The sequence below is a fragment of the Pseudophryne corroboree genome, chromosome 3 (assembly GCF_028390025.1).
Source record: "Pseudophryne corroboree isolate aPseCor3 chromosome 3, aPseCor3.hap2, whole genome shotgun sequence".
In the NCBI taxonomy this organism is placed as follows: domain Eukaryota; kingdom Metazoa; phylum Chordata; class Amphibia; order Anura; family Myobatrachidae; genus Pseudophryne; species Pseudophryne corroboree.
The window spans coordinates 100,769,699-100,913,877 of NC_086446.1; the positions used below are offsets into that span (position 1 = coordinate 100,769,699).

General features: G+C 48.0%; 1 protein-coding gene across 1 annotated transcript; it reads left to right on the forward strand.

The window, feature by feature from the left end:
• Positions 1–4,506: 4,506 nt before the first annotated feature.
• On the forward strand, positions 4,507–118,436 carry LOC135054880 (gastrula zinc finger protein XlCGF57.1-like). Its single transcript, XM_063958311.1, has 7 exons — positions 4,507–5,160; positions 14,282–14,416; positions 14,547–14,738; positions 15,807–15,930; positions 50,416–50,504; positions 59,821–59,920; positions 116,109–118,436. The coding sequence occupies exons 2-7, from the start codon at positions 14,339–14,341 to the stop codon at positions 117,407–117,409; spliced, it is 1,884 nt and encodes a 627-aa protein (XP_063814381.1). The 5' UTR covers positions 4,507–5,160; positions 14,282–14,338; the 3' UTR covers positions 117,410–118,436.
• The last annotated feature ends 25,743 nt before the right edge of the window (positions 118,437–144,179 follow it).

Below are 144,179 nucleotides of genomic sequence, written 5' to 3' on the forward strand. Positions count from 1 at the left end.
TTTGTTTGTATGTGTGTTTTTAAGTGAAAGAGGCGTGTGTGCGTGTAAGGGAGACATGTGTGTGTGTATGTGTGAGAGAGGCATATGTGTGTGTATGTGTGTGTGTATAAGTGAAAGAGGCATGTTTGTGTGTTTAAGTGAAGGAAGCGTGTGTGTGTGTGTGTGTGTGTGTGTGTGAGTTTAAATGAAGGAGGCATGTGTGTGTGAGTTTAAGTGAAGGAAGCATGTGTAAGTGAGAGGCATTTGTGTAAGTGCGAGGCGTGTGTGTGAGAGGTGTGTGTGTGAGAGGTGTGTGTGTAAATGAGGATTGTGTGTGTTTAAGCGAAGGAGGTGTGTGTGTTTAAGCGAAGGAGGCATGTGTGTGTTTAAGCTAAGGGGGCGCGCATTTACCCGTGTTTTTCTCTAGTGGAAACGGGTCACCCGGCAAATTCCCGGATCAAGTGATCCGGGAATCCTACCCGGGTAGCTAGCCGGGTTGAACACGTGTTCAACTCGGCTAGCTGTCTAGTGTGAACGGGAGCCGTATCCTGCTGCATGATAAAGGAACAAAGACGTACCTTAAATACCCAAGAACAGTGCAACTTACAGTGCCCCATTACCAAATTGAAAACAGTACATAGTGAACCTAAAAGTAGACATTACTGGGACCTCACACAGATATATAGAAATAAAGATAAAGTCACTGAAAAAAGTGGCGTCTGCTAATTATTAATTAAAGATGTTTCAGCACTGCTTGGGCCCGGAACTATAAAAATTCAGGGGTCTCTGAGTGCTGTGGACAAGCATACAGAGCAGTAAGGAGATAAATATTGATATACACTGTTCTCTTTCATACAGCGCTGTATCCGGGCCGCCTGGCGTCTCAAGTTACTACGGCAACCAGACGCGAATTGACTGACGTCATCTTCACAGGACCGGAAACGAAGCGCACAGCCAGCGCGGCCCGAACAGCGTCGGTTCACCTGAGTGGGATTCTTGGGTATTTAAGGTACGTCTTTGTTCCTTTACACATTTGTTCACTTTGACAAAGGGGTAGTGTGACCCCGAAACGTTAGTTCTCGTTTGTGAAAATACAGCACTTTTAAGTCTCCGAGTGCCGCCTCTTTTTTCTGGCTATATATATATATATATATATATATATAAAACAATGCGCGGTCTGAGACCGGATGTATATATCAGAATACTCGTACTATATATTTTGGTAGAGGTACACTTGTTCTTAACTAATGCTGTCTTAAAATGACATGTAGAATACTTTAGTGTCTGTAGAATCACAGCGCTGATAAATCAGGCGGATTTACAGAGGAGACCTTGCCCTACAGTCCCGGAGACCAGTCGCAGCTACTGTTAGAAGATGGTACCCGGCGTCTCAGTCAGGGAGTGAGGGAGAGTGTGAGGCAGCTCCAGGGCGGGAACACCAGCAGTAGACGGTGCCCGGAGCTGGGGGAGGGGCTACAGGTCAAGCGCCTTATTCCCTATGCCGGTCCTCACCACCTGGTACTATGGAGCCTTATTAAAAATGGATAATGTATTATCCGACCTGTGCTCCCCTGGTGGATATAGTGGGGTCCCTGTACAGCCACAGTGTCCACGCCAGCGTTGTGGTCCGTCTCCTAAGACCACGACCGGAACGCGATTTAATGGCGGGTCCCGCCTGGGGGACCCTCTTACCTCCTCCCTGAGGAGCAGCCACGCGATTCAGGAGAGCGTCTGCGGTGGTGTGCCTAGGAACCGGATGGTCTCCGCTGCAAGTACCCGGGAACAGAGCCAGCGGGAGTATGCAACGCTGCTGGGGAGGTGATGGAGCCGCAGCACAGTATGTCACACTGACATATGAAGTGCTGCAGCCCTTGAAGTCTTCTAAATAGCTTTTTCAGGCAGCTGCGCAGCCCCCCCTGTTAAGTGACCTGCTTATGCAGGCACCAATTCTTAAATTGAGCTCTCACACTCACAGTGCCTGGAGGCGAGATTATTTATTAACAGTTTCTTATATATAGCGCAGCATATTCCGTTGCGCTTTACAATTAGAACAACAGTAATAGAACAAAACTGGGTAAAAACAGACAGACATAGAGGTAGGAAGGCCCTGCTCGCAAGCTTACAATCTATAGGGAAATAGCCATAGATACACAAGGATAGATGCTATCTATTGCATAATGGCCCACCAGATTGCTAGGTTCTTAATGGGTTGTATGATGATACCCCGCAATGTTGGCCAACTGTCAGGAGGGTGTGAGAGTAAAGAAAGACAAAATGTGTGATGTTATGTATACTGTGCAGAGAGGATGTAAGTAGATAGGGAAGCACTGACGGTTATGTGGAGGATTATATAGAGGAGGCCCCGCAAATTGCAATGCATCCTAGGACAGTCTAAAGCTTTAGCCTGTTGGTGCCTCTGGATCAAGATCCATCTCTACACCCCGATGTATTCCCTGTGGCACAGTGTACCCAGAAAATAATATTAATGTTACAGCTTTTCTGACTTGCTCTGATAGTAAAATTTGGGGCTGAAACATTATAATGATTTGATGCTCTGAACTGCTAAACCACTTGCACCCATATAAATGAAAATTCTGAGCTAGTGACTGCAACGACTGGCATTTAATTCTTTATACTTGTATATAGGGCCATGTTACCGACTCCGCCCACCCATGTTTGCAGGTGCACGTTGTCCCTTAACAAAGATGTCGCCCCAAGCTATTTCCAGTAGCAGAGATGTACGGAAGATGCTTGGCGCATGCGTAGTAGCAGCCGTGGATCGATTTTTTTTTCGCCTGCGTGATTGGCTGGCAGAGACGCTGATGGTATATTCATGGGCAGCTTACTCACTCGTAGCTCCTCCCCTCAAAACGTCACAAGGTCCCTTCAGCCCCTCCGATATAGAACCAACCGTATAGTAATGGTCCTCTGTGTCTCCCATGATGCTTCGGGGAGGATGTCCAGGCCAGCATTGTAATCACAGCGGCCGCGACATAATGACGGCTGAGTTGGCGAAGGAGTAGGGAGCATTCCTGAGCAGCCTGTGGGTGAGGAGCTCAGTCTGTATGTTGGGCATCTGTGTGACTCCCCCCAGGGCTGCTGCATGGTGCTGCTGGGGATCTATTTTTGTATGGGCACCTCACTAGTATATGCTCAGCACCACTCTATGGCTCAGGTTATGTGCGAGCACTATGCAGTGTTGTAAAGGCTTAGCACTAGTGCTAATATGTATAATATAATACATCTGCATAATTTTGCTTTTATTTTTATTCTGGCTGTCCTGGCTCCATAGTACGGATGTATGTAGACTGGCTACCAGTGCAAGGGATGCCTCTGTGTTCATCATAGGCTGGGCTATTTTTTTGCTATTATTGCTCCCAGTGTGGTTGGGGAGGGGGATCCTGGCAATGGGTCTCTAGTGGCGCCATGATGCTGGCAGGGTTTGGGGGGCTGGCGGGTGCCCTATACAATTGCATGGCTCGCAAGCCCCTACAAATGGCCCTGATCATAGGGTCTGAGTCAGAGATGTACATAAACCTGATGGGTAACATACTTCTCTGATAGAGGGGTGGCTGCGCATGTGCATAACGTGTCCTGCGTTCCTGTACGCTGGGCTGCAGCAGTTTGTACAGTCCGGCCAACCTGTGTAACCTGATGCAATGCCCTCATCTTTGGAGGCAACAGTGGATCACACAAGAGATGCGGGAGGCGGCTATTTACATAAGATGCATCCTGCTACATTTACATATTTTAGTACAGCAGCAGCTGCCTCTAAAGACGCGGCTGCTGTACGTACTGCGTTATTTTCTGAATCAGGCCCGGGCTTAGTGTTCTCTCTGTTCTATGATCATTGAAATGTGTGAGCTGCTGAGGGTGCGTCCAATCCCTCCAATGAGTGACCAATTTGGTAAGACACAAGCCCGGCCAAACCGTACAACTCTAGTAAACAGCCGGTACCCTTTAGTGTGGATGTTGGATAACTCTGCATACTGTATATAGACTCAGGTTACTGCTGTGTCCAAATATAATCAAGTACATTTCAACCAGGGATCAGGATTGCTTGCAGGATGGTCATACAGTTATTTTTGGCAGATTAGTAATAATTTGAAATGTTAAAATGCATGCCTTGAAATATAAAAAACGAAGCATTCGTATCTATATACTGCCACAAGGTTAATGCAGCACCTGATAACATATGAAATAAAAAAAATGGAAAAGTTTGAAATCTAAACCATACTGATTAGTCTGCTGTATAATTAGTGCAGACATGTAGGGGGGAATTCAATTGTTTTTCCCCGCAGCCACCAATAGATGGTGCCTGATGGAGCAATTCAATTGTTTCTCCGTTCAGGCGCTATTAGCTGAGGGAAGACACATTTCAGTTTTGCAGACCTCCCACGTTGGCGAGCTTAAACGTGCAAAAATGTGACCCGTTTGGGCGCCTTACCCAGCTAAACACGACACTTATGGGCGCAATCTGTGGGGAAAAAAAGCCTTTGCCTATCGCCACCTGATCTCCCATCACTTTAGATGGGAGATTGGGTGCGATAAAACAATTAAATCGCCCCTATTACTAAAAGTTAAATTTTTTTGTCCAGAATTGGGTTGGGGGTGCAGAAAGGAAGCATGAAGTGTGTAAAATTGGGTTAGTAATAAGAATAATGTTGGTGGATAAGGAGTGTGTGACTGGAAGGAGGATCATGAGGTGGCTTTAGAATGTAACCCTAGCAGAACAGGGTGTGTACAGATAAAGAGATATACTTTGAGATGTAAGGACACAGGCTTTCTCTTTGCAAGGATCCACATTGTAATCAGCTGCTGTTCAACTTTTAAACCGTGCATAGGAGCCCGTTTAATCATTATCACCATCGGGAGCACCTGCATGACAGCTCCAGTTCCCGTGGCCACAGCCGACTACGTAACCTGGGGAAGCGCAAGCAGCGGGTGCCGCTCCTTCTCAGCCCGGCGCAGACCGGTAAACTCCGGATCACCAGCTACACAGCCTCCTGTCTGCAAAGTGCGGAGGTACCGGAGGTAGCGTGGACCACTTGGAACGGCTTGTTGGGGCTCCCTGCACGGCGCAGCATCAATCATACCCGCTGAGGCTCTGGTGTATGTCCCTGACGGATCGGTGAGACGACACCAGGGAGTAAGGATAGAACAGGCTCCTGCCCAGCGGAGGTAACTCTTTCATTCACTGTTTAACCAGTTATCCACTGCAATGGATCTGTGATGCACGCAATTTCTTCTGGCATATAAAGCCGTGAGTGACTCATGTTCAGATTTAATATTCATTAGTCACATACATTTTTTCATTAAAATTTTGTGTGTACTTAGTGAACCTAACACAGCTGAAAACTTCCCAGGCGCAGTTACCAAATAAGCATGTGCAAATAAGTTCACCTATTACTAATGGTTTTCTGAGTAATTGATAATGAAGCTATAAAATAGTGCACATTTTTATTGCTGTGAAATTTATATTATTATTTTATTCTCCCGGGAGTTTGTTGTAATTTTTACACATTGTATACAAATAAATGTTTTTTAATTTTATCTGATTGTCAAGCGCCACTTGTTATCTGTTGGTTGGTTTTGGTTTCAAGGGACTGGCAATTCCCTTTATCAGGAGGCTGCTGACAATCAAAGTGCAGTGCTTCTCACCCAAGCGCTTAGTTTTTTTCCTTTTCTATACTTTGAGATGTGCAGCGTGAGCCAGTCACCGGTTGCACTGCACAATTCCTCACATGGGGAAGTGACAGATTGCCATATTGCTATTGTACTGTACATTAAAACTATTTACATTTTCTCTTACGTACTAGAGGATGCTGGGGACTCTGTAAGGACCATGGGGTATAGACGGGCTCCGCAGGAGACATGGGCACTCTAAGACTTTAGAATGGGTTTGCACTGGCTCCTCCCTCTATGCCCCTCCTCCAGACCTCAGTTAGATCCTGTGCCCAGAGGAGACTGGATGCACTGCAGGGGAGCTCTCCTGAGTTTCTCTGAAAAGACTTTTGTTAGGTTTTTTATTTTCAGGGAGCGCTGCTGGCAACAGGCTCCCTGCTTCGTGGGACTGAGGGGAGAGAAGCAGACCCACTTTCCTGGACTGATGGGCTCTGCTTCTTAGGCTACTGGACACCTTTAGCTCCAGAGGGTCGGAACACAGGTGTCGTCCTTGCTGTTCGTCCCAGAGCCGCGCCGCCGTCATCCTCACAGAGCCGGAAGATAGAAGCCGGGTAAGTATAAGAAGCAAGAAGACTTCAAAGACGGCAGAAGACTTCAGATCTTCATGAGGTACCGCGCAGCGGTCGCGCTGCACGCCATTGCTCCCAAAACACACACAGGCACAGCAAGAGTGCAGGGCGCAGGGGGGGCGCCCTGGGCAGCAATTTTTACCTCACATAAGCCTGGCACAAGTATATAGATACTGCGGAGGCAGTATATAATAAATCCCCTGCCAGTATAAAGAAAAATAGCGGGACCGAAGCCCGCCGTTGAGGGGGCGGAGCTTGATCCTCCAGCACTAACCAGCGCCAATTTCTCAACAGCACGCTGCAGAGAAGCTGCTCCCGGACTCTCCCCTGCTGAACAAGTAACGGGGCAAAAGCGAGGGGGGGGGGCACATTTATTTGGTGCTAAATTGTGTATATAAAGCGCTGTACAGGCTGGGACTTTGTTTCAGTATCTAGTGGCGCTGGGTGTGTGCTGGCATACTCTCTCTCTGTCTCTCCAAAGGGCCTTATTGTGGGTCTGTCCCCATATTCATATATCCCAGTGTGTGTGGGGGTGTCAGGACGTGTGTGTCGACATGTCTGAAGCCGAAGGCTCGTCTAGGGAGGATGCAGAGCAGATGGTGGTGGTGTCTCCAGCGGCACAGCCGACACCTGATTGGTTGGACATGTGGAATGTTTTAAATGCTAATGTGGCTTTATTACATAAGAGATTGGACAAAGCAGAGTCCAAGGACAAAGCAGGGAGTCAATCCATGGCTTTGACTGTGTCACAAGACCCTTCAGGGTCCCATAAACGTCCCTTTTCCCAGATAGCAGACACTGATACCAACACGGATTCCGGCTCCAGTGTCGACTATGATGATGCAAGGTTGCACCCAAGAGTGGCCAAGAGTATTCAATATATGATTATTGCAATAAAGGATGTTTTGCATATCACAGAGGGCCCCTCGGTCCCTGACGCGAGGGTCTGCATGTTTAAGGAAAAGAAACCTGAGGTAACGTTTCCCCCATCTCATGAGCTGAACGCCTTATTTGAAAAGGCTTGGGAAACTCCAGACAAGAGGCTGCAGGTTCCCAAGAGAATTATTATGGCGTATCCTTTCCCCTCAAAGGACAGGTTACGGTGGGAATCCTCGCCCACGGTGGACAAGGCCTTGACGCGCTTGTCCAAAAAGGTGGCACTACCGTCCCCGGCGGCCCTAAAGGATCCTGCGGATCGCAGGCAGGAACTACCTTAAAATCAATTTATGCGACTACGGGAGCCCTGCTCAGACCTGCAGTAGCGTCGGCATGGGTGGGTAGCGCAATTGCAGCGTGGGCAGATAACATGTCATCTGACATTGACACCCTAGATAAAGATAGTATTGTGTTGACCTTAGGTCACATCAAGGATACAGCGTTATATATGAGAGAGGATGCGAGAGATATTGGGCTGTTGGGTTCAAGAGCCAATGCCATGGCAGTTTCTGCTAGAAGGTCCCTATGGACCCGTCAATGGACAGGTGATGCTGATTCAAAGAGACATATGGAGGCTTTGCCTTACAAAGGTGAAGTTTTATTTGGGGAGGGCCTCGCGGACCTGGTTTCCACAGCTACCGCGGGTAAGTCTTCTTTTTTGCCTTACGTTCCCCCACAGCAAAAGAAAACACCTCAATACCAGATGCAGTCCTTTCAGTCGCATAAGTTCAGAAAGGGTCGTGGATCTTCCTTCCTCGCCAGAGGTAGAGGTAGAGGGAAAAGAACACCAGCTACGGCTAGTTCCCAGGAACAAAAATCCTCCCCGGCCTCTACAAAATCCACCGCATGACCCTGGGGCTCCGCTACGGGAGTCCGCACCGGTGGGGGCACGTCTTCGACTCTTCAGCCAGGTCTGGGTTCAGTCGGATTTGGATCCTTGGGTGGTAGAAATTGTATCCCAAGGCTACAAACTGGAGTTCGAAGATGTGCCTCCACACCGATTTTTCAAATCGGCCTTGCCAGCTTCTCACCCAGAGAGGGAAATAGTTTCAGCTGCCATACAAAAGCTGTTACAACAGCAGGTGATTATCAAGGTTCCCCTAGTACAACAGGGGAAAGGGTTTTATTCAACCCTATTTGTGGTCCCGAAGCCGGATGGCTCGGTCAGACCAATTCTGAATCTAAAATCCCTAAACCTATATTTGAAAAGGTTCAAATTCAAGATGGAATCTCTCTGGGCAGTGATCTCCAGCCTGGAAGGGGGGGGGATTTTATGGTGTCACTAGAAATAAAGGATGCATACCTTCATGTCCCCATATATCCGCCGCATCAGGCGTACCTGAGATTAGCTGTACAGGATTGTCATTACCAGTTTCAGACGTTGCCGTTTGGGCTTTCCACGGCCCCGAGAATTTTCACCAAGGTAATGGCGGAAATGATGGTGCTCCTGCGCAAGCAGGGGATCACAATTATCCCATACTTGGACGATCTCCTGATAAAGGCAAGATCGAGAGATCAGTTACTAAAAAGCGTGTCTCTCTCCATGAGACTACTACAACAACACGGCTGGATTCTAAATCTACCTAAGTCACAGTTGGTTCCGACAACTCGGCTGTCATTTTTGGGCATGTTCTGGACACGGAAAAAAAGAGGGTTTTTCTCCCAATGGAAAAAGCCCAGGAACTCCAGAACATGGTCAAGGACCTGCTGAAACCAAAAAGAGTAAGATAAATCTTACAGGGATAGTTCTGCAACAGGTTATTGATACAGACATTGACCAATATAGGTTCTTGGTCTGTGACCGACTTTAAACTGATAATGTACACTGAGTGTACCAATTACTAATCGGTGGTGCTCCCAGAGTCAGTAAGTTTAAGGCACTAAAACAGGAGAGGAGAAAGACTCTATGTTGGGGCACTCTTTATCAAATATTAGACATTTAAAACATAACTTTTAATAATTATACTAAAAATGAAGTGACACAGTTTATGGATTTATACAGATGATGATGCATATAAATTATGCTAATCTTGACAATTTATTTAAATATATGTAGTAATAAGCGCCTTGGTGAAAATTATTTGTAATTAATAAATTAGCTGGGAAAGATCTGTCTATAGTATATGACAGGTTGTATTTTTGATCCCAGAGGAAAAATACCTTGGTTTAGTTACCTCCGTGTTTTGAATGCTTCCAGTAAAGAAGAGGGTATATGTGATATAACAAATTTGAATGTTGCCTATAAGGGTTCTTATACACCTACTGCTCTATGTTTAGGCAGCCGTGTAACCAGGAAGGCTTTTACTTAATGAATATTGTATCATTCAACTTTTTGCTACAGACAAAAGTCTGAAAATACGGATAAGTGCTGGTTTGGTATGAGAATGTGCTAACAAAACAATGTATATAATAAAGAAAATTGTTAATAAAGACAATATTTTTAATAAAGACAATATTTTGTATATAGCGTGTTTGATAGTAACTCCCAAGAGTTTTGAGATACAGGAGAGATAAGAAAAAGATAGAGTAATTGAGGGGGGTGTCTTACTTCTGCTGTTCAGCTGGGTTGTTTACTGCACCTGGTGTTCACTGCTGGTCCCCCACACAGTTACTGACTAGGCCTGCCACAGATTTGCTTCCAAGATCGAACGGGATCAGGCGTATCCTGTGGAGTATGGCCGTAATCTGCTGAATGAGAGAGTATGACTACCAAAGTGCTTCTGCTGTCCAGATTAGTGGATGAGAGAGCATGAAATTTGTAGGCTGTATATCAGAAAGAACATATAAAGATAATCTCTATACAGATTTGATGACAGATTATATTGCAGTTTGTACAGTAGAGAATAATAAAAATTCAGAACACACTGATTTTCTACTTGTAGGATAAAGACTGATGTGGTACACAAATAACTACTAATGAGATAAAGGCTAGTGTTATATTTAGATCACACAAATAAGTTCATGACAATTTAATATCAACAAACTGAGATTATTAGTGTGCAAAAAAAGACACCTTTAGCTTATTGAAAAAAGAAAGAAGAATACCTTCATCTTCCTTGCAAAAAATATATTTTACTGAAAAAATTCAAACCCCTAGTGCAGAACAAACATAAATGCACTATTGTTGCTTAATTACTGCACTCCTATTGCATATTAATGCACATAAACAAAATGTAATGTAATGAAGGAGGTAGCTTGATGAATATAGAGAATTGTATAGGAGGTTCCTAAATAAAAAGATATTTTACTAAAAAAATTCAAACCCCTAGTGCAGAACAAACATAAATGCACTATTGTTGCTTAATTACTGCACTCCTATTGCATATTAATGCACATAAACAAAATGTAATGTAATGAAGGAGGTAGCTTGATGAATATAGAGAATTGTATAGGAGGTCCCTAGATAAATAACAATTAAGAAAAAGATGAAAAAAATTAAGGAAATAAATGATATAATAAATCTTGTTGCCCTGAATGGGCGCTTACTAAACCGGTGTATTCCTTGTCTGGGAGTGGGCTGCGCAGTCCCACTGAATCCCACTTAACCAAACGGCCCGTTTCACCAATATGTAGGCTTGCTCACTGGTGATTAATGTGGCTCATATGAGAGTATATATAATGTAGATTTAATTACCTAAGTGGCCGCCGGTGATTTCAGTAAACGCGCCGTGTGTAACTGTGTCACTTCATTTTTAGTATAATTATTAAAAGTTATGTTTTAAATGTCTAATATTTGATAAAGAGTGCCCCAACATAGAGTCTTTCTCCTCTCCTGTTTTAGTGCCTGAAACCAAAAAGAGTGTCAGTTCATCAATGCACTCAAGTATTGGGAAAGATGGTTTCGGCCTACAAGGCCATTCCGTTCGGCAGGTTCCATGTGAGAACTTTTCAGTGATACCTTCTGGACAAGTGGTCAGGGTCCCATCTACAAATGCATCGGAGGGTAAGCCAGTCCCCCAGGGCCAGGGTCTCTCTCCTATGGTGGCTCCAGAGTGCTCACCTTCTAGAGGGTCGCAGGTTCGGCATTCAAGATTGGGTTCTTGTGACCACGGACGCGAGCCTCCGAGGATGGGGAGCAGTCACACAAGGAAAACATTTTCAGGGAATATGGTCAAGCCAGGAGGCTTGTCTATACATCAATGTGCTGGAATTAAGGGCCATATACAACGACCTGTAACAGGTGGAGAAGCTTCTTCGCAACCTACCCGTTCTGATCCAGTCAGACAACGTCACAGCCGTGGCGCATGTAAACCGCCAGGGCGGGACAAGGAGCAGAGCAGCAATGGCAGAAGCCACCAGGATTCTTCGCTGGGCGGAAAATCATGTAAGCGCTCTATCAGCGGTCTTCAATCCGGGAGTAGACAACTGGGAGGCAGACTTCCTCAGCAGGCACGATCTCCATCCAGGAGAGTGGGAACTTCATCAAGAGGTCTTTGCAGAGGTAACAAGTCGTTGGGGACTTCCTCAAATAGACATGATGGCGTCACGCCTCAACAGAAAGCTTCGGAAGTATTGTTCCAGGTCGAGGGACCCTCAGGCAGTGGCGGTGGATGCCCTGGTGACACCGTGGGTGTTTCAGTCGGTTCCCTCCACTTCCACTTATCTCAAAAATATTGAGAATCATAAGACGAACAAGAGTGCAGACAATACTCATTGTTCCAGATTGGCCTCGAAGGGCCTGGTATTCAGATCTTCAGGAAATGATCACAGAAGATCCGTGGCCTCTTCCTCTCAGGGAGGACCTGTTGCAACAGGGGCCCTGTGTGTTCCAAGGCTTACCGCGGTTACGTTTGACGGCATGGCGGTTGAACACCGAATCCTAGCTAGGAAAGGTATTCCGGGGGAAGTCATCCCTACTCTAATCAAAGCTAGGAAGGAGGTAACGGCGAAGCATTATCACCGTATCTAGAGGAAATGTGTGTCTTGGTGTGAAGCCAAGAATGCTCCTACGGAAGATTTTCAGCTGGGTCGTTTTCTCCATTTTCTACAGACAGGAGTGGATATGGGCCTAAAGTTAGGCTCCATTAGGGTGCAGATTTCAGCCTTATCTATATTCTTTCAGAAGGAATTGGCTTTTCTCCCAGAAGTACAGCCTTTTGTAAAGGGAGTGCTGCACATCCAACCTCCTTTTGTTCCCCCAGTGGCACCGTGGGACCTTAACGTGGTGTTACAGTTCCTTAAATCACACTGGTTTGAACAGTTGAATTAAAGTTTCTCACTTGGAAAGTGGTCATGTTATTGGCCTTGGCATCTGCGAGGCGGGTGTCCGAATTGGCGGCTTTGTCTCACAAGAGCCCCTATCTGATTTTCCATGTGGATCGGGCAGATTTGAGGACTCGTCCTCAATTTCTGCCTAAAGTGGTTTTGTCGTTTCATATGAACCAACCTATTATGGTGCCTGTGGCTACGGGTGACTTGGAGGATTCCAAGTCCCTTGATGTAGTCAGGGCCTTAAAAATTTTATGTAGCCAGGACGGCTCGGGTTAGGAAAACAGAGGCACTGTTTGTCCTGTATGCAGCCAACAAGGTTGGCGCTCCTGCTTCTAAGCAGACTATTGCTCGCTGGATCTGTAACACGATTCAGCAGGCTCATTCTACGGCTGGATTGCCGTAACCAAATTCGGTAAAGGCCCATTCCACTAGGAAGGTGGGCTCTTCTTGGGCGGCTGCCCGAGGCGTCTCGGCATTGCAGCTTTGCCGAGCGGCTACTTGGTCGGGTTCAAACACTTTTGCAAAATTTTACAAGTTTGATACCCTGGCTGATGAGGACCTCATGTTTGCTCAATCGGTGCTGCAGAGTCATCCGCACTCTCCTGCCCGGTCTGGAGCTTTGGTATAAACCCCATGTTCCTTACGGAGTCCCCAGCATCCTCTAGGACGTAAGAGAAAATAAGATTTTAAACCTACCGGTAAATCTTTTTCTCCTAGTCCGTAGAGGATGCTGGGCGCCCGTCCCAGTGCGGACAAATTCTGCAAGGCTTGTACAGTATATAGTTGTTGCTTGCATAAGGGTTATGTTACAGTTGAGATCAGTCGCTGGCTTATGCTGTATTGTTCATGCTGTTAACTGGTTTAGTATATACCATGTTGTACGGTGTGTATGGTGTGGGCTGGTATGTATCTTGCCCTTAGATTAACAAAATTCCTTTCCTCGTACTGTCAGTCTCCTCTGGGCACAGTTCTATAACTGAGGTCTGGAGGAGGGGCATAGAGGGAGGAGCCAGTTCACACCTATCTAAAGTCTTAGAGTGCCCATGTCTCCTGCGGAGCCCGTCTATACCCCATGGTCCTTACGGAGTCCCCAGCATCCTCTACGGACTAGGAGAAAAAGATTTACCGGTAGGTTTAAAATCTTATTTTAAATATGTTAAATTTAAATTGTGCTGAACAACCTTATCCTCATTTGTCACTGACCGTGTAGTGGATCTGTTAGCTGCCTGCTGTGGGCTTTCGTTCAAATCACTTTGCCATATTTGTAAATGTAATGTGATATAAACGTATTATAGGCCCTACACACTTGGCGATATTACTCAAAGATATGAACGAGCTCGTTCATTAATGAACGAGATACCCTTCATATCTTTGAGTGTGGAGGCACCAGCAATGAACGATGCGCGGCCCTGGGCTGGTGCCCTGTCGCCTGTGCATGCAGGCCAATATGGATGATCTCGTCTATATTTGCCTGCACTTCTATGGAGCCGGGTGACGGGGGGAGTGAAGAAACTTCACTCCCCCCGTCACTGCCCCCCCCCCCCCCCTCCCCCCCCGCCGCCGGGTCGCTCGTCGGAAGTATCCGCCGTCAGGGCAGCTCGGCGGCGGATCGATCAATGTGTAGGGCCCGTAAGTCTCTTTATTAAACTTGCACTTAGCTACTATAGGGCATGCATTGACACAATTAGTTTCAGGCTTCCCTGACACCTCGAATGTTGGTAAGATTTGGTTCATCCAGGTTATTGCTCAGAAAATGTCATAGCTTAAGTTAACTGGAAATAGATCAACATGTTCATTTGTTATTTTACATTTTCAAATTCCACAGATAAAATGAAAACTTGCAAAATGGATGCAAATTTTTACTGGAAATGAGTTAATGTACTTCATGTCTATACATATAGGGAGCATCTTATATCAGTCATCCCACCAGGATCAGAGTCCATTACCCGGTCTACAGGATGGACAGTGACAGGAGTCACATGACTGAGAGGATACTAAACCTCACCCTGGAGGTCATCTACCTGTTGACCGGAGAGGTGAGGGCTTCTTGGAGCGTGACAATAACATTAATGCTCTCAGTCATAACAACATGGGGCCTTCAGAACATTATAGAGTAGTGAGCCATCTTTTTCTACGATATTTACTAGTGCCTGTCTCCTCATTTAGGATTATGTACCATTGAAGAAGTACAGTGAATGTGAAAGACCCAGCAGCAGCCGTCCCTATGTGTCAGGAGGACTGAGCAGGACCCAGATCCCAATCGCTGAGCCTCCACCTCACTCACTGATCCTTGAGAGAGACAATGAGCAGAAGATCCTGGAACTCGCCAACAAGATCATTCAGCTGCTGACTGGAGAGGTGACTGCTGGGAATGGGGCATTATACAGTAACACCAGGGGAGGTGTCTGGGTGATGACTGGAGAGGTGACTGCTGGGAATGGGGCATTATACAGTAACACCAGGGGAGGTGTCTGGGTGATGACTGGAGAGGTGACTGCTGGGAATGGGACATTATACAGTAACACCAGGGGAGGTGTCTGGGTGATGACTGGAGAGGTGACTGCTGGGAATGGGGCATTATACAGTAACACCAGGGGAGGTGTCTGGGTGATGACTGGAGAGGTGACTGCTGGGAATGGGGCATTATACAGTAATACCAGGGGAGGTGTCTGGGTGATGACTGGAGCGGTGACTGCTGGGAATGGGGCATTATACAGTAACACCGGGGGAGGTGTCTGGGTGATGACTGGAGAGGTGACTGCTGGGAATGGGGCATTATACAGTAACACCAGGGGAGTGTCTGGGTGATGACTGGAGAGGTGACTGGTGGGAATGGGGCATTATACAGTAACACCAGGGGAGGTGTCTGGGTGATGACTGGAGAGGTGACTGCTGGGAATGGGACATTATACAGTAACACCAGGGGAGGTGTCTGGACGATGACTGGAGAGGTGACTGCTGGGAATGGGGCATTATACAGTAACACCAGGGGAGGTGTCTGGGTGATGACTGGAGAGGTGACTGCTGGGAATGGGGCATTATACAGGAACACCATGGGAGGTGTCTGGGTGATGACTGGAGAGGTGACTGCTGGGAATGGGGCATTATACAGTAACACCAGGGGAGGTGTCTGGGTGATGACTGGAGAGGTGACTGCTGGGAATGGGACATTATACAGTAACACCAGGGGAGGTGTCTGGGTGATGACTGGAGAGGTGACTGCTGGGAATGGGACGTTATACAGTAACACCAGGGGAGGTGTCTGGGTGATGACTGGAGAGGTGACTGCTGGGAATGGGGCATTATACAGTAACACCAGGGGAGGTGTCTGGGTGATGACTGGAGAGGTGACTGCTGGGAATGGGACATTATATAGTAACACCAGGGGAGGTGTCTGGGTGATGACTGTGTCATTGTGTGTGTCAGGTTCCTCTAAGGTGTCAGGATGTCACTGTCTATCTCTCCATGGAGGAGTGGGAGTATTTAGAGGGACACAAGGATCTGTACAAGGACGTCATGATGGAGAATCACCGCCCACTCACATCACTGGGTAAGATGAGACTGTCAAAGCTAGACTTGTAGGTGGTCAAGGCCAGTGTATATGAAAAAAGTGTTGTTTGATAGAACCTGTTAGCATGTAAGGAGGAGCGAGATGGAATGGGGAGTGCAAGAGGGAGGTACAGAATATATATTTTGGTAAAAGATTGGACCCCCATCCCATAAGCTGGGTATACACTGTGAGATCTGGCTCCTACACATTTGGCGATCCGCCGCCGAGCTGCCTGACGGGGGGAGTGTACGGGGGGAGCGAAGTTTGTTCACTCCACCCATCACCCAGCTCCATAGCACTGCATGCTAATATGGACGAGATTGTCCATATTGGCCTGCATGCATAAGCGACCCGGCACCAACGATGAACGATGCGCGGAGCCGGGCATCGTTCATTGTTGGTACCTACACACTGAACGATATGAACGAGTTCTCGTTCGTTAATGAACGGGAACATTCACATCGTTCAGTATTATCTGCCAGTGTGTAGGGCCCATTAGAGTATGTCAGACCATCAGGGATTTTATCTGACAAGCAGAAACTGTCAGATATCTTAGCTATACACTGCGATTCTCCCCTGAGGAGGAGACATTTCCCCATTCCACTCCTGTGAGGGAACAGATGTTGGTCGCCCAGCCACAGCACATACACTGCTAGATGTGGCTGACCAATTATTAGATCTATCAGACATACTGCACAATGGCAGCACAACAGACAGATAATTAGTGGCTGGTCGCAGCAGTACATTGTACAATTGTTTAGGCTATAGTCCAGTTTAGTACTGTTACCGTGGGTCTCCTAGACGGGCCCTTTCAGTCGCTAAGAATAAGTTTGGCAGCAGTGACTTAAGTATATCCACCAACAATTGAGCAAATAGATTCATGGCGATGTTTAGTTGGGTACTTGGCTGGTAGTTTGGACACAGAGGGGTCCTTACAGCTGATAGGAATGATAGAGATGTGGGTTATCAGTGACTACCGCAAGAATGGGGCTTGGTCAGAGATGGTATTGCAGGCCTTTAATAAAAGAGAAGCAACCTCCTCCTCCTCCTCCTCCTGGGAAAGCCATCTGGCCAAGGGTGTTTATCTGATGGAGTGGACTTAATAGCCTCTTCTAATTCTCCCAGTGTAATCCGCTTCCCTAGGTTATCTATCATCTGCCGGAAGACCAGGGAGCCGAATCCCAGTTAGATATAAGTTAATAGCTTCCTGTCAGTTTTGGGAAGGTGGGGCTAGCCCCAGCTAAATAATAAACTTTGGTGTAATAGGATCAATAAATGTAGAGGCGGTGTCTCCGGTGTCATGGTGATGCGTCTGGTGTTGTCTGTAATGGAGTGAATAAAGGTTACAGCTCTATATACTGTGAGGGCTCTGGCTAGCGTTTTACCTGATTATGTTTTCTTTGGCACCAGTGAAAATATCTGCTGCTTAGTGTCCTCTGTCTGTTTAATTTTGTCTGCCACCAATTTGTTGGGAACGTGAAATGATGCCACCAAATCCGCTAATTCATCACAAGAAAACAATTCCGTATAGGGAGGTCTGCAATGCCCCAATGTTTTGCTACAGTGCTTTAATTTGTCTTAATATTTGTTTGTGTTTGTTTTTTTTTTCTTTGGAAGGCGCTTGTTGAATGCACTTGTTCATTCAAAAACAGTGATTTTGGTGGGCTTGAGTGTCCTATTATGTTCTATGGGGGCTATTCAATAGTGGGCGTCTGTTGGAGCTATTCAATCGTTGCTGCAATCAGATTGCCATTAGCCGCAGCAGTCGCATCTCACCTCGTAGCCCCGGAGGCAGCGAGCTGAAATGTGCGAGAATTTGGTTGTTGGAGTTACCAAACAGGACTTTTTCTCATCGCGCCCATTAGTTTAGACGGATTTTGCCGCTTTAGACAACTAAACCCTGTCTACCTGGGCGAGACACCCGCGATAATTAATAGGCGCCTAAAACAATTGAATAGTAACAATGGCCGTCCTTGATCGCATTAGGACGAACAATTGAATAGCCCCCTAGATATATTCATCCCAAGCCTCCTCTAGCTGGGGTTTTCAGTATGTTATGTTAAAGGGATTCATTGAATTTCCAATGCACAGGGGGTCGGTGTTTGAGCAAGGAAGAGTTCAATGGAGATCACGTCATTAGACGAATCAAAGCTGCCTGACTAGATACAAGTTCCTGTGTTCCAGAAACAAATATTCCTCAATATTTATTTGTAAAATAATTGTATGACTATATGCCACACTTACATACCAGACACAAAGTTCACAGCCCCATATAAAAAGCAGCAAGGATGGAGTGAGATCAGGCAGGGGGTGAGTTTGGCTGCCGGTGTTTCTACACCGTTGCAACAGCTAGTTGCCCCCACGCATGTACGGGAGAGTCAAGCGTGAGTCTAGAATCTGTACGAGTATCCCACTTTCTCTGACGTCCTAAGTGGATGCTGGGACTCCGTAAGGACCATGGGGAATAGCGGCTCCGCAGGAGACTGGGCACAACTAAAGAAAGCTTTAGGACTACCTGGTGTGCACTGGCTCCTCCCTCTATGACCCTCCTCCAGACCTCAGTTAGAATTTTGTGCCCGGCTGAGCTGGATGCACACTAGGGGCTCTCCTGAGCTAGAAAAAGAAAGTTTATTTTAGGTTTTTTATTTTCAGTGAGATCTGCTGGCAACAGACTCACTGCTACGAGGGACTAAGGGGAGAGAAGCGAACCTACCTGCTTGCAGCTAGCTTGGGCTTCTAAGGCTACTGGACACCATTAGCTCCAGAGGGATCGAACACAGGGCCCGACCTCGATCGTCCGTTCCCGGAGCCGCGCCGCCATCCCCCTTACAGAGCCAGAAGCAAGAAGAGTCCTGGAAATCGGCGGCAGAAGACTTTGGTCTTCAAACAAGGTAGCGCACAGCACTGCAGCTGTGCGCCATTGCTTCCCATGCACACCTCACACTCCGGTCACTGATGGGTGCAGGGCGCTGGGGGGGGGCGCCCTGGGCTGCAATATTAAGTACCTTGGCTGGCAAAAAAACACATAATATAGTCATAGAGACTATATATGTGTAAAATACCCCTGCCAGATATACATAGAAAAAAGCAGGAGAAGTCCGCCGAAAAAGGGGCGGGGCTATCTCCCTCAGCACACTGGCACCATTTTCCCTCACAGCTCCGCTGGAAGGATCGCTCCCATGCTCTCCCCTGCAGTTTCCAGACTACATAGGGTAAAAAAGAGAGGGGGGGCACTAAATTTAGGCGCAATATTGTGTATACAAGCAGCTATTGGGAAAAATCACTCAGTTATAGTGTTAATCCCTGTGTTATATAGCGCTGTTGGTGTGTGCTGGCATACTCTCTCTCTGTCTCCCCAAAGGGCTTTGTGGGGTCCTGTCCTCAGTCAGAGCATTCCCTGTGTGTGTGTGGTGTGTCGGTACGGCTGTGTCGACATGTTTGATGAGGAGGCTTATGTGGAGGCGGAGCAAGTGCCGATAAATGTGATGTCACCCCCTGCGGGGCCGACACCTGAGTGGATGGACTTGTCGAAGGAATTACGTGAAAGTGTCAACTCCTTACATAAAAGGTTTGACGACATATCAGATGTGGGACAGCCGGCTTCTCAGCTTGTGCCTGCCCAGCTGTCTCAAAAGCCATCAGGGGCTCTAAAACGCCCGCTACCTCAGATGGCAGACACAGATGTCGACACGGATACTGAATCCAGTGTCGACGACGATGAGACAAATGTACATTCCAATAGGGCCACACGTTACATGATTGAGGCAATGAAAAATGTGTTGCACATTTCTGATATTACCCCAGGAACCACAAAAAAGGGTATTATGTTTGGGGAGAAAAAACTACCAGTGGTTTTTCCCCCATCTGAGGAATTAAATGAGGTGTGTGAAGAAGCGTGGGCTTCCCCCGATAAGAAACTGGTAATTTCTAAAAGGTTACTAATGGCGTACCCTTTCCCGCCAGAGGATAGGTCACGTTGGGAAACATCCCCTAGGGTGGATAAAGCACTCACACGTCTGTCAAAAAAGGTGGCACTACCGTCTCCGGACACGGCCGCCCTAAAGGAGCCTGCTGATAGGAAGCAGGAGGCTATCCTGAAGTCTGTATATACACACTCAGGTATTATACTGAGACCAGCTATTGCTTCAGCATGGATGTGCAGTGCTGCAGCTGCGTGGTCAGATTCCCTGTCGGAAAATATTGATACCCTAGACAGGGACACTATATTGCTATCCATAGAGCATATAAAAGACGCAGTCTTCTACATGAGAGATGCACAGAGGGATATTTGCCGGCTGGCATCTAAAATAAGTGCAATGTCCATTTCTGCCAGGAGAGGATTATGGACTCGGCAGTGGACGGGTGATGCAGATTCTAAAAGGCACATGGAAGTTTTGCCTTATAAGGGTGAGGAGTTGTTCGGGGATGGTCTCTCGGACCTCGTTTCCACAGCAACAGCTGGGAAGTCAGCATTTTTACCCCATGTTCCCTCACAGCCAAAGAAAGCACTGTATTATCAGGTACAGTCCTTTCGGCCCCATAAAGGCAAGCGGGTTAAAGGCGCGTCCTTTCTGCCCAGAGGCAGAGGTAGAGGGAAAAAGCTGCAGCATACAGCCAGTTCCCAGGAGCAAAAGTCCTCCCCCGCTTCCTCCAAGTCCACCGCATGACGCTGGGGCTCCACAGGCGGAGCCAGGTACGGTGGGGGCCCGTCTCAAAAACTTCAGCAATCAGTGGGCTCGCTCACAGGTGGATCCCTGGATCCTTCAAGTAGTATCTCAGGGGTACAAGCTGGAATTCGAGACGTCTCCCCCCCCCCCCCCCCGCCGTTTCCTCAAATCTGCCTTGCCAACAACTCCCTCAGGCAGGGAGGCAGTGCTAGAGGCAATTCACAAGCTGTATTCCCAGCAGGTGATAGTCAAGGTGCCCCTCCTTCAACAAGGACGGGGTTACTATTCCACAATGTTTGTGGTACCGAAACCGGACGGTTCGGTGAGACCCATTTTAAATTTGAAATCCTTGAACACATATATAAAAAAATTCAAGTTCAAGATGGAATCGCTCAGGGCGGTTATTTCAAGCCTGGACGAGGGGGATTACATGGTATCACTGGACATCAAGGATGCTTACCTGCATGTCCCCATTTACCATCATCACCAGGAGTACCTCAGATTTGTGGTACAGGATTGTCATTACCAATTCCAGACGTTGCCGTTTGGTCTGTCCACGGCACCAAGGGTATTTACCAAGGTAATGGCCGAAATGATGATACTCCTTCGAAAAAAGGGAGTTTTAATTATCCCGTACTTGGACGATCTCCTGATAAAGGCGAGGTCCAGGGAGCAGTTGTTGGTCGGGGTAGCACTATCTCGGGAGGTGCTACGACAGCACGGTTGGATTCTAAATATTCCAAAGTCACAGCTGGTCCCTACGACACGTCTACTGTTCCTGGGGATGGTTCTGGACACAGAACAGAAAAAAAGTGTTTCTCCCGGAGGAGAAAGCCAAGGAGCTGTCATCTCTAGTCAGAGGCCTCCTGAGACCAAAACAGGTGTCGGTGCATCACTGCACGCGAGTCCTGGAAAAAATGGTAGCTTCCTACGAAGCAATTCCATTCGGCAGGTTCCATGCAAGGGCTTTTCAGTGGGACCTGTTGGACAAGTGGTCCGGTTCGCATCTTCAGATGCATCGGCTGATAACCCTGTCTCCAAGGACCAGGGTGTCTCTGCTGTGGTGGCTGCAAAGTGCTCATCTTCAAGAGGGCCGCAGATTCGGCATACAGGAATGGGTCCTGGTGACCACGGATGCCAGCCTTCGAGGCTGGGGGGCAGTCACACAGGGAAGAAACTTCCAAGGACTATGGTCAAGTCAGGAGACTTCCCTACACATAAATATTCTGGAACTGAGGGCCATTTACAATGCCCTAAGTCAGGAAAAACCCCTGCTTCAAAACCAGCAGGTACTGATCCAGTCAGACAACATCACGGCAGTCGCCCATGTAAACCGACAGGGCGGCACAAGAAGCAGGACGGCGATGGCAGAAGCCACAAGGATTCTCCGATGGGCGGAAAATCACGTCTTAGCACTGTCAGCAGTGTTCATTCCGGGAGTGGACAACTGGGAAGCAGACTTCCTCAGCAGGCACGACCTCCACCCGGGAGAGTGGGGACTTCATCCAGAAGTCTTCCAACTGATTGTAAACCGTTGGGAAAGGCCACAGGTGGACATGATGACGTCCCGCCTAAACAAAAAGCTAGAAAGATATTGCGTCAGGTCAAGAGACCCTCAGGCGATAGCTGTGGACGCTCTAGTGACACCGTGGGTGTACCGGTCGGTTTATGTGTTCCCTCCTCTTCCTCTCATACCCAAGGTACTGAGGATAATAAGGAGAAGAGGAGTAAGAACTATACTCTTTGTTCCGGATTGGCCAAGAAGAGCTTGGTACCCGGAACTTCAAGAAATGATCTCAGAGGACCCATGGCCTCTGCCGCTCAGACAGGACCTGCTGCAGCAGGGGCCCTGTCTGTTCCAAGACTTACCGCGGCTGCGTTTGACGGCATGGCGGTTGAACACCGGATCCTGAAGGTAAAGGGCATTCCGGAGGAAGTCATTCCTACGCTGATTAAAGCTAGGAAAGAAGTGACCGCAAACCATTATCACCGCATTTGGCGAAAATATATTGCGTGGTGTGAGGCCAGGAAGGCCCCAACAGAGGAATTTCAGCTGGGCCGTTTTCTGCACTTCCTACAGTCAGGGGTGACTATGGGCCTAAAATTGGGTTCCATTAAGGTCCAGATTTCGGCTCTATCGATTTGCTTCCAGAGAGAACTGGCTTCACTACCTGAAGTTCAGACTTTTGTTAAGGGAGTGCTGCATATTCAGCCCTCTTTTGTGTCTCCAGTGGCACCTTGGGATCTCAACGTGGTGTTGGATTTCCTAAAGTCACATTGGTTTGAGCCACTTAAAACCGTGGAATTAAAATATCTCACGTGGAAAGTGGTCATGCTGTTGGCCTTGGCTTCGGCCAGGCGTGTGTCAGAATTGGCGGCTTTGTCATGTAAAAGCCCTTATCTGATTTTCCATATGGATAGGGCAGAATTGAGGACTCGTCCCCAGTTTCTCCCTAAGGTGGTATCAGCCTTTCATTTGAACCAACCTATCGTGGTGCCTGCGGCTACTGAAGACGTGGAGGCTTCCAAGTTGTTGGACGTAGTCAGGGCCCTGAGAATTTATGTTTCCAGGACAGCTAGTGTCAGGAAAACTGACTCGTTGTTTATCCTGTATGCACCCAACAAGCTGGGTGCTCCTGCTTCAAAGCAGACTATTGCTCGCTGGATCTGTAGTACGATTCAGCTTGCACATTCTGCGGCTGGACTGCCGCATCCTAAATCAGTGAAAGCCCATTCTACGAGGAAGGTGGGCTCTTCTTGGGCGGCTGCCCGAGGGGTCTCGGCTCTACAACTTTGCCGAGCAGCTACTTGGTCGGGGTCAAACACATTTGCTAATTTCTACAAGTTTGACACCCTGGCTGAGGAGTACCTAGTTTGCCCATTCGGTGCTGCTGAGTCATCCGCACTCTCCCGCCCGTTTGGGAGCTTTGGTATAATCCCCATGGTCCTTACGGAGTCCCAGCATCCACTTAGGACGTCAGAGAAAATAAGATTTTACTCACCGGTAAATCTATTTCTCGTAGTCCGTAGTGGATGCTGGGCGCCCATCCCAAGTGCGGATTGTCTGCAATACTTGTATATAGTTATTGTTTAACTAAAGGGTTATTGTTGAGCCATCTGTTGAGAGGCTCAGTTATTGTTCATACTGTTTACTGGGTATAGTATCACGAGTAATACGGTGTGATTGGTGTGGCTGGTATGAGTCTTACCCGGGATTCAAAATCCTTCCTTATTGTGTCAGCTCTTCCGGGCACAGTATCCTAACTGAGGTCTGGAGGAGGGTCATAGAGGGAGGAGCCAGTGCACACCAGGTAGTCCTAAAGCTTTCTTTAGTTTTGCCCAGTCTCCTGCGGAGCCGCTATTCCCCATGGTCCTTACGGAGTCCCAGCATCCACTACGGACTACGAGAAATAGATTTACCGGTGAGTAAAATCTTATTTTTAAATCTAGACACATTTTAGAATACAGATCACTTATGCACACTCCACATAGGGGGGGGGGGGGGGGGGGGGGGGGCTGGGGTATGATATTGTATTATCCACTGAGAGATTATGAAATATCCCTAACCTGGAGCTTCTTTTATACCTTCTCCAGTCTCATACAGTTGTTGGTGGTTGGACACTGTGGCAGTACAGGGACCCCACTAGACCACCAGGGCAAGGGCACAGGTCGGATTCTCTCAAAAATCCGTTTGCTAAGGCCCCCAGTACCCTGTGGTGAAGTCCAGCAAGGGGATAAGGCTTTGACCTGTAGTCCCTCCCCCAGCCTCAGGGCACCATTTAGAGTAAATGTTCCCGCCCTGGAGCTGCATATCTCTCTCTCCCTCACTCCCTGTCAGCGTTTGGGCGCCATTTGGACAAGCTGAGCTGATCCTGGGACTGTTTGGGCAAATCCTCCTCTGTAAAGCCGCCTGCATGTCAGCGCTATGCATTTTACAGGACACTTACCGTATATACTCGAGTATAAGTCGACCCGAATATAAGCCGAGGCACCTATTTTTACCACAAAAACCAGGGAAAACTTATTGACTCGAGTAGGGTGGGAAATGCAGCTCTATCCGTACACAGCCCTCATAGTGCCCAGATATGCCCCCACAGTGCCAGATTGTTAGGCGCGGCGGTCCGTGACGCCGCTCCGACTGTTGCTGAGCGACGGTCACGGCCGCCGCACCTCCCTCTTCGCCCGCCCGGCGCCTAGCAACGTCGGGACGCCGTGAGTGCTGTAGCCGCCGGGTCCCTGGCAACGCTAGGACGCCGGGCGTCCACAGCTGCCGGGTCCATGGCAACGGGGACGCCACTGGCGGCCCTCGTTCCCCGTTGCCAGATACTGATCTAGCCTGATGAGTTGCTCGTGCAGCAGGGCAGCTGCACGGCAATTATCAATTAGGGTCTGGGGGCTGGTCTTGCTGGCTCTCCTGTCATTGGGCAGCAGGTCCTTTTTATTGGAATCAAGCACATTGCAGCTTCGCCGGTGATAGCTTCCTGTATGCTGTCCCTGCCCTGCAGAGTTTATTGTCCGGCGTGCTGTTATCTGGTTGATCCTGCTCCCTGTGATCCTGAGTTCAGAAGCCGGTCCTGCGAATCTTTCCAGTTCTCTGCTCGAGTGTACATATAACAGTCTTCTCGGGGTTCTCGCTCGTTGGGGTTCTCTCCTGGTTTCGTGAGTAGTGGCTTCTGCCACGTCTTGCGGCCTAGGTCGCTGAGTCCTTGTGTTTATTTGGTACTGGTGTTTTTGCGGAGGTTTCCGCTCTCGCTGTCCTCCCCGGTACACGACGGTGCCGTGTAGGGAGTGGACAGTGGTACCTTTGTTGTTCTTTTTCTTTGGCGGCGTGCTGCACATATATTTAGTTTTAGGTTTTTCAGTAGCCCCTAGCTCTCTGTTTTGTTTAGTTAGTGGTCCCCTTGTTCTCGTCCCGTCTCGGTTTACGCCTTGTCTCACATTAAGACCTGGGGGCATTGGAGTTGGGCAGACATAATCCGCCCTTCAAACGCGGCTGCCGTGGGCCCAAGAAACCATAGTCTCGCAGGCGTAAGCGGACAACGAGGGTGAGACAACGGAGGTAGGTTGCTAGGGGTTACCATCACACCTGGCCATTACTTCAGCGTCACGTTCTGGTGCCTTGGAGTTGCTATACTACACCTCTTTGTCCAGAGCACCAAGAACGTAACATTATCACCGGCCTAACACACACAAAAAAAGAGTTATTTGTATCTGGTGGCGTTGAAATTCGGCCTCATGAATCTGGCAGTATTAGGACCGAATCCCAGCCAGCTTTTGGCCAATCAGATTCAGGAACTCACTCAGATGATTCAGGATCCTACCCTTCGGGTGAGATCGCAGGAAGATCTTTTACGAGCCTCCCCGGGTATGATTCCTGAACCAAAGATGCATCTTCCTGACCGCTTTTCAGGTAACTGAAAGGATTTTTTTTAATTTTAAGGAAGCTTGTAAACTTTATTTTCGTTTAAGGCCCCGATCCTCTGGTACTGAGTCTCAACGGGTGGGATTGTGATGTCTTTGCTTCAAGGCGACCCGCAAACCTGGGCTTTTGGGTTAAAAGCCGATGACGCAGCCTTGCTATCGGTAGATGCCTTTTTTAAGTCCTTAGGCCTTTTGTATGACGACCCTGATAGAGAAGCGTCGGCAGAGAGCCACCTGCGTGCACTTAAGCAGGGAAAAAATCCCGCAGAGGCGTATTGTACCGAATTTCGCTTTTGGTCGAACGACTGTGGCTGGAATGACCCGGCCCTGCGCAGTCAGTTTCGCCTCGGTTTGTCTGAAGTTATCAAAGACAGTCTCCTTCAGTACCCCGCTCCAGAGACTTTAGATAAACTCATGGAGCTTGCTATTAAAATTGACCGTCGTCTCCGAGAGCGGAGGGCTGAAAGAGGAGCTAATTTCAGGCCTAGTCCATGTGTGTATGCTTTCCCTGAGGACGTCGAGGAGCCCATGCAAATGGGTCTCTCCCGGCTTTCCCCAGAGGAAAGAGCCAGAAGGCTGAATTCTGGGCTCTGCTTGTATTGTAGTGGCAAGGGACATGTTGCGCGTAAATGCCCAAATAAGCAGGGAAAGGTTCTGACCTAGTGAATTGTGAGGGGGTTCACTTGGGTCTGCAATTGATCTCCTCTAACGATTCCTTGTTAATTCCTGTAAAAATTTCCTTTGGTAGTCTCAGTTCATTGGTGTCGGCCTTCGTTGACAGCGGAGCTGCAGGAAATTTTATGGATCTTGTTTGGGCTCAGGCTTTGGGCATTCCGCAGATACCTTTGGATAAACGTATCACCATGCACGGCTTGGACGGTGGTCCACTTTCTAATGGGGCAATTACTCACCGCACACCTCCAGTACAACTGACAGTGGGGGCCCTACATTCAGAGAAAATCGAGTTCTATCTTACCCATTGTCCGGCTGTTCCCGTCGTTTTAGGTCACCCCTGGCTTGCCTTTCATAATCCCACCATAGATTGGCGGTCTGGGGAGATTTCCCGATGGGATTCCTTTTGTGTTAAGGAATGTATTTCCCATCCAGTCTGGGTCGCGGCTGTCACCCCAGAACTTATTCCTTTGGAATATCAGGACTTTGCCGATGTTTTTTCCAAAGGTAATGCGGATATTCTGCCTCCTCATCGGTCCTATGACTGCGCCATTGACCTAGTTCCCGGTGCCTCTCTGCCCAAAGGGAGACTATATGCCCTGTCTGGCCCGGAGACTACGGCAATGGATGATTATGTACAGGAGAGCCTGAAGAAGGGCTTTATTAGGCCCTCGAAATCTCCATTGAGTGCAGGATTCTTTTTTGTTGAGAAAAAAGATGGGTCGCTCAGACCATGTATTGATTATCAGGCGTTGAATAAGATTTCTGTAAAAAACACCTACCCCTTGCCACTGATTTCGGTACTGTTTGATCAGCTCCGTAATGCCATTATTTTCTCCAAAATCGATCTTAGAGGGACTTACAACCTCATCCGAATAAGATCTGGGGATGAGTGGAAGACGGCTTTCAGCACACAGTCGGGACATTATGAATACCTGGTAATGCCATTTGGTCTGTCTAATGCTCCTGCTGTATTTCAGGATCTCATTAACGATGTCCTTTGTGACTTTCTAGGAAAATTCGTAGTCGTTTATTTAGACGAGATTTTGATTTACTCAGAGTCCTCTGAACAACATATTATCCATGTGCGACTGGTCCTTCAGAGGTTACGGGAGAATCATTTGTACGCTAAACTGGAGAAATGTGATTTCCACATCACAGAAGTGTCCTTCTTGGGGTATATTATTTCTCCAAAGGGGTTTTACATGGAACCAAAGAAACTCCAGGCAATCCTAAATTGGACACAACCCACAAACTTAAAAGCAATCCAGCGCTTTTTAGGGTTTGCAAATTATTATAGGCGTTTTATTCATGCCTTCTCGGATTTAGTTGCTCCTATTGTGGCATTGACTAAAAAAGGAGCGGACCCTTCCAATTGGTCGCCTCAAGCCAAGTCTGCCTTCCTGGCCCTAAAACAGGCCTTTGTCTCAGCTCCAGTACTCAGACACCCTAACCCAGATCTCCCCTTTATTGGATGCCTCAGAGGTTGGAGTGGGAGCCATCCTTTCTCAGGAAGACCCGGAGTCTCTGGAATTACACCCATGTGCCTTCATGTCCAGAAAATTATCCTCCGCAGAATCCAACTATGATGTTGGTAATCGAGAATTGCTGGCAGTTAAATGGGCCTTCGAGGAGTGGAGGCACTGGCTGGAAGGAGCAAGGCATACCATTACTGTGTTCACTGACCACAAGAACCTGCAGTATATTGAGTCAGCTAAACGGCTTAATGCTCGACAGGCACGTTGGGCGCTGTTTTTTACTCGATTCAAGTTTATCATCACCTTCGGGCCCAGTTCCAAGAATACGAAGGCCGATGCCCTGTCACGTTGTTTTCTCACGGTTCACAATAGTCACCCGGCTACTACCCCCATTGTCTCATCGTCTGTCATCCGGGCTGGCCTCACGCAGGATTTATTTACACAGCTAGTCCAGCTTCAGCAGCAGGCTCCCAGTGTCACTCCTGCGGATCGTCTCTTCGTCCCTGAATTTCTGAGAGTCACTGTCCTAGCTGAATTTCATGATAATAAAGTTTCTGGTCATCCGGGTATTACTAAAACCTTGGAGTTAATCTCTCGCTCAGTGTGGTGGCCTAATCTTTCTAAGGACGTAAGGGAATTTGTCCTTTCCTGTCAGGTTTGTGCTCAGCACAAGATTTCCCGATCGTTGCCGGTCGGGCAACTCATGCCTCTAGCCATTCCTCTCAGGCCATGGTCACACATTTCCATGGATTTTGTGGTGGACCTTCCTCTTTCAGCTGGATTCCAGGTCATTTGGGTGGTAGTAGACCGTTTTAGTAAGATGGCCCACTTCATTGCTCTTCCCCGATTACCCTCCGCTCAAGTTTTGGCAGTTTTGTTTTTCCGCCATGTTTTCAGGCTCCATGGTTTACCCGTGGATATTGTCTCTGACCGGGGACCACAATTCATTGCCCGTTTCTGGAAATGTTTTTGTGCCTCATTAAATATGAAACTCTCTTTAACATCTGGATACCATCCACAGTCTAACGGACTAACTGAACGTGTTAATCAGTCATTAAAACAGTATTTACGGCTGTATTCGGCCAAACTTCAGAATGGTCTGAATTTCTTCCTTTGGCCGAGTTTGCCTATAATAATTCTTGCCATTCTTCCACCAAGGAGTCTCCATTCTTTTCGGTCCTGGGCTTTTATCCTAGAGCCAATTCCTTTTATCCTCATTTTCCAGGCTCTTCGTTGACCTTAACTTCCCGTCTCGGAATGATTTGGAAAAAGGTGCACCTTGCCCTTAAGAAGGCTGCCTTCCGAGGGAAAATGTTTTCGGATAGGTTCCGACACCCGTGCACTTTTAAGGTGGGAGATAAGGTGTGGTTGTCAACCCGTAACATCAAGCTCCGACAACCCTCGGCTAGACTGGGACCCAAATTTATTGGACCGTTTCTTATTGTAAAAAAAGTAAGTCCTGTGGCTTTTCGGCTACGGTTGCCTAAGTCACTCAAAATTGGCAACACTTTTCACTGTTCTCTTCTGAAGCAATATATTTTTTCCAGGAAATTCCCGTGGAAGACTTCCCAGGGTAGACCTCCGGTGGATGTTCAGGGGCAACAAGAATTCCTGGTGGAGAAGGTTTTAGATTCCAAAGTTTCTCGGGGCCGGCTTTATTTTTTGGTTCACTGGAAAGACTATGGCCCGGAGGAAAGGTCTTGGGTCCTGAATAAGGATTTACATGCCCCTAAACTTAAGAGATTATTCTTTCAGGAATTTCCTCAGAAACCCGGCTTTAGGGGTTCTTTAACCCCTCCTCAAGGGGGGGGGTACTGTTAGGCGCGGCGGTCCATGACGCCGCTCCGACTGTTGCTGAGCGACGGTCACGGCCGCCGCACCTCCCTCTTCGCCGGCCCGGCGCCTAGCAACGCCGGGACGCCGTGCGTGCTGTAGCCGCCGGGTCCCTGGCAACGGGGACGCCACTGGCTGCCCGCGTTCCCCGTTGCCAGATACTGATCTAGCCTGATGAGTTGCTTGTGCAGCAGGGTAGCTGCACGGCAATTATCAATTAGGGTCTGGGGGCTGGTCTTGCTGGCTCTCCTGTCATTGGGCAGCAGGTCCTTTTTATTAGAATCAAGCACATTGCAGCCTCGCAGGTGATAGCTTCCTGTATGCTGTTCCTGCCCTGCAGAGTTTATTGTCCGGCGTGCTGTTATCTGGTTGATCCTGCTCCCTGTGATCCTGAGTCCTGGAGTTCAGAAGCTGGTCCTGCGAATCTTTCCAGTTCTCTGCTCGAGTGTACCTATAACAGTCTTCTCGGGGTTCTCGCTCGTTGGGGTTCTCTCCCGGTTTCGTGAGTAGTGGCTTCTGCCACGTCTTGCGGCCTAGGACGCTGAGTCCTTGTGTTTATTTGGTACTGGTGTTTTTGCGGAGGTTTCCGCTCTCGCTGTCCTCCCCGGTACACGACGGTGCCGTGTAGGGAGTGGACAGTGGTACCTTTGTTGTTCTTTTCTTTGGCGGCGTGCCGCACATATATTTAGTTTTAGGTTTCTCAGTAGCCCCTAGCTCTCTATTTTGTTTAGTTAGAGGTCCCCTTGTTCTCATCCCGTCTCGGTTTACGCCTTGTCTCACATTAAGACCTGGGGGCATCGGAGTTGGGCAGACATAATCCGCCCTTCAAACGCGGCTGCCGTGGGCCCAAGAAACCATAGTCTCGCAGGCGTAAGCGGACAAAGAGGGTGAGACAACGGAGGTAGGTTGCTAGGGGTTACCATCACACCTGGCCATTACTTCAGCGTCACGTTCTGGTGCCTTGGAGTTGCTATACTACACCTCTTTGTCCAGAGCACCAAGAACGTAACACAGATATGCCCTTATACTGCCAGATATGCCCTTTATACTGCCAGATATTCCCCCACGGTGCCAGATATTCCCCCACAGTGCCAGATATGCCCCCACGGTGCCAGATATGCCCCCACGGTGCCAGATATGCCCTCATACTGCCAGATATGCCCCCTCAGTGCCACATATGCCCCCCCCCCCCAAGTGCCAAATATGCTCCCCCAGTGCCAGGTACAACTTACGCTCCCCCGCTGTTTTGTGAAGGACGGACACGGAGGGCACAGCGCGCGCCTCTCCTGTGTCTCTCCGGCGGCTGCGGCGGGTCTGTTAAATGAAGTGCCGGTTCGTGAGCCAATCAGAGCTCACGAACGGGTACTTCATTTAGACCCGCCGGAGACGCAGGAGGGACACAGGAGAGGCGCGCGCTGTGCCCTCCGTGTCCCTCCTTCACAAAACAGCGGGGGAGCACGGGAGAGTAAGTTTTCCCAGGCAACAGTTACGGAGCATCACTCGAGTATAAGCCGAGGGGGGGCTTTTTCAGCACAAAAAATGTGCTGAAAAACTCGGCTTATACTCGAGTATATACGGTATGTATTCTACATGTCTGTTGACAGTGTTAGTTAAGAAAAAGTGCATTTAGTCAGGGTTATTTAGTACAAGTACCCTGTGATACACATCCAGTCTTTACTGTGCATTGTTATATCTATTGAGTGTATAGCTATACTTAGTATTGCTCTGTATTGCTAGTCCAGTGCAGTTTTATTGCATGTCATAATTTCTGCATTGTACAATGGGGGTCATTCCGAGTTGTTCGCTCGTTATTTTTTTGTCGCAACGGAGCGAATAGTCGCTAATGCGCATGCGCATTGTCCGCAGTGCGACTGCGCTAAGTAAATTTGCTATGCAGTTAGGAATTTTACTCACGGCATTACGAGGTTTTTTCTTCGTTCTGGTGATCGTAATGTGATTGACAGGAAGTGGGTGTTTCTGGGCGGAAACAGGCCGTTTTATGGGAGTGTGCGAAAAAACGCTACCGTTTCCGGGAAAAACGTGGGAGTGGCTGGAGAAACGGGGGAGTGTCTGGGCGAACGCTGGGTGTGTTTGTGACGTCAAACCAGGAACGACAAGCACTGAACTGATCGCAGATGCCGAGTAAGTCTGGAGCTAATCAGAAACTGCTAAGAAGTGTCTATTCGCAATTCTGCTAATATTTCGCTCGCAATTTTAATATGCTAAGATTCACTCCCAGTAGGCGGCGGCTTAGCGTGTGCAAAGCTGCTAAAAGCAGCTTGCGAGCGAACAACTCGGAATGACCCCCCATGTGACTGCGTGTGTGCATATAGCTGCTGTGTGACCTCCATTTTGTGTATCTCACTCAGATTGCTATCCCTATATTCTGTTACCTGAGGGGGCTAGGTGTTGTGTATTTTTCTCTGTGATTTTTAGTCACCATATACTTCTGGAACTCCCTGTTTGTGCTAATACACTACACAGGGGGTTCTTGTCAGGTGTTGTGCTGCTGATATTGTACTGGGTTGCCTTGAATTGAGCTTTTCGACATGTCAGCTACAAGAGTCGACGGAGCTGGGGCTGATCCCACATTGCATGGTGGTGACGCTGCAGACACGTTAGAGGAAAACATAGCAGCAGAGGGTTCAGGTTCTGGGGGTTCCCTACCCCCCAGTGGGACCGTAGCAACGGGGGTGCATAATGACCCACCTTGGGCTACTTTCTCCACGTTATTGAACACGCTGGTAACTAGACTTGCGCCCGCTATGGGACCTCCTGTGCCGGTGCAACCGCTTATGGTCCCTGCGGTTAATCCGCCATGGGCAGATCAACTGTCCACTCAGTTACAGCAATTGAACCAATCACTGACTAAACAGAAATCTCACCCTCGCCCGCCTAAGACCAAGGCCTAATAGCTCTAAGCGGGCTATTACTTCCTCACAATCCACCAATGTCCCAGACACCTCGTCTGATGAGGATGGCATGTATACTGACCCCACAGACACTGATACTGATAACTCTGATGGGGAATCTGTTTCACAGGTGGATGTTCCTGACTTGTTGGAGGCTATCAGGATAATTCTTCAAATTACTGATGACCTAGAGTAGGGGTGGGCAAAATACGGCCCGCGGGCCGGATGCGGCCCGCAAACCGATCCTGCCCGGCCCACTGCCTCCCACCAGCAAGCAATGACAAGCGGCCCGACCAGCTGAGCTGCTTGTCATTGCTCTGCACTGCAGTACCTCCAAGCTGCCAGCGGCGCCTCTCCCCTGCTGCTGCTGCTGCTGCGTTGTAGCAGCCTTTTCTCCTTCATCCACTAGGGGCCACTGGAGTGTAGTTACAATGGGGAGATAGTAGGTGGTATTGGGAGCTGGCACTTTAAAAATTCTCACACTGTGGCTAGCTCCTCCCCTACTATCTCCCCTCCAAGCCAGTCTTAGTTTAGTGCCCGAGGTGAGCTGGTTCACTTGGGTTTAGCTGAAGAAATTTTTATTTTTTCTTTATTATTATTTTATTTTTCTATCACAGACTGGCAGCTCTGCCACTGCCAGTCTGCACCGTGGGAGCTGCCGGCGGGGTCCCATCGCAGCTGCGTGCGGCTAGGGATGGGCCCCGGCTGAGGGAGACACTGAGCTCTCCTGAGTTGGCGGACACCGCTGCGTGCGGCGCGTGTCGCGGCCACTCCATCCAGCAGAAGATTCCGGCAGCATGGCAGCGGTGAGTATCAAAAATGGTCGGACACCGCGGCGTGTGTCGGGACCACTACATCAGAAGATTCCGGCCGGACACCGCTGCGTGCGGCGCGTGTCAGGGCCACGCCATCAAAAGGACGGTGAGTACAATCTCCCCCCCTCCAGACTGATGTGTGATTTTACACTTAAATGTGATGGTTTTTTACTGTGTGTCCTGTATAACAACCAGTGTTTGAACAGAGTACAGAAAGGAGCTGTGGCTCATCTAGTAAATTCAGGGACCCACAGCATAGAAAGTACCAGTACCACTGAAGTCTGGGTTCAAATCTTAAACACATAGTGTAATCTTGGCGCCATTATGAGGGGGGCGGAGCTTCAGCCCGCTCTGTAAGCGGGCTCAGCGCTCTTCTATCCCCGGCTGCAGCAGAAGGCAGCCGGGTGATACATTTACACTACCCAAACGCAGCTCAGCCGGGTAATACAGGCGCCGGAGTAGCTGAATTTTAGATTTAAAAGTGGCGCCGGAGCAGAGGGGCGGAGCTAAGTCCCGCTCTGTCCGGCGGGCTCAGAATCAGCTGCATACAGGTGGCCGGGGGGGGGTTACACACCGCTCCCCGGCCACAGCATATATGACAATATACATTCTCCCCGGCAGGGCCGGGGGTTATATTTGCCCGCAAGGCGGCCGGGGGATACCTTTGCACGAGGCAGGGGGGGCGGAGCTAACTCCCGCTCTGTACGGCGGGCTCTCTCCGCTCCCCGCGCCGCTGCAGCACGCCGCTCCAGTGTGTGTCTCACACTGAAGACTCATTCCTCTCCTGGCTGTGCAGGGAGGATTTCTTTACAGATAACCCGCTTTACTCAGCGGGCTCCCAGGTCTCCCTGTCGCTAGGCAACAGACCCTGTCTCTGGGGTTTGTAACTTTTCGATACTTCAGGCTGCTGAAATATTGCTACATTCCTCCTGCAGTAGAGTCCTCTACCCAGCATTTCCCTACTTGCAAATCAGGGAACCTTCTCTATTACAGTAGCTGGGACTCAGCTCAATAATAATTAAAAGAATCTACTGTGCAGTATTTATTTACCTACGGTGTGTGTGTGTGTATATATACATATATAGTTATGTTTGTGCATGTATATATATAGATATATATATTTAAGTGCGTGTAGGTATGTATATAGATATATCCATAAAATACCAGATATAGGGGATAAAACAAAACTTCCGCAATGTTTTCTAATAACATCTTGCACATAACATTTTCCCCCATCTTTCTCACAGGCTGGTCACCATTTTGAAAAGCCAGCGGAACCTCCGAGAAACATCTGGTGCACCTTAATTAGCGGTACACTAAATACAGGGCGGGGTGTTGCCTTCCCTTTATTATTCCTTGGTGTCACTAGTTACTAATGCTATTTGTAATTGTGGAATGCGTGTAAGGCATCAGACAAATAGCGCTGCGGCTCAGTACGCTAGTAGCGGGTATCTGAACAGGGGTTTGAATCCAAACAAAACTTTAAGGAGAGCTCCTATAGCCTAGGACTAAGACTCCTGTCCCACAGCGCAGCGTTACTGGTTCAGGTCTCCGCTGCTCCAGAAAGTTTATTTTAATCGTATCGGTCACTACACATTATAGTGCAGACCTTACGTAGGGCTCTGTTTATTTAACCCACCTTTTCTCCTTTCGTTTGTCTCTCCTGGGATAGTCGAAGAATTCCCTCTTAGGTGTGAAGTATGCGGCGGAGCCATCTGCTTCGCCCTCCACGCACCTGCACACCCCTGTTTGATCAATGATGCAGGTAATGTCACTATTAACCAGACAATAGCTCATCAGGTAAGCCCTTGGACTTTGGTTTCCAAGGTCACAGGATCAAATCACAGCGGGACCAAACACACCTTTCCAAATAGAAACTTTGCTAACATTCCATGCATTACTGATGTCTGTTTTCTGTGGATCTGAACCAGTGTCTCAGAATATACAGGTACATAATACAGCAGTTCATCTGATACTGCAGGTAAAGGAGGAGGACACGTCAAGTCCATCAGGGTTCCACCCCATTGACGAAAATGACAGCGACTGGTCCAGTTTCGGATGAGCTGGGCAGGCTCCGGTAGGCGGCCGACAGACACGAATACACAATATCAGGTATCAAACAAGGTTTGTTTTCCTATCTTTTCCCCGCAGATGGCAGGAGATGGTATCAGAACCTCTCTAGGGTATACACCTCGGTGTATCGCCGGTCCATTAAGCCGCCGTTTTCCTGAGGCAACCTTGCTCAGGGATCCATCGACATATGCGGCAGCATGGTTCTACCGTGTCCGGAGCAGGTAGGTTGGGGAACAATTGTCCTCTAGGTTACAGGATGCTTCGCATCAGGATCAATTGATACTTTGGTACAGGTCAGAATCACGATTCTGCTTTATGTTCCTTGGAGGTCTCCACGTCTACAGACTCGGACCCTGCATCTTCGCTTGGGCTGTCTTAACCCGACGACCTCTGGGGCTGCGACAGTGACAGGTAAACATGAAATCCTACGGGGCAGATGGTTCTGGGGAAGGAACTTTCTGCAGGATTTCTTGAACCAATGGAGGTAGGTCCACTTTGATTTCTCCTACTACTGCCCCAGCTCCAAGACAGACCTTTACTGGTCTTCCCTTTAGATTTTTCCGTGCCCTTTCAGGCTTTTGACTCCACACGGGTGATATCTTCGTCGCCAGGGGTTCTCAGGGTAAAAAGGCTGAAGCAGAGGTTCAACATCCTCGGTCCAGTCTGATTTTATGTCATCCTATACACCCATTACACAGACTTTTCTACCACCTGCAGGGTCCCAGGGTAGGCGCAGGTCGATGGGAGAAGGCTTGGGCGGTTACAACCGTCTCAGGAGTCCCTCGGCATGGGTCGGCTGATTTACGATGACAAGAGAGTCATACTGCAGGCTGCGCTCCATAGGTTTCTAACCGCAAAGGGTGTTGATCCCTGTTTTTCACATATCATTTGAATTAGGACAGTTCTCAGGCCTTTGTTTTCTTTTCACGTTCCGAAGCCAAGTGGCTCGGACAGGCCTATTCTGGCCTTACAATCCTTTTAGTCTGTGATTGCTAGTTTAAACAAGAAAGGGAGTGTTACGTGTCCCTTGTCTTCAGAGATGCCTGTTTACTGATTTCCGTTGGACAGGCTTTTCTCAGATTCCCCCTTAACAGGATTCTCATTTTCACTGTAAGTCCTTTACTCTTCTCTCTTCCGCTCCCACAGAGTTTAGGAAGATAACAGAATAACTCTTTTTCAAGGGCAGTGGGTGACGTTGGTTCCCTAATGGGACAATTTACTGCTACTATCCCACTCTGTACATTAGGTGGCTTCTGAATATCCGGAGGATCCACGAGCTTCTGATTCGACACAGATCCAATTTATGCTCCGCATAGACGTTTCTCAACACGGTCCGTCAGAGGATTTTTCATTCCTCGGCACCAGAGACTCTATTTCTTCAGTCAAGTTGCGACGCAATGAGTGGTCGCCTCCATTCCTCTCGGAGCGGGGGACAACAATCTTGTTTCCAGATCAAGCCACCAGGTCAGACTCCTGGGTGAGGGAACATGCCCCGGAGTTTTGTCAGCTGGTCCGCTGTGGGCGGAGATTTCAGATCGACCTCAGGGCGTTCTGACTGACTCTTTAACCCTTTATTACTCTCGGACGGCAGTAGCCGTGGAGGCCCTCAGGGCTCCGGGGAGTTTTCTGGTTATTCTATCCTGCCTCCTTTTCTATTTCTACTTCATGTTCAGTAACACAGGAGGGGATTATGCGTGCTAGTCCTCTCGGTGGCGCTGGTTGGGCCACGCATGACTTGAAGATACAGATACGCCTGTTGTCAGTAGAGGAGCCCTGGCTCCTACCTCGACTGGACTGTCTACTTCAACAGGCTCCCTTTTTCTCCTTGTTCAATTTTACACTGGTTTCGGTTACCCGTGTGACTGTTCACGAGACCTCAGAAGGGAGGAGTTCCCTAGTTCGGTTAGGCCTACTGGGCTCCGATTTCAGAAGTCTATTACCTCTTCTCGCTTTTGCCACTTTGGGAAAACTTTATGGGACATAATGAAGATAAAAGGGGTTTTTCCCCCTTCTTCCAGTTACCATTCATCTTTGGTTTCTCTGGGAGGTTTTTTGCTCCGCTGCGCTTCAAACCACACTGACCGGAATTTTAGGTCTCTGCCTTTTTCGCTTTTCTTCCAAATGATATTAGCCTAGCGGCCGTAAGTTCGGCCTCTTGTTCAGGGAGTACTCTATTGGCAACTCCCCGGGCTGTGCTTCGGCCTCAGCGGTCGTTTCTTCCAGAGGGGATGTCCATTTTTCATATAAATCTGACACTAGTGGTTTTCAATCCTCTCTGAATGTTGTCAGGGCTCGCCAACTCTCTCCACAGAGGTCTCAGGCTGTTCGATGAAGTGTTTTTCTTCTTTGCTCTGGACGATGCTCCCGTACTAAATAGCCGGGGTCCCAGCATATGCTGGACAGTTGGATACATCTGATCATCAGACAGTCTTCTTGGCGGTTACTAGGGAGCCTCCGTTTTCCATTTCAGCGCGCTTTACGCGCATTGTAAGACCTTCGTGGGCAGCCGCCCGCGGGGTCTCCATGAATATTTTGTCGGGCGGCTACTTGGTCAAACCGACATTCGTTTTGTCAAATTCTACAAGTTTGACACTTTTACGGCCTCTGCATCACTGTTTGGCCGAGCAGTTTTTACAGGACTCTCAGCGCTTTCCCACCCGTTTTTTGGGAGCTCTGGGACGTCCCCATTGTAACTACACTCCAGTGGCCCCTAGTGGATGAAGGAGAAATCAGGATTTTGGTACTTACCGATAAATCCCTTTCTCCGATTCCACAGGGGCCACTGGACGCCCGCCCAGCGCTGTTTCTCCTGATTTTTGTTTGATTAACGATTGCAGATCACCATATGACTGCTTGTTGGGTTCAGGCTAGCCTGGTTTTTGTCAGGTTCTGTTCCAGGTTTAGTTTGTGTTCGCCTGGTTTACAGGGCGTCGCTAACCTCCTCTACCTTACGGTTTGTTTATTACAGCTCTCCTCGGGCACAGTTTAACGTAGACTGGCTTGGAGGGGAGATAGTAGGGGAGGAGCTAGCCACAGTGTGAGAATTTTTAAAGTGCCAGCTACCAATACCACCTACTATCTCCCCATTGTAACTACACTCCAGTGGCCCCTGTGGAATCGGAGAAAGGGATTTATCGGTAAGTACCAAAATCCTGATATCCCACCTCCTCCAGACTCCCCAGTGACAATGGCTGTGTTCAGCCGAAAAGGGGGCGGGGCTACGTGCCGATGAAGGGGGCGGGGCTACGTGCCGATGAAGGGGCGGGGCTACACGGGACCTCAGGGGGCGGAGCCACACGGACAAGAGCCAGACTGCTGCAGATCCATCCTTCCTGCCACTGCCAGCCAGATCAGTAAGTCAATGGGAAAAGTGAGTGAGAGAAAGTGTGTGTGTATATATATATATATGTGAGAGTGTATGTGTATTTGTGTGTGCGGACAGTGGCGTCAGACTGTTTTTAGGTTGGGGGGAGAGATCTTTAGCTCTCGCTGTACCAAACCCTCCTGTGTTCTGTCACCATGTCACCCCCCCCCCCGTGTTCTGTCACTGTGTCACACCCCCCGTGTTCTGTCACCGTGTCACCCCCCGTGTTCTGTCACTGTGTCACACCCCCCGTGTTCTGTCACCGTGTCACCCCCCGTGTTCTGTCACTGTGTCACCCCCCCGTGTTCTGTCACTGTGTCACCCCCCCGTGTTCTGTCACCGTGTCACCCCCACCGTGTTCTGTCACCGTGTCACCCCCCCGTGTTCTGTCACCGTGTCAACCCCTCGTGTTCTGTCACCGTGTCACCCCTCACCGTGTCACCCCCACCGTGTTCTGTCACCGTGTCACCCCCACCGTGTTCTGTCACCGTGTCACCCCCACCGTGTTCTGTCACTGTCACCCCCCGTGTTCTGTCACTGTGTCACCCCCCCGTGTTCTGTCACTGTCACCCCCCCGTGTGCTGTCACCGTGTCACCCCACCGTGTGCTGTCACCGTGTCACCCCCACCGTGTGCTGTCACCGTGTCACCCCCACCGTGTGCTGTCACTGTGTCACCCCCCCCATGTTCTGTCACTGTGTCACACCCCCCGTGTACTGTCACCGTGTCACCCCCATGGTGTTCTGTCACTGTCAACCCCACCATGTTCTGTCACCCCACCGTGTTCTGTCACCGTGTCACCCCCCCCGTGTTCTGTCACTGTGTCACCCCCACCGTGTTCTGTCACTGTGTCACCCCCACCGTGTTCTGTCACTGTGTCACCCCCCCGTGTTCTGTCACTGTCACCCCCCCGTGTTCTGTCACTGTCACCCCCCCGTGTTCTGTCACCGTGTCACCCCCCCGTGTGCTGTCACCGTGTCACCCCCCCCGTGTGCTGTCACCGTGTCACCCCCCCGTGTGCTGTCACCGTGTCACCCCCCCGTGTGCTGTCACCGTGTCACCCCCCTGTGTGCTGTCACCGTGTCACCCTCCCGTGTGCTGTCACCGTGTCACCCCCACCGTGTGCTGTCACTGTGTCACCCCCCCCCATGTTCTGTCACTGTGTCACACCCCCCGTGTACTGTCACCGTGTCACCCCCATGGTGTTCTGTCACTGTCAACCCCACCGTGTTCTGTCACCGTGTCGCCCAGAGGCGTCACCGGGTGTGGTGACACCCGGAGCGCACTCGGTACTATTACACCCCCCCCCCCTGCTCAAGCAGTGTGGTGCCCAAAAGGGGGTGCTGATTAATTTGAAAGGGGCGTGGCCTGGTGGGTCTTTTCTCTTTCGCTTCGGGGGCATGTCCAGCTTCCCCGAAGATGCTGGCTGCCCTCGGAGACTGGACTGTGTGTGTGCCGACTCTTATCTGTGACCCCTCGTGTTCTGTCACTGTGTCACACTCCCCGTGTCCTATCACTGTGTCACACCTTTCCCCAGGGGCCATAAGACACTGGATAATTTGCTTGCTGCGCAATAATTATCCTAAATAAAATGTTAATGTGTAAAAGGGTACCTTCCGTACTGTGTAAAAGGGAGCTCTACCTGCTGTAATGTGTGTAAGTGGCGCAATTTGAATAATGGAGACTATTGTGCAGCCTAATACGAATCTGTATTATTTTTTCTCCACACTCCTTCCACATGAAGCCACATCCCTATATTTTTGGCAAGTGGGGGGAGCTGCTATTTTGTGTGTGGCCCACGGATACTGACAGGAAATGTCAAGTGGCCCCTCAGCTGAAATAATTGCCCACCCCTGACCTAGAGCCTGATACCGCCCCTAAGAAACAGGACAGATTTAAACGTCAGAAAGTGGTTAAACAAGTTTTACCTCACTCTGACCATTTAGTTGACATACGTCAGGAATCCTTGGAAAATCCAGGAAAGAAATTCACGCCTTACAAGAAGATGCTGGCTCGCTATCCCCTGACAGCGGAGTTAAGTAAAAATTGGGAGACACCCCCGCCAGTGGATTCGCAAATGGCACGGCTGGTGGTTTCCTCAGCTCTGCCCGTTACTACTGTCATGTCTCTGAAAGAACCGACGGATAAGCATGTGGAGGGTTGTTTCAATGCGCTTTACACCCTAGCAGGTGCTGCGCATCGGCCCACCATTGCAGCGACTTGGGCTGCAGAGGCTATTGAAGTGTGGGCTCAGGAGTTGGAAGCTTAGCTGCCTTCCAGCGTTTCTGATCATGATAGACAATGTCTATTGTATATTGTCACAGCTTCTCATTACATTAAGGAGGTGGCTTCTGATGCCGGTATTCTGGCGGCCAAGGCTTCTACTACGTCCATTTTGGCTCGCCGGATTCTCTGGTTGTGGTCCTGGTCTGTAGATCTGGACTCTAAGAAAACCCTGGAGGTACTCCCTTTTAAGGGAGAGATTCTTTTCGGAGAAGACCTCAATAAGATAGTGGCTGACTTAGCCTCTGCTAAAACAGCTTGTCTACCTAGTACTGCTCCTTCGGTACCGAAGGCTAAGAGTACTTCCTTTTGCTCCTTTCGTCCTTCAGGGAAAGCAAAGGGTCAGGCGTACCCAAAACAGGCTCGCACTTCCAAACCCAATAAGCCCAAACCTAAACGGGCCTTGGCTGCCCGTCAGCCTGCTTCCAAAATTGACAAGTCTGCTGCATGACAGGTCGGGCCTCCCTTTGGGGGATCCCAGGGTGGGGGGGGGGCAACTTTTAGGGTTTACCCAGGAATGGTTGAAGACCACTTCCGATGCCTGGGTGTGGGAAGTCGTCACTCGAGGTTACGCCGTATCCTTCAAGAATCGTCCCCCTCATCGATTTTGCCTGACAGACGTCCCTTCGGATCAGGTGAAGGCAAAAACTCTTCATTCGGTGGTACAGTCCCTCCTGGACACAGGAGTGGTAGTACAGGTGCCTCTGGCTCAGAGATGCAAGGAGTACTATTCACCGTGTTCCTAGTCCCGAAACCGAATGGGTCCTCTCGGCCCATTCTCAACCTCAAGTCCTTGAACAAATTTGTGAGGGTCTCCAAGTTTCGTATGGAAACTCTTCGCTCTATTGCTCTGGCCTTGGAATTTGGGGATTATATGGTCTCCCTGGACATACAGGATGCTTACCTGCATATTCCCATTGCAATGCCGCATCAGCAGTACCTGAGGTTTGCGGTTGGCAACCTCCATTAAAAATTTCGGGCGTTACCTTTTGGTTTGACCTCGGCTCCGCAAGTCTTCACCAAGGTCATGGCGGTAATGACAGCTGTACTCTGCCGTCAAGGGGTCAGGTTCCTGCCATATCTGGATGACTTGTTGATCCTGGCAAATTCCCCAGAAATTCTCCTACAACATCTGGATCTGACGCTCTAGTTTTTGCAAGCCCACGGGTGGCTCATCAACTGGAAGAAATCTTCCCTGGTCCCTGCTCAGGGCATGGTGCACCTGGGGGCGTTGTTAGACACTCACAACCAGCAGTTGTTCTTGTCTCAGGAGAAAGTCCTGAAACTTCAGGACAGGATTCGATGCTTCCTATCTCGTCCGCAAGTGTCGATACATTCGGCGATGCAAGTGCTAGGTCTCATGGTGTCTGCTTTCGACATGGTGGAGTACGCTCAATTCCATTCCCGCCCTCTACAGAAATTGATTCTTGCCAAGTGGGACAGCCTGCCTCACCGGATCAGGTTTCACATGATCTCCTTGTCTCCGGAGTTCCGTCTGTCACTGAGCTGGTGGTTTCAGGACCAACGATTGAGCAGGGGTCGTCCCTTCTGGACCTCCAACTGGGTCCTTCTGACGACGGATGCCATTCTGAGAGGTTGGGGCATGGTGTTGGAGCAACACTGCCTTCAGGGTCGGTGGACCAAGGAGGAGTCTCTCCTCCCGATAAACATTCTTGAACTGCGGGCGGTGTTCAGTGCTCTGAACCTGGCCCAGCATTTAATACAGAACAGACCTGTTCAAGTACAATCGGACAACGCCACCACGGTGGCGTACATAAATCATCAAGGCGGCACTCGCAGCCGCATGGCAATGAGGGAAGTTTCAAGAATTCTTCAGTGGGCAGAACACCATCTGCCAGCCATATCGGCAGTGTTCATTCCGGGGGTCCTAAACTGGGAACCGGACTTCCTCAGTCATCAGGACGTACACACCGGAGAGTGGAGCCTCCATCCAGAAGTATTTCAACTCCTAGTGGACAAGTGGTTCTATGAGGAAGCTTCAATTAGGAGCGAAACGCATCAGTAAAGGGCCCTACTTGTGACCCAGTTGACACCAATTTTTGTCCCCTATTGGTGCGAGTACGTGTGCTACGCTGCTGTTTGTGGCTGACAAGCGGGAGAAGGGAGGACGCTATACGCGGCGGCTGGAAGACGTGAGCTCCATCATCTGTTAGGCGCTTGCGGTGCGCCGAGCCCCAGGAGCCGGACTATATCCTCCGTAGCCACAAGGTGTGTGTACCGCTTTGTTGAGGTCGCCAAGCGGGAGACAGAGGACGCCTTAAGTGGCGGCTAATAAACGGGGGTCAATTCAGCAACCAGGCGCCTGTGGTGCACCGAGCCCCGGGTCCTTGATTTCATCTTCCGGGACTTGAAAGCAATTTCTCCCCAGCGATTACTGACCTGTGAGCACACAGATATTGGTAAAAAAACTCCATCGACGCTTATTGTATGATATCCAGTCTAGGGGACATTATATAGTACACCGTACGGGACTGTCCTACATAAGAACTAAATAAGGACATTAACGTCTTTGCGATTATTAGTTCAGTCTACTGTGGTCAATTATAGATATATGATCCACCTCTTATGCTTAAGTATTTTTAATATATATCTTGCACGTTTATTTGGGGGGTTTTATGCGCATATTAACTTCTTGTGATAGTATTCTTTATATGATTGATTTTATTAAAAATGTTATAAAGTAATTAATGTATTGAGTGCATTCATGCCCTGTTGCCTCAATTTTATTTTATCAGCGCGAGGGGATTTAATATTGTGTAGTAGTTTTGCATCTGATTTTTATCAGGTGAAATTTGTTGGCTATATCCACAAGCCAATTTACCTTCGCTGCTTTGTATGATTTTTTAGAACATATAGGTTTTTATTAAGGTATATTAATCAATACTTATAATAAAGTGGTTGGTATATATGTGTGCGCGTTGGGTGTATGTGTGGTATCATACGCACACCTACACGTGTATGTATGTGTGTGTGTATATATATATGTTTGTGTGTATATAAATAGAGAGAGATGTATATATTTATATATTGAATAGCGCCAGACACAGTCAGTGTTTTCTCCCAGATGTGGACCTGATGGCGTCTTGACACAATCACAAGGTTCCGGTTTTCGGAGCAAAGACAAGGGATCCTCAAGCAGCGTTCGTGGACGCACTGGGAATTCCATGGAACTTTCGGCTCTCCTACGTGTTCCCTCCGGTGTCACTCCTGCCCAGAGTATTAAGGAAATTCAAGCAAGAAGGAGGAATCCTACTTCTGATCGCTCTAACGTGGCCCAGATGGCACTGGTTCTCAGACCTGCAGGGTCTATCGATAGAGCGTCCTCTTCTACTTCCTCAATGCCCAGACCTCCTCGTTCAGGGCCCTTGTGTCTACCCGGACCTGGCCAGGCTGGCTTTGACAGCGTGGCTCTTGAAGCTTCCGTCTTGAGGCCCAAAGGATTTTCTGAGGCGGTCATTCAAACTATGTTGAAGGCCCGGAAACCGGCTTCTGCTCGGATTTATCATAGGATTTGGAATTCTTACTTTGCTTGGTGTGCCACTAACAATTATGACTCTTACAAGTTTAGTACGGCCAAACTTTTGGCCTTTCTGCAACAGGGCCTGGACTTGGGCCTTCGTCTGGCCTCCATCAAGGTTCATATATCTGCCTTGTCGGTTTGGTTCCAGAGAAAAATTGCGACTTTAGGGACTCAGGGTGTGTTGCGGATTCAACCTCCTTATGTCCCGCCTGTGGCTCCTTGGGACTTGTTGGTGGTTCTGGAGGCGTTGCAAGAGTCTCCGTTTGAGCCTCTTGAATCTGCAGACCTTAAGTGGCTTTCTCTTAAGGTATTGTTTCTGCTGGCTATTGCCTCTGCTAGAAGGGTGTCGGATCTGGGTGCTTTGTCTTGTAGGTCCCAATATCTGATTTTTCACAGTGACCGGGCGGTTCTTAGAACATGTCCCGGATACTTACCTAGGGTGGTGTCTTCTTTCCACCTTAATCAGGAGATTGTGGTTCCGGCCTTTGCCTCTCCTGACTTGTCTTCCAAAGAGCGGTCTTTGGATGTGGTACGGGCTCTCCGTATCTATGTGAAGAGAACTGCATCCCTTCGGAAGTCTGATTCTCTCTTTGTACTGTTTGGTTTTCACAAACGTGGCTGGCCTGCTCACAAGCAGACCTTGGCCAGATGGATTAGAATGGTGTTTGCACATGCTTATGTACAGGCTGGCCTTCCAGCTCCTGCTACCATCAAGGCCCATTCTACTCGGTCTGTTAGACCTTCTAGGGCGGCCCGCCGTGGTGCGACCCTTGAACAATTTTGCAAGGCGTCTACGTGGGCCTCAGTGAACATGTTCATAAGGTTCTATGCCTTCGATACTTCCGCCTCCCCGGATGCTTCCTTTGGACGCCGGGTTCTTGTGCCCGCTACAGTGCGTCCCCTCCCATAAGGAACTGCTTTAGGACATTCCCGATGTTAATCCCTGTGGAGCCCAGTGTACCCCGCAGCAGAAAACGAGATTTATGGTAAGAACTTACCGTTATTAAATATCTTTCTGCGAGGTACACTGTGCTCCACAGGGCGCCCACCCTGACGCACTTAGCTTCTTTGGGTTGGTATGGCATTAGCCGCTGACGCTTTCTCCTGTCCTGAGAATGTGGTGTATGTGGCTACTAACGGTTGTTGTCTCTTTTACCTGCTACTGCGTGTCAGTTATAAAAATTGGTTATATAAAATATATAGATAATATGCTAATGAAGTTAAATTATGTTTTATGTTTCAAATAATATCAATGTTTTAAATAATATCAATGCTATATAATCTTATTGAGTAATTATAAAGGTAATAAGTAATCCTAAAGTGAAAGGGTTAATGAATGCAATGAACCCAATTAATCAATGATTGATGCAACCTTGGGGGATAAATAGCAGGGGGAGAAAGGGGAGTGAATACTTCTGAGGAAACAGCCATTTACTCTGAGGCTGAGAAACGCGTCAAGAGTGCCCCTCATATGTGTGGACATCAGCGTTACAAGTAGCCTTTGAGCCTCCTATGTCAGCAGCACACCTGTCTAATCCTGAGATTACAGCGCATAGACGCCAGCCCACTTGCCGGTGGTAACCAGCCTTGAGAAGCCGCACCAAATACTAGCGGTATATGCGGCCCCGACAGAGGGAAGTGAGCCGCAAAGATCCCCAGCACAAGTGTAGCAGCTAAACGCTACACGGACGGAGACGAGACGGGTGTCTGGTGTGAAGTGCAGCTGTGGACTGGACGGGTGAGATTAGCCGTGGATACGGCTTCAATACGGCTTATATTAACCTCAATGGTACATCACGCTGTATATTAGGAATTCAACTGCTCATGTTATTTAGTCAGTAAACGGGGACGCCCGTTAGAACTTCTTCTAAAACCGATTTTGAGATCCTTCGGATAGGAGATCTTAACAGCGGCAGTGTGTATTTGATCAAATCATTATAGCGTGTTTTCCAAGGGACTTTGATATTAATACTATCATACTGAAACTGTTCCAGCGGGAAAATCAAAACAGCGATGGTCCACTAACGAGGTTTATTGTGACCACATTTCCTTCAGATATGTCTGGGACTTTGAATTATCAGTGAACCTTCAACATTTATTTTAGGAGGCTATTTAAGGAGTGATAAGTGATTTACTACTGTGGAGTAACGTGTATGATTGGATAGACACAATTGTTTCAATAGAGTGTGTCTATTCATTAAAAGTGTATCCACTGTGCACATTTGTGGTTTATTAAGCAGTAGGGCTACTTGTATTGCCTAGATGTCTATTTGAGAAAATCAATTTGTATTTTTTAGAGGAATATATGTATTGATAAATTTCAGATGGTTTTATGTGAATTGATATCATTAAATTTTACTAAAAATTCGCTTTATTGTGGACAGCGCTTTCTGTTTTTGTTTTTAGTTTGCTACTGCATTGGACTGGTTAACAAAAACTGAGCTCCTGTGCAGGGAGGCGGGGTTATAGAGGAGGCTGCGCTGTGCATTCTGGGAACAGTCAAAGCTTTAACCCTGTTGGTGCCTCTGATCAAGATCCTACTCAGGGCCGGTGCTAGGGTGTTCAGCGCCCCCCTGCAAACTATAAATTTGCGCCCTCCCATATTCCTTTGGCGCGCGCCGGGAAAAGGGGTGTGGTCTCACAAGTAAGGGGCATGGCCACACAATAGTACCCCCATTTAAAATTACGCCACAATGTAGCACAATCTTATTAATCTTATACGTAATGCCCCACCCGTAGTAGTAGCGTTCTTATATGTAATGCACCCCAGTATTAGTAGCATCCTTATACATAATGCCCCCCAGTAGTAGTAGTGTCCTTATACATAATGCCCCCCCAGTAGTAGTAGCATCCTTATACATAATGCCCCCCAGTAGTAGTAGCATCCTTATACATAATGCCCCCCAGTAGTAGTAGTGTCCTTATACATAATGCCCCCCCAGTAGTAGTAGCATCCTTACACATAATCCCCCCCAGTAGTAGTAGCATCCTTATACATAATGCCCCCCCCCGTAGTAGTAGCGTCCTTATACATAATGCCCCCCCAGTAGTAGTAGCATCCTTATACATAATGCCCCCCAGTAGTAGTAGCGTCCTTATACGTAGTGCACCCCCAGTAGTAGACGCGTCCTTATACGTAATACCCCCCAGTAGTAGTAGCGTCCTTATACGTAGTGCACCCCCAGTAGTAGAAGCGTCCTTATACGTAATTCCCCCCTAGAAGTAGTAGCATCCTTATACGTAATACCCCCCAGTAGTAGTAGCGTCCTTATACGTAGTGCACCCCCAGTAGTAGAAGCGTCCTTATACGTAATTCCCCCCTAGAAGTAGTAGCGTCCTTATACGTAATGCCCCCCAGTAGTAGTAGCATCCTTATACGTAGTGCACCCCCAGTAGTAGTAGCGTCCTTATACGTAATGCCCTCCCAGTAGTAGTAGCGTTCTTATACGTAATGCGCCCCCAGTAGTGGTACCGTCCTTATACATAATGCTCTGCGCACTAGTAGCGTCCTTATACGTAATGCCCTCCCCCCAGTAGTAGCATTGTTATACGTAATGCCCTCCCAGTAATAGTAGCATCCTTATACATAATGCCCCCATGTAGTAGTATCGTCCTTATACGTAATGCCCCCCCCAGTAGTAGTAGCGTCCTTATACGTAGTGCACCCCAGTAGTAGTATCGTCCTTATACGTAATGCCCCCCCAGTAGTAGTAGCGTCCTTATACGTAGTGCACCCCAGTAGTAGTATCGTCCTTATACATAATGCCCCCCCCCCCCCAGTAGTAGTAGCGTCCATATACGTAATGCCCCCCCCCCAGTAGTAGTAGCGTTCTTACATGTAATGCCCCCCCCCCAGTAGTAGTAGCGTCCTTATACGTAATGCCCCCCCCAGTAGCAGTAGCGTCCTTATACGTAATGACCCCCCCAGTAGTAGTAGCGTTCTTACATGTAATGCCCCCCCAGTAGTATCGTCCTTATACGTAATGCCCCCCCCCCCCAGTAGCAGTAGCGTCCTTATACGTAATGACCCCCCCAGTAGTAGTAGCGTTCTTACATGTAATGCCCCCCCAGTAGTAGCGTCATTATACGTAATGCCCCCCCAGTAGTAGCGTCCATAAAGCGCGCGCACAGACATACCTCACACACACACAATTCACACATATATACACACACACTTCTCTCTCACCCTCCACTTACCTAAGCCAGTCTCCCTCTGTACATGAGCAGCCTGGTCCGTGTAGCCCCACCCCTTCTGATCCGTTTAGCCACGCCCCTTCTGTCCCGTGTAGCTCCGCCCCCTTCTGTCCCGTACTCGGCGCTGTCACACAGCACAGGTGAGGGGAGGGAGGAGGCTTTTCATGCTGCAGGTGCCCGCTGCCTGTGCCTGTCATGCAGTGACAGACACAGCACTGGCAGCTGCACCAGCAGCAGGAGGGGGACAGGACGGCGCAGCAGGGAAGGAATGCAGAGCAGGGGGAGCGCCTATCCGTCCCAGCGCCTCCCTGCACTGCATCCCTTCGCTGAGCGGGTAGCGCCGGGCCTGATCCTACTCTACACCCCAATGTCATTCCCTGTGGAGCTCAGTGTACCACGCAGAAAGAGATTTAACAACGATACGTTCTTACCATAAATCTCGTTTTTTATTATTAGTATTATACAGTACTAAGTTTAGACTGTAGATGGCACTAGTAGGATGAGTAATAAGAGTGTGAACAGTATGTGGCGGTAACTTTACATCTGCAGCTAATTATTCTAGCAGAACAATAAAACAATGTTGATTCTGCTTTATTCATATCTAGTTCAACATCCTCTAGGAATGTCTCATTATCTTAACAATGCAAGGAATCATGCACAAAGATACACTGCATTATCTTATACATAGAGTCTTGGGAGAAAATGTGAAGAATAAGCAAAATTAAAAGCAAGTTGCACTGTGGGAAAACCCTGCTGCCCCGCAGGGGATGGGGGGATTGTAACATGTGCAGAGAGATCTGTTATTGGGAAGGATGGGACCCTAGCTCCACTCTAAATATCTGTGTTAGCATAGCGCTGCCCGTTGTGTGTGTTGGCTACATGCAGAAGCAGCCAGTAGTTTCCGTGCATGCAAAATAAATGAATGTATTTGCACCTCTTACATTGCAACATGGTATGTCCAGGTGCATATTGCTCCGTGTTTTTTTTTTTTTTTGTAGTTGTATTTGCTTCTGACTGCGCAGAGATATGTGCTTAATAGCCTTCATAGTATCCCTTTTCTTATGTTACGTGTATATTTGATCTCATTTTAATCAAATTACTGTAAATTATTATGAATTGCTCCTGTTACAAGGAAAAGGAAGAATGACGGTCTGTCTGCAAGCCACATGTGTTGCCGACACACACAACCCACACAACCCACAGATCCTGTAATTGCGGTATCTCTTTCTGCAGATAAATCCAGCCATATTGGCTCACCAGGGAGATGCACCAGCCCTCTCTCCGCAGCGCTTTGTAAGCAGGACACTGATCTCTCTGTACAGGTGGGACTTACTTGGTTTTAACGTACTATAAAATGTAACTACGTGAATTAGAAATTATAACATATATTGTGTTATAGTGAAGGAGATAAAGGGGAATCTCCCCTCCCCTCAGCGGCATCTGTAATGATGAGGACTCTCAAAGAAGGGGATAGGGGGTGCAGCTGCCACAACTTATAGAGGTTTTCTTGAGTTCTGACTTTGTCACCCTGTGCTCTTCTATTGATTAGTCAGGGTTATTCCCTGTGTCAGCACTTTTATATGGACACAGTAACTCTCTGATCATTTTTTTTTTTTTATTGATTAAAGCAGTAACCAAGCATAGTATATAAACAAAGTACAAGCAATGCTATGGTCAAATATCACTAGACTCCAATTACAGAGGCATGAATACAGTGCATTGTACATTGTATGAAACCAAACAATCTTACAATCAAGTAAGCCAATATGGGGGACGACGACGACAAGAGGGCTAGACAAAGACAAACGGGTAGACAAGGAGATAAACACAATCAGTATGTCATGCATGTCAATCAGGGATTGAACAATATAATGAGGCTAGAATAAGTCACGGAACAGAATTGTCTCTCGGAGAGTGTATGTATATAGTGGCCTTATTCTCCCGGTATGTGTTCCACTTGAACCACCTCATATGTATAGAAGTGGCAGAGGAAGAATATTTACAATTAGCCATTCCAAACAGATAATGTTTGTGGACTTTATACACAATATGCTTAACACATGGCACGGAAGCTGATTTCCATAGCTGCGCTATAGCAGCCTTAGTAGAAATCAGTATGTGTCCTAAGAGCTAGACATCACCACTAAGAAGCCGATGTGAAGGATAATGAAACAACGCCACTACAAGGTAAGCAGGAATTGTCACCAATAACACATCTTTTATAAGAGAAAATACCTCAGACCAGAGCGGACGGAGCACAGGGCATTCCCAAAAAAAATTATATACTTCCTATACTGCCACAGTTCCTCCAGCAATACCAGGAAGTGGAAGGCCATATACTATGTTGCTGCTCCGGTGTGAAGTACGCCCTCTGGCACAGTTTACAAAACATCTCCTGGTGACTCAAACATTTTGACATCTTAAAACAATTATAAGAGGGAGAGTCCCATCCCTCCTCATTAAGGGTTCTAGACAAATCCTTTTCCCATTTAACCTGAGCTGGTAATTTCCCTGTTTTGAAATTAGTCACTATGAAGTGATACCATTTCGTTATAACTCCTTGATGTTGTGAAGAGGTCAACCTAGAAAATAATAGTTTAGGGAAGGGAGGGAGAACATGCGCCACCCGAAGGTAAGTAGTCAACCAGTGACGCAATTGAAGATACTTATAAAAATCTTGTTTTGGAATACGAAATTGCGTTTGGAGGTGGGAAAAGGACACAAGTCGTCCCTCGGGAAAAATATCTCGGAAGCTCGAGAGGCCTGCTAGATGCCACGAATCAAGCTTTAAATCGGGAATGAGCCGTGCTATCGTTGAAAGTGTTAGGTCTGGGGCGGGCAAAGATAAGTCATCATGTACAGAGGCAATTCTATGCCACACGGACATAGTTGTCCTAATCGCAGCTCCCGGACCGAGCAACTGTGGAGCAGGATGTGGAGGGAGCCATAGCAAATCTGTAAGCGTCACTGGTGACGCAAAGGAACGCTCTATACTTGCCCAAGGCTTCGGTGCTGGGGTGGCAAACCAATATCTAACCTGATTGAGTATACAGGTTGCATGATAACCGTCTAGATCAGGGTAGGCCACACCACCAACAAATTTAGGCAAAACGAGAGTCCACTTGGCTATGCGAGGCCTAGCACCTTTCCAAAACATAATGAGACAGGATCTTATTAAATTTATCACCTATAGATTTGGGGAGAGTTCTGGGGATAGCACGGAAAAGATACATGAGTTTTGGGAGGAGGATCATCTTGGCAGCTGCTATATGCCCTAACCAAGATATCTCATGAGTTAGCCAATCTTTAACTAACTTCTCAAAACCGTATAGCATTTATCATTACAATCAAATAAATTGCTATCCATAGATAAATGAACCTCCAAATATTTAATAGATCTATACTGCCATGCATACCTATATTTATCTTTAAGCAACCTAACCACCGCTTCCGAAATGTTTAAGGGGAGAGCCTCAGTCTTAGACGTATTCAATTTATAATAAGAAATGTAGGAAAACCTATCTAACAACTGGTGAAGGGACGGGAGGGATGTTTCAGGATGCAGCAAACATAAGAGGATATCGTCCGCAAATAAATTCATTTTGTGGGCTAGTCCCCCAATCTCAGGTCTTCTGATACCTTCCGTAAATCTAATCTTTTCAGCCAGAGGCTCAATGGCCAGCGCAAAAATAAGGGGAGACTGGGCATCCCTGCCTAGTACCATTGGAAATGTCAAATCCCGTGGACAGACAACTGTTCATAAATACCTTTGCGGAATATAAGGCCAAAATAGAGTCTAAAATCCGTCCAGAAAAGCCAAATCTCGTCAAAACAGTCTGCAGATAGCCCCAATGTAATCTATCAAACATTCTTCTCGGCATCCAAAGACAAAACTAATAGTGGTTCCTTTTTAGAGTAATTAGTGAAGGAAGAAGGGGACCAAGGCGAGTAGCAATTAGTTTAGCCAACAGTTTAATATGCGAATTTAGCAGGGCTATCAGACGATAATTTTGCACAGAAGGCCGGACCTTACCCGGCTTTGGAATCGTTATTATTTGTTCTTCTAGCATTTCTTTAGGAAGTCTCCCATAAGCAGACGCTTCATTGAAGACTGCCAAGAGAATCGGGGCCAAATCACATATATAGCATTTATAAAAATTTGCTGGATAACCATCTGGGCCCGGGGCTTTGTCAGCTGGCATAGAATCAATAGCAGCTTCAACCTCAGACAGAGACCAGGGAGCGCAAAGAGAATGGCAAGTGTCCGAGTCCAGGGCAGGCAGGTTCCAATCACTCAGAAAAGCCTCAACATCAGAATCCGATGGTTGGGGGGTACTAGGGTCTGCAGGTAAATTGTAAAGCTGGGAGTAGTATTCCGCGAAGGCATTTGCAATATCATACGGGTCCGAAACTTTATCACCAATGAAATTATACACGTGGTGAACTCGTGTTTTCGCACAACTGCCTTTCAACTTCCTAGCAAGAAGACGGCCAGTTTTATTGCCAAAAACGTAAAATCGCTGATTCAGGCGAAACAAGTTGCGCTGAATTTCCTGTAGAGAGTAAACCTTTTCTCGTGCCTGTAGAAGAAGCTTATAAAGCGATTTATCAGATGGATTGGCTTTGTGCGCAGCTTCCAACCTAGTAGCCTCCCTTTCCGCCGCTGCAAAATTGAGTCTGTAAGCTTTCTTAAGTCTGTGTGCAGTTTGTATGGCCGACCCACGCACCACTGCCTTAAGGGAGCACCGGTGGATAAAAGTGTCTCCTCATGGCGATTAGTTTGTAGGTACAGGTATATGGAGTTTTGAATGGCATGTTGGGCCTCTGGCTGAGACAGAAGAAAGTTACCAAGTCACCATGGGCCTGGGGCAGCTCTACGTGTCACCAAGTCCCAATGGACAAATAGGGGTATATGCAATTGCGGTCGAATTCCCGAAATTGTCGAATTTCGGGAATTTTTCGCCAAAAAAAAAAATTCGACAATGCAATTCAGTACTTTCCGACAAAAAAACGGACTTTCAAAATTCGACTTTTTGAAATTCGACTTTTGACAAATTCGACTTTTTTGCAATGATACACATGCTGCAATTCGACCAAAGTCTATTCAATGGAAGTTTGGAAATTCGACAACAGTGCTTTTAGACAGTAAATTCGTCATTTTCAATCCGCAACACTTTGGAGGGTGAAACTAATAAAAAAAATTTAAAACATGTTTTTTTTTGTGTTTTTTTTTCTTGGTAATATCATATCTATTTATATTAGAAGGGATAAGGTACTTGGTTTGTCTTTTTTGGAGGCACAAGTATTATTTATATATTTTTAAAAATAATTTATTTATTTATTTATTTTTTTGGATGGAATGGTAAAATCCCTGAAAAAAATGGCGTGGGGTCCCCCCTCCAAAGCATAACCAGCCTCGGGCTCTTCGAGCTGGTCCTGGTTCTAAAAATGCGGGGGGAAAATTGACAGGGGTTCCCCCGTATTTTTAAAACCAGCACCGGGCTCTGCGCCTGATGCTGGTGCAAAAAATACGGGGGACAAAAAGAGTAGGGGTCCCCCGTATTTTATACACCAGCATCGGGCTCCACTAGCTGGACAGATAATGCCACAGCCGGGGGTCACTTTTATACAGCGCCCTGCGGCCGTGGCATTAAATATCCAACTAGTCACCCCTGGCCGGGGTACCCTGGGGGAGTGGGGACCCCTTCAATCAAGGGGTCCCCCCCCACCCGAGGGCCAGGGGTGAAGCCCGAGGCTGTCCCCCCCATCCAAGGGCTGCGGATGGGAGGCTGATAGCCTTGAGAAAAATGACAAGAATATTGTTTTTTCCAGTAGTACTACAAGTCCCAGCAAGCCTCCCCCGCAAGCTGGTACTTGGAGAACCACAAGTACCAGCATGCAGGAGAAAAACGGGCCCGCTGGTACCTGTAGTACTACTGGAAAAAAAATACCCAAATAAAAACAGGACACACACACCGTGACTTGTACAACTTTATTACATACTGCCGACACACACATACTTACCTATGTTGACACGAAGCAGTCGGTCCTCTTCTCCAAGTAGAATCCACGGATACCTGAAAATAAAAGATAATTATACTCACCTTCCAGCGTCCAGAGATACATCCACGTCCAGAAAATAATCCAGGTACTTGGCAAAAAAACAAAACGCAATGACCCGATCCTGCGGACTGAAAGGGGTCCCATATTCACACATGAGACACCTTTCCCCGAATGCAGAGACCTCTATGTGACAGCTGTCACAGAAAGGTCTCTTCAGCCAATGAGCGAGTGCAACGTCCTTGCACTCTGCTGATTGGCTCTGTGCGCGTCTGAGCTGACAGCGCATCGCAAAGCCTCTCCATTACTTTCAAAGGTGGGAACTTTGCGGCTAGCGGTGTGGTCACCCGCCGGTCAGCGGCTGACCGCGGGTAACCCCCCCGCTGACGGCAAAGTTCCCACCATTGAATATAATGGAGAGGCTTTGCGATGCGCTGTCACAGCACAGACAGCGCACAGCCAATCAGGTGAGCGCCACGTAGTAGCGCTTCCTGATTGGCTGAAGGGACCTCTGACAGGAGTCACGTGGGGTCCCGGCACATTCGGGGAAAGGTGTCTCATGTGTGAATATGGGACCCCTTTCAGTCCGCAGGATCGGGTCATTGCGTTTTGTTTTTTTGCCAAGTACCTGGATTATTTTCTGGACGTGGATGTATCTCTGGACGCTGGAAGGTGAGTATAATTATCTTTTATTTTCAGGTATCCGTGGATTCTACTTGGAGAAGAGGACCGACTGCTTCGTGTCAACATAGGTAAGTATGTGTGTGTCGGCAGTATGTAATAAAGTTGTACAAGTCACGGTGTGTGTGTCCTGTTTTTATTTGGGTATTTTTTTTCCAGTAGTACTACAGGTACCTGCGGACCCGTTTTTCTCCCGCATGCTGGTACTTGTGGTTCTCCAAGTACCAGCTTGCGGGGGAGGCTTGCTGGGACTTGTAGTACTACTGGAAAAAACAATATTCTAGTCATTTTTCTCAAGGCTATCAGCCTCCCATCCGCAGCCATTGGATGGGGGGGACAGCCTCAGGCTTCACCCCTGGCCCTCGGGTGGCTGGGGGGGGGGACCCCTTGATTGAAGGGGTCCCCACTCCCCCAGGGTACCCCGGCCAGGGGTGACTAGTTGGATATTTAATGCCACGGCCGCAGGGCACTGTATAAAAGTGACCCCCGGCTGTGGCATTATCTATCCAGCTAGTGGAGCCCGATGCTGGTGTGAAAAATACGGGGGACCCCTACTCTTTTTGTCCCCCGTATTTTTTGCACCAGCATCAGGCGCAGAGCCCGGTGCTGGTTTTAAAAATACGGGGGATCCTCTGTCAAATTTTCCCCCGCATTTTTAGAACCAGGACCAGCTCGAAGAGCCCGAGGCTGGTTATGCTTTGGAGGGGGGACCCCACGCCATTTTTTCCCGTTTTTCCCCGTTTTTTTTAAATCGCGGCAAAATCCGGCAAATCGGCCGTTTTTCGCCCGCAGGAATGTCGAATCCGTTTTTCATTGAATATGGTGAATTCCGGCAGCCACCTGCCGGAATTCACCTGTCGAATTGTGTTGAATTAAAAAACGGCGATAATTTGCCGCGATTCGCCGTGAATTGCATATACCCCATAGTGGGGAATAGTCAGACCATGTCATGGGCATAATGTCAATCCGACGTAAAGACGACAAAGTCCACCTATCCGTCAGTACTAGATCAATTCTCGAATAGGAGCGATGGACATGAGAATAGGATGTATAATCCCGAACAGTCAGGTGCTTAGCCCGCCAGGCATCATAAAGGTCATTTTCTCCCAACAAGTTACGGCAGGTATGGGGAACCTTCGTCCCTCCAGCTGTTGTTAAACTACACATACCAGCATGCCTTGTTACAGTTTTGGTATTTGGCCATGCTAAAACTGTTGCAGGGCATGCTGGGATGTGTAGTTCAACAACAGCTGGAGGGCCGAAGGTTCCCCATCCCTCAGTTACGGAATCCAGAGGCAGATTCCAGGGGCGTGGCGGATTTCAAAGCAGTCGAACGGGATCTATCTACCTGAGGTTCCAAAACCATATTGAAATCAACGAAAATCTTAACAGCCCTTTTAGCATGTTTCTGGAGAACTGCACAATTTTCTACAGAAAGGGAGTTGTCTAGAGTTAGGGGCGTAATCGGAGATTATGGAAACATCAGTATTATCAAGTCGCCCCCAAAATAAGCTATCGCCCATCGGGGTCTGCATATTGAGAGGCTAAAACAAAAGGACAATATTGTGAAACAAGTATGGTAACTCCCGCTTTTTTAGCAGGCCCATTGGCCATATAGCGGTGAGGGTATCTAGAATCATAGAATCTGGGGTGGTCTGATTTGTGTAAGTGCGTTTCTTGGACCTCAACAATATGCGCTTTCATCTTATGAAAGGAGGGCAGAGCTAATTTCCGCCTTTGTGGCGAATTTACACCTTTGGCATTAATTGAGACAACATTAACCATAATAAAGAATAAGCAATGCAACCAGAGTTAAGCAATGACTGAAACATGCACTGTTATGACTCATGATTAATGTAGACAGGGAGAAGGGAAGACAAGACACATGAAGGAGAACACACATAAAAAAACAATAAACAAACACACTCCAGGGGGTCATAGCAAGGCACCAAAAAAACGCCTCACTCAATAAGTACTGGGGGGTAGTGGCCTACTGCCCCGCACTCGTCCAAGAAAGTGTAGTAGCAAACTCGACCAAAACTGTTAAGGGTTGAACAATTATCAAACTGTGCAGATACGAACCTAAGAGGCCTCGCTAGTACTGACCCAAAGGTAAATATAACTTCTCACTAACATTGAAAGAGGCAAAGATTAATAAATAGAAAAGAAAACCACATTAGTACAATATCAAGGAAATATGGTCATGACCGGTGAAGAGCCACAAAGAACAGGTAGAAGGAAGGTCAGTACAAACAAGAAGCCTCAGTCATCGAAGGAGTCTATGAACACTTCCCAACCGTCGCCCAGTCCTGCTGAAGGCGGCGGTCTGGGGAAGAAGCGCCCAAATCACCAGAAAGGTTCCATCTGGCAAGCAGCTTCATGGCATCTTCCACTGAAGCGACAGATACAGTAAATCCCTCCCGTGAGATCAGTAGCCTAGTCTGGAAGCCCCAGTGGTAGGCTATGCCTTCCTACCGAAGAGTGGCCGTAACAGGTTGAAATTGAGCGTCTTTTAGTCAGAGTAGCCTGAGTGAAGTCTCCAAAAAGTTGCAGGTGACTCAATACATCCCCAGAGTGAGACGACAGTCATGTGCAGGAGAATGGTCAGAAGCACTCACCCTGACCAATGCAGCTCAGGAGACACTGTAAAATCACTGGCTCCAAAACTCTAAAGGAAGCAATATGCTGCAGGGATGCACACGCTTATCAGCAGCTAAACTGGTTTCCCTGAGGTAGCACAGCAGACAAGGAGCTCCACGTCTAGAAGCCAGGGTCCCTCCAGGAGCGTCCAGTGGCTCAGTGCATCCAGGCGCAGCTCAGTCTTCAGTGGCAGGTAGCGGCAGTGGAGAGCCGCCGGCTCCAGAAGTCACACTGCTGAGAGCTGCAGGGAGAGGCCAGGGTCCCCCCAGCAGCGTCTAGCGGCTCCGTGCACCCAGGCGCGGCTGCGGCTCAGTCTTCAGCGGCGGCGGGCAGCGGCCAGGTAGAACTGCCAGCTCCAGCAGACATACTGCTAAAGCTGGCAGGGAGAACGGACCCTCCTGGGGTGTGCTGCGGTCCAAATCTCCGGTCAGCGGGAGAGCAGAGAGCAGTGTCTGGAATGGGTGGCAGCTTCTCCCAACCACACCAAACTCGAGCAACCCACAACCCGCAGGGGAGCCCGAGGCTTCTCCTGGCTCCGCAACCCGGACAGCCGCACTATGGCGGTACAGGGAAGGCACTGGTACCAATCAGGGTGTAATATATTGTGGTACAAAGCAGGAGCTGCAAGGATCTGCTTCTTCACTCCTCAGCAGCCAGGCTCCCCTCTCTGGTCATTTTAATTGCAAGGGGAACATATAGCCATTGTCAAAGTCTTGTGGGTCACTGGATTGGATAGTAGGTGACCATTGTTAACGCCCGTGGTGCTGAGCTGACCAGAGTTTCTTTTGACTGTTTCTGCTACAGCAGTTTTTTCCAAACTCCGCCATTTCAGTCCATGTTTTAAGCCTATCCATGCTTGAGCATAAGAGACTTAATTAGTACCTCAGTCAGTTTGATTATACTGTACCATGTGGACTCATGCATGGCTAGCCTTAAAACCCTGCAGAGTTTGGGAAACTCTGTATTAGAGTGTTGTGGCTATGTTGCTGTCTGGTAGCCTGCCTGCCATGTTACACTTAGATATAAGAGGTCCTTCATAAGTATGTAAAGAAGCCTTAAAAAATTGGTCATTGGTGCGTATAGCACTCATCCACATAGAGAATATTAGTTCTCCCCTACCTTTGTGTTTGTATATTTACTCAGGGGAGTCCCTATTGGCATTGAGTGTTAGTTTCTACATACCTATACTTGCTGATTAATCTAAATGAGTTTTTTTTTTTTTTTTGTGTGTGTGTTTTGTGGGTTTCCTTGTATAAGAAGAAAGACCTAAACACTGTAACAGCAGAAATTGGATTACAGCCTGAAGACGAGGTGATGAAGGTTAAAGAGGAGGAGATTGCTGTAGATATGGGTAAAGGTGAGTGACAAACACAAAGAACGGAAAAGAGTCCAAATTCTCCCTGTTCACTGACTACAGTAATCTTACACTACCGTCATGTCAGTAGGCCAGGCTGACACATTTGCAGAACATGAATGGTCCGGTTTGGCAGCCATTTTGTCTTGATAATCCAGGTGTAAATAAATCTATTACCAGGTTATTGCCCTCTGTAACATCCACCTAATATGGAAAATTTATGAAGTATCCTACTGGGGGAAGGGTTTCATCACTGAGGGATGTCCTCATTGTCTGCTGTGCAGTGTGAGAAGAAACTTGCATGGTCACCAGCTAACAGAAGATGTACGGCAGCCACTGAGTCATGAAACAAAGGGTAGAGGTCACTAAATACTGACCACCTTCCAGATATTACTAGGAAGCTGGTGATTTGCACAGAATGGAGATACTATTTCTTAGTCTCTGTTAACCGTCTGGATGCTGTTACTATTTTCTCTAACGTCCTAGTGGATGCTGGGGACTCCGTCAGGACCATGGGGAATAGCGGGCTCCGCAGGAGACAGGGCACATCTAAAAAAGCTTTTAGGTCACATGGTGCGTACTGGCTCCTCCCCCTATGACCCTCCTCCAAGCCTCAGTTAGGTTTTTGTGCCCGTCCGAGAGGGTGCAATCTAGGTGGCTCTCTTAAAGAGCTGTTTAGAAAAGTTTTTTTAGGTTTCAATCTCAGTGATTCCTGCTGGCAACAGGATCACTGCATCGAGGGACTTAGGGGAGAGATTTCCAACTCACCTGCGTGCAGGATGGATTGGAGTCTTAGGCTACTGGACACTTAGCTCCAGAGGGAGTCGGAACACAGGTCAGCCTGGGGTTCGTCCCGGAGCCGCGCCGCCGATCCCCCTTACAGACGCTGAAGAGACGGCAGAACGGAGGTCCGGAAAACAGGCGGCAGAAGACTCCACAGTCTTCGTGAAGGTAGCGCACAGCACTGCAGCTGTGCGCCATTGTTGTCACACGGCTCACTGACTCAGTCACGGAGGGTGCAGGGCGCTGCTGGGGGCGCCCTGGGCAGCAATATAATTACCTTTAGTGGCAAAATAAATACATCACATATACCCATTAAGGCTATATGTATGTATTTTGACCCAGGCCAGTTTCTTAAAAACCGGGAGAAAAATCCCGCCGAAAAAGGGGCGGAGCTTATTCTCCTCAGCACTCAGCGCCATTTTCCTGCTCAGCTCCGCTGGTGAGGAAGGCTCCCAGGACTCTCCCCTGCACTGCACTACAGAAACAGGGTAACAAAGAGAAGGGGGGCATAAATTGGCGATATTTATATATTAAGAGCGCATATATAGTAAACAACACCTTCTAGGGTTGTTTATATACATTTATAGCGCTTTTGGTGTGTGCTGGCAAACTCTCCCTCTGTCTCCCCAAAGGGCTAAGGGGTCCTGTCTTCGATTAGAGCATTCCCTGTGTGGCTGCTGTGTGTCGGTACGTGTGTGTCGACATGTATGAGGACGATGTTGGTGTGGAGGCAGAGCAATTGCCGATGATGGTAATGTCACCCCCTAGGGAGTCGACACCGGAATGGATGGCTTTAGTTATGGAATTACGTGATAATGTCAGCACACTACAAAAGTCAGTTGACGAAATAAGACGCCCGGCAAACCAGTTAGTACCGGTTCAGGCGTCTCAGACACCGTCAGGGGCTGTAAAACGTCCTTTACCTCAGTCAGTCGACACGGGTACCGACACAGATGAATCTAGTGTCGACGGTGAAGAAACAAACGTATTTTCCAATAGGGCCACACGTTATATGATCACGGCAATGAAGGAGGCGTTGCAGATCTCTGATACTGCTGGTACCTCAAAAAGGGGTATTATGTGGGGGGTGAAAAAACTACCTGTATTTTTCCCAGAATCAGAGGAATTGAATGATGTGTGTGATGAAGCGTGGGTTACCCCCGATAGAAAATTGCTAATTTCAAAGAAGTTATTGGCATTATACCCTTTCCCACCAGAGGTTAGGGCGCGCTGGGAAACACCCCCTAAGGTGGATAAGGCGCTCACACGTTTATCAAAGCAAGTGGCGTTGCCGTCTCCTGATACGGCCGCCCTCAAGGATCCAGCAGATAGGAGGCTGGAAACTACACTGAAGAGTATATACACACATACTGGTGTTATACTGCGACCGGCAATAGCCTCAGCCTGGATGTGCAGTGCTGGGGTAGTGTGGTTGGATTCTCTGACTGAAAATATTGAGACCCTGGATAGGGACAGTATTTTATTGACTCTAGAGCAATTAAAGGATGCTTTTCTTTATATGCGAGATGCTCAGAGGGATGTTTGTACTCTAGCATCAAGAGTAAGCGCGATGTCCATATCTGCCAGAAGAAGTTTATGGACGCGACAGTGGTCAGGTGATGCGGATTCCAAGAGGCATATGGAAGTATTGCCATATAAAGGAGAGGAATTGTTTGGGGTCGGTCTTTCGGACCTGGTGACCACGGCAACTGCCGGCAAATCCACCTTTTTACCTCAGACCCCTTCACAACAGAAAAAGACACCGTCTTTTCAGCCGCAGTCCTTTCGCTCCTATAAAAAGCGACCAAAAGGACAGTCTTATCTGCCGAGAGGCAGAGGAAAGGGTAAGAAAGGGCAGCACGCAGCCCCTGCCCAGGAACAGAAGCCCGCCCCGGCTTCTACAAAGCCATCAGCATGACGCTGGGGCTTTACAATCGGACCCAGGAACGGTGGGGGGTCGACTCAAGATTTTCAGCAATCAATGGGCTCACTCACAAGTGGACCCGTGGGTCCTGCAGATAATATCTCAGGGTTACATGCTGGAGTTCGAAAGGTTTCCCCCTCGCCGGTTCCTAAAGTCTGCTTTACCAACGTCTCCCTCAGAAAGGACGTCGGTTTTGGAAGCCATTCACAAGCTGTATTCTCAGCAGGTGATAGTCAAGGTACCCCTCCTACAACAGGGAAAGGGGTATTATTCCACTCTATTTGTGGTACCGAAACCGGACGGTTCGGTAAGGCCTATTCTAAATCTGAAATCCTTGAACCTGTACATACAGAAATTCAAGTTCAAGATGGAGTCACTCAGGGCAGTGATAGCGAATCTGGAAGAAGGAGACTTCATGGTGTCCTTGGACATAAAAGATGCTTATCTACATGTCCCGATTTACCCCTCACACCAAGGGTATCTCAGGTTCGTGATACAAGACTGTCATTATCAGTTTCAAACGCTGCCGTTTGGTTTGTCCACGGCCCCTCGGGTCTTTACCAAGGTAATGACCGAAATGATGGTTCTTCTACGAAGAAAAGGCGTATTAATTATCCCTTACTTGGACGATCTCCTGATAAGGGCAAAGTCCAGAGAACAGCTGGAAGTCGGTGTGGCGCTAACACAAGTAGTGCTTCAGCAACACGGGTGGATTCTAAATCTTCCAAAATCTCAATTGACCCCGACAACGCATCTGCTGTTCCTGGGTATGATTCTGGACACGGTTCAGAAAAAGGTATTTCTCCCGGAAGAGAAAGCAAGGGAGTTATCCGAACTTGTCAGGAACCTCCTAAAACCAGGAACTGTGTCAGTACATCAATGCACAAGAGTCCTGGGAAAGATGGTGGCTTCGTACGAAGCGATTCCATTCGGCAGATTCCATGCACGGACATTTCAGTGGGATCTGCTGGACAAATGGTCCGGATCGCATCTGCACATGCATCAGCGGATAACACTGTCACCGAGAACAAGGTTGTCTCTCCTGTGGTGGTTGCAGACTGCCCATCTGTTAGTGGGCCGCAGATTCGGCATACAGGACTGGGTCCTGGTGACTACGGATGCCAGCCTACGAGGTTGGGGAGCAGTCACAAAGGGAAGAAACTTCCAGGGCGTGTGGTCAAACCTGGAGACGTCTCTTCACATAAATATACTGGAGCTAAGAGCGATCTACAATGCTCTAAGTCTGGCAAAACCGCTGCTTCAGGGTCAGGCCAGTGTTGATCCAGTCCGACAACATCACTGCAGTCGCCCACGTAAACCGACAAGGCGGCACGAGAAGCAGGAGTGCAATGGCAGAAGCTGCAAGGATTCTGCGCTGGGCGGAGAATCATGTCATAGCACTGTCAGCAGTGTTCATCCCGGGAGTGGACAACTGGGAAGCAGATTTCCTCAGCAGACACGACCTTCACCCGGGAGAGTGGGGACTTCATCCAGAAGTTTTCCACATGATTGTGAACCGTTGGGAAAAACCAAAGGTGGACATGATGGCGTCTCGCCTCAACAAAAAATTGGACAGGTATTGCGCCAGGTCAAGAGACCCTCAGGCAATAGCTGTGGACGCTCGGGTAACACCGTGGGTGTACCAGTCAGTGTATGTGTTCCCTCCTCTGCCTCTCATACCAAAGGTACTGAGAATTATACGGAAAAGAGGAGTAAGAACGATACTGGTGGCTCCGGACTGGCCAAGAAGAACTTGGTATCCGGAACTTCAAGAGATGCTCACGGAGGATCCGTGGCCTCTACCTCTAAGAAGGGATCTGCTTCAGCAGGGACCTTGTATGTTCCAAGACTTACCGCGTCTGCGTTTGACGGCATGGCGGTTGAACGCCGGATTCTAAAAGAAATGGGCATTCCAGAGGAAGTTATTCCTACCTTGATTAAGGCTAGAAAGGAAGTGACTGTACAACATTATCACCGCATTTGGCGAAAATATGTTGCGTGGTGTGAGGCCAAGAAGGCTCCAACGGAAGAATTTCAATTGGGTCGATTCTTACATTTCCTGCAAGCAGGATTGTCTATGGGCCTAAAATTGGGGTCCATTAAAGTTCAAATTTCGGCCTTATCAATTTTCTTCCAGAAGGAATTGGCGTCAGTGCCTGAAGTACAAACTTTTGTCAAAGGTGTACTACATATACAACCCCCAATAGTGCCTCCAGTGGCACCGTGGGATTTGAACGTGGTTCTAAATTTTCTCAAATCTCATTGGTTTGAGCCGTTAAAATCGGTAGAATTAAAATACCTTACATGGAAGGTAACCATGCTGTTGGCCCTGGCTTCTGCCAGGAGAGTTTCAGAGTTGGCAGCTTTGTCATACAAGAGCCCATATCTGATATTCCATTCGGACAGGGCAGAATTGAGGACACGTCCTCAATTTCTCCCTAAGGTGGTTTCGGCATTTCACTTAAACCAGCCTATTGTGGTGCCTGCGGCTACTAGCGACTTGGAGGACTCCAAGTTACTGGACGTTGTCAGAGCATTAAAAATATATATTTCAAGGACAGCTGGAGTCAGAAAAACTGACTCGTTGTTTACATTGTATGCACCCAACAAGATGGGTGCTCCTGCGTCTAAACAGACGATTGCACGTTGGATCTGTAGCACAATCCAACTTGCACATTCTGTGGCAGGCGTGCCACAGCCTAAATCTGTAAAGGCCCACTCCACAAGGAAGGTGGGCTCATCTTGGGCGGCTGCCCGAGGGGTCTCGGCATTACAACTTTGCCGAGCAGCTACGTGGTCAGGGGAGAACACGTTTGTAAAATTTTACAAATTTGATACTCTGGCTAAAGAGGACCTGGAGTTTTCTCATTCGGTGCTGCAGAGTCATCCGCACTCTCCCGCCCGTTTGGGAGCTTTGGTATAATCCCCATGGTCCTGACGGAGTCCCCAGCATCCACTAGGACGTTAGAGAAAATAAGAATTTACTTACCGATAATTCTATTTCTCATAGTCCGTAGTGGATGCTGGGCGCCCATCCCAAGTGCGGATTGTCTGCAATGCTTGTACATAGTTATTGTTACAAAATCGGGTTATTACTGTTGTTGTGAGCCATCTTTTCAGAGGCTACTTCGTTTTGTTATCATACTGTTAACTGGGTTCAGATCACAAGTTGTACGGTGTGATTGGTGTGGCTGGTATGAGTCTTACCCGGGATTCAAGATCCTTCCTTATTGTGTACGCTCGTCCGGGCACAGTACCTAACTGAGGCTTGGAGGAGGGTCATAGGGGGAGGAGCCAGTACGCACCATGTGACCTAAAAGCTTTTTTAGATGTGCCCTGTCTCCTGCGGAGCCCGCTATTCCCCATGGTCCTGACGGAGTCCCCAGCATCCACTACGGACTATGAGAAATAGAATTATCGGTAAGTAAATTCTTATTTTTACTTGCCGTTGGCATATCATGTCGGTGTACAATGTGCAAGCAGTATTTATTAGTCATTTTCTAGAAAAAATAATATACAGAGGATACTGGTAGTGACATATTCTCTGACGTGGGGCTGTAATTTACTTTTCTACTAGTAAGTAAATTAAAGAAATTTTCTCTAACGTCCTAGTGGATACTGGGAATTGAAGATTACTATGGGGTATAGATTGGGTCCATTGGAGACTGGCACTTTAAGAAAATAATAGTGTGTGCTGGCTCCTCCCCTCTATGCCCCTCCTACCTGAATCTGTTTTAGAAAATGTGCCTAAGGAGCCGGGTGCATTCTGTTGCTCTCCAGAGAGTTTTCTTCATAAATTTATTTTAGTTTATTTTCAGGCAGCACTGGTTGGCAACCAGTCTGCCTGCGTCGTGGGACTTGGGAGGGGGGGGGGGGGGGGGGGGGGACTGAACCAACTTCCTCACAGTTAATGGTTCGTATCCCCGCTGACAGGACAATAAGCTCCTGAGGTGATGTTTCTCATACCCCCAGGGTGTGCGCACAAGCCGGCAGCATGCCACCACCCCAAACAGATGCCGAAACCGCCGCAGTGCCGTGAGTGATACACCGGTGTCCCGGTTAGCGGATCCCCGGTGCAAATGGTGGCATGAATGGACAGCGATCACCTGGCAACGGGCCGCGGTGCCCGCTGTGTACCCACACTGGCGTTATACTTGTAAAAGCAGGTTGCACTCTCTCTTTTTACACACACATGGAGAAGCCAGTATAAATAACATGGAGGGACCGCGCGCCATTACGGGGGCGGGGCTTCCTGGAGAGCGGGACCAGAGGCTAAAAGGCGCTATTTCCTGCTGCTGCTACTCTGAATAGGCTGCATGCAGAGACTGCTCCTCCACAGGACCCACTGAATCACCAATTGTATGGTACCAGGCGGTTATAGTGAAGGGGGGAGCACATAGTCAGCGGTTATACCGCTGTGTGGTAAATAACACATAAGAGACACCCAGCGGGGTGCTGCTTGGTCTGTGGTGGTGTGTGCTGGTCCCAGTCCTCTCTGTGTCACTCCATTCAGGGTGGTCTAGAATAAGTGTGCTATCTCACTAATACTGCACTGTGTTTCATACTAATCTCTGTGTTTTCTGCTCAAGCATGTCTGCAAATAAGTCTGTGTGTACTTTATGCAAGGCTAGGTTTACACCTTCCTCACAGGGGTCACGTATGTGTACCCAGTGCTCACTACCTACACAAGGTAGTAATGTGCAGGAAGCTGAGTGGATGGAATCATTTAAAACTATGATTAAAATTATAAATTCAGAGTTGGCTACAGCTAAACAAGAAAGACAAACCCTGAAACAGTCTACGGACGGAATCCGAACTCACATGGGTGGATTCTTTAGGGGGAATGATATCCCAAATTTCTACAAGGATGTCACATACTGAGAAAGAGATGCATTTTTTGAGGAAATCTGTGGAGGGGTTACAGTATTTGGCCCCCACTACTTCATCAAAAACCCCACCTACATACCCACAAAAGTGTACACTTGCCCAGATAATGCAAGCTGACACTGATACCGACTCTGATACAAGGCACGGTGATGGGGACATGCAGGGAGGAGATGCATACCTTGCAAAAGGGGTGCAACTAATGATTGAAGCCATTAGGGATGTTTTACACATTTCTGAGAACGTACCTGAACAGGTGGCGGAATCTTATTTTACAGAAAGTAAGAAATCCTTGCTTACCTTTCCGGCTTCCAAGGAGTTAAACTCTTTGTTTGAAAAATCCTGGGAAAACCCAGAGAAATAAAATTCCAGATCCCAAAAAGAGTTCTCCATTTGCTTTCCCTCTTCCTGTAGAGGATAGAAAAAAGTGGGAAAATCCACCTATAGTTGACGCATCTGTATCTAGGTTGTCAAAAAAGGTGGTTTTACCTGTTCCTGGTCCAACCGCTTTAAAAGAACCGGCTGAATGCAAGATTGAGAATACACTCAAATCACTATACACCGTTAATGACGTCGCTTTACGGCCCACTATTGCTTGTGCGTGGATTTCTAAAGCTATAGTAAAGTGGTCAGGCACATTGCTAGAAGACTTAGATACTGTGGATAGAAGTGACATTGATTTGTTCTTTCGTCACATACAGGATTCTGCAGGGCTCATGGTGGAGGCCATGAAGGACCTTGGTATGCTGAATGTACGGGCTACTGCTATGGCGGTATCGTTGCGCAGAGGACTCTGGCTACGCCAATGGACTGCGGATGCGGAATTCAAGAGCAGTGTGGAGAACCTACCCTTCACAGGTCAGGCTCTGTTTGGGGATGCTTTGGATGCATGGATCTCCACGGCAACTGCGGGTAAGTCAACTTTTCTTCCCTCAGGAACACCACCGGCGAGGAAGTCTTTCCCTTTGCCTACACTGCAGTCCTTTCGGACCGCAAAATGTAAGAAATCCAAACCCCCTCCCACCTTTTATAGAGGAGGTCGGGGAAAGTCCAAAAAAACCTGCGCCATCAGGTACCCAGGAACAGAAGCCAGGTTCTGCTTCCTCAAAATCTTCAGCATGATGGTGGACCTCCCTGCCTGGAGGTCGGGCAGGTGGGAGCAAGACTAAGTCTTCAGTCACATTTGGGCGTCATCATGCCTAGACGCCTGGGTAAAGGATATTGTGGCCCAGGGATACAGACTGGAGTTTCAACAACTCCCACCTCACAGATTCTTCAAATCAGGCTTACCAGTTTCCCTGACAGACAGCGCTATCCTACAGGCAGCAATTCAAAAATTGGTTCAAACAAATGTCATTGTTCCTGTTCCACTCCACCTACAACACAAGGGTTATTACTCAAACCTGTTTGTGGTACCGAAACCGGACGGTTCGGTAAGGTCGATATTAAACCTAAAGTCATTGAACCCCTACTTGATGGAATTCAAATTCAAGATGGAGTCTCTGAGAGCGGTGATCTCAGGTCTGGAGGAGGGGGAATTCCTGGTATCCCTGGATATCAAGGATGCGTACCTTCACATTCCGATCTGGCCAGGCTAATCTCAGATTTGCGCTGCTGGACAGTCACTATCCGTTCCAAGCACTGCCATTTGGCCTCTCCACAGCACCGAGGGTATTCACCAAGGTCATGGCAGAGACGATGCATACTCCGACGAAAACAGGGTGTGAACATAATTCCATATTTGGACGATCTGCTGATAAAAGCGCCTTCCAAGGAGAAGTTGTTGCAGAGTATCGCTCTCTCAACTCGTCTACTCCAGGATCATGGGTGGATCCTGAATCTTCCAAAGTCACATTTGGAGCTGACAAGGAGACTGCCCCTCCTGGGAATGATACTTGATGCGGAAGTATAGAGGGTGTTTCTACTGGTGGAGAAAGCGTTGGTGATCCAATCAATGGTCCGGGAACTCCTGAAACTGGCCAGGGTATCGGTTCATCAGTGCATTCGTCTTCTGGGGAAGATGGTTGCCTCCTATGAGGCTCTGCAGTACGGAAGGTTCCATGTGAGGTTCTTCCAACTGGATCTCCTGGACAAATGATCGGGATCATACCTTCACATGCACCAGCGGATAAGCCTTTCGCCGAAAGCCAGAATTTCGCTCCTCTGGTGGCTACAAACGTCTCACCTACTCGAAGGCCGCAGGTTCGGGATTCTAAATTAGATCCCCCTAACCACGGATGCAAGCCTCAGAGGTTGCGGAGCAGTCACCAAGGGAAAAACCTTTCCAAGGAAGGTGGTCAAGTCAGGAATCTCTCCTTCCCATAAACGTTCTGGAACTGAGGGCCATTAACAACGGCCCTCTACAAGCAGCACATCTTCTGCAAAATCAAGCCATTCAGGTTCAGTTGGTCAACGTCACAGCGGTGTCCTAGATAAACAGACAGGGCGGAACGAAGAGCAGAGCTGCAATGTCAGAGGTAACAAGAATCCTCTGGACAGAAAAGCACACGGTGGCGCTGTCAGCGATCTTCATTCCGGGAGTGGACAACTGGGAAGCGGACTTCCTCAGCAGACACGATCTCCATCCAGGAGAATGGGGTCTCCATCCGGAGGTGTTCGCAGAGGTGACAAGCTGATGGGGGGTACCTCTGACATGATGGCCTCTCGTCTCAACAAGAAGCTACGGAGGTACTGTTCCAGGTCGAGAGACCCACACGCAGTGGCGGTGGATGCACTAGTCACTCCGTGGACGTTCCAGTCGGTGTATGTGTTCCCTCCACTTCCGCTCATCCCAAAGGTTCTCAAGCTCATAAAAAGAAGAGTTAATTTCTCCGGACTGGCCAAGACGGGCTTGGTACACGGATCTTCTGGAATTACTGCTGGAGGATCCGATGCCTCTTCCTCTTCGCGAGGACCTTCTCCAACAGGTGCCGTTCGCCTATCAAGACTTACCGCGGCTACGTTTGACGGCATGGAGGTTGAACGCCAGATCTTAGCTCGGTAAGGCATTCCGAAAAAGGTCATTCCTACCCTGATACAGGCTAGGAAGAGAGTAATGTCAAAGCATTACCATCGAATTTGGAAAAAGTATGTGTCTTGGTGTGAGTCCAAGAAGTTTCCTGCAGTGGAGTTTCAACTTGGACGGTTTCTCCTCTTTCTGCAAGTAGGTGTGGATGTAGGCCTACGCTTGGGCTCCATTAAGGTCCAGATTTCGGCCTTGTCCATTTTCTTCCAGAAACAATTGGCGGCTCTTCCTGAGGTTTAGACATTCTTGAAAGGGGTTCTGCTTTACAGGACGCAGACGTCAAGTTTCTTACTTGGAAGGCGGTCACTCTGTTGGCATCGGCTTCTGCTCGAAGTGCGTCTGAATTGGGGGCGTTGCCCCTATTTAATTCTCCACTAGGACAAAGCTGAGCTCAGAACGCATCAGCAGTTTCTTCCAAAGGTTGTGTCAGCCTTTCATATTAATAAACCTATTGTTGTGCCAGTGGCTACTGACTCCTCAATTACCTCAAAGTCCTTGGATGTTGTGAGGGCTTTGAAAATCTATGTGAAGAGAACTTCTCGTCACTCGAAGTCTGACGCTCTGTTTGTCCTTTATGATCCCAACAAGATTGGGTGTCCTACTGCTAAGCAGACAATTTCTCGCTGGATCAGGTTCACTATCCAGCATGTTTATTCTACGGCAGGCTTGCCGTGTCCAAAATCTGTAAGGCCCACTCTACTCGTAAAGTGGGTTCTTCCTGGCCGGCTGCCCGGGTTGTCTCAGCTCTTCAGCTTTGCCGAGCAGCTACTTGGTCAGGGTTGAACACGTTTGCTAAGTTCTACAAGTTAGATACTTTGACCAAACTTTAGGTCCTCAGAGGCCAATCTGTTCCGCAGGAACCTCAGCACTCTTCCTCCCGTACTGGGAGCTTTGGTACATCCCCATGGTACTAATGTGGACCGCAGCATCCGGTAAATCCTTTTCTCGCAGTCCGTAGAGGATGCTGTGCACACGCCCAGTGCTTCATATTCCTGCATTGTTACTTGGTTCAGTTTGTTAATTCAGCCATTGCTGAATCGTTCCAAGTTGGTTAGCTTGGCTTTCCTTTTGTTGTACGTGTGAGCTGGTGTGAATCTCGCCACTATCTGTGTATTTCCTTCTCTCGAAGTATGTCCGTCTCCTCGGGCACAGTTTCTAGACTGAGTCTGGTAGGAGGGGCATAGAGGGAGGAGCCAGCACACACTATTGATCTCTTAAAGTGCTCTTGGCTTCTAATGGGCCCGTATATTACCCTATAGTACTAATGTGGACCCCAGCATCCTCTACGGACTACGAGAAAAGGATTTACCGGTAGGTAATTTAAAATCCAATTTTCCTTTTCCTACGGAGGATAGAAAAATCTGGGAAAACCCACTGACAGTGGATACCTCTGTGTCCAGGCTGTCACGTAAAATTGTTTTAGCTGTGCCTGGGGCCATTTCTCTCAAAGACCCAGCTGATCGCAAAATTTAAACCACTCTTAAATCAATTTATACAGCAGGTGTAGCCCAACGCCCTACCATAGTATGCGGCTGTATTTCTAGAGCTATGGTAAAATGGTCTGATGATATTCTGAAAGGGTTGCTTACACTACCTCAGGACAAGATAGTTACATTGCTATGGCAGTATCGGCTCGTAGAGACCTATGGCTGCGACAATGGTCAGCAGATGCTGATTCTAAAAAAGGGGTTGAGACAGAGGCGGAACTACTGCCAGTGCAAGCAGTACGTTGCACTGGGGCCCGCCTCTGTCCAGGGGCCCAAGCATGTAATGAGTCAAATTGACTCATTACATGCCGCTGTGCGCTGCGGGCAACCGCTGCCCGCAGCGCACAGCCGCCCACAGAGGAGAGGAGCAGCGGCACGGACGGGAGAAGGAGGGAGGTGAAGGAGGGAGCCGCAGCAGCGCTTTGTTACTGGTGGAGGCGCTGCTGCTGCTGCCCCTCTGCTTCACTATAGGCTGTCTTCAGAGAACAGCCTATAGTGAAGCAGAGGGGCAGCAGCAGCAGCGCCTCCACCAATAACACAGCGCTGCTGCGGCTCCCTCCTCCACCTCCCTCCTCCTCATTCTCTACTGCCCGGGAATCGTCTGACGCTGCACCGAGGAGCCTGAGCCAGCGGAGAGGGTAAGTATAATTCTTCTTTCTTTCTTTCTTTCTTTCTTTCTTTCTTTCTTTCTTTCTTTCTTTCTTTCTTTCTTTCTTTCTTTCTTTCTTTCTTTCTTTCTTTCTTTCTTTCTTTCTTTCTTTCTCTTCTTTCTTTCTTTCCTACAAAAAAGGGGGACTGTGTGCTGCAATGTGTAAAAACGGGGAATCTGCCTGCCGCAATGTGTAAAAATGGGGAATCTGCCTGCCGCAATGTGTAAAAATGGGGAATCTGCCTGCCGCAATGTGTAAAAATGGGGAATCTGCCTGCCGCTATGTGTAAAAATGGGGAATCTGCCTGCCGTAATGTGTAAAAACGGGGATTCTGCCTGCCGCTATGTGTAACAAGGACACGCTGTCTGCCGCAATGTGTAAAAAGGGGGAATCTGCCTGCCGTAATGTGTAAAAAGGGGGAATCTGCCTGCCGCAATGTGTAAAAAGGGGGAATCTGCCTGCCGCTATGTGCAACAAGGACACGCTGTCTGCCGCAATGTGTAAAAAGGGGGAATCTGCCTGCCGTAATGTGTAAAAAGGGGGAATCTGCCTGCCGCAATGTGTAAAAAGGGGGAATCTGCCTGCCGCTATGTGTAACAAGGACACGCTGTCTGCCGCAATGTGTAAAAAGGGGGAATCTGCCTGCCGCTATGTGTAACAAGGACACGCTGTCTGCCGCAATGTGTAAAAAGGGGGAATCTGCCTGCCGTAATGTGTAAAAAGGGGGAATCTGCCTGTCGCAATGTGTAAAAAGGGGGAATCTGCCTGCCGCTATGTGTAACAAGGACACGTTGTCTGCCGCAATGTGTAAAAAGGGGGAATCTGCCTGCCGTAATGTGTAACAAGGGCACGCTGTCTGCCGTAATGTGTAAAAAGGGGACGCTGTCTGCCATTATGTGTAAAAAGGGCACGCTGTCTGCCGTTATGTGTAAAAAGTGTACGCTGTCTGCCGCTATGTTTAACAAGGGCACGCTGTCTGCCGTTATGTGAAAAAAGTGTACGCTGTCTGACGCTATGTTTAACAAGGGCACGCTGTCTGCCGTTATGTGAAAAAAGTGTACGCTGTCTGCCGCTATGTTTAACCAGGGCACGCTGTCTGCCGTTATGTGTAAAAAGGGCATGCTGTCTGCCATTATGTGTAAGGTCTCTACCTGGTGTAGTGTTGCTACTGTGCGGCGTAATTTGAATAATGGAGACTACTGTGCACCGTTTTACGAATTGGTATTATTTTGTGGCCACACCCCTTCCCCACGAAGCCACGCCACTATGTAATTTTGCGCGCGCCTACGACGCGCACTGCCCCTGTTTTGCATGCAGGGGTGGGGCTCCAATGCCGTTTCTTGTACACAGTGCTAAAATGTCTAGTTACGGCACTGTTGCTAGGTATCCACTTCCCTGAGCAGGTTCCCCCTCACCAGATCCTCTCCAGGGGTGAGGGGGTGAACTTGGATGGGATGGGATGGGGGGGGGGGGGGCAAGCCATTTTGTCGCACATGGGCCCACCGCTCGCTAGTTCCGCCACTGGGTTGAGAACCTTCCTTTTACAGGTGATGCCTTGTTTGGGGAAGAACTGAACAAGTGGATATCTCAGGCAACTGGGCCCTCTCTGCAGTCCTTTCGGGTGGCCAGATTCAGAGGCAAAGCCAGAGGTTCCTCCAATGCTGCTAGAGGGACTGCTAAGTCCCGTAAACCTCCTGCTGCTGGAACTTTGGACCAGACCTCAGGATCCTCTTCCACGAAGCCCTCCGCATGACTGTTGGCCACAGCAGCAAGGCGACTTTCAGGTAGGTGCTCGCCTTCAACACTTCGCCCACATATGGTCAGAGTCCTGCTGGATCCTTGGGTGAGGGACCTCATATTCCAAGGATACCGGCTGGAATTCCAGGAACTCCCTCCTCTCAGATTCTTCAGGTCAGGCTTACCAGCTGGTTTCCTTACTGGAGGCGGTGCAAAAACTGCTTTCTACAGGGGTTACTGTTCCAGTGCCTTCTCCGCTGCACACAAAGGGGTTTTACTCAAGTCTCTTTGTAGTCCCAAAGCTGTACGGCTCTGTACGCCCGATCTTGAACTTCAAATACCTGAACCCTTATCTTCGAGTGTTCAAATTCAAGATGGAATCAATGAGAGCAGTGATAGCAAGTGTGGAGGAGGTGGAGTTTCTGGTGTCCCTGGATATCAGGGATGCATACCTGCATATCCCAATATGGCCCCCTCACCAAGCGTTCCTCTGGTTCGCGGTACTAGACCAACATTTCCAGTTTCAGGCCTTACCCTTTAGTCTCTCCACAGCCCCGAGGGTATTCACAAAGGTCATGATGCTTCAATTGCGCATGATGGGTGTCAGCATAATCCCATACCTGGACGATCTCCTGATAAAGGCGGTGTCCCAGGCACAGCTGTTGCACAGTATCGACTTGACTACTCGTCTGCTTATGGATCATGAGTGGATACTTGGTTTCCAGAAATCTCACCTGAAACCGTCTCAGAGAATTCAATTCCTGGGAATGATCCTGGATACAGTGTCTCAGAAGGTTTACCTTCCAATGGACAAGGCTTTGACTATTCAGTCTGTGGTCCGTTCGGTACTGAAATCACGTGAGATCTCAATTAATCTTTGCATTCGCTTGCTGGGCAAGATGGTGGCCTCCTACGAGGCGATCCAGTACGGCAGGTTCCACGCGCGACCATTTCAACTGGATCTGCTGGAAAAATGGTCAGGATCTCACCTGCACATGCATCAGCATGTAACCCTGTCACCGAAAGCAAGGATATCCCTACTATGGTGGCTACAAGTCTCCCATCTTGTGGAGGGTCGGAGTTTCAATACCCAGTCTTGGACTCTGTTAACAACGGATGCCAGCCTCCGGGGTTGGGGGGCTGTGACCCGAGGCGCATTTCAGGAATCTGCTCTTCCAATCAACATCCTGGAACTCAGAGCAATTTACAATGCTCTCGTAGAGGCCTCATACCTCCTTCGGAATCAGGCCATCCAGGTGCAGTCGGACAATGCCAAAGCAGTAGCGTACGTGAACCGACGGGGAGGAACAAGAAGCAGGGCCACAATGCGAGAGGTGTCCAGAATACTCATCTGGGTGGAAGCCAACGCAAGGGGAAGCGGACTTCCTAAGCAGGCACGACCTCCATCCGGGGAATGGGGCCTCCACCCTCGGGTTTTTCAACAACTTATTCACATGTGGGGTTGTCCACAGATAGACCTGATGGCTTCTCGTCTCAACAAGAAGCTCCATCATTACTGCTCCAGGAAGAGGGACCCGCAGGTGTTTGCGGTAGACGCTCTGAGGATGCAGTGTACTTACCAGTTCGTTTACCTGTTTCCTCCAATTCCTCTCATTCCAAGAGTTCTAAAGAGACTCAAAAAGGAAAGCGTTCAGGCAATTCTCATTGCCCCGGATTGGCTCGACGGCCCTGATATGCGGACCTCCTGACCTTGTCGCTGGAGGAACCCTGGCCTCTGCCGCTTCTCAAGGACCTTCTTCAACAGGGACCGTTTGTCTATCCAGACTTACAGTGGGTACGTTTGACAGCCTGGAAGTTGAGAGAGAGATTTTAACCAGAAAGGGTCTTCCAGCCAAGGTTGTTTCAACTATGATCCAGGCCCGTAAGGTGGTTGCATCCAAACATTACCACCGTATTTGTAAGAAATATGTTTCTTGGTGCGACGGTAGAAGATATTCCCCTGTGGAATTTTGTCTGTGCCGTTTACTTCTGTTCCTGCAAGCAGCTGTGGATAAGGGCCTACGATTAGGCTCTATCAAAGTTCAGATTTCGTCTATCTCTATCTTCTTCCAGAAACTGGTGGTACTTCCTGAAGTACAGACCTTTTTAAAGGGGGTTATGCACATTCAACCTCCCTTTGTTCCTTCCACGGCTCCGTGGGATCTCAATGTGGTCTTGACTTTTTTTTCTCCAGTCAGACAGGTTTGAACCTTTGCATAGGGTAGACTTGAAATATCTTCATGGAAGACAGTCATGTTGCTTGGCCTTAGCCTCTGCCAGACGTGTGTCGGAATTGGGGGCCTTATCCTAGAAGAGCCCGTACTTGATATTTCATGAGGATAGGGCAGAGCTCAGAACTCGGCTACAGTTTTTGCTAAAGGTAGTGTCAGCTATTCACGTCAATCAACCAATTGTGGTTCCAGTGTTGTCCTACGCTTCCGTTGCTCCAAAGTCCCTGGATATGGTGAGGGCTTTGAAGATTTACATCAAATGGACTGCTCGTCACAGGAGGTCCGACTCACTTTTTGTCCTCTATGATGTTACTAAAATTGGTCATCCTTCCTCCAAGCAATCCATTGCTCGGTGGCTCAAACTGACTATTCAGCAAGTCTATGCTTCAATAGCCCTGCCGCTGCCGAGTTCTATTCCGGCCCACTCCACGAGGTTGCTGGGATCTTACTGGGCGGCTGCCCGGGGTGTCTCGGCCTTGTAGTTGTGCTGGGCAGCTACTTGGTTTGGGTCGAACACGTTTGTAAAGTTTTGTAGGTTCGACACCTTGGCTGGGATGACCTTCAGTTTGGTCAGGCGGTTTTCCAGGCGTCTCAGCAATCTCCCACCCGTTCTAGGATCTTTGGGACACCCCCATGGTAATTTTCAATTCCCAGTATCCACTAGGACGTTAGAGAAAATAGGATTTCTCTGACGTCCTAGTGGATGCTGGGAACTCCGTAAGGACCATGGGGAATAGCGGCTCCGCAGGAGACTGGGCACAAAAAGTAAAAGCTTTAGACTAGCTGGTGTGCACTGGCTCCTCCCCCTATGACCCTCCTCCAAGCCTCAGTTAGATTTTTGTGCCCGAACGAGAAGGGTGCAAGCTAGGTGGCTCTCCTGAGCTGCTTAGAAGTAAAAGTTTAAATAGGTTTTTTATTTTCAGTGAGTCCTGCTGGCAACAGGCTCACTGCATCGTGGGACTAAGGGGAGAAGAAGCGAACTCACCTGACTGCAGAGTGGATTGGGCTTCTTGGCTACTGGACATTAGCTCCAGAGGGACGATCACAGGTTCAGCCTGGATGGGTCCCGGAGCCGCGCCGCCGGCCCCCTTACAGAGCCAGAAGAGCGAAGAGGTCCGGAGAAAGCGGCGGCAGAAGACGTTCCTGTCTTCAAATAAGGTAGCGCACAGCACTGCAGCTGTGCGCCATTGCTCTCAGCACACTTCACACTCCGGTCACTGAGGGTGCAGGGCGCTGGGGGGGAGCGCCCTGAGACGCAATAAAAACGATATAAAAACCTTATATGGCTAAAAAAAAATGCATCACATATAGCTCCTGGGCTATATGGATGCATTTATCCCCTGCCAGTTTCCGGAAAAAAGCGGGAGAAAAGGCCGCCGTGAAGGGGGCGGAGCCTTTCTCCTCAGCACACAAGCGCCATTTTCTTTCACAGCTCCGCTGGAAGGACGGCTCCCTGACTCTCCCCTGCAGACTACACTACAGAAACAGGGTAAAACAAGAGAGGGGGGGCACTATTGGCAGCTAATATATAATACAGCAGCTATAAAGGGAGTAACACTTATATAAGGTTATCCCTGTATATATATATATAGCGCTCTGGTGTGTGCTGGCAAACTCTCCCTCTGTCTCCCCAAAGGGCTAGTGGGGTCCTGTCCTCTATCAGAGCATTCCCTGTGTGTGTGCTGGGTGTCGGTACGATTGTGTCGACATGTATGAGGAGGAAAATGATGTGGAAGCAGAGCAATTGCCTGTGTTAGTGATGTCACCCCCTAGGGAGTCGACACCTGACTGGATGGTAGTAATTAAAGAATTACGTGACAATGTCAGCACTTTGCAAAAAACTGTTGACGACATGAGACAGCCGACAAATCAATTAGTGCCTGTTCAGGCGTCTCAGACACCGTCAGGGGCGCTAAAACGCCCGTTACCTCAGATGGTCGACACAGACCCTGACACGGATACTGAATCCAGTGTCGACGGTGACGAGACAAACGTAATGTCCAGTAGGGCCACACGTTACATGATCACGGCAATGAAGGAGGCATTGAACATTTCTGACACTACAAGTACCACAAAAAAGGGTATTATGTGGGGTGTGAAAAAACTACCAGTAGTTTGTCCTGAGTCAGATGAATTAAATGAGGTGTGTGATAAAGCGTGGGTTTCCCCCGATAAAAAACTGTTGATTTCTAATAAATTATTGGCACTATACCCTTTCCCGCCAGAGGTTAGGGCACGTTGGGAAACACCCCCTAGGGTAGATAAGGCGCTCACACGCTTATCAAAACAAGTGGCGTTACCGTCTCCTGATACGGCCGCTCTCAAGGAACCAGCTGATAGAAGGCTGGAAAATATCTTAAAAGGTATATACACACATACCGGTGTTATACTGCGACCAGCGATCGCCTCAGCCTGGATGTGCAGCGCTGGAGTGGCTTGGTCGGATTCCCTGACTGAAAATATTGATACCCCGGATAGGGACAGTATATTATTAACTATAGAGCATTTAAAGGATGCATTACTATATATGCGAGATGCACAGAGGGATATTTGCACCCTGGCATCTAGAGTAAGTGCGATGTCCATTTCTGCTAGAAGAACGTTATGGACGCGACAGTGGTCAGGTGATGCGGATTCCAAACGACATATGGAAGTATTGCTGTATAAAGGGGAGGAGTTATTTGGGGTCGGTCTATCGGACCTGGTGGCCACGGCAATGGCTGGAAAATCCACCTTTTTACCCCAGGTCACCTCTCAGCAGAAAAAGACACCGTCTTTTCAAACCCAGTCCTTTCGTCCCTATAAGGGCAAGAGGGAAAAAGGCCGCTCATTCCTGCCCCGGGGCAGAGGAAGGGGAAAAAGACTGCACCATGCAGCCTCTTCCCAGGAGCAGAAGCCCTCCCCCGCTTCTGCCAAGTCCTCAGCATGACGCTGGGGCTCTGCAAGCAGACTCGGGCACGGTGGGGGGCCGTCTCAAGAATTTCAGCGCGCAGTGGGCTCACTCGCAAGTGGACCCCTGGATCCTGCAGGTAGTATCACAGGGGTACAAATTGGAATTCGAGACGTCTCCCCCTCGCCGGTTCCTGAAGTCTGCTCTACCAACGTCTCCCTCCGACAGGGAGGCAGTATTGGAAGCTATTCACAAGCTGTATTCCCAGCAGGTGATAATCAAGGTACCCCTCCTACAACAGGGAAAGGGGTATTATTCCACGCTGTTTGTGGTACCGAAGCCGGACGGCTCGGTGAGACCAATTTTAAATCTAAAATCTTTGAACACTTACATAAAAAGGTTCAAATTCAAGATGGAGTCACTCAGAGCAGTGATAGCGAACCTGGAAGAAGGGGACTATATGGTATCTCTAGACATCAAGGATGCTTATCTCCATGTCCCAATCTACCCTTCTCACCAAGGGTACCTCAGGTTTGTGATACAAAACTGTTATTATCAGTTCCAGACGCTGCCGTTTGGATTCTCCACGGCACCACGGGTCTTTACCAAGGTAATGGCCGAAATGATGATTCTTCTTCGAAGAAAAGGCGTATTAATCATCCCTTACTTGGACGATCTCCTGATAAGGGCAAGGTCCAGGGAACAGTTAGAGGTCGGAGTAGCACTATCTCAGGTAGTGCTACGTCAGCACGGGTGGATTCTAAATATCCCAAAATCACAGCTGATTCCAACAACACGTCTACTGTTCCTAGGGATGATTCTGGACACAGTCCAGAAAAAGGTGTTTCTCCCGGAGGAGAAGGCCAGGGAGTTATCCGAGCTAGTCAGGAACCTCCTAAAACCAGGACAAGTGTCAGTGCATCAGTGCACGAGAGTCCTGGGAAAAATGGTGGCTTCTTACGAAGCGATTCCATTCGGAAGATTCCATGCAAGAACTTTTCAGTGGGATCTGCTGGACAAATGGTCCGGATCGCATCTTCAGATGCATCAGCGGATAACCCTATCTCCAAGGACAAGGGTATCTCTCCTGTGGTGGTTACAGAAGGCTCATCTTCTAGAGGGCCGCAGATTCGGCATTCAGGATTGGATGCTGGTAACCACGGATGCCAGCCTGAGAGGCTGGGGAGCAGTCACACAGGGAAGAAATTTCCAGGGCTTGTGGTCAAGCATGGAAACGTCTCTTCACATAAATATCCTAGAGCTAAGGGCCATTTACAATGCCCTAAGTCAAGCAAGGCCTCTGCTTCAGGGTCAACCGGTATTGATCCAGTCGGACAACATCACGGCTGTCGCCCACGTAAACAGACAGGGCGGCACAAGAAGCAGGAGGGCAATGGCAGAAGCTGCAAGGATTCTCCGCTGGGCGGAAAATCATGTGATAGCACTGTCAGCAGTGTTCATTCCGGGAGTGGACAACTGGGAAGCAGACTTCCTCAGCAGACACGACCTCCACCCGGAGGAGTGGGGACTTCATCCAGAAGTCTTCCAAGTGATTGTAAACCGTTGGGAAAAACCAAAGGTGGACATGATGGCGTCCCGTCTCAACAAGAAACTGGACAGATATTGCGCCAGGTCAAGGGACCCTCAGGCAATAGCGGTGGACGCTCTGGTAACTCCGTGGGTTTTCCAGTCGGTATATGTGTTCCCTCCTCTTCCTCTCATACCAAAAGTACTGAGAATCATAAGAAGGAGAGGAGTAAGAACGATACTCGTGGCTCCGGATTGGCCAAGAAGAACTTGGTACCCGGAGCTGCAAGAGATGCTCACGGAGGACCCGTGGCCTCTACCTCTAAGGAAGGACCTGCTCCAGCAGGGACCTTGTCTGTTCCAAGACTTACCGCGGCTGCGTTTGACGGCATGGCGGTTGAACGCCGGATCCTGAAGGAAAAAGGCATTCCAGATGAAGTCATCCCTACCCTGATCAAGGCCAGGAAGGATGTAACTGCAAAACATTATCATCGCATTTGGCGAAAATATGTTGCGTGGTGTGAGGCCAAGAAGGCCCCTACGGAGGAATTTCAACTGGGTCGTTTCCTACATTTCCTGCAAGCAGGATTGTCTATGGGCCTAAAATTAGGATCCATTAAGGTTCAAATTTCGGCCCTGTCGATCTTCTTCCAGAAAGAACTGGCTTCAGTGCCTGAAGTTCAGACGTTTGTCAAAGGGGTACTGCATATACAGCCTCCTTTTGTGCCTCCAGTGGCACCTTGGGATCTCAATGTAGTTTTAGGGTTCCTAAAATCACATTGGTTTGAACCACTTGCCACAGTGGATTTGAAATATCTCACATGGAAAGTGGTAATGCTGTTGGCCCTGGCTTCAGCCAGGCGCGTATCAGAATTGGCGGCTTTATCCTATAAAAGCCCTTACCTGATATTTCATTCGGATAGGGCGGAATTGAGGACTCGTCCTCAATTTCTCCCTAAGGTGGTTTCAGCGTTTCACATGAATCAACCTATTGTGGTACCTGTGGCTACTAGGGACTTGGAGGACTCCAAGTTGCTGGACGTAGTCAGGGCCCTGAAAATATATGTTTCCAGGACGGCTGGAGTCAGAAAATCTGACTCGCTGTTTATACTGTATGCACCCAACAAGCTGGGTGCTCCTGCTTCTAAGCAGACGATTGCTCGTTGGATTTGTAGTACAATTCAACTTGCACATTCTGTGGCAGGCCTGCCACAGCCAAAATCTGTTAAAGCCCATTCCACAAGGAAGGTGGGCTCATCTTGGGCGGCTGCCCGAGGGGTCTCGGCTTTACAACTTTGCCGAGCAGCTACTTGGTCAGGGGCAAACACGTTTGCTAAATTCTACAAATTTGATACCCTGGCTGAGGAGGACCTGGAGTTCTCTCATTCGGTGCTGCAGAGTCATCCACACTCTCCCGCCCGTTTGGGAGCTTTGGTATAATCCCCATGGTCCTTACGGAGTTCCCAGCATCCACTAGGACGTCAGAGAAAATAAGAATTTACTTACCGATAATTCTATTTCTCGTAGTCCGTAGTGGATGCTGGGCGCCCATCCCAAGTGCGGATTGTCTGCAATACTTGTATATAGTTATGTTTACAAACAAATCGGGTTGTTTATTGTTGGAAGCCATCTTTTCAGAGGCTCCTACGGTTATCATACTGTTAACTGGGTTCAGATCACGAGTTGTACGGTGTGATTGGTGTGGCTGGTATGAGTCTTACCCGGGATTCAAGATCCTTCCTTATTATGTACGCTCGTCCGGGCACAGTATCTTAACTGAGGCTTGGAGGAGGGTCATAGGGGGAGGAGCCAGTGCACACCAGCTAGTCTAAAGCTTTTACTTTTTGTGCCCAGTCTCCTGCGGAGCCGCTATTCCCCATGGTCCTTACGGAGTTCCCAGCATCCACTACGGACTACGAGAAATAGAATTATCGGTAAGTAAATTCTTATTTTTAATTACCTACCGGTAAATCCTTTTCTCGTAGTCCATAAGGGATATTGGGGGAATCTAGTACGATGGGATATAGACGGGGTCTAAAGGAGCCGGCGCACTTTAAATTTCTTCAACTGGGTGTGCTGGCTCCTCCCCTCTATGCCCCCTCCCACAGGCAGTTTAGGTAAAATAGTGCTCGAAGGAGAAAGGACATACTTGAGAGAAGGAACATACAACAGTGAGTGGTGAGATTTACACACCAGCACGCCACCAACATAAACGACCAGTAACGGCTGGTAACAAAACATTAACAGCTGAAAAGGGAACCATAGAAGAGATAACCTGCAGAAAAGTCAACGCACTGAGGCGGGCGCCCAATATCCCTTATGTACTACGAGAAAAGGATTTACTGGTAGGTAATTAAAATCCCATTTTCTCTAGCATCCATAAGGGATTTTGGGGAATCTAGTACGATGGGTCGTCCCAAAGCTTCCAGAACGGGCGGGAATGTGCGGAGACTTCTGCAGCACTGCTTGCCCAAACTGGGTATCCTCTTTGGCCAGGGTATCAAACCTGTAGACCTTCACAAAGGTGTTCTACCCCGACCAGGTATTAGCTCGGCAGAGTTTCATGTCTGAGACTCCACGCCCAGGAAGACCCCACCGATCTCGTAGAGTGGGCCTTCAGAGACTGTGGAACATGCAAGGCTGCAGACACACAGGGGTATATGCAATTCCGGGCGAATTGCGGCTATTTTTCGCCGGTTTTTTAATTCGACACAATTCGACCGTCGAATTTTGGCCGGCGGGTGCCGGAATTCGATATATTCAATAAAAAACGGATTCGGCAGTCCCGCTGTCGAAAAACGGACCAATTGACGGATAGTGTGCGTCCTGGATTCGACTTTTCCGACGGCGCAAAAATGGTTAAAAAACACAGAAAAAAATTGCGTGGGGTTCCCCCTCCAAAGCATAACCAGCCTCGGGCTCTGTGAGCCGATCCTGGTTGTAAAAATACGGGGGGAAAATGGACAGGGGATCCCCCATATTTTTAGAACCAGCACCGGGCTCTGCGTCCGGTCCTGGTGCAAAAAATATGGGGGACAAAAAGCGTAGGGGTCCCCCGTATTTTTTGAACCAGCACCTGGCTCCACTAGCTGGGGAGATAATGCCACAGCCGGGGGACACTTTTATACCGGTCCCTGCGGCCGTGGCATTAAATACCCAACCAGTCACCCCTGGCCGGGGTACCCTGGAGGAGTGGGGACCCCTTAAATCAAGGGGTCCCCCCCTCCAGCCACCCAAGGGCCAGGGGTGAAGCCAGAGGCTGTGTCCCCCCCCCCCCCCCCCCCCCCCCCCCCCCCCCATCCAAGGGCTGAGGATGGGGGGCTGATAGCCTTGAGTAAAATGAAAAAATATTGGTTTTTGCAGAAGAACTACAAGTCCCAGCAAGCCTCCCCCGCTAGCTGGTACTTGGAGAACCACAAGTACCAGCATGCGGGGGGAAACGGGCCCGCTGCTACCTGTAGTTCTTCTGCAAAAAAATACCAAAATAAAAACAGGACACACACACCTTGACAAGTGCAACTTTATTACACACATGCCGACACACACATACTTACCTATGTTCACACGCCGACTGTGTCGACGTCTCCATCTGTCGACGTCTCCCAAGAAGAATCCGGGGTACTTGAAAATAAAATGATACTCACCTAAATCCAGTGTCCTGTTATTATTTGTAATCCACGTACTTGGCAAAATAAAAAAACGCATACCCGATCCACACGGACTGAAAGGGGTCCCATGTTTACACATGGGACCCCTTTCCCCGAATGCTGAGACCCCCCCCCCCGTGACTCCTGTCACAGAGGGTCCCTTCAGCCAATCAGGGAGGTCACCCGCGGTCAGCCGCTGACCGCGAGTAACCTCACAGCTGACCGCAAAGTTCCCACCATTGAAGATAATGGAGGGGCTGTGCGATGCGCTGTCTGCCAGCTCAGACGCGCATAGGAAATCAGGAGAGTGCCACGACGTGGCGCTCCCTGATTGTCTGAAGGGACCCTCTGTGACAGGAGTCACGGGGGGGTCTCAGCATTCGGGGAAAGGGGTCCCATGTTTAAACATGGGACCCCTTTCATTCCGTGTGGATCGGGTATGCGTTTTTTTATTTTGCCAAGTACGTGGAATACAAATAATAACAGGACATTGGATTTAGGTGGGTATCATTTTATTTTCAGGTACCCCGGATTCTTCTTGGGAGACGTCGACAGATGGAGACGTGGACACAGTCGGCGTGTGAACATAGGTAAGTATGTGTGTGTCGGCATGTGTGTAATAAAGTTGCACTTGTCAAGGTGTGCGTGTCCTGTTTTTATTTGGGTATTTTTTTTGCAGAAGAACTACAGGTACCAGCGGGCCCGTTTCCCCCTCGCATGCTGGTACTTGTGGTTCTCCAAGTACCAGCTTGCGGGGGAGGCTTGCTGGGACTTGTAGTTCTTCTGCAAAAAAACAATATTCTTTCATTTTACTCAAGGCTATCAGCCCCGCATCCGCAGCCCTTGGATGGGGGGACAGCCTCGGGCTTCACCCCTGGCCCTTGGGTGGCTGGAGGGGGGGACCCCTTGATTCAAGGGGTCCCCACTCCTCCAGGGTACCCCGGCCAGGGGTGACTAGTTGGGTATTTAATGCCACAGCCGCAGGGACCGGTATAAAAGTGTCCCCCGGCTGTGGCATTATCTCCCCAGCTAGTGGAGCCCGGTGCTGGTTCAAAAAATACGGGGGACCCCTACGCTTTTTGTCCCCCGTATTTTTTGCACCAGGACCGGATGCAGAGCCCGGTGCTGGATCTAAAAATACGGGGGATCCCCTGTCCGTTTTCCCCCCGTATTTTTACAACCAGGACCGGCTCAAAGAGCCCGAGGCTGGTTATGCTTAGGAGGGGGGACCCCACGCATTTTTTTTTCGTGAATTTAACCCATTCCCACCCCTTCCCACTGAAAACCATGCTCTCTCAATTTTAGTCAGTTTAAAAAAAAAAAAAAACTTTAAAAAATATATAAATAATAGTTGCCAAACCTAATAGACAAACCAAGTACCTAATCCCTTCTAATATAAATAGATATGCTATTAGCAATAAAAAAAAAACACCAAAAAAAACATGTTTTTAAATTTTTTTATTAGATTCCGCCAGCAAAGTGAGGCGGAAGGAAATTGACGAAATTACTGTCGAAAAGCACTAAAGTCAAATCGACATTCTTCAATTGAATATACTTTTGTCGAATTGCCGCATTTTTACCACTGCAGACATGTCGAATTTTCAAAATGTCGAATTGCAAAAGTCAAATCTGAAACGTCCGTTTTTTTGTCGAAAAGTACTGTATTGCATTGTCGATTTTTTTTTTTGTGTCGAAAAATTGAGAGAGCTAAAATCTGGACCTTAATGGATCCCAGACGTAAGCCCTTATCCACACTAGCCTGCAGGAAACGGAGGAAACGTTTCAAGTGGAACTCCGCAGGCGGATACGTGCGGTCCTCGCACCAAGAGACATATCTCCTCCAGATATGATGATAGTGTTTTGGCGTCACAGGTTTCCTGGCCTGAACCATGGTAGCAGTAACCTTTGTGGAATGGCCCTTGTGAGCTAGGATGTTCCGCTCAACCTCCATGTCGTCAAACGAAGCCGCCATAAGTCCGTGTAGACTAACGGTCCTTGCTGAAGAAGATCTCTTCTTAGCGGTAGAGGCCAAGGGTCCGTGGTGGTCATTCGCGGTGCGAACGGGTCCGGAATACGCATGCGCTTCGCTGCACGGCGACAGGGGTCGCCAGGTTACGACGCGGATTACAAAGAAAGCGGTCGCACCGGCGACCGCAAGAAGATTGACAGAAAGAAGGCGTTCCTGGGCGACACCAGACCGTTGGCGGCCATTTTCGGGGAGTGGTGGAGAAAACGCAGGCGTGGTCAGAAGAACGGAGGGCGGATGCTTGACGCCAAAGCCGGGACCTGCATCGCTGGAGCCGTCGCACAGGGTAAGTAGGTCTAGGGCTAGTCTTCTTTTACACAAAACTTTTTAAGCTTAGCAGGGCTGGGATATATAAGAATATACACCTCTTTCTGCGCAGTTTGGAATTTCCTCGCAGCCTTTTTGTGTCTAGGAAACGAGCACAATGTTTCCTTAAAACAAGAACTAAACAATGAAAGATAGACACACTTGGGGCGCTGAGAATGATTCCTGGATTTCTCACACAACTTTTAGTTAAAAAACATGTTTTATTTACATAAATTACAATAAAAACACTATCACAAGTATGTGAAAAGTAATTGAAGCTAGGTTCTATTCACATGCTTACATACAGTGAATCATTAAGCCTTGCTGAGAGTGATATTTATGTTGGGATAAAGGCTGGATCTCACCATGCAATGGCGCTGCGGTGGGCTTGCTGTTATAGCAAATCTGGTCCCGGGCTGGAAGGCTCGGCACCACCGCAGAAGGCTTTCCAGACTGTCCAGAAAAACTTCTTCCCCTTTATCTCCAGCAGGTTTGAAGTACAGAATCCAAACAACGCGTTTCGGTGATAGACACTTTTTACAAGAATGAATCCTCCCCCCAGCTAGAGGATGTTGGGGTCCACATTAGTACCATGGGGTATAGTCAGGTCCCTTGGGAGCCATGGGCACTTTAGGAGTTTAATAGTGTGCACTGGCTCCTCCCTCTATGCCCCTCCTACCAGACTCAGTTTAGAAAATGTGCCCGGTGGACCTGGTCACAGCTAGGGGAACTCCTAGAGCTTTTCTGGTTTTATTATTTTATTTAAGATGTTAGGCACAGGGAGGCTACTGGCAACAGCCTTCCTGCTTCGTGGGACTTAGGGGGAGAGTAGTATCCAACCCTTGAGGTTAATGGCCACTATCTCCGCTGACAGGACACTGAGCTCCTGAGGGTGATGATCGCAAGCCCCCAAGGCGACGGCTCACTCCCGCAGCATGCCGCCACCCCCTAACAGCCAGATGATTGTGGTGGTAAGTATGATGCCGGCGCCCCGGTAAGCGGTGAGCCAGCGAGAATGGCAGCATAAGGGTGGGAGCGCAGCACTGAAGCTGTGCTCCGGAGGGCTCAGAGGTACAGATGTGCGGAGCTGTGAGGGGCGCCCTGGGCCAGCGCAATACCCTCATATCTGGTCAATTTAGCTCTCAGGGACTGTGTACTGCTGCTAGCAAGTATTTTACCTCAGGCCAGTATAATCTCAACAGAGCGGGAAGATGCGCCATTACAGGGGGCGGAGCTTCTCCTCAGAGCGGACCCAGCACTCACCAGCGCCATTTTCTCCCTGCAGATCAAACACAGAGACGCTGATAGGGAGCTGTGACCCTCCACAGAACTCCAGCTATACTGTGCGTTACCAGGAGGTTTTAGAAGGGGAGGGGGGAGAGTGTTTTAATCACATTATACTGAGAATGTCTGATTATTTTCTAATAAATATTTAAACTGCCAGCATTAATATATGCTGCGGACGCAAGGCGCATCTTATTACCATATACGATAAAAGTGCGCTGTACGTCGCAAACTCTACATCCCTTAAGAGAAAACAAGCACTCGCACACACAGGCTGAGGTCCAACGCTCCAAGATATATATTTGATATTAAAAGGGTATGCATACAATATAACATATGTACAGTATATCATAACATGTATATATATATGGTTACAGAGTTACAATTACATAAGAAGCAGATACAGTTACATAACGATCAATCACAGCCAAATATACATACTCTTAGTTTCTCTGGTCCCGAGCAGTCGGTCATAAAGTAGGAGACTTCTGATAATGGAGTGTGTGTGTGTGTGTGTGTGTGTGTGTGTGTGTGTGTGAGTGAATGTATGAGAGAGAGAGCTGCCTGGAGCCTGAGTCCCTTTATGCAGTAAAATAATGGGTGTATACCACAGTGGGTTTCGTCTTCTTCCATTGGTCCAGGGGCCAGACCTCTCAAGAACTCGACAGTTCATAGGTCAGTGTGAGGGTTTTTGTCCTATGATGCAAACACATGTGCCTGCCCCCAGGGTCTGTTAGGCGCGGCGGTCCTTGGCCGTGCCCTGACTGAGCAGCGGTCACGGCCGCCGCGCCTCTCTCCTTCCCCGTCCCCCGCACGGCGCCTAGCAACGCCAGGACGCCGTGCGCAAATAGCCGCCGGGTCCCTGGCAACGCAGGACGCCGTGCGTGCAGGGCCGCCGGGTGCATAGCAACGGGGACGCCACAGGTGGACCGCGTTCCCCGTTGCTAAGAATAGTTAATTAGGTTGCTTGTGCAGCAGGGCAGCTGCACGGCAACTAGTAATTAGGGTCTGGGGGCTGGTCCTGCTGGCCCTCCTGTTATTGGCCAGCAGGGCCTTTTTATGTGAGCCAGCACACTGCAGCCCCGCCGGTGATAGCTTCTTGTATGCTGTTCCTGCCTTGCAGAACTCTGTTCCTGTCAGCCGTGTTTGGTGGATCTTGCTTCCTGCCCTTTGGTACTTTGGAGGTCCGAAGCCGGTCCTGGGAATCCTTCTAGTCCTTGTGAACCTGTTTGTCATCTGGGGTTCTCGCCCGGTTTCGTGAGTAGCGGCTTCTGCCGCGTGTTGCGGCCTATGCCGCTTAGTGTTTACTTTACTGTGAATTGGTGCATTTGCGGAGGTTTCCGCTTTCACTGTCCTCCCCGGAACTAGGTGGTGCCGTGTAGGGGAGTGGACAGTGGTTTCTTTGTAGTTCTTTTTCCTTTGGCGGCGTGCCGCACATACGTTTAGTTTTTAGGTAGTTTATAGCCCCTAGCGTGGTTGTTTCAGTTAGAGGTCCCCTTGTTATAACCCTGTCTCAGTTCACGCCTTGTCTCTCTTTAAGACCTCTTTAAGACCTGAGGGGGCATCGGAGTTGGGCAGATCTAATCCGCCCTTCAAACGCGGCTGCCATGGGCCCAGGAAACCATAGTCGTTCAGGCGTAAATTGATAACACGGGTAAGACAACGGAGGTAGGGTGCTAGGGGCTATTTCCTTCCCATTTCCCATCCCAGCATTCCGTCTTGGTGCTCAGGACTCACTACATAAGATCTCCCCTGTCCTGAGCATCAGGATCGTAACATTATCACCGGCCACATAAAAAAATAAAAAAAAAGGGGGTTTAATTTTTTCCGTTGTATTGGTGGGCCTAGAAATTCGGCCTCATGAATCCGGCAGGTTTAGGGCCAAACCCCAGTCAGCTTTTGGTTAACCAAATACAGGAATTAACTCAGATGGTTCAGGACCTTACTCTTCGGGTGAGATCGCAGGAAGATCTTTTGCGAGCTTCCCCGAGTATGGTTCCAGAACCAAAGATGCATTTACCAGACCGTTTTTCGGGTAACCGAAAGGATTTTTTTAATTTTAAGGAAGCTTGTAAGCTTTATTTTCGTGTAAGGCCCCGTTCCTCTGGTACTGAGTCTCAGCGGGTCGGGATTGTGATGTCTCTACTTCAGGGTGATCCACAGACCTGGGTGTTTGGGCTAAGAGCGGATGATGCTGCTTTGTTATCAGTAGACACCTTTTTTAAATCCTTAGGCCTCTTATATGACGACCCAGATAGAGAAGCATCAGCTGAGAGTCACCTGCGTGCCCTTAAGCAAGGCAAAAATCCAGCAGAGGTGTATTGTACCGAATTTCGCCGTTGGTCGAACGACTGTGGCTGGAATGACCCGGCCCTGCGCAGTCAGTTTCGCCTCGGACTGTCGGAAGTGATTAAAGACAGTCTCCTTCAGTACCCCGCTCCTGAGACTCTAGACAAACTCATGGAGCTCGCTATTAAAATTGATCGTCGACTCCGAGAGCGGAGTGCTGAAAGAGGAACAACTTTTAGGCCTAATCCATGTGTATATACTTTTCCTGAGGACGTCGAGGAGCCCATGCAAATGGGTCTCTCCCGGCTGTCCCCAGAGGAAAGAACCAGAAGGTTAAGTTCTGGTCTTTGTTTGTATTGTGGTGGTAAGGGACATATCGCACGTAACTGCCCGAACAAGCCGGGAAACGCTCTGACCAAGTGAATTGTGAGGGGGTTCACTTGGGTCTGCAGTTAATCTCCTCTAATAATTCTCTATTAGTTCCGGTAAAGATTTCCTTTGGCAGCCTCAGTTCGTTGGTGTCGGCCTTCGTCGACAGTGGAGCTGCAGGAAATGTTATGGATTTAGCTTGGGCTAAGGCTTTAGGCGTTCCACTGATACCCTTAGATAGACGTATCACCATGCACGGCTTGGATGGGGGTCCGCTTTCCAATGGGGTTATTACTCACCGCACACCTCCAGTATTGCTGACAGTGGGGGCCCTACATTCAGAAGAAATAGAATTTTACCTTACACATTGTCCGGCAGTTCCAGTAGTTTTGGGTCACCCCTGGCTTGCCTTTCATAATCCCACCATAGATTGGCGGTCTGGGGAGATTTCCCAATGGGGTCCTTTTTGTGTTAAGGAGTGTATTTCCCATCCTGTCCGGGTTGCGGCAGTTACCCCAGAACTTATTCCTCTGGAATATCAGGATTTTGCTGATGTGTTCTCCAAGGGTAATGCGGACGTTCTGCCTCCCCATCGGTCCTATGACTGCGCTATAGATTTAGTTCCCGGGGCCACTTTACCTAAGGGGAGATTATATGCCCTCTCCGGGCCAGAAACCACGGCTATGGATAATTATATCCAGGAAAGCCTGAAAAAAGGCTTCATTAGGCCTTCGAAATCTCCTTTGAGTGCAGGATTCTTTTTTGTTGAGAAAAAAGATGGGTCGCTCAGACCATGTATTGATTTTCGGGCTCTGAATAAAATTTCTGTTAAAAACACATACCCTTTGCCTTTGATTTCAGTACTTTTTGATCAGTTACGCTCTGCCGTTATCTTCTCAAAAATCGATCTTAGAGGAGCTTACAATCTCATCCGAATAAGATCTGGGGATGAGTGGAAGACGGCTTTCAGCACACAGTCGGGTCATTATGAATACCTGGTGATGCCCTTTGGGCTGTCAAATGCTCCTGCGGTATTTCAAGACCTCATCAATTATGTTCTTCGTGACTTTCTTGGAAAGTTCGTTGTCGTTTATATAGACGACATTTTGATTTATTCTGAGTCTATGGAACAACATATTACCCATGTGCGTCTGGTTCTTCAAAAACTACGGGAGAATCATTTATACGCAAAACTAGAGAAATGTGATTTTCACATCACGGAAGTGTCCTTATTGGGGTATATTATTTCTCCCCAGGGATTTTTCATGGAACCGAAAAAACTCCAGGCCATCCTTAATTGGGCGCAACCCACAAATTTAAAAGCAATTCAGCGCTTTTTAGGGTTTGCAAACTATTATAGGCGGTTCATTCATACCTTTTCTGATTTGGTCGCTCCTATAGTAGCATTGACTAAAAAAGGAGCGGACCCTTCCAATTGGTCGCCTGCAGCCGAGTCTGTTAGGCGCCGAGGGTCCGCTCGTCGGTGCGGCCCGGCGCCTAGCAACCAGGGACGCCGTACGCGGACAGCCGCCGGCTCCCTGGCAACGCTAGACGCCGGGCGCACGGAGCCGCACGGACCCTAGCAACGGGGACGCCACTGTCGGACCGCGTTCCCCGTTGCTGGGTCCAAAGTTAATTACCACACTTGTTTCCTGGCCGTGCAGTATGGCAGCTGCACGGCATGTTTGTAATTAGCCCTGTCTGGCACCTGATTGGAGGGCTTCCATTTAAAGGCACTCTCAGGACTTCTCACAGACGCCGGTAATAGCTTCCTGTTTGCTGTATCTGTTGCAGAGAGTGTTTCCAGTCCTGCTCTATCCGGTCGTTCCTGTCCTCAGTGGTCCAGTACTCGGAAGTTGTCATCTGTTCCTGGAGTCCTGACCGAGCACCTTTAACATCCTGTGGTGTTCGTGAGTCGCGGCGTAGCCGTGTGTTGCGGCTTGACCGCTTACTATTTGTTATTTGTTATATTGAGTCTCGGAGCTTTTGCGGAGGATTCCGCTCCCACAAATCCACTCTGGTATCCAGCGGTGCTGGGTAGGAGTAACGGATTAGTGGATTTTGGTTGTCCTTTTCCCTGGCGGTTTGTCCGCACATACTTCTGGTTTAAGTTTAGTTAGCTTGTAGCCCCTGGCCTGGTTGTTTAGTCAGAGGGCCCCTTGTTATCACCCTGTCTCGGATTTCCCTTTGTCTCCCATTAAGACCTGAGGGGGCATCGGAGTTGGGCAGACATAATCCGCCCTTCAAACGCGGCTGCCATGGGCTCAAGCAACCATAGTCTCGCAGGGGATTTCTGATAACACGGGCGAGACAACGGAGTTAGGGCGCCAGGGGTTACTAGGCTTTCCTGCTCCCGTAACCAGCATTCCCTTCCAGTACTTTGGCCTTTGTCATAAGATCTCCTCTGGTCAGAAGTACTGGAATCATAACATTATTACCGGCCCAAACCAAAACTTAAAATTAAACAAGGTTTGATTTTTTCCCTTATTTCAGTTTGGAAGATTTGTCGGCCTCATGAATCCCACTGGTTTAGGGCCAAATCCTGGCCAGCTTCTAGTTAGCCAGATTCAAGAACTTACTCAGATGGTTCAGGATCTTTCCCTTCGGGTGAAGTCGCAGGAAGATCTTTTACGGACTTCCCGAGGGTCGTCCCTGAACCGAAAATGCATTTGCCTGACCGTTTTTCTGGTGATAGGAAGCAGTTTTTTAATTTTAAAGAGTCTTGTAAACTTTATTTTCGCTTAAGACCAATCTCCTCAGGCACGGAATCTCAGCGGGTCGGAATTATTATTTCTTTACTTCAGGGGGATCCCCAGACCTGGGCTTTTGGTTTAAGAACAGAGGATCCGGCATTGTTGTCTGTAGACGCCTTTCTGGGGTCTTTAGGGCTTTTGTATGATGACCCTGATAGAGAGGCATCCGCCGAGAGTCAGTTGCGTGCTCTCAGACAGGGTAGGAATCCCGCAGAGATTTATTGTACGGAGTTTCGCCGTTGGTCGAACGACTGTGGCTGGAATGACCCAGCCCTGCGCAGTCAGTTTCGCCTCGGCTTATCTGAGTCTATAAAAGACAGTCTCCTTCAGTATCCCGCTCCTGAGACTCTCGATAAACTCATGGAGCTTTCTATTAAGATTGATCGTCGTCTCAGAGAGCGGAGGGCTGAAAAAGGAGCACCTGTCGGGTCTTCTCCTTGTGTTTCTTCCATTCCTGTGGACTTAGAGGAGCCCAGGCAGATGGGTCTCTCCAAGCTGTCTCCTGAAGAAAGAACCAGAAGACAAAATTCTGGTCTTTGTTTGTACTGTGGGGGTAAGGGACATTTTGCCCGTAATTGTCCGAACAAGTCGGGAAACGCCTCGACCAAGTGAATTGTGAGGGGGTTCACTTTGGTCTGCAGCTTATCTCCTCAAATAATTCCCTGTTAGTCCCAGCTAAAGTTTCCTTTGGCAGCCTCAGTTCTTTGGTGTCGGCTTTTGTTGACAGTGGAGCTGCAGGGAACTTTATGGACTTAACGTGGGCCAAGGCCTTAGGTATTCCTCAGTTAACCTTGGGTAGGCGTATCACCATGCATGGTTTAGATGGGAGTCCCTTGTCCAATGGGGTTATTTCCCTCTGTACACCCCCTGTTCTACTTTCGGTAGGAGCTCTTCATTCCGAAAAGATTGAATTTTTCCTTACCCATTGCCCTGCAGTTCCAGTGGTTCTGGGTCACCCTTGGCTGGCCTTTCATAATCCCATCATTGATTGGCAGTCGGGGGAGATCTCACAATGGGGTACCATCTGTAATAAGGAATGTATTACGTTTCCCATCAGAATAGCTGCTGCCATTCCCGAACCCATTCCTGTGGAATACCAGGATTTTGTTGATGTATTTTCCAAGGGCAATGCAGACATTCTGCCTCCCCATCGGCCTTATGATTGTGCTATTGAGCTAATTCCTGGTGCCACATTGCCAAAGGGAAGGTTATATGCATTGTCCGGACCAGAGACTGTGGCCATGAATGAGTATGTTAAAGAGAGCCTAGGGAAAGGATTTATCAGGCCATCTAAATCCCCGTTAAGTGCAGGCTTCTTCTTTGTGGAGAAGAAAGATGGATCACTCAGACCTTGCATTGACTTTAGAGCCTTGAATAAGATCTCAGTAAAAAATACTTACCCTTTGCCGCTGATTTCTGTCCTCTTTGATCAGCTACGTTCGGCTGTGATTTTTTCTAAGATTGACCTGAGAGGAGCATATAACCTCATCCGAATCAAGTCAGGAGATGAGTGGAAAACGGCATTCAGTACTCAGTCGGGTCACTACGAGTATCTGGTTATGCCATTCGGCCTGTCTAACGCTCCTGCAGTTTTCCAGGATCTCATTAACGACGTGCTCCGTGATTTTCTTGGAAGATTCGTGGTCGTTTACTTAGACGATATCTTGATCTATTCTGACTCTATTGAACAACATGTTACCCAGGTGCGTCAGGTTCTTCAAAAATTACGTGAAAATCACCTATATGCCAAGCTGGAGAAGTGTGAATTTCATGTCACGGAGGTATCCTTTTTGGGGTACATTATTTCCCCTCGGGGATTCTGTATGGAACCAAAGAAGCTCCAAGCCATCCTTAGTTGGGCGCAACCCACCAACTTAAAAGCAATTCAGCGCTTTTTAGGGTTTGCGAATTATTATAGAAGATTTATTCATTCTTTTTCCGACCTGGTTGCTCCCATTGTGGCACTTACTAAGAAGGGAGCGGATCCAACCAGCTGGTCTCGTGAAGCTGAGTTATCTTTTCAGGCCTTGAAACAAGCCTTCGTCTCAGCCCCAGTCCTCAGACATCCCAACCCAGAATTGCCTTTCATTGTTGAGGTTGATGCCTCGGAGGTTGGAGTAGGGGCTATCTTGTCTCAGAAGGATCCGGACTCTCTAGAATTACATCCTTGTGCCTTTATGTCCAGGAAATTCTCATCTGCTGAATCCAACTACGATGTTGGTAACCGGGAATTACTGGCTATTAAATGGGCTTTCGAGGAGTGGAGGCATTGGCTTGAGGGAGCAACACATACCATTTCAGTTTTGACTGATCACAAAAATCTTCAGTACATCGAATCAGCTAAACGGCTGAATGCCCGGCAGGCTCGTTGGGCTTTATTTTTTACTCGTTTCAAGTTCATTATCACCTTCAGGCCAGGTTCCAAGAATACCAAGGCGGATGCCCTATCACGCAGTTTTCTTCCAGTTCATGATAACAGTCCTGTTACTCCCATACTTCCGTCTTCAGTCATTCGGGCAGGCCTCACACAAGATTTATTTACCCAGTTAAAGCAGCTTCAACATCAAGCTCCTGGAAATACTCCTGCTGGTCGTCTTTATGTCCCTGAGTTTTTGAGAGCAACTGTTTTGACTGAGTTTCATGATAGCAAAGTTGCCGGGCATCCGGGGATCTCTAAGACTTTGGAATTAGTCTCCCGCTCAGTATGGTGGCCTGGTCTTTCTAAAGACATTAAGGAGTTTGTTTTTTCTTGTCAGGTCTGTGCACAGCATAAAGTTCCCCGTTCCTTGCCTATCGGGCAACTTATGCCCTTGAATGTTCCTCTCAGGCCATGGTCTCATATTTCCATGGATTTTGTGGTAGACCTCCCTCTGTCAGCCGGATGCCGAGTCATATGGGTAGTAGTGGACCGTTTTAGCAAGATGGCCCATTTCATTGCTCTTCCCCGACTGCCATCTGCCCAGGGATTGGCAGTTTTGTTCCTCCGCCATGTTTTCAGACTCCATGGGTTACCTACTGATATTGTTTCTGACCGGGGTCCACAATTCATTGCACAATTTTGGAAGTCTTTTTGTGCCTCATTAAAGATGAAATTGTCTTTAACGTCTGGCTACCATCCCCAATCCAACGGGCAGACTGAGCGAGTTAATCAATCATTAAAACAGTATTTGCGTTTGTACTCAGCCAAACTCCAAAATGATTGGTCCGAGTTTCTTCCTTTGGCGGAGTTTGCTTACAACAATTCCTGTCATTCCTCCACCAATGTGTCTCCATTCTTTACAGTTTTTGGTTTTCACCCCAGAGCTAATTCCTTTTTTCAACATTCCTCTGTCTCCTCGATAACCTTAACCTCTCATCTCAGACTCATTTGGAGAAAAGTGCACCTTGCTCTCAGAAAAGCGGCATTTCGGGAGAAAAAATTTTCTGACAGGCTCCGGCGGCCTTGCACTTTTAAAGTAGGAGATAGGGTATGGTTGTCGACTCGCAACATTAAAATTCGACAAACCTCAGCCAGATTGGGTCCCAAATTTATTGGACCATTTCATATTATTAAAAAAATCAATCCAGTTGCTTTCCGGTTACGTTTACCAAGAGCTCTCCGGATCGGAAATACGTTCCATTGCTCCTTGTTGAAACCATACGTTTCTTCCAGTAGATTTCCTCGAAAGATCTCTCAGGGGAAATCACCAGTAGATGTACAGGGTCATCAGGAGTTCTTGGTGGAGAAGGTTCTTGATTCCAAATTGTCCCGGGGTCGGCTTTATTTTCTGGTACACTGGAGAGGTTATGGTCCAGAAGAAAGGTCTTGGGTCCTGGATAAGGATCTCCATGCCCCGAGGCTCAAGAGGGCATTTTTTCGAGAATTTCCTCGGAAACCTGGCTTTAGGGGTTCCTTGACCCCTCCTCAAGGGGGGGGTACTGTTAGGCGCCGAGGGTCCGCTCGTCGGTGCGGCCCGGCGCCTAGCAACCAGGGACGCCGTACGCGGACAGCCGCCGGCTCCCTGGCAACGCTAGACACCGGGCGCACGGAGCCGCACGGACCCTAGCAACGGGGACGCCACTGTCGGACCGCGTTCCCCGTTGCTGGGTCCAAAGTTAATTACCACACTTGTTTCCTGGCCGTGCAGTATGGCAGCTGCACGGCATGTTTGTAATTAGCCCTGTCTGGCACCTGATTGGAGGGCTTCCATTTAAAGGCACTCTCAGGACTTCTCACAGACGCCGGTAATAGCTTCCTGTTTGCTGTATCTGTTGCAGAGAGTGTTTCCAGTCCTGCTCTATCCGGTCGTTCCTGTCCTCAGTGGTCCAGTACTCGGAAGTTGTCATCTGTTCCTGGAGTCCTGACCGAGCACCTTTAACATCCTGTGGTGTTCGTGAGTCGCGGCGTAGCCGTGTGTTGCGGCTTGACCGCTTACTATTTATTATTTGTTATATTGAGTCTCTGAGCTTTTGCGGAGGATTCCGCTCCCACAAATCCACTCTGGTATCCAGCGGTGCTGGGTAGGAGTAACGGATTAGTGGATTTTGGTTGTCCTTTTCCCTGGCGGTTTGTCCGCATATACTTCTGGTTTAAGTTTAGTTAGCTTGTAGCCCCTGGCCTGGTTGTTTAGTCAGAGGGCCCCTTGTTATCACCCTGTCTCGGATTTCCCTTTGTCTCCCATTAAGACCTGAGGGGGCATCGGAGTTGGGCAGACATAATCCGCCCTTCAAACGCGGCTGCCATGGGCTCAAGCAACCATAGTCTCGCAGGGGATTTCTGATAACACGGGCGAGACAACGGAGTTAGGGCGCCAGGGGTTACTAGGCTTTCCTGCTCCCGTAACCAGCATTCCCTTCCAGTACTTTGGCCTTTGTCATAAGATCTCCTCTGGTCAGAAGTACTGGAATCATAACAGAGTCTGCCTTTCGGGCCTTAAAGCAGGCCTTTGTCTCGGCTCCTGTTCTCAGGCACCCTAACCCGGAGCTCCCCTTTATAGTCGAGGTAGATGCCTCAGAGGTTGGAGTGGGGGCTATCCTATCTCAGGAAGATCCGGAGTCTCAGGAATTACACCCTTGTGCCTTCATGTCCAGGAAATTCTCCTCCGCAGAATCCAACTATGACGTTGGTAATCGAGAATTGCTGGCAGTTAAATGGGCTTTCGAGGAGTGGAGGCATTGGCTTTAGGGAGCTAGGCATACTATTACAGTGTTTACTGACCATAAGAACCTGCAGTATATTGAGTCAGCTAAACGGCTAAATGCTCGGCAGGCACGTTGGGCATTGTTTTTTACTCGTTTCAGGTTTATTATCACCTTCAGGCCCGGTTCCAAAAATACTAAAGCTGATGCCCTGTCACGTTGTTTTCTTCCGGTTCACAATAACCATCCTGCTACTACCCCCATAGTTCCATCATCTGTCATCCGGGCAGGCCTCACACAGGATTTATTTACTCAGTTAGTCCAGCTTCAACAGCAGGCTCCTAAACCGACTCCTGCTGATCGTCTCTTTGTCCCTGAATTTCTGAGAGGCACTGTTTTAGCTGAGTTTCATGACAACAAAGTCTCTGGTCATCCAGGTATCACTAAGACCTTGGAGTTAGTCTCTCGCTCGGTGTGGTGGCCTAGTCTTTCTAAAGATGTAAGGGAATTTGTCCATTCCTGTCAGGTTTGTGCACGGCATAAGGTTCCTCGTTCATTGCCGATCGGGCAACTCGTACCTTTAGCCGTTCCTCTCAGGCCATGGTCACATATATCCATGGATTTCGTGGTGGACCTTCCTCTTTCAGCCGGATTTCGAGTCATTTGGGTGGTAGTAGATCGTTTTAGTAAGATGGCTCATTTCATTGCTCTTCCCCGATTACCCTCTGCTCAAGGGTTGTCAGTCTTGTTTCTCCGTCATGTGTTCAGGCTCCATGGGTTGCCCAGGGATATTGTCTCTGATCGGGGTCCGCAATTCATTGCTCGTTTCTGGAAACGTTTTTGTGCCTCATTAAATATGAAACTCTCTTTAACATCTGGGTACCATCCACAATCTAACGGACAAACCGAACGAGTTAACCAGTCATTAAAACAGTATTTACGGTCTTCCGTTAGCTGAATTTGCTTATAATAACTCTTGTCATTCTTCCACCAAGGAGTCCGCATTCTTTTCAGTCTTTGGCTTTCATCCTAGAGCCAACTCTTTTTTTCCTCATTCTCGTTGACCTTAACCTCCCATCTCAGAACAATTTGGAGAAAGGTGCACCTTGCCTTGAGAAAAGCTGCCTTCCGAGAAAAGAAATTTTCTGATAGGCTCCGACGTCCTTGCACTTTTAAGGTGGGAGATAAGGTATGGTTGTCAACTCGCAACATCAAGCTCCGACAACCTTCGGCTAGATTGGGACCCAAATTTATTGGACCATTCCTTATCATTAAGAAGGTCAACCCAGTTGCTTTTCGGCTACGCTTGCCGAGATCTCTCAAAATTGGCAATACTTTTCACTGTTCTCTTTTGAAACAGTATTTTTCTTCCAGGAGATTTCCTTGGAGGACTTCCCAGGGTAGATCTCCGGTGGATGTTCAGGGGCAACAAGAGTTCTTGGTGGAGAAGGTTTTAGATTCTAAGCTTTCTCGGGGTCGGCTCTATTTTTTGGTCCACTGGAAAGGTTATGGCCCTGAAGAAAGATCTTGGGTGTTGGATAAAGGTTTACATGCTCCCAAGCTGAAGAGGATTTTCTTTCAGGAGTTTCCTCAGAAACCTGGCTCTAGGGGTTCTTTAACCCCTCCTCAAGGGGGGGTACTGTTAGGCGCGGCGGTCTTCGGCCGTGCCCTGACTGAGCAGCGGTCACGGCCGCCGCGCCTCTCTCCTTCCCTGTCCCCCGCACGGCTCCTAGCAACGCCAGGACGCCGTGCGCACGATAGCCGCCGGGTCCCTGGCAACGCAGGACGCCGTGCGTGCAGGGCCGCCGGGTGCATAGCAACGGGGACGCCACAGGTGGACCGCGTTCCCCGTTGCTAAGAATAGTTAATTAGGTTGCTCGTGCAGCAGGGCAGCTGCACGGCAACTAGTAATTAGGGTCTGGGGGCTGGTCCTGCTGGCCCTCCTGTTATTGGCCAGCAGGGCCTTTTTATGTGAGCCAGCACACTGCAGCCCCGCCGGTGATAGCTTCTTGTATGCTGTTCCTGCCTTGCAGAACTCTGTTCCTGTCAGCCGTGTTTGGTAGATCTTGCTTCCTGCATTTTAGTACTTTGGAGGTCCGAAGCCGGTCCTGGGAATCCTTCTAGTCCTTGCGAACCTGTTTGTCATCTGGGGTTCTCGCCCGGTTTCGTGAGTAGCGGCTTCTGCCGCGTGTTGCGGCCTATGCCGCTTAGTGTTTACTTTACTGTGAATTGGTACATTTGCGGAGGTTTCCGCTTTCACTGTCCTCCCCGGAACTCGGTGGTGCCGTGTAGGGGAGTGGACAGTGGTTTCTTTGTAGTTCTTTTTCCTTTGGCGGCATGCCGCACATACGTTTAGTTTTTAGGTAGTTTATAGCCCCTAGCGTGGTTGTTTCAGTTAGAGGTCCCCTTGTTATTACCCTGTCTCAGTTCACGCCTTGTCTCTCTTTAAGACCTGAGGGGGCATCGGAGTTGGGCAGACCTAATCCGCCCTTCAAACGCGGCTGCCATGGGCCCAAGAAACCATAGTCGTTCAGGCGTGAATTGATAACACGGGTAAGACAACGGAGGTAGGGTGCTAGGGGCTATTTCCTTCCCATTTCCCATCCCAGCATTCCGTCTTGGTGCTCAGGACTCACTACATAAGATCTCCCCTGTCCTGAGCATCAGGATCGTAACAGGGTTATGCTGTGAGGCCAGCTTCAAGTCTCGGAAAGTCCTTTGTATTCATACATTTGGTCATAACTAATCGTTGCAATGTGCTACAATCTACCCATAGCTATCAAATTACTCCATACATTCTCCTGATCACACACACACACACACACACACACACACACACACACACACACACACACACACACACACATATATATAATAATGTTATAACTCTTATATAAATACATTATAATGTCTGGTGCTTGACATGTTTAATTTGTGTTGTATGAAATATGTGTTGAATATATCTTTGTGGCTAGTCTGTGTGAATGCGTATGCTACCATATATCGCTGTGCATGCTGCGTGTATGCGCATGCACAAATACCCATCTGTTTGGAGTTTGTATGTGATGTGTGTGTGTGTGTGTGTGTAATATTTTTGACTTCGACAAAACTGGGTAGTCTATTAAGGTTACTCAGTCAGCGCCAGGCTTTTATTATATATGTCACAACTGAGGGCCTGAGCTGACGGGAGGCAGCCTCAGTTGTAGGGGCTGAGATGTACCGGAACCTGGGAGGTTGTATCAGACCCCTGGACATGTAAGTAACATGAATAATAACTGCCCGAAGGCGTGACCACGACAACTTAGATAAAAGTCAATGATGTTTATTATGACAACTCCGCATCACAGCAGCAATAAAAGAAAACGTAAAAGTCAGCAAAGAATAAATACAGTTCCTGAGTACTACAGCATGGCAGGAGCCACAGGGCACTGGTAGTGTGAGATAGTTCTTATGATCTTCTAGATGGAAAGTCCTTACCAGGCCCGGCTGTAGCAATGGAGATAACCCAGGATTATACCAGCTGGTGTTCCAGGAAGAGCTGGGTTGCTGAAGGTAAAACAGCTGCTGTGGATACTGGCTGGAACCAGACTGTTGTTAGCACGGAGTGGATACTGGCTGGAACCAGTTAAATAATAAATGAACTTTGGGAGCGATGAAATGTGAACTGAAATGTAGAACTTGAGAGCGGAGAAATAATAATTCCGGTGGAGAGTGGTAAAGTGTAGAAAGGACACCGGCCCTTTAAGGGAAGCTGTACTCTGCTGGAAGCTGAGGCTGGAAGCAGGTAGTGTTGTAGCTGGAAACAGATGAATCCACAATGGATTGGAGAGTCAGGCTACACCGCAGGTGGAATGCTGGTGCGGGTCTCTATGGTGGAAGTCTTGAGACAGGAGCTGGAACCTGGAAGACAATCATAGAAGAGAGACAAACAGGAACTAGGTTTGACAACCAAAGCACTGACGTCTTCCTTGCTCAGGTACAGCTTACTTATACCTGCAGCAAGGAAGGGGTTGGCTAGGCAATTATGCAAATCAACAACACAGACAGCAGATTGGTGGAAATGATCAGATGACAGAATCCAAGATGGCTGCGCCCATGCAGACACTTGGAGGGAAGTTTGGTTTGTAATCCATGTGGTCTGGGAAACAGTAATGGCGGCGCCGGCCACCGGAGACAGGAGACGCCAGGCTGATAGATGCACATTTAACCACGCGGGCACAGCGGAGGCCGCGGCTGATGAAAAGACCACTCTGTATGTGGAAACTCAGGAACAGCGGAATCCGGTCCTGGAACGCTGAGCCCGCCTTAGGAGGCATCTGAAGGGTAAGTAATGGCGTCCAGATACCCGGATCGTGACAGCACCCCCCCCTTTAGGAGTGGCCCCAGGACACTTCTTAGGCTTTAAAGGAAACTTTGCGTGGAAATTTCGGACCAAGGCAGGAGCATGGACGTCAGAGGCATTGGTCCAAGAGCGTTCTTCAGGACCATAGCCCTTCCAGTCAATGAGATACTGAAGTTGACCGTAACGGTGACGTGAGTCCAGGATCTTGGCCACTTCATACTCAACGCCTCGTTGAGTTTGGACTTTCGGAGTTGGTGGAAGTGAGGAATGAAACCGATTCAAGATTAGCGGTTTCAACAGGGAAACATGGAATGTCCTGGGTATTTTTAAGAAGGGAGGTAACTGGAGTCTGTAAGCAACAGGATTGATGACTTGATCAATTTTGAAAGGACCGATGTAGCGAGGTGCAAACTTCATACTGGGAACTCTTAACCTCAAATTCTTCGTGGATAACCATACCCGATCACCCACCTTGAGAGCAGGAACTGCTCGACGCTTCTTATCCGCAAACTTCTTGTACCTGAACGATGCCTTGAGCAGAGCTGATCGTACGCTCTTCCAGATATTGGCAAACTGATGCAAGGTGATATCCACTGCGGGAACAGAAGTTGCTGGAAGCGGTTGGAACTCAGGGACTTTAGGGTGGAATCCAAAGTTGGTGAAGAATGGTGTTGAAGAAGATGAAGAATGATACTGGTTGTTATGACAGAACTCGGCCCAGGGAAGTAATTGAACCCAGTCATCTTGAGAGGAGGACACATAGATGCGGAGGAAGGCCTCCAAGTCCTGATTCACCCTCTCAGTTTGACCATTGGTCTGAGGATGGTAAGCCGTGGAAAACTTTAACTTGACTTGGAGGACTTGACATAAACTTCGCCAGAATTTGGCTGTGAATTGAACTCCTCGATCTGAGATAATTTCTTCTGGAAGACCATGGAGTCGGAAGATCTCTTGTATGAATACTTGAGCCAACTTGGAAGCTGACGGAAGACCGGTGAGAGGAATGAAGTGTGCCATCTTGGTGAACCGGTCAACTACCACCCAGATGGTATTGAACTTGTTGCACATGGGCAAATCTGTAATAAAATCCATCGACAAATGGGTCCATGGTCGACGGGGAACAGATAGTGGAACCAGTTGCCCCGCAGGCGACTGGCGGGATACTTTATGTTGAGCACACTTTGGGCAAGATGCAATAAACTCCAAAACGTCCTTTTTCAGAGTTGGCCACCAATAGGACCTAGAGATAAACTCCAGGGTTTTTTGGATACCTGTATGTCCGGCAAAACGGGAAGCATGGGCCCAATGCATGAGCTTCTTCCTTAGTGTCGGCTTCACAAAACTTTTCCCTGATGGGGGCGTAGAGTCCATCCCTACCGTGGAGAATGCCAACGGATTTATAATAGGATGCTTGTCTGAAGACTCTGACTCATTTTCTTGCTCCCATGAGCGGGAAAGGGCATCGGCCTTGCGATTCTGAGAGCCCGGACAGAACTGGAGTTTAAAGTCGAACCTGGAAAAGAAAAGTGCCCATCTGGCCTGACGAGGGTTGAGACATTGTGCGCCTTTTAGATATAGAAGGTTCTTGTGGTCTGTAAGGATGGTGATTGAATGAGAAGCTCCCTCCAACAGATATCTCCACTCCTCTAGAGCGAGCTTGATGGCTAGCAACTCCTGGTCGCCAATGGCATAGTTGCGCTCCGCTGGGGAGAACTTCCGTGAGAAGAAACTGCAAGGATGTAAATGACCATCTTTAGCCCTCTGAGATAACACCGCTCCTACTCCAACGGAGGAGGCATCCACCTCTAAGATGAAAGGAGAGTCGATGTCAGGCTGTTTCAGGACAGGTGCAGAGATGAACCTCTGTTTTAAAAGATGAAAAGCTTGCATGGCTTCTTCAGACCACTTGGACGGGTTAGCACCCTTCTTGGTGAAAGCAGTAATAGGCGCCACAATGGTGGAAAAGTCTCGTATAAACTTTCGGTAATAATTGGCGAACCCTAAGAACCTCTGGACCCCTTTGAGGGTTAAGGGTACCGGCCAATTCTGGATTGCTTGTAGTTTCTCAGGATCCATCTCTAGTCCGGAACCGGACACAATGTACCCTAGAAACGGAATGGACTTGACTTCAAAGACGCATTTCTCTAATTTGCAGTAGAGATGATTGACACGGAGACGGGACAGAACCTCCTTTACCCAGAAACGATGTTCCTCTAAATCGTTGGCAAAAATGAGGATATCATCTAGATAGACCACGACATGACGGTATAGAATGTCTCTGAAGATCTCATTGACGAAATGCTGGAAGACAGCTGGAGCATTGCTCAATCCGAAGGGCATGACGAGGTACTCATAATGTCCGTCACGGGTGTTAAATGCGGTCTTCCACTCGTCACCCTCACGGATCCGGATGAGATTGTATGCACCTCTCAGGTCCAGCTTTGTAAAGATGGTAGCTCCGCTAACTCTGTCAAAGAGCTCAGTAATCAGGGGTAAAGGATAGCGGTTCTTGATGGTAATGTCGTTCAAACCTCTGTAGTCGATGCACGGCCGCAGACCACCATCTTTCTTCTTTACAAAAAAGAAGCCTGCGCCGGCTGGAGAAGAAGAAGGTCGAATGAACCCCTTTGCTAGGTTCTCTTTAATGTATTCCTCCATAGAATGTGTCTCGGGGAGAGACAACGGATAAGTTCGGCCTCGAGGTGGAACCTTCCCTGGAACGAGATCAATCGGGCAGTCCCATTCTCTATGAGGAGGAAGGATATCAGCAGAAGCTTTACTGAACACATCCGTGAAATCTTGATATGGAGGAGGTGGAACATCAGACGACCTGGGGGAGGAAGAACAGACAGGCAACACTTTAAACAAACATGTCTTAGTACAGGAGGAACCCCATGCCAGGATTTGCGTAGTCGTCCAATCAATTGTAGGATTGTGAAGACGGAGCCATGGAAGGCCCAGGACCACAGGATGTGTGGCTCTTGGAATCACTAAAAAATGAAATAAGTTCGGAATGAAGAACTCCCACTCTCAGACGAACTGGTAGAGTCCTTAGAGAAATAACTGTATCAAAAATTTTACTGCCATCCACAGCAGTTAAGGAAAAGGACGAAGGAAGTCTCTCGGTGGGTAGGGACCACCGTTTAACATAGGCTTCAGTAATAAAGTTCCCAGCTGCTCCGGAATCCAGGAGGGCAATGACGTTCTGATAACGTTGAGCAACTTGAAGCGAGACTGGGAGGTTACAATCTTGAGGAGATGGAGAGGAGATCATTACTCCTAGCCGGCCCTCTCCTTGGCGAGCTAGGATTTGGAGTTTCCCGGACGTTTGGGACAGGCATTAATGGTGTGAGACGGAGCTGCACAATACAGACAGAGAAACTCGGAGAGACGTCTTCGGCGCTCAGCAGGAGTTAAACGGGAACGGCCAATTTGCATGGGTTCATCTGTAGTTGGTGACAGTTGGCGAGGAGGAGGAGTAGAAGATTTTGGAGCAGATGATCTTCCACGCTCAGTTGCTCTCTCTCTGAAACGCAAGTCAACTTTCGTACAAAGTGAGATTAGCTCATCTAACTTGGAGGGTAAGTCTCTGGTAGCTAACTCATCTTTAATACGCTCGGATAAACCATGCCAGAATGCAGCATACAGGGCCTCGTCGTTCCATGCCAGTTCGGATGCCAGGATCTGGAACTGTATAAGATATTGTCCTACAGTACGTGATTCCTGGCGTAAACGGAGAATCTCAGACGAAGCTGAAGTTACCCGGCCTGGCTCGTCGAAGATGCGCCTGAATGTTGACACAAATGCAGTGTAAGAAGATAGCAGGGTGTCGGACCTCTCCCATAACGGTGATGCCCAATCAAGGGCTGAGCCACTGAGAAGAGAAATAATGTAGGCAATTTTTGTACGGTCACTGGGAAAATTGCCAGGTTGTAGCTCAAACTGAATCTCACACTGGTTGAGAAATCCCCTGCAGAATCTTGGAGATCCGTCAAATTTTGCTGGCGTTGGAAGATGAAGACGTGGAGCAGAAATGGGTAAGGTGGGTGGGGTTATAGCTGGAGTCACTGTGGTTGACGCACCAGACGCGCCTGATCCACGGAGAGTTGTCTGAATCCCATCCAGCCGAGTAGAGAGATCCTGGAGACAGCGGATGATGTGGCCCTGTGCAGCCTCCTGATGTTCTAGTCGGGCTGCCAGTTCTTGCATCGGCCTGGCCGCTTGATCCTGGTCTCCGGCTGGATTCATTAGGTCAGTGCTTACTGTCACAACTGAGGGCCTGAGCTGACGGGAGGCAGCCTCAGTTGTAGGGGCTGAGATGTACCGGAACCTGGGAGGTTGTATCAGACCCCTGGACATGTAAGTAACATGAATAATAACTGCCCGAAGGCGTGACCACGACAACTTAGATAAAAGTCAATGATGTTTATTATGACAACTCCGCATCACAGCAGCAATAAAAGAAAACGTAAAAGTCAGCAAAGAATAAATACAGTTCCTGAGTACTACAGCATGGCAGGAGCCACAGGGCACTGGTAGTGTGAGATAGTTCTTATGATCTTCTAGATGGAAAGTCCTTACCAGGCCCGGCTGTAGCAATGGAGATAACCCAGGATTATACCAGCTGGTGTTCCAGGAAGAGCTGGGTTGCTGAAGGTAAAACAGCTGCTGTGGATACTGGCTGGAACCAGACTGTTGTTAGCACGGAGTGGATACTGGCTGGAACCAGTTAAATAATAAATGAACTTTGGGAGCGATGAAATGTGAACTGAAATGTAGAACTTGAGAGCGGAGAAATAATAATTCCGGTGGAGAGTGGTAAAGTGTAGAAAGGACACCGGCCCTTTAAGGGAAGCTGTACTCTGCTGGAAGCTGAGGCTGGAAGCAGGTAGTGTTGTAGCTGGAAACAGATGAATCCACAATGGATTGGAGAGTCAGGCTACACCGCAGGTGGAATGCTGGTGCGGGTCTCTATGGTGGAAGTCTTGAGACAGGAGCTGGAACCTGGAAGACAATCATAGAAGAGAGACAAACAGGAACTAGGTTTGACAACCAAAGCACTGACGTCTTCCTTGCTCAGGTACAGCTTACTTATACCTGCAGCAAGGAAGGGGTTGGCTAGGCAATTATGCAAATCAACAACACAGACAGCAGATTGGTGGAAATGATCAGATGACAGAATCCAAGATGGCTGCGCCCATGCAGACACTTGGAGGGAAGTTTGGTTTGTAATCCATGTGGTCTGGGAAACAGTAATGGCGGCGCCGGCCACCGGAGACAGGAGACGCCAGGCTGATAGATGCACATTTAACCACGCGGGCACAGCGGAGGCCGCGGCTGATGAAAAGACCACTCTGTATGTGGAAACTCAGGAACAGCGGAATCCGGTCCTGGAACGCTGAGCCCGCCTTAGGAGGCATCTGAAGGGTAAGTAATGGCGTCCAGATACCCGGATCGTGACAATATAACTGCCTACTGGGGCGCTGTGTGTGCTGGCTCCTGAACTCTGTGTCTATCTGAAGGTACTTGGGGGAAACTGTGTCTGACATTTTCCTGCGTGTGTATGTTATATATCTCACATTACCATGTCTAGGGACTCTGTGTGTCTTTTGCTGCAGAGTGTGTATCTTCCTCAGAGGAGTCTATTCCATGTACTCAGGAATGCAATATACTGTCTCAGTCTTCTGAATCCGAACCACCGTGGGTGGCTTCTATTAAGGGAATAATATCCCAGATTTCATCTAGAATAGTTAATTATGAGACTGAAACGCAGGTTTTGAAAAAATCTGTAGAGGTTTTGTCGTGTTCTACTTCGACTATCTTATCTAAACACACTGGTATATGCCCACAAAAGCGTTCTCTTGCCCAGATAATGCAGAGGGACACGGATACCGACTCGGAGGCGGTGATGGAGTTATGCTGAGGGGGGGGTGCAGCTCATGATTGAGTCCATTCGGGACGTTTTACACATTACTGAGAAAGTACCTGAGCAGGAAGAGTAGGCTTACTTTACAGACAATAAGAAAGCCTCCCTTACCTTCCCTGCGTCTAAGGAATTAAACGCATTATTTGAAAAATCCTGGGAAAACCCGGAGAAAAAATTCCAGATCCCAAAGAGAGTTCTTGTTGCTTTTCCTTTTCCTGAAGAGGATAGGAAAAAGTGGGAAACCCCCCCTTTCTCTTACATCCTAGAGGATGCTGGGGGTCCATATTAGTAACATGGGGTATAGACGGGTCCACTAGGAGCCACTGGCACTTTAAAAGTTTGAGAGTGTGGGCTGGCTCCTCCCTCTATGCCCCTCCTACCAGACTCCGTTTAGAAAATGTACCCGGAGGAGCCGGTCACAGCTACGGGAGCTCCATAGAAGTACTTTTAGTTTTATTATTTTTAATAGAGTGTAGGCACAGGGAGGCTGCTGGCAACAGCCTCCCTGCTTCGCGGGGTCTAAGCCACTATCTCTGCTGACAGGACACTGAGCTCCTGAGGGGATCGAACGTTCCCCGCCACAGGGGATTGCTCACCCCAGCAGCATTCCGCCACCCCCTTACAGAGCCAGAAGATCTGTGGCGGGTTAGTCACCGCCCCCCCCTGGCAAGCGGGGAGCCGGTGTGAAGATGGCGGCAACAGGGTATGGAGCGCAGTACTAACTGCGCTCCGGAGCTCAGCGGTACATGGTGTGACGCTATGAGGGGCGCCCTGAGCCAGCAACCAACAACCTACACCGACCTCCAAGCCTGTCAGGGTCCCAGGATCGCTGCCAGCACAATTCCTCAGGCCAGTATAATCTTCAGAAGAGTGGGAAGACAGCGCCATGAAAGGGGGCAGAGCTTCTCCTCATAGCGGACCCAGCAGCGTTCAGCGCCATTTTCCTGCCTGTCAGTGAGAGCTGTCCCTCTAAATCAACTCCAGCTATCTTATACGGTACCGGGGGGTTGTAGAAGGGGGGGGGGGGGGGGGGGAGGCTGTAAATCTGTACTGTGCATCCTATTAAGGTGTACAGTAAGCGCTGGATAAGGGTTACCCTATATCCTGAAGCACTGTGTGTGGGTTGGCTCCAATCTCTGTGTCTCTCTTGCCATTCTAAGGGGGGAAACTCTGTCTGCCCCTTCCCTGTGTGTGTGTGGAGTGTTTGTGGTCTCCATTAAGCTATGTCCAGGGTCATATGCTACAGAGGATATGTCCTCTCAGGATGATCCCATTCCATGTAATCAGGATTGCACTGTGTTAGCGCAGGTCCCAGCAAGGGGGCCTGAGTGGTTAGCTTCTATTAAAAGTATGATTTCTCAGATTTCTACTAGAGTTGCACAAAATGAATCTGCAACTCAGGTTTTCCAGAACCCTATAACAGTTTGGTCCGGTTCAGTTACCTCAGGGCCCCCTGCTGTATGCTCCCAAAAACGTGCTCTTGCCCAGATTATGCAATATGACACGGATACCGATTCTGATGCAGCAGACGGTGATTGGGATGTGCTGCGGGGGGGCGGCATCTCTTGCAAAAGGGGTGCAGTTGATGATAGAGGCCATTAAAGATGTGTTGAATATTGCTGATACAACACCTGAGCAGGTTGAGGAGACTTACTTCACTGACAATAAGAAAGCCTCGCTAACCTTCCCTGCGTCCATTTGAGAAAGCCTGGGAAAACCCAGAGAAAAAAATTCAGATCCCTAGAAAGGTTCTGGTTGCTTACCCTTCCCTGAGGAGGATAGGAAAAAATGGGAAAAACCACCCATAGTTGACGCGTCTGTATCCAGACTCTCAAAAAAAGGTGGTTTTACCTGTCCTCGGATCTACAGCGTTAAAAGAACCGGCTGATTGCAAGGTTGACACTACGCTCAAATCCATATACACGGCTTCAGGGGCAATACTATGTCCTATTATTGCCTGTGCATGGATTTCCAAAGCTATAGTAAAGTGGTCAGGCACTTGAGGATTTGGATACAATGGATAAAAGTGACGTTGAATTGTTTTTAAATAGCATTCAGGGTTCTGCAGGATTTATGGTGGAATCCATGAAAGACCTGGGTACAATGGCTGCAGGGATATCTTCCATGTCTCTCTCGGCTCGTAGAGGACTTTGGCTGCGCCAGTGGTCTTCCGATGCGGAATCCAGGAGAGGTGTGGAGACCCTACACTACACAGGTCATGCTGTCTATGGGGAAGCGTTGGATTGCCTAGATTTCCACGGCTACAGTGGGTAAGTCACCTTTTCTTCCCTCAGCTGCACCTGCTACGAAGAAACCTTTCTCTTCAGCTGCCTCACAGTCCTTTCGGGCTGCTTAAACAAGAAAGGCCAAGCCGTCCAACACCTTCTTTAGAGGAGGTCGGCCAAAATCCAAGAAACCTGCTGCGGCGGGTTCCCAGGAACAGAAGCCTGCTTCAGCTACGCCAAAGTCCTCCGCATGACGGTGGACAGCGCGGCCTGGAGGTGGGGCCGGTGGGGGCGAGACTCAGGCATTTCAGCCACGTCTGGGTGTCGTCCGGCCTGGATCCCTGGGTGCAAGAAATTGTGTCCCAGGGAAACAGGCTGGAGTTTCAAGATCTCCCTCCTCACCGATTCTTCATATCAGGCTTGCCAGCTTTGCTGGCGGACAGGGCTATCCTACAGGAAGCCATCCAGAAGTTGGTGGAGTCGCAGGTCATTGTACCAGTTCCTCCTCATTTACAAAACAGGTTACTATTCAAACCTTTTCGTGGTACCGAAACCGGATGGTTCGGTCAGGCCCATTTTGAACTTAAAATTGCTAAACCCCTTTCTGAGGGAGTTCAAATTCAATATGGAGTCTCTGAGGGCGGTGATATCCGGTCTGGAGGAGGGGGAATTCTTGGTATCCCTGGATATCAAGGATGTATAACTACACATTCTGATTTGGCCCCTGCATCAAGCTTTTCTCCGATTCGCACTGTTAGACAGTCATTTTCAGTTTCAGGCCCTGCCATTCGCCTCTGCACAGCACCGAGGGTATTCACCAAGGTGATGGCGGATATGATGGTTCTCCTCCGCAGACAGGGGGTGAACATAAATCCATATCTGGATGATCTGCTGATAAAGGCATCGTCCAAGGAGAAGCTGTTACAGTCCATTGTTCTCACGGCCCACCTACTCAGAGAACACGGTTGGATCCTGAATCTTCCAAAATATCATTTGGAGCCGACTAGGAGGTTGTCCTTTCTGGGAATGATCCTCGACACGTAAGTGCAGAGGGTGTTTCTCCCGGAGGAAAAAGCTTTGGTGATACAAGCAATGGTCCGGGATGTCCTGAAGCCAGCTCGGGTGTCGGTTCATCAGTGCATTCGACTTCTGGGGAAGATGGTGGCCTCTTACGAGCCTCATGCTCGACCCTTCCAACTGGTTCTCCTGGACAAGTGGTCGGGATCTCATCTGCACATGCACCAGAGAATACGTCTGTCGCCAAAGGCCTGGATTTCATTCCTCTGGTGGCTACAATTACCTCAGCTTCTGGAAGGCCGCAGGTTCGGGATTCAGCACTGGGTCCTTCTAACCCCAGATGCAAGTCTCCGGGGCTGGGGCGCAGTCACTCAAGGGGAGACCTTCCAAGGAAGGTGGTCAAGTCTGGAAGCTGGCCTACCAATAAACATTCTGGATCTAAGAGCTGTCTACAACGGTCTTCTTCAAGCGGCTCATCTTCTACGAGATCGAGCCATTCAAGTGCAGTCGGACAATGTAACGACAGTGGCTTACATAAACCGACAGGGCGGAACGAAGAGCAGAGCTGCAATCTCAGAGGTAACAAGAATCCTCCTCTGGGCAGAAAAATATGCGTTGGCGCTGTCAGCAATCTTCATTCCGGGAGTAGACAACTGGGAAGCGGACTTCCTCAGCAGACATGATCTCCATCCAGGGGAGTGGGGTCTCCAACCGGAGGTGTTCACGGAGGTAACAGATCTTTGGGGTGTTCCTCAAATAGACATGATGGCCTCTCGTCTCAACAAGAAGCTTCGGCGGTATTGTTCCAGATCGAGGGACCCGCAAGCCGTGGCGGTGGATGCCCTAGTGACTCCGTGGGAGTTCCAGTTGGTATATGTGTTTCCTCCACTTCCACTCATTCCAAGAGTTCTAAAACTCATAAGGAGAACAAGAGTTCAGGCGATCCTCATTGCTCCGGACTGGCCAAGAAGGACTTGATACGCAGATCTTCTGGATCTCCTGCTAGAAGAGCCGAGGCCTCTTCCACTTCGGGAGGACCTGCTGCTTATCAAGACTTACCAAGGCTATGTTTGACGGCATGTAGGTTGAACGCCAGATATTAGCTCGGAAGGGCATTCCGAACAAGGTTATTCCTACCCCGATACAGGCTAGGAAAGGAGTAATGTCTAAACATTACCATCGTATTTGGAAAAAATATGTATCTTGGTGCGAGTCCAAGAAGTTTCCTACGGTGGAGTATCAACTGGGACTGTTTCTCCTCTTCCTGCAAACAAGTGTGGATATGGGCCTGAGGTTGGGATTCGTAAAGGTCCAGATTTCGGCCTTATCTATTTTCTTCCAGAAACAGTTGGAAGTTGGAATCCAGCCTCCCTTTTTGCCGCCTACGGCACCATGGTATCTTAACGTGGTGCTGCAGTTTCTCCAATCTGATTGGTTCGAGCCTCTACAGGAGGTTGAGGTCAAGTTTTTCACATGGAAGGCTGTCACTTTGTTGGCCTTAGCTTCTGCTAGACGTGTGTCGGAGCTGGGTGCTTTCTCTTGTAAGAGCCCCTACTTGATCTTCCAGGAAGATAGAGCTGAGCTTCGGACACGTCAGCAGTTCCTTCCGAAGGTTGTGTCGGCATTTCATGTCAACCAACCTATTGTGGTGCCAGTTGCTACTGACTCCTCAATTTTATCAAAGTCCTTGGATGTTGTGAGGGCTTTGAAGATTTATGTGAAGAGGACTTCACGTCACAGGAAGTTGGACTCTGTTTGTCCTTTATGATCCCAACAAGATTGGGTGTCCTGCTTCTAAGCAGACGATTTCTCGCTGGATCAGGTTCACTATCCAGCATGCTTTTTCTACGGCAGGCTTGCTGTGTCCAAAATCTGTCAAGGCCCACTCTGCTCGTAAAGTGGCTTCTTCCTGGGTGGCTGCCCGGGGTGTCTCGGCTTTACAACTTTGCCGAGCAGCAACTTGGTCAGGGTCGAACACATTTGGCAAGCTCTACAAGTTCAATACGTTGGCCTCTGAGGACCTAAAGTTTGGTCAATCTGTTCTGCAGGAGCCTCTGCGCTCTCCCTCCCGTACTGGGAGCTTTGGTAGATCCCCTAATGTGGACCCTAGCATCCTCTAGGACGTAAGAGAAAATATGATTTTAATTACCTACCGGTAAATCCTTTTATCGTAGTCCACAGAGGATGCTGGGCGCCTGGTTAAGTACTGCATTGTTACTTGTTTAAGTACTGTTGTTCAGCTGCTGCTGAATTGTTCAAGCTAGTTAGCTTGGTTTGCCTTGTTATGTGTGAGCTGGTGTGAATCTCACCACTATCTGTGTATTTCCTTCTTTCGAAGTATGTCTGTCTCCTCGGGCACAGGTTCTAGACTGAGTCTGGTAGGAGGGGCATAGAGGTGCCAATGGCTACCGAGGGACCCGTCTATACCCCATGGTACTAATGTGGACCCCACCATCCTCTACGGACTACGAGAAAAGGATTTACTGGCAATGACTCCCAATATGCTTAAAAACATCACACAAGTGCTAGTTTAAGCCACCGCTCGCCAGTGTACACAGGGGGCTATAGCGGGATAGCCCCCTCAGGAGGGTCCCGTATGCCTCCCCTGCGTGTCAGCCGCACATTGAACTGGGGGACCCCCCTAGCGGGGCCCCCTGTTTGTACTCACCACTGTCATCATCTTCAGGCTGTTGTTAGGGGTGTGCGGCGTGCTGCGATTGTGACCGCTAATGCGCAGTGCCCTGCTGTACAACAACCTGTCAGGACGGGGATCCTGCAGCAAGGAAGCGGCTCTGATACCTCGCAAGGCCGGTGACCGCCCTTCCCCCCCCCCCCCACCCCTAACTCCCACGGTGCAGGTATACTGTTGCCCAAACAGCATACTGAAAATAATATAAGTTTGAAAATAAACTGAAGAAAGCTCTGGAGCTTCCAGAGTGTGCATCCTCTCCTGAGGGCACTTTTTAAAAAAAAAACTGCCTGTGGGAGGGCACATAGAGGGGAGGAGCCAGCACACCCAGTTGAAGAAATTTAAAGTGCACTGGCTTCTTTGGACCCCGTCTATATCCCATTGTACTAGATTCCCCCAATATCCCTTATGGATGCTAGAGAAAAGGGGAATTTAATACCTACCGGTAATTCCTTTTCTCGTAGTCCGTAGTGGATACTGGGCCCTCGCCTCAGTGCTTTGTTTCCTGCTTACCTGGTTGTAAGAGTTCTTGGTTGGGTTTGCTGTTGCTTTCCCTATTCCATGTTTGGTTAGCGTTGCTACCCTTTTTATAGTTAGCGTTGCTTTCCTTTGTTGTGGTTAGCTGCACTGTCTTTGTTGTAATGTGTTGGTTCGTTACCTCACCGCTTTATGTGTTATATCCTTCTCTCAAAGTATATCCGTCTCTCGGGCACAGTTTCCTCGACTGAGTTTGCAGGAGGGGCATAGTGGGGAGGAGCCAGCATACACTATTAATTTCTTAAAGTGCCAGGCTCCAATGGATCCGATCTATACCCCATGGTAATCTTCAATTCCCAGTATCCACTACAGACTACGAGAAAAGGAATTACTGATAGGTATTAAATTCCCATTATAAGATCTTATCTCATTTTCCCTCATACCACAAAAATGATTTCATTCACACTCTTATTTGCTTATTATTGTACTTGTTTGTTTTTTTTTTGTTTTTTTTAATTAATATTTTAAGAAACAAAAATGCAATTAGAATGTTTTGGTTGTATCTGTATTTTATTGTGCTTTCAGCTGCTGAAAACAGTAGAAACACCGCAGGGATGTATCATGTTCAATCTACAAAGTGTGAAATGAAGGGTGCTGATACACACTATTTCTTGGGAAAATACCCAGATGTCCCAAACACACTTCCAAGTTCTGAGGCATCAACTAATAGATCAGTACACTCAATTTCTCTGAACAACCCAGAGAACGGTGCACATGGGACAGTCGGCACTGAAAACTTTATTTGCAGCGAGTGTGGAGGCAAATTTCCCACCAAGCCTCAGCTTAAGTCACACCAGAAGATTCACACAGGAGGGAAGCCTTTTGTCTGCTCTGAATGCGGGAAAGGCTTTACCCGCAATACAAGTCTCGTAGCACACAAGAGAATTCACACAGGAGAGAAACCATATTCATGTACAGACTGTGGAAAGCGTTTTATATCCAACTCTCAGCTTTTTACACACACAAAATATCACAGAGGGGAGAAACCTCATGTGTGTTTAGATTGTGGGAAACGGTTCATTAGCAATGGGTTGCTTGTTATACATCAGAGATCCCACACAGGAGAGAGGCCGTTTGTCTGTCAGGATTGTGGGAAAGCCTTTGCCCATAATGGCATTCGCCGAGAACACATGCGAATTCACTCGGGTGAAAAACCATTTGAATGCAAAGAGTGTGGGAAACGGTTCACGAGTAATTCCCATCTGGGCAAGCATCAGAAAAACCACAGAGGTGAGAAACCACACGCGTGTCCCGACTGTGGGAAGAGGTTCATCTGTAATTCCTTTCTCATAATACACTACAGGAGTCACACTGGCGAGAAACCGTTTGTTTGTAATGAGTGTGGAAAATGCTTTGCCAAAAAAGGAAGCCTCGTCACACATCAGAGAATTCACACCGGGGAAAACCTCTTGGTCTGTGCCGATTGTGGGAAAGGCTTTGCCCATGCCTCAGTTCTACTAGCTCATCGGCGGATTCACACCGGAGAAAAGCCTTTTGCTTGTCCTGAGTGCGGGAAGCGATTCATCCGAAAATGCCAACTGGTCGTACACAAGAAATATCACACGGGGGAGGAGCCTTATGCCTGTTCTGTATGCGAGAAAAGCTTCATGGGTAAGCAAAATCTTGTTACTCATCAGAGAACTCACACCGGAGAGAAGATGTTCATGTGTTCCGAGTGTGGCAAAGGCTTCACCAGTAACTCAAAGCTTGTTATCCACCAGCGAACTCACACGGGAGAGAAACCATTTATGTGCTCAGAGTGCCGGAAGGGCTTTATCAGTAACTCTGTCCTGATTGTACATAAGAAACGTCATGAGGAAAAATAATTATTATGCACTGTTGTGTAGAGGAGCTGAGCGCAGATTTGCCGATGGCGGAAATGTCTTTTTAAAAATCGGATACTTTACATCGGTGCTTTTTAAACGGGGAGCTTTCTGATAAGGTTTGTTTCCCAGAATAGTATTGACCTAAATAGGTTTGAAGAGATGGGGAATGGGAGTAGGGAGATCAGTGAGCTGAATTGAGGAATGCAAACCATAGATACCTATGATATGTGCCGCAGTTGGTCACCTCTTACCATATCACATTGGCGAGCAGGCGGCACTAGTGCAAAGTACAGCAATGCATTGTTGTCTTTTAGAAGAGTGTATAGCAGCAACCTGTTAATAGCAGAGGTTTTTCATATTTAAGTACTTAGATGTTCAGATATCTATCTAAATTTGTATTGCGTGTTTATTTAGAGCCCATGTCTTGTATGGGTGGTGTATAATGAGCTGGTAAGTGGGATCAGGATCACGGTGTATTCCAGTTACCATAAGGTGTAATGTGTATCTGTACACATCTCAGTCATGCAGTTCTGTTTCATAAAGGTGGGATCAGGTTCTTCAAGTAATATTGTGCACCTGTATTCAGTATATTTTTCCTGTTATATAATGTGATCCTATTTCTTCCATTCCTTGCCTTTATTATTATGATTATTATTAGTAGCTGTAAAATTGGCCAAATTTTGTCATAAATAAATATTCTTAGCAGAGTCAGAGCTGGTGCTATAATCGGGATGCACTGGGGATGTGCATAGTGTAGGGTGAGAACGTGAGGGACAGCTCTGCTTGTGAGAGCTCATATGGTATCCGGATCCCGGCAGTCAAAATACTGATGCCGGAATCCAGACACTGACATCCCGAATAGGTCACATTCCTGACCGCCGGGATCCTGAAGGACCATCTCCTGGCCCGTCTAACAGGTAAGCCGCCGGATAGGTGTGTGGGAAGGTTAGGTTTAGCCTGTGGGGTTAGGGTTAGGCTGTGGGGCAGGTGGTTAGCTTTCGGGTGGGCGTGGGGTGGTTTAGGCATGCCCGGGGAGGGTTAGGTGTAGGCTGCGAGGAGAGGCGGTTAGGTTTACGCACCACCAGGGAGGTTTAGGCTGGGCGGGGGGGGGGTTAAGTTTAGGATGCTATAAGGGAAGGTTAAGGGCCATAGGGGGAAGGTAAGTATACTTACCTTCCCATCGGGATTTTGAACATATGCATGCCGCAGTCGGTATTCTGCCCGCCGTCATCCCGCATGCCAGCATTTCCGTCCCAACCCATTCATACTGTAGGGGACCAGGAGGTGCACTGGGCAGAGATAAGTTAGGACAGAGGCTATGGGTTAGGATTGTTAGGAGGGCTGATAGGCTATGATAAATCGGTGTGTTTTCAGATCATGTTGTAAGCTAACATGCTGGTATAGTTTATTAGGGTAGGAGAGAGTTAATGAGAAGGGGAGCAGCTCATAACTCAGATTGGCAGGATAGGGAGATATGCAGCAGCACTAAGGGCTGACCCCACCCCAAGTCTTCAGTTAACAGTGGTCACCATGCAGTAAGCAGTGTTGTGCAATGAATGACAGAAAATTCAGCAGGGTTGACATTACTGATGACCTAACAGTAATATTACTAGTGACTTCACAACAAAGTTTAAAGTAGCAAATGCCTCAGGAGTCCAAAAACGTGTTAGCACCTTGTTTAGTCTTGAGAGGAACTGCAAGCACAAAAAAAAATTACTTTATTTAATATAGTTACATAGTGAGGTGGAAAAGAGTCAAAATGCCCATCGGGTTCAACCTGTATTCTGTGATAAGCTGATCATATTATAAAGCACCTGGTAGAGTAATGGTTTAGTACCAGTTGACAACTCTGATTCTACTACTCCCAGATATTAATGTCACTATGTTAAATGCTATAGCCGTGGATACGTTTTCCAGTTAAAAATGTGTCTAATCCGTTTTTAAATGCATTTACAGAGTCTGACATTATTACCTTCTCCGGCAGGGAGTTCCAAATATTTATTGCCCTTACCGTGAAGAACCCTTTCCTACGTTGTGTACGGAATTTTCTCTCTAGCCTCAGCGAGTGCCCACGTATCCTATACAGAGTTCTTTTAATAAACAGATCCGCTGCTAACTCCTTGTAATGACCCTTTACATATTTGAATCTATTAATATCTCCTCTTAGACGCCTCTTTTCTAGTGTATACATATTTAACCTAGTAAGCTTTTCCTCGTATTCCAGTTCTCTAACCATTTAATCACTTTAGTAGCTCGCTTCTAGTTCCCCAATATCTTTTTTTTATAATATGGAGCCCAGAACTGAACACTATTCCAGGTGCGGACGTACCAATGCTTTGTACAGCGGCAGGATTACATGCTCATCCCTTGTCTCAATGCCCCGTTTTATGCACGCAAACACTTTATTTGCCTTTTTTGCTGCATTTTGACATTGTGTACTGTTACTAAGCCTATTATCTATGAGCACCCCTAAATCTTTTTCCACCACGGTTAAACCTAAATTTTCCCCATTTAGAGTGTAGGATGCATGTGTGTTTTTTTGTCCCAAAATGCATAACTTTGCATTTTTCTATATTGAACCTCATTCCCCATTTAGACACCGAGGTTCAAGTTTAAATAAGTCATTCTGTAGAGACTCCACATCGCTTTCTGAATGAATTACCTTACACAGTTTAGTATCATCTGCAAAGATTGACACTGTGCTTTCCAGGCCTATTCCTAGATCATTGATAAATATCCTGAACAGTAGCAGGCCAAGTACCGGACCCTTGTGGTATTCCGCTGACTACTGGTGCCCAGCTGGAGAACATCCCATTGACCACTACTACAGCCAAGTACCTATCCATGTACAAATAGTATATCCTAGGCCAAGTTCCCTTAACTTGATGATCAGTCTCCTGTGAGGCACTGTATCGAATGCTTCTGCAAAATCTAAATACACCACATCCACTGCTTTTCCCTGGTCAAGATTCATGCTCACTTCCTCGTAGAAGCTGATTAAGTTAGTTTGACATGATTTGTCCCTTAGAAACCCATGCTGATTTTTGCTAATAATCTTATTAACCTATATAAAATCTTGTATGCTATCCCTCAAAATACTTTCCAATATTTTACCCACTATAGAGGTTAAACTAACTGGTCTATAGTTACCAGGATTATTTTTAGTTCCCTTTTTAAATAAAAACACTACCTCAGCTATGCACCAGTCCTTTGGCACCATGCCTGATGTAATTGAACTTTGGAAATTCATGTATAGGGGTTTTGCTAGTTGCGACTTAAGATCCATAATTACCCTTGGATGAAAACCATCTGGGCCTGGTGATTTATTAATCTTTATGTTGCTTAGTCTCTCCAGGACTACTTCCTCACTTAAACAAGCATCAAGCCAAGAGTCATTACCTTCACTATCGTTATGCACTACGCTCACCATCTGATCCTCCATGGTGAATACTGAGGGGGAAAAATTGTTCAGTATTTCAGCTTTTATCAAAGCTCCCAATTCATCTTTTAGTGGGCCCACGTTCTCCTTCTTTAACCTTTTACTGTTTATGTATTTATAAAACTTTTTAGGATTGGTTTTACTCTCTAGCGATTTGTTTTTCGTTTACAATTTTAGCTGCCCTTATTTTTTGCATTTTTTATTGCATTCCTTATAATGCTGAAAATGACTCCTCCCCTTCATTAGATTTAAATGTTTTGAAAGCACGCTTCTTTTTAGCCTTTGCTTCTTTGAACTCCTTATTGAGCCACATTGGCTTGTGTTTAGTACTCCTGCATTTACTGCTCATAGGAATGAATTTGTGAATATTGCTATCAAGCGACCCTTTAAAAGCTACCCAAATTTCCGTTGTGTCTTTGCGATGAAACAAAACTTCCCAGTCAATGTCATTTAGTGCCTGTCTCAGCATTTTGAAGGTAGCTTTTCTAAAGGTAAATGTTTTAGTTCCCTTATAGCTATGTTTCTTGAAACTGATATCAATGTAATCATATAGTGGTCACTGTTTCCCAAGGTCTCCCCAACTTTAGTATTTGATATAATGTCAACATTATTGGTAATAACTAGGTCCAGAATAGTTTTACCTCTAGTTGGGTCCTCAACTTAATTAGCCAAGTAATGATCCTTTAATGTATTTAAGAACCTGCTTCTCCTAGTTTTTACTCATGAATCGTTACTCCAATTTATATCCAGATAGTTAAAATCCCCTAAAACTAGGATGTCCCCCATTCCCGCGTTTTTTTCAATTTGCAGTAAGAGTTGTTCTTCGTCATGTACGCTAATATCTGGTTGCTTGTAGCACGTGCCAATGACTAGTTTCTTTGCTTCTGTGCCCCCACTTGTGATCTCAACCCATAGTGACTCCACATTATCTCCAATCCCCTCGTAAATACCATCTATTAAGTTTGGTTTTAGAGATGGTTTAACAAAGAGACATACCCCTCCTCCCCTTTTGGTAGCGCTATCCCTCCTGAAAAGAGAATTTCTCCTTCTTCCTAGAGGATGCTGGGGACTCCAAAAGGACCATGGGGTATAGACGGGATCCGCAGGAGACATGGGCACTTTAAGACTTTAAATGGGTGGGAACTGGCTCCTCCCTCTATGCCCCTCCTCCAGTCCTCAGTTAGATTCTGTGCCCAGAGAGACTGGACACACACTAGGGGAGCTCTACAGAGTTTCTCTAAAAAAGACTTTATGTTAGGTTTATTATTTTCAGGGAGTACTGCTGGCAACAGGCTCCCTGCTTCGTGGGACTGAGGGGAGAGAAGCAGACCTACTTCTGTGAGTTAAAGGCTCTACTTCTTAGGCTACTGGACACCATTAGCTCCAGAGGGTCTGATCACTTGGTATAGTCTAGCTGCTCGTTTCCGGAGCCGCGCCGCCGTCCCCCTCACAGAGCCAGAAGAGAGAAGCCGGGTGAGTAACCGAAGCAAAGAAGACTTCAGTGAAGGCGGCGGAAGACATCAGTCTCGGAGGTACTGCGCGCCATTGCTCCCACACACCAGCGGCATGGCTTGGGTGCAGGGCACGGGGGGGACGCCCTGGGCAGCAATAAGACCTCAGATATACCTGGCAAAAGTACATACAGTGCAGGGGCTCTGTATACTACCCCCGCCAGTATAAATAAATAGCAGGACATAAGCGCGCCAGTACGGAGGCGAGGCTTGGTCCTCCCAGCTCTAATCAGCGCCTTTTTATCTCCACAGTGAAGCTGCATGTGACGCTGGCCCTGAACTCCTCCACTTCTGTGTCAAGTAACAGGGTGCTAAACGGGGGGGGGGGGGGGGGCACAGCAAAATTGGTGTTGATTATTGTCATTAAAAGCGCTGTCAGGTCGGAGGCATTATATATATATATATATATATATATGTGCTTTCAGACTGGGATAGGCGCTGGGTGTGAGCTGGCAAACTCCCTCTGTGTTTCTCTAATAGGCCTTCTTGTGGGTCTGTCCCCTATAGCCCGGTGTGATAGTGGTGTCGGTACGAGTGTGTCGACATGTCTGAGGCTGAAGGCTCTTCGCAGGAGGAGGTTGGAGTAGAGACAGAACAGTGTGAGGGAGTGAATCTGTCGGCACCGCCGACTGCTGATTGGGTAAATAGAATGCAAATGTGGCTTCATTAAATAAGAGATTGGATAAATCTGAGGCCCACAACCAATCATGGAGACAATCCATGGAAGATGCTTTATCCCAAACGCAGGCTCCCTCAGGGTCACAGAATTGGCCGTTTACCCAATTAGCAGACACTGATACCGACACAGATTCGGATTCCAGTGTCGACTATGGTGATGCCAGGTTGAATCCTGGCTAAGACCATTCAGTACATGATTGTGGCAATAAAAGAAGTGTTGCATATCTCGGAAGACCCTGCTGTTCCTGAGACAAGGGTCTGTATGTTTAAGGGAAAGAAAGCTCCGGTAACGTTTCCTCCTTCTCATGAACTGAACACTCTTTTTGAAAATGCTTGGGAAGTTCATGACAAAAAGTTGCTGATTCCCAAGAGAATTATTATGGCATACCCGTTTCCCTCTGAGGATAGGAAAAGGTGGGAGTCGACCCCCAATGTGGACAAGGCTCTAGCACGGCTGTCCAAAAAGGTGGTGCTTCCGTCCCCTGACATGGCGGCCCTCAAAGATCCTGCGGATCGTAAGCAGGAAACTACTTTGAAATCTATTTATGTCACTACGGGTACACTGCTCAGACCTGCAGTAGCATCGGCATGGGTGAGTAGTGCAATTGAGAAGTGGGCAGATAACTTATCATCTGACTGGGACACCCTGGATAGGGATAGCGTTCTTTTGACCCTGGGTCATATCAGGGACGCTGCAGTCTATCTAAGGGAGGCTGCGAGAGATATTGGCCTCTTGGGATCAAGGGCCAATGCCATGGCAATCTCGGTTAGGAGAGCATTATGGACTCATCAATGGAATGGTGATGCTGACTCTAAGAGGGCTATGGAAGCGCTGCCGTATAAAGGTGGGTTTTTTTTTGGTGAGGGCCTCGCGGACCTGGTGTCTACAGCTACCGCGGGTAAGTCGTCTTTTCTACCTTTTGTCCCTCCACAGCAAAAGAAAATGCCTCCGTATCAGATGCAGTCCTTTCGGTCTAGTAAATTCAAAAAAGGACGAGGGTCCTCCTTCCTTGCTGCTAGAGGTAAGGGAAGGGGAAAAAGATCACCGGCTGTGGCAAGCTCCCAGGAGCAGAAGTCCTCCCCGGCTACTGCCAAGTCCACCGCATGACGCTGGGACTCCGCTGCGGGAGTCCGCACCGGTGGGGGCGCGTCTTCAACTCTTCAGTCGGGTCTGGGTTCACTCAGGCCTGGATCCTTGGGTACTGGAAATTGTGGCCCAAGGATACAAACTGGAGTTTCAAGAAGTGCCTCCCCACCGATTTTTAAAATCAACCTTGCCAGCTTCTCTTCCGGAAAGTGAAGTGGTGTGTGCTGCAATACAAAAACTGTGTCAACAGCAAGTCATTGTCACAGTACCCCCATCACATCGGGGAGAAGGATTTTATTCAAGTCTGTTCGTGGTACCGAAGCCGGATGGCTCGGTCAGACCGATTCTGAATTTAAAATCCTTCAATCTATATTTGAAAAGATTCAAATTCAAGATGGAATCTCTCCGAGCAGTGATTTCCAGTCTGGAAGGGGGGATTTTATGGTGTCAGTCGACATAAAGGATGCTTACCTACATGTCCCCATATATCCTCCACATCAGGCTTACCTGAGGTTTGCGGTTCAGGATTCTCATTACCAATTTCAGACGTTGCCGTTTGGTCTTTCCACGGCTCCGAGGATTTTCACCAAAGTAATGTCGGAAATGATGGTGCTCCTGCGCAAGCAGGGTGTCACAATTATCCCGTACTTGGACGATCTCCTCAAAGGCGAGATCGAAGGAGCAGATACTAAAAAACGTTGCGCTCTCCCTGACAGTTCTGCAGCAAATATGGTTGGCTCCTAAATTTTCCAAAGTCACAGTTGATTCCGACAACACGGCTGTCGTTCTTGGGCATGATTCTGGACACGGAACTGCAGAGAATTTTTCTCCATTTCTTACAAGCAGGTGTGGATGCGGGCCTGAAGTTAGGCTCCATTAAAGTGCAGATTTCGGCTTTATCAATTTTCTTTCAAAGGGAATTGGCCTCACTTCCAGAAGTACATACTTTTGTGAAAGGCGTGCTGCACATCCAACCTCCATTTGTGCCCCCAGTGGCACCATGGGACCTTAACGTGGTGTTACTGTTCCTTAGGTCACATTGGTTTGAACCTTTACAAACAGTTGAGTTGAAATTTATCACTTGGAAAGTGGGCATGCTATTGGCCTTGGCGTCCGCTAGGCGGGTGTCGGAATTGGCGGCTTTGTCTCACAAAAGCCTCTATTTGATTTTCCACGAGGATAGAGCAGAGTTGCGAACTCGTCAACAATTTTTACCAAAGGTGGTTTCGTCGTTTCACATGAACCAACCTATTGTGGTACCTGTGGCTACTGAAGCCTTAGCTGATTCAAAGTCACTCGATGTGGTCAGAGCTTTGAAAACTTATGTTGCCAGAACGGCTCGTATTAGAAAAACAGAGGCTCTGTTTGTCCTGTACGCTTCCAACAAGATTGGGGCTCCTGCTTCTAAGCAGACTATTGCACGCTGGATCTGTAGTGTGATTCGACATGCTCATTCTACGGCTGAATTGCCATTACCGAAATCAGTGAAGGCCCATTCTACCAGGAAGGTGGGCTCATCTTGGGCGGCTGCCCGGGGAGTCTCGGCGCTACAACTTTGCCGAGCAGCTACTTGGTCAGGTTCAAACACTTTTGCAAAATTCTACAAGTTTGATACCCTGGCTGATGAGGACCTCATGTTTGCTCAATCGGTGCTGCAGAGTCATCCGCACTCTCCCGCCCGGTCTGGAGCTTTGGTATAGACCCCATGGTCCTTTTGGAGTCCCCAGCATCCTCTAGGACGAAGGAAAATAGGATTTTAATACCTACCGGTAAATCCTTTTCTCTTAGTCTGTAGAGGATGCTGGGCGCCCGTCCCAGTGCGGACTCTATCTGCAGTACTTATTCCTAGTTATTGCTTTTGTTACAGAAGGGTTGTGTTTTGGTTTCAATCAGCCTGTTGCTGATTTTTTTGGTTCATGCTGTTAACTGGTTTAGTTAAATGCCATGTTGTACGGTGTGTTGTGGTGTGAGCTGGTATGTGTCTCACCCTTGGTTAACAAAAATCCTTTCCCCCGAAATGTCCGTCTCCCTGGGCACAGTTCCTATAACTTAGGTCTGGAGGAGGGGCATAGATGGAGGAGCCAGTTCACACCCATTTAAAGTCTTAAAGTGCCCATGTCTCCTGCGGATCCCGTCTATACCCCATGTTCCTTTTGGAGTCCCCAGCATCCTCTACGGACTAAGAGAAAAGGATTTACCGGTAGGTATTAAAATCCTATTATCTCTCCAAAATCGCAACCCAGTCGTGAGAGTCGTCCCACCATGTTTCCGTATTACTTATGATATCATACTGAGATTTTGATACAAGCCATTCCAATTCCCCCATTTTACCTGATAGGCTTCTTGTGTTTGCAAGCAAACATTTTAGCTTAGCATCTCTCTTGCCCATTTGTTTTAATGGTATCTTATCTGTATGTACAAGTGCCCTTCAAGACTTACCCTTGCTGACTGTTATTCTCCCTCCTTTTCCACCCCCATCATACTTAATACAGCTTTCCTCACTACCATCTCTATTTGACCTGTTAGGACCTTCTAACCCCCCGATGTTAGTATATTCCCTTATGCTATGGACATAATTTTCTATATACTGTATTGTTGAGCCATATTCGTCGTTAGGTGATAAATTGGGAATATCTAGGGCAATACCTGTGTCAGTATTTCTGGTGTCAATACCCGTGCAAATACCCTTGCCATTGATCTTTCGCTCCCCCCTTCTCCACCCCCAAATTGTTCACTACCCCCATCCTTACTGTTCTCACTGTTTGACCCGTAGCTTCTAGCTAAACCCTCCCCCCAGGCTCCTAGTTTAAAAGCTCTTCCAACCTTCTAACCATCTTTCCTCCCAGCTCCGCAGCACCCTCCTCATTCAGGTGCAATCCATTGCGACAAAAAAGTTGGCGCCTGAGAAGTCCGCCCAGTGTTCCAAGAACACAAACCCTTCCTTCCTTCCTACACCAGTCTCTAAGCCACACATTTACCTCCCTAATCTCCCTCTGGCACTGGTAATATTTCGGAGAATATTACCCTAGATGCCCTTGCCTAATTCCCTATAGTCTTTCTTAAGGACATATTCTGTAATAATTAGTGTTAAAGGTGGGTTAAGTTCGAGGAGACCCAAATGGGTGGATTCCCAGAAAAGTACTTCAACAACTAACTTGAATACTGTATATAAATATGAATTTATTGTATACTAAGCTAAGGTTACTGATCAATTCAGCAGATGTTCAATACAGCAATCACATTAGCAAACTTAGGAGCCTCGCCTTCTGCGTCTAGAGTTATATTCAGATCATCCTGGCACTTCTGCAGTCCATGTTTCATCCAGGCAGAACAAGGCTGATTTAACATTGAGAATTTCTATTTTATATAGGCTGGAAAACGCTTGAATAAGCAACTTCATGGGTACAGGGGTCAAATTAGGAATTATACATAAATGCTAAGAGTAACAGTAGGGGTTCACTGTTGCCTCAATTTTGAGTGTTAGAAATTGCCTTGCCTTGTTTGGTCTCACATAACCAGACAATGGACTTAGCCCTTGCTTGTAAAATACACCTGTGCCAGAAACACTGACACAGAGAAACACATCAGTTTGTAATAAATATATTTCCCTTGTATTAAATATACCCCCTTCTTGTCCTATTAAAAACACCATATAATATTCATAACAAACACCAACTGCCACTCTAAAGATAGAAAATAAAGCACTCCTATAATAATCAAATTAAGTTAAAAACATGAATTGCATTGAAATTTCCCGATGGATCTTTGGAATCCCGTAGTGCGCACATTGTAAATATTATGGCAGACTTTTACACCTCTTTATATTCTGCCCCCTCACATGACAATATGGTCGATGATTCCTTTTGGGAAAATGTGACTGTTCCATTGCTCCCATCCTCGGCTATTGATTTTCTCACAGCTCCGATAAATTAATAGGAAGTTAAAAATACTATCTCTAATTTAAAAGCGGGTAAAGCCTCAGGACCAGATGGTCTGACGACTGAATATTATAAACTCTTAGCCCCTTCCATAATTCCTGTTTTAACTGCTTTGTACAACCAAATTATTTCTACCCAAACCCTCCCTAAATACTTTAATTCGGCCATAATGAAACTGATTCCTAAACCGGGAAGAGATCTTAGCAACCCCTCCTCTTATCGTCCAATATCTCTCCTTAACCTGGATTATAAAATTCTAACAAAAATCTTGGCTGATAGACTTAAACTGTTTCTCCCATCCATAATCCACAAAGACCAATCTGGATTTGTTGCTGGACGACATTCCGTCACTAATGTTCGAAGAGTCTTCTCAGCTATCTTTTCTGTTTCCCAAACAGAACCCCTGCTGCCTAGTGCCATACTCTCCCTCGATGCCGAGAAGGCCTTCGACATGGTGCTCTGGAATCATCTTTTTCACACCATGTCTAAATTTGGCTTCCCAGAAAAATGTATAATGATCATAAAAACTTTATACCTGTCTTCTGTCTCCCAATTATCATGTAATGGCTACCTATCAAACCCTATTCCCATACTGAGAGGTACCAGGCCCCTTGTCACCCCTGCTCTTTGATATTGCACTAGAACCATTAGCGATAACACTGCGCAATTCACCCCTTTATCAAGGCATCCGCATTGGATCGGTTGATTTACGAGTTTCTTTATTTGCCGATGACATGCTTTTGTTTTTGTCCCATCCTTAACACTCCCTATCAGTAGTGATGAACATTATTGCCCATTTCAGCACATTTTCAGGCTATAAAATAAACATAAGACAAATCGGAAATTATGTCCCTGTCAGGTTCCCTAGACTTTACGCTCACCGACCCATCTCTGCATACTATGACCATTGTTCCTTCACACTTTAAATATTTAGGCATACAAGTACCGGCTTAGCTATCTCACTTATATGGTCTAAATTTTACCCCTTTAATATCACACATTTCCAAAACTCTGGAAGTATGGAACTCCCTCCCTCTATCCTTATTGGGTAGAGTGGCGTTTATAAAACATATTATTTTTCCTAAACTGCTTTACTTAATGCAGATGCTCCCAATACGCATATATCACACAGACATCACTTCTTTAAATACCATTTTCCCAAAATGTATTTGGAAAGCTGGGAAATCCCGTGTTGCACGGAAGAAGTTACAAATTTCTAGCAAACATGGTGGTTTGGGCCTCCCTGACCTATTGCTTTACACTCACGCAATTTTCTTCCGCTATGCCTCTGACTGGCTCTTAGGAAAAAGCGTATACACTGACTATGAGTTAGACTCAGCGTTATTCCATCCATTGGGGTATATGCAATTGCGGTCGAATTCCCGAAATTGTCGAAAAACTGGACTTTTTCGCCCAAAAAAAAATTTCGACAATGCAATTCAGTACTTTCCGTCAAAAAAACGGACTTTCAAAATTCGACTTTTTGAAATTCGACATTTGTCAAATTCGACATTTCTGCAATGGTACAAATGCGGCAATTCGACAAAAGTATATTCAATTGAAGTTTGGAAATTCGACAACAGTGCTTTTAGACAGTAAATTTGTCATTTTCAATCCGCCACACTTTGGTGGGTGAATCTAATAAAAAAAATGTAAAACATGTTTTTTTTGGTGTTTTTTTTATTGGTAATAGCATATCTATTTATATTAGAAGGGATTAGGTACTTGGTTTGTCTTTTTGGGAGGCCGAAAAAAAATGGCGTGGGGTCCCCCCTCCAAAGCATAACCAGCCTCGGGCTCTTCGAGCCGGTCCTGGTTCTAAAAATCCGGGGGGGAAATGGACAGGGGATCCCCCGTATTTTTAAAACCAGCACCAGGCGGGGACAAAAAGAGTAGGGGTCCCCCGTATTTTTTACACCAGCATCAGGCTCCACTAGCTGGACAGATAATGCCACAGCCGGGGGTCACTTTTATACAGCGCCCTGCGGCCGTGGCATTAAATATCCAACTAGTCACCCCTGGCTGGGGGGAGTGGGGACCCCTTCAATCAAGGGGTCCCCCCCCCAGCCACCCAAGGGCCAGGGGTGAAGCCCGAGGCTGTCCCCCCCCCCCCATCCAAGGGCTGCGGATGGGGGGCTGATAGCCTTGAGAAAATGACAAGAATATTGTTTTTTCCTGTAGTACTACAAGTCCCAGCAAGCCTCCCCCGCAAGCTGGTACTTGGAGAACCACAAGTACCAGCATGCGGGAGAAAAACTGGCCCGCTGGTACCTGTAGTACTACTGGAAAAAAAATACCAAATAAAAACAGGAGACACACACCTTGAGAGTAAAACTTTATTTCACACCTGCCGACACACACATACTTACCTATGTTGACCCGCCGACTGCCACGTCTCCTGATCCGACGATCCGGGGTACCTGTGAATAAAATTATGCTCACCTCAATCCAGTGTCCAGATATAAATCCTCGTACTTGGCAAAAAAAATAAACGAACACCTGACCAAGCCGGACTGAAAGGGGTCCCATGTTTACACAAGTAATGGAGGGAGCTGTGCGATGCGCTGTCTGAGCTCACACGCGCATACAGCCAATCAGGTGAGTGCAACGAAGTAGCGCTTCCTGATTGGCTGAAGGGACCTCTGTGACAGGAGTCACGTGGGGTCCCGGCATTCGGGGGAAAGGGGTCCCATGTGTAAACATGGGACCCCTTTCAGTCCGCTGGTCCGGGTGTTCGTTTATTTTTTTTGCCAAGTACGAGGATTTATATCTGGACACTGGATTGAGGTGAGTATAATTTTATTCACAGGTACCCGGATCGTCGGATCAGGAGACGTGGCAGTCGGCGGGTCAACATAAGTAAGTTTTTCTCCCGCATGCTGGTACTTGTGGTTCTCCAAGTACCAGCTTGCGGGGGAGGCTTGCTGGGACTTGTAGTACTACAGGAAAAAAACAATATTCTTGTCATTTTCTCAAGGCTATCAGCCCCCCATCCGCAGCCCTTGGATGGGGGGGACAGCCTCGGGCTTCACCCCTGGCCCTTAGGTGGCTGGGGGGGGGACCCCTTGATTGAAGGGGTCCCCACTCCCCCAGGGTACCCCGGCCAGGGGTGACTAGTTGGATATTTAATGCCACGGCCGCAGGGCGCTGTATAAAAGTGACCCCCGGCTGTAGCATTATCTGTCCAGCTAGTGGAGCCCGATGCTGGTGTAAAAAATACGGGGGACCCCTACTCTTTTTGTCCCCCGTATTTTTTGCACCAGGCGCAGAGCCCGGTGCTGGTTTTAAAAATACGGGGGATCCCCTGTCCATTTCCCCCCCGGATTTTTAGAACCAGGACCAGCTCGAAGAGCCCGAGGCTGGTTATGCTTTGTAGGGGGGACCCCACGCAATTTTTTTTCGGGTTTTTTCCCGTTTTTTAAAAATCAGAACAAAATCCGTCAAATCGGCCGTTTTTCGTCAGCGGGACTGTCGAATCCGTTTTTTATTGAATATGGTCAATTTCGGCACCCACTTGCCGAAATTAGACGGTCGAATTGTGTCGAATTAAAAAACGGCCGAAAAATTGGCGCGATTCGCCGCGAATTGCATATACCCCCATTGTCTCCTAATGCCCTTCTCCATGCTCCGAGAGCAAAAATACCTCCCAAACTGTTCCTCAACCCACTCTTTGCGGCTATTTATATCTCCTGGCTGACTATTAATAAAAAATGTAAGCGTAACCATAGGTACACTAAACATATCTCTTTATGGGGCAACCCCCTTTTTGAGCCGGGAAGAGATTCTTCTATTTTTTGCAGACTCTTCTTGAAAGGTATCCAAGCTTCCTCGGACGTGTTTGACCCGGGTGGCAAATTATATACTTTTCCCTCTCTTCAGGAAAACTTGGACTTACCCCGCTGTATGTTTTTCCCTGTATGCAAATTCAACATTTTATTTCCTCTTTAACCCAATTCACGTCACCCAGGACTCCCTCTGACGATATAGATGCACTGTTACAGTTCCTAGGTCAACATACTTGCAGATTGAAATTCCTCTACCTTCCTTTATTAACCCTCTACAAAGATAAGATCTGTACCTCGGTAGTATGCCAGTGGTCTAAAGACCTTCCTATGATAGAAAGAACCGCAACTATCTTTCAACACTATGACCGATTTCATGAAATTACTTCATTCCTCCCTGCTACAGGAGGTTCATACCAAGACGGTACATAGAGCTTATATCACGCAAATGCAACGTAAGCATTACATACCCTCTGAACTCAAATGTCGTTTGAAATGTTCTATTGCACAGGTTCTCAAACTCGGTCCTCATTACCCCACACGGTGCATGTTTTGCAGGTCTCCTCACAGAATCACAAGTGAAATAGTTAGCTCCACCTGTGGACCTTTTAAAATGTGTCAGTGAGTAATTAATACACCTGTGCACTTACTGGGTTACCTGCAAAACATGCACTGTGCGGGGTCCTGAGGACCGAGTTTGAGAACCACTGTTCTATTGCTTCTGCGACATTTGTACATTATGTATGGCATTGTCATAAGATCCGAAAATTTTGGAACAAGGTTGTATACTTTATTAATAACACTTTCGATTTACAATTACACTTGGATCCAATCCCTTGCCTTTTTGCTAACTTTCAACCGTGAATACGTCACGGCATGCTACGAACCGTGATCCCTTTCCTCACGATCCTGGTGTCCGTGGCGAAAAATGTTATAATGAGGCATTGGATTTCATCGACTTCTCCCTCGCTATGTGAGGTAAAGACACTACTTCTCAAGATTCTCTATTTCGATAGAGAATCAACTATTCCAGATATAGAAAAAGGCATTGTCCACTTTTATCGAAAATAGGGTATATAGATCGACACACTTGATGAGCTGACTAGTTCCTAAATTTTCAAACTTTATGAAAACACTGATTGGTGGCACTATAAACGGTTGACAGATCTTATCTATACAGGATATTCTTTCTGCTCATCTTATTTGATACATTATCCCCCTAATCTCTTTTTAAATCTACCCCTCTATTCAGTTTTATGGTATTCATATTATTTGCTACATCATCTTCTCGATTTGAATAATAGCCTTAATGCTGAACCTGTCTTTTGATATTAGCACCCCCCCCCACCCTATACCCTTGTTAGATTTTATGCTATGTTTCTATGAGAGAGAAATTTATTTGATAATAGAGTTCTACATATACACCTGAAAAGACAGCCACAATCTTAGTACACTGAATCTTTTATTTTTTGTCATGTGTTCTATGTACAAATATGCCATATTTTACTATATCATTCATGTCTAACAACTCATTGCCATATTTATGATTATTGTCATCTCATAATGCTCTGTGTTATGTCCGGTTGTCAGGTATTTAAACAGACTCCTGTGATGACTATGGCCCTCATTCCGAGTTGTTCGCTCGTTATTTTTTTTCGCTACGGAGCTATTAGTCGCAAACTGCGCATGCGCAATGTTCGCAGTCGCCAAGTAAATTTGCACAAAAGTTTGGTATTTTACTCACGGCGTAACAAGGTTTTTTCAGCGTTCTGCTGATCGTAGTGTGATTGACAGGAAGTGGGTGTTTCTGGGCGGTAACTGACCGTTTTCTGGGAGTGTGCGAAAAAACGCAGGCGTGTCAGGGAAAAACGCGGGAGTGTCTGGAGAAACGGGGGAGTGTCTGGGCGAACGCTGGGTGTGTTTGTGACGTCAAACCAGGAACGAAACTGACTGAACTGATCGCAGTGTAGGAGTAAGTCTCGAGCTACTCAGAAACTGCTAAGAAATTTCTATTCGCAATTCTGCTAATCTTTCGTTCGCAATTCTGCTAAGCTAAGATTCACTCCCAGAGGGCGGCGGCTTAGCGTGTGCAATGCTGCTGAAAGCAGCTAGAGAGCGAACAACTCGGAATGAGGGCCTATTTGCGGTGTGCGCCGATGGCTTCTTCTGTGATTTATCTTTATCTCTCCTTTTAAGTCATGACTATTGTTATTCTGAAAGAAAACCAAATAAAGTTATGTTATAAAAAAACAACAACCATGAATTGTGTATAGTCCATATACAACCTGACATGTAATGGGTAAGTAGTACTATCTTCAGTATGTTTTCTTAAGTTGTACTTGACTTGGTGCAAAAACACCTGAAAGCATTAGATTGATAATAGTGAAACTTATATTTTTGTATCACTCCTGACACTTAGCAAAGCCTAAAAACCTCTGAAAAGATTTGAAATCTATCCAGTGCAGTAATAGAAACTTGCGTTTCCAAAGGTTGGATCAAGTTTTAAATATTTGATCACTTGTTGGTCATTGGAATTCCCTGCTGCTCCACTATCGATCAAATTACTCAGGGAGGCTGAAATAGTAGACGTATGCAATACTACTAAAGTTGAGGGAGATAACCACATAACTAATCTAACACCTAGGATGCACTACTTAGCCTTTGAAATTTCCTGTCTTCTTGGGGCACCTATCTACCCAATGGCCTCAAATTCCGCTACTGGAATTTGTATAGATTCTGTACTATCGTGATATCTCCCATGCGCAGCCCCGAGCCAGCAGCCACTATAGGGACTGTCAATGGGGTAATGACACATGCAGCAGTGATTGCACCTCCGACTGCACCTGAATCACCACATTGTACGAGAATGATGTAAACATTAAAGAGGATGACAATGACATCTTGCCACTGTAAAGATCCCTGACAGCACTGTTACCTTAGCTGCCTTAAGCCCATTGGCAGCTTGTTTTGTGGGGGCCCAAACAAACCAAGCACTTCAGCCACAGAAGTGTCGGTCCCTGTAGCTGAAGTGCTTTGTTTGTTAAACTGTCCATGTCCTTTTTAATATGCACCACTTTATTTTTTTTCTGCCAATGCTGTGTGGCAGTGTTTCATAGATGTGCAATAAACTGTCATTTGTTTAGGTCATTGCTCTGTGGCTTAGTAACCAATCAACTCGCTGCAGCCATTGGCCTAAACTGGATGAAAACAATATTGTGAATTGTGAGGTGGTCAAAGTTGACCTGAAATGAATGTTATTGAGGTTCATAATACTGTAGAAACAAATTCAAATGATGTGATTTTTAGCAGTTTTTATCAGTTTAAAAAACAAAACTATAGATCCAAAACACGGGGGTCGGCGTACATCTTTAAAAGAAATACAGTATATATAGTATAAATCCCAGGGAATGGCTAAATAGGCAGATACTTGTTTCATATTGTTTCTTTGTGTTTTGTTACTAGTCTGTTATTGCATACTTGATTTAAATAAATGCAGAGTATTTTAATACAGATACTTGCGTGGGCATCAAAATGGTTTCCCACGGCCGTGGGACTGGAAGGTGACAGGCTGACAGGAAACCGGTGCCTGAAATGTATATCCACGTATGAGTATGACAGGGCTGCAGGTACAAATACATTGCATTTGGCACCGCCATTAATGCTCTGTTCTGACATAATGTTCAGATCCTACAGTACAGTACGGTTACGAAGACCTTGGCATAAAGGATAATGATGATGATTGATTCATATGCATCTGCTCAGCATCACACTGCCCTTGGAAACTATTACATGTTGGCAACAGCAGCACTTTCATGCCAGAATATCTATGTTTCTTGGAAAAGATAAATAATGCAGGTCTTCTAAGATGAACCACAATTTTTATTAAACAATACCGACACACAGGATCCCGACACACATATGCAAGTATGCTAACCGTAACCAGCTACCACCCTAACTTTCCCTTCCCACAGCCTGACCTTAACATTCTCCCCCCCTTCCCGCACAGACTAAACCCTAGTTCTCCCCAGTGGTGGCTAAACCTAATCCTCCCTGCCCACAGCCTAATCCTAATCTCCCCTGTGGTGCCTAAACCCTAACTCTTCCCAGCCTCTGCCTTGCATTCGGGATGCCGACAGTTGGGATCTGGCACCGGCATTGTTTTTGATATTGGGATCCTGGCATTGGTATAGTGACCGGTGTCGGGATTCCGACTGCCGGCATCCTGAACACGGCAAACCCATTGTGGCACCATAAAATATTTAATAAATGATAAATAATAATAATATTATAGATTGATGAAGTCTGGAGGAGAGGACATAGGTGGTCATTCCAAGTTGATCGCTAGCGGCATTCGTTCGCTGTGCAGCGATGAGGCAAAAAAAGGCACTTATGCGTATGCGGTGCAATGCGCACGCACAACGTACTATTACAACGAACGATGTAGTTTCATACAGGGTCTAGCGATGATTTTCAGTCGCACTGGCTACCGCAGAGTGACATGAAGTGGGCGTTTCTGAGTGTCAACTGACCATTTTCAGGGAGTGTCCAGAAAAACGCAGGCGTGCCAGAAAAAACGCAGGCGTGGCTGGGCGAACGCAGGGCGTGTTTGTGACATCAAATCAGGAACTGGATGGTCTGAAGCGATCGCAAGCGCTGAGTAGGTTTTGAGCTACTCTGAAACTGCACAAAAAAACTTTGTAGCCGTTCTGTGATCCTTTCGTTCGCACTTCTGCTAAGCTAAAATACACTCCAAGTGGGAGGCGGCATAGCGTTTGCACGGCTGCTAAAAACAGCTAGGGAGCGATCAACTCGGAATGACCACCATAGTTCCACCTGGGCGAAACGCATTGGATACTGGTTGTACGCTGCTTCCCAGATAAGCTGTCTTTCATTTTCTCTAATGTACGTACATTTACTCGTGTTATGAGGCCCTGAGCTTGTAAATTGGTATGTATGTTTTTATATGTATGTTTTTATGTACTCTGTACATGGTACGGGTTCACTTATAGCCCTTTTATCTTACGTCCTAGAGGATACTGGGGATCCATTTAGTACCATGGGGTATAGACGGGTCCACTAGGAGCCATGGGCACTTTAAGAATTTGATAGTGTGTGCTGGCTCCTCCCTCTATGCCCCTCCTACCAGACTCAGTTTAGAAAATTTTCCCGGAGGAGCCGGTCACGCTTATGGAAGCTCCTGAAGAGTTTTCTGCATTTATTTTATCTGTTTATTTTCAGGCAGGACTGGTTGGCACCAGCCTGCCTGCTTTGTAGGACTTAGGGGGGGAGACAGCCCAACCTCTTGAAGGGTTAATGGTACCTTTCCCCGCTGACAGAACACTAGCTCCTGAGGGAACTATTCGTAAGCCCCACCACGGCAAGCGTACATTCCTGCAGCACGCCGCCACCCCTAACAGAGCCAGAAGAGTGGTTAATACTAAGCCCGGTTAGCGGGTCGCCGTCCATTATAGCGGCATGAGGGTACGGAGATGCACGGCTTCTAACCGGGGCGGGCTGCGTCTCCAGACTCAGTACACAGTGCAGTCGCACAGCTTCTGAGGGGGCGAACTGTGTCTCGGTACACAGTACCCAGACTGGCAACACAGACTTAAAACGGTTCTGACTACATGTTCACGGTTCTGGCCCATGTACCGCGGCCAGGTGATGAAGTCACCTGGCCGCGGTACATGGGCCCGCATATTTGCGCAATTGTGTGCTAAGAACTTCAATTATACTCCATGTTAATTGTGAGGGTTTATTTAAATAATTTTTATTATCAGTGTTCTTAGTGCTAAGAGTGTGCATCTGCATCTCTCTTCCCCCAGCATAGAAACATAGAATTTGACGGCAGATAAGAACCACTTGGCCCATCTAGTCTGCCCCTTTTTTCTCTAACGTCCTAAGTGGATGCTGGGGACTCCGTAAGGACCATGGGGAATAGCGGCTCCGCAGGAGACTGGGCACATCTAAAGAAAGCTTTAGGACTAACTGGTGTGCACTGGCTCCTCCCCCTATGACCCTCCTCCAAGCCTCAGTTAGATTTCTGTGCCCGACGAGAAGGGTGCACACTAGGGGCTCTCCTGAGCTTCTTAGTGAAAGTTTTAGTTTAGGTTTGTTATTTTCAGTGAGACCTGCTGGCAACAGGCTCACTGCATCGAGGGACTAAGGGGAGAAGAAGCGAACTCACCTGCGTGCAGAGTGGATTGGGCTTCTTGGCTACTGGACATTAGCTCCAGAGGGACGATCACAGGCCCAGCCTGGATGGGTCCCGGAGCCGCGCCGCCGGCCCCCTTACAGAGCCAGAAGAGCGAAGAGGTCCGGAAAAATCGGCGGCAGAAGACGTTCCTGTCTTCAATAAGGTAGCGCACAGCACTGCAGCTGTGCGCCATTGCTCTCAGCACACTTCATACTCCGGTCACTGAGGGTGCAGGGCGCTGGGGGGGGCGCCCTGAGATGCAATAAAACATGATAAAAATACCTTACATGGCAAAAAATACATCACATATAGCTCCTGGGCTATATGGATGCATTTAACCCCTGCCAGAATATACAGAAAAACGGGAGATAAGGCCGCCGAAAAGGGGGCGGAGCCTATCTCCTCAGCACACTGGCGCCATTTTCCCTCACAGCTCAGTTGGAGGGAAGCTCCCTGGCTCTTCCCTGCAGTCACTACACTACAGAAAGGGTTAAAAAAAGAGAGGGGGGCACTAATTAGGCGCAGTATTAAAACATACAGCAGCTATAAGGGGAAAAACACTTATATAAGGTTATCCCTGTATATATATATAGCGCTCTGGTGTGTGCTGGCATACTCTCCCTCTGTCTCCCCAAAGGGCTAGTGGGGTCCTGTCCTCTATCAGAGCATTCCCTGTGTGTGTGCTGTGTGTCGGTACGTTTGTGTCGACATGTATGAGGAGAAAAATGATGTGGAGACGGAGCAGAGTGTCTGTAACAGTGATGTCACCACCTAGGGGGTCGACACCTGAGTGGATGTACTGTTGAAAATTACGTGACAGTGTCAGCTCTGTATAAAAAAACAGTGGTTGACATGAGACAGCCGGCTACTCAGCTTGTGCCTGTCCAGACGTCTCATAGGCCGTCAGGGGCTCTAAAGCGCCCGTTACCTCAGATGGCAGATACAGACGCCGACACGGATACTGACTCCTGTGTCGGCGGTGAAGAGACAACCGTGATTTCCAGTAGGGCCACACGTTACATGATTGAGACAATGGAAAATGTTTTATACATTTCTGATAATACGAGTACCACCAAAAAGGGGTATTATGTTCGGTGAGGGAAAAACTACCTGTAGTTTTCCTGAATCTGAGAAATAAAATGAGGTGTGTGATGATGCGTGGGTTTCCCCCCGATAACAATTGATAATTTCTTAAAAAGTATTGGTGTATACCCTTTCCCGCCAGAGGTTAGGGTGCGTTGGGAAACACCCCCTAGGGGGGATAAGGCGCTCACACGCTTGTAAGAACAAGGGCTCTACCCTCTCATGAGATGGCCGCCCTTAAGGATCCTGCTGATAGAAAGCAGGAGGGTATCCAAAAATGTATTCACACACATACTGGTGTTATACTGCGACCAGCAATCGCCTCAGCCTGGAGGTGCAGTGCTGAGTTGGCATGGTCGGATTCCCTGACTGGAAATATTGATATCCTAGATAAGGATAGTATATTATTGCCTATAGAGCATTTAAAAGATGCATTTCTATATATGCATGATGCACAGCGGAATATTTGCCGACTGGCATCAAGTATAAGTGCGTTGTCCAATTCTACCAGTAAAAAGGTCAGGTGATGCGGATTCCAAACGGCATTTGGAAGTATTGCCTTTGAAAAGGGACATTTGGGGTCGGTCTTTTAGACCTGGTGGCCACGGCAACAACTGGGAAATCCACGTTTGTACCCCAGGTCGCCTCTCAAAATAAGACGCCGTATTATCAGGCGCAGTCCTTTGTTGGCAAGCGGACAAAAGGTTCCTCTTTTCTGCTCGTGACAGAGGGAGAGGAAAAAGGCTGAAGAGATTAGCCAGTTCCCAGGAACAGAAACCCTTTCCCGCCTCTGCCAAGCCCTCAGTATGACGCTAGGGCCTTACAAGCTCAGGCACGGTGGGGGCCCGTTCTCAATGAATTTCAGTGCGCAGTGGGCTCACTCGCAAGTAGACCCCTGGATCCTTCAGGTAATATCTCAAGGGTACATATTGGAATTCGAGACGTCTCCCCCTCGCCGTTTCCAAAAGTCGGCTTTACCGACGTCTCCCTCTGACAGGGAGGCAGTTTTGGAAGCCATTCACAAGCTGTATTCCCAGCAGGTGATAATCAAGGTACCCCTCCTGCAACAGGGAACGGGGTATTATTCCACACTATTGTGGTACCGAAGCCAGACGGCTCGGTGAGACCGATTCTAAAATCTAAAATCTTTGAACACTTACATACAGAGGTTCAAATTCAAGATTGAGTCCCTCAGAGCAGTGATTGCGAACCTGGAAGAAGGGGACTACATAATGTCTCGGGACATCAAGGATGCTTACCTTCATGTCAAAATTTACCCTTCTCACCAAGGGTACCTCAGGTTATGGTACAGAACTGTCACTATCAGTTCAGACGCTGCCGTAGGGATGGTCCACGGCACCCCGGGTCTTTACCAAGGTAATGGCCGAAATGATATCCCTTCGAAGGAAGGAAATTTTAGTTATCCCTTACTTGGACGATTCCCTGATAAGGGTAAGATCCAGGGAACAGTTGGAAGTCGGTGTAGCACTATCTCAGGTAGTGTTGCGGCAGCACGATTGGATTCTCAATATTCCAAAATCGCAGCTGGTTCCGACGACTTGTCTTCTGTTTCCTAGGGATGTTCCTGGACACAGTCCAGAAAAAAGGTGTTTCTCCCGGAAGAGAAAGCCAGGGAGTTATCCGAGCTAGTCAGGAACCTCCTAAAACCGAACCAAGTCTCAGTGCATCAATGCACAAGGGTTCTGGGTAAAAATGGTGGCTTCCTACGAAGCAATCCCATTCGTTAGATTCCACGCAAGAACTTTCCAGTGGAACCTACTGGACAAATGGTCCGGGTCGCATTTTCAGATGCATCAGCGGATAACCCTGTCACCAAGGACAAGGGTATCCATCCTGTGGTGGTTGCAGAGTGCCCATCTTCTAGAGGGCCGCAGATTCGGCATTCAGGACTGGGTCCTGGTGACCACGGATGCCAGCCTGCGAGGCTGGGGAGCAGTCACACAGGGAAGGAATATCCAGGGCTTAGGGTCAAGCCTGGATACATCACTTCACATAAATATCCTGAAGCTAAGGGCCATTTACAATGCTCTAAGCTTAGCAAGACCTCTGCTTCAAGGTCAGCCGGTGTTGATCCAGTCGGACAACATCATGGCAGTCACCCACGTAAACAGACAGGGTGGCACAAGAAGCAGGAGGGCAATGGCAGAAGCTGCAGGGATTCTTCGCTGGGCGGAAAATCAAGTGATAGCACTGTCAGCAGTATTCATTCCGGGAGTGGACAACTGGGAAGCAGACTTCCTCAGCACGACCTCCACCCGGGAGAGTGGGGACTTCACCCAGAAGTCGTCCACGTGATTAAAAAACTCGACAGGTATTGCGCCAGGTCAAGAGACCCTCAGGCAATAGTTGTAGACGCTCTGGTAACACCGTGGGTGTACCAGTCAGTGTATGTGTTCCCTCCTCTGCCTCTCATACCCAAGGTACTGAGATTGATAAGATGGAGAGGAGAAAGCACTATATTCGTGGCTCCGGATTGGCCAAGAAGGACTTGGTACCCGGAACTTCAAGAGATGATCACGGAAGATCCGTGGCCTCTACCTCTAAGGAGGGACTTGCTTCAGCAGGGTCCCTGTCTGTTTCAAGACTTACCGCGGCTGCGTTTGACGGCATGGCGGTTGAACGCCGGATCCTAAAGGAAAAAGGCATGCCGGAAGAAGTCATTCCTACTTTGATTAAAGCAGGGAAGGAAGTAACCGTGCAACATTATCACCGAATTTGGCGAAAATATGTTGCGTGGTGCGAAGATCGGAGTGCTCCGACGGAGGAATTTCAACTGGGTCGATTCCTACATTTCCTGCAATCAGGATTGTCTATGGGTCTCAAATTGGGATCTATTAAGGTTCAAATTTCGGCCCTGTCGATTTTCTTTCAAAAAGAATTGGCTTCAGTCCCTGAAGTCCAGACCTTTGTTAAGGGAGTGCTGCATATACAGCCTCCTGTGGTGCCTCCAGTGGCACCGTGGGATCTCAATGTGGTTTTGGACTTTCTAAAATCTCATTGGTTTGAACCACTAAAAAAGGTGGATTTGAAATATCTCACATGGAAAGTGACCATGCTTCTAGCCCTGGCTTCGGCCAGGAGAGTGTCAGAACTGGCAGCTTTATCTTACAAAAGCCCATATCTGATTTTCCATTCGGACAGGGCAGAACTGCGGACTCGTCCGCATTTTCTCCCTAAGGTGGTGTCAGCATTTCATCTGAACCAGCCTATTGTAGTGCCTGCGGCTACAAGTGACTTGGAGGACTCCAAGTTACTGGACGTTGTCAGAGCATTAAAAATATATGTTGCAAGGACAGCTGGAGTCAGAAAATCTGACTCGTTGTTTATATTGTATGCACCCAACAAGATGGGTGCTCCTGCGTCTAAGCAGACGATTGCTCGTTGGATCTGTAGCACAATCCAACTTGCACATTCTGTGGCAGGCCTGCCACAGCCTAAATCTGTAAAGGCCCACTCCACAAGGAAGGTGGGCTCATCTTGGGCGGCTGCCCGAGGGGTCTCGGCATTACAACTTTGCCGAGCAGCTACGTGGTCAGGGGAGAACACGTTTGTAAAATTTTACAAATTTGATACTCTGGCTAAGGAGGACCTGGAGTTCTCTCATTCGGTGCTGCAGAGTCATCCGCACTCTCCCGCCCGTTTGGGAGCTTTGGTATAATCCCCATGGTCCTTTCAGGAACCCCAGCATCCACTAGGACGATAGAGAAAATAAGATTTTACTTACCGATAAATCTATTTCTCGGAGTCCGTAGTGGATGCTGGGCGCCCATCCCAAGTGCGGATTATCTGCAATAATTGTACATAGTTATTGTTAACAAATTCGGGTTATTGTTGAAGGAAGCCATCTTTCAGAGGCTCCGCTGTTATCATACTGTTAACTGGGTTTAGATCACAAGTTGTACGGTGTGATTGGTGTGGCTGGTATGAGTCTTACCCGGGATTCAAAATCCTCCCTTATTGTGTACGCTCGTCCGGGCACAGTACCTAACTGGAGTCTGGAGGAGGGTCATAGGGGGAGGAGCCAGTGCACACCACCTGATCTGGAAAAGCTTTACTTTTTGTGCCCTGTCTCCTGCGGAGCCGCTATTCCCCATGGTCCTTTCAGGAACCCCAGCATCCACTACGGACTCCGAGAAATAGATTTATCGGTAAGTAAAATCTTATTTTAGCCTTTCCGGGTACGTTTTATGATGTAGGCCATGCACCATTTTAGTTGCCCTTCTTTGTACACTCTCTAATGAATTTATATCCTTCTGGAGATATGGTCTCCAGAACTGGACACAGTATTCCAGATGGGGCCACACCAATGACCTATACAGTGGCATTATTACTTCTTTTTTCCTGCTACTGATTCCTCTCCCTATACAACCAAGCATCTGACTTGCCTTTCTCATTGCTTTGTTGCATTGCTTTCCTGCCTTTAAGTCACTTGAAATAGTGACTCCTAAACCCTTTTCCTCCTCAGTAGTTTCCATTATAGTACCCTTGATACTATATTTAGCCTTTGGGTTTTTGAGACCCAAGTGCATGATTTTGCATTTTTTAGCATTAAGCATAGTATTAGAAGCCTCAGCATGATAGCACCTCTTGATATCTTTAGTAATAGGATGTGCAATCCAGGTTCCCCTCTTTTTTCCACTATATTTGTGTATATATTGTACACTGGAAGGCAAGGCTTCCTTCCTCTGGATTGGCACTCCTCCCATTCACCCTCAGGTGTTTTCATTAGCTGGGTTCCTGCATTTCAGATCACACACTGATAAGGCCCTATTTAGAGGTAAGTCCTGAATAAATTTATAGAATGTGATAGTATTAGGAATGTTAGGGACCCATGTGATGAAGTCACCTGGCCGCGGTACATGGGCCCGCATATTTGCGCAAATGTGTGCTAAGAACTTCAATTATACTCCATGTTAATTGTGAGGGTTTATTTAAATTATTTTTATTATCAGTGTTCTTAGTGCTAAGAGTGTGCATCTGCATCTCTCTTCCCCCTACATTTTAAACACAAAATTACCTCAGCCAGTATAAAAAA

Coding starts and splice junctions, on each gene's coding strand:
- LOC135054880 (XM_063958311.1), top strand. CDS start 14,339: ATGGACAGTGACAGGAGTCACATGACTGAGAGGATACTAAACCTCACC. Junction 14,417..14,546: donor TCTACCTGTTGACCGGAGAG/GTGAGGGCTTCT, acceptor CTCCTCATTTAG/GATTATGTACCATTGAAGAA. Junction 59,921..116,108: donor TGCTGTAGATATGGGTAAAG/GTGAGTGACAAA, acceptor TTGTGCTTTCAG/CTGCTGAAAACAGTAGAAAC.